The sequence below is a fragment of the Ornithodoros turicata genome, chromosome 2, assembly GCF_037126465.1.
Source record: "Ornithodoros turicata isolate Travis chromosome 2, ASM3712646v1, whole genome shotgun sequence".
Lineage (NCBI taxonomy): Eukaryota > Metazoa > Arthropoda > Arachnida > Ixodida > Argasidae > Ornithodoros > Ornithodoros turicata.
Window position 1 is genome coordinate 66813100 of NC_088202.1, and position 144179 is coordinate 66957278.

Here is a 144179-nt window from a genome sequence, read left to right on the forward strand (position 1 = left end):
CCCCTAACCCTACCATACAATGAAAATATGCACAAATTACAGGAGAAGTGTAGTTACAGTGGAGCCGGACGGTGCGTGCAGAATTCATTACTGAAAAACTGCACTTGACACATCAAGAGAAATAAATAAGCTGCTTTTCCAAATCGGGTGCTGAACATATGAAAAACTATTCCAGAAATGCGTAGTTCCTCCCAAACGATTATGACAATGCTTAGGACCACTGAAATTATGTTCGATTTACACACTGTATTTTTGCCTTTGGTCAGAGTTTCAACTTGAAAAAGAAATAGGAAAACCAGGACGAAACGGACATTATAGATAATACATGGCTTCGGGTTTGTGAGTTTATTATGACTTAAAAAAATGAAATACAATGGCGTTTGTACAGAGTTGTTCCGTCTCTATTTTATTTATTTTTTTCTGCGGGGCTCTCGCTATTTAACATAGTGCGAGAATTAAGCCCATCCTAATCCTCACATTAGATACCGTGGTACTTTACTGAACTACACGCGAAGACTAGCTTTCCCCTCTCCGTAATCCTCCGTAATCCATGAGTAATTGTTGAAATCCATGAGCCAAAAGAAGTGTTGAGATGCATAGGTTCTGCCAAACATGGACAGGGGCAGCATTACGTCTTACAACGGTAAAAACAATGCCTAAAAATCTCTCGTTATATTCATAATTCCTCGATAGTTTTGTATTTTTTTAGAGGTTTCCTTCTGCTTCCTTCTGGTTCCTCGGGGCACAGGATTGCGGCCCACACACGGCCCGCATGTCTCAATCGGGCTTCAGAAAAACACGGAAAACACCCATAGAGTCTGTGCTGGGATTCGAGCTCGTATCTCCTCCTAGTTTCAGCAGGGAAGATGCTCATTTCAGCCACTGAGCCACAGGACCTGTGGAGCTGTGCCCTTCAGCATACTTCGGGACAAGACAACTCCTGCAGGTCAACTCTGTCCACAAAAGACGTATCTTGTTAGCTTAGTATCGTAGTATAGGCTTAGTACGTATCTTATTGGCAGGCGAATAACGCCTGCCAATAATGGTACCGTGATGTTACACGTAAGATTTGTCTGCGCAGTGAGGAGACATGTTGCACGTACCACAGGGTAATTTGGATACAGGGTAATACAGGGTAATTCCGGATAATTTGGACCACATGAGGTTCTTCTGACGTGCGCCGGAAATCTCCGACACACGGTGCTGGAAGCACTGTTTACCTCCCCCACATTGCTACCGTCCTCGGCTCGGGAGCTAATTGCCATGCCGAACTTCTTTCACGACGTCGGCGAGAGCTGCCGAGAACGATATACTAATAAGGTGACACGGAAAGGCCACGCCTCCTGATTTTTCGTCTGCTTTGGAAATGGCTTTGGACGACGCAATGCCATTGTGGTGGGAACACAGGGGTGGCATCCAATGTATTGCTCCGTAGACGAAAGCGTGCTGGGCGAACTCCATGCGTTTGCTCCACTTGTCGTCGTAAACATGGCGGACTTGTATCTGTTCCTCGCTGATAAGGGTATGTGCGAAACTGAAGAAACTCGAGTGTTTCGCCAACATCGCGACGCTTTCACGGCACTCTCCGAAGAGGAATTCATCATGAAGTTCCGGCTTTGCAAAGACGCCGTGAGAGAAGTGTGCGAAGCTGTGGCAGCGGATTTGCAGAAACGTAAGTACCGCTTCATTCACATACGCATATGAAGAAGAGGGCAAAAAGAGACAGCTTTGTGGACCACAGTCATTCTTGGACGTCCCCTAGAACCGTGTAGAGATGATGTGTCATTTGCAACTGTCCCAATGAAATGAAATCTACCCATGCTGCAATTTAGAATTGGATACGGTGTTACCAATCAACGTGTACGCACAGAGGAACTTCAAATACGATCGAGCTGGCGATGACAAACGTCATGTTGATATGACAGATAAAACTGCGTAGACACAGGCGAGTTGGTGGATGAACTCCATAACTGCAAACATGAGCGGGGCAAAAACACATACACAGGACGGCATAGCAGCTCTTCTGTGTCGTGTTTTTCGTGTAGTCGTCGGACGATCATTCACAGCGAGGGAAAAGACTAGGGGAATTTGGCGTTACACTGCGTAGTGTACATGTTGTGCTCGTTTATCGAATACAATAACGAGTATGTGCATTTATGATAATTTGCTTGATATTTCATTGTGCAGCGCAACAGTGGCGTAGCACCACGCTTCCTGTGGAACAAAGGGTGCTTATGGCACTACGGTTCTTTGCTACGGGTGCGTTTCTGGGAAATATCGCAGAGGAGGAGGATTTCCTGACAAGCAAGCGACCAGTGTCGGAGTCAATTCATGTCGTGAGCTCGGCCATCATCCAGAACTTGGCACCACGGTACCTGAAATTCCCAGCGACCCCTGAGGAAAAGTTGATTCTGAAGCGGCAGTTTTACGAAATTGCAGGCATACCTGGCTGCCTTGGTATGTACTTTCAACGCTGTCTAGACAAATATAAAAACACGTTTTTATAGCTTTTTGCATGCTCCACATTTTATTGGCTACCCAACAATTTGCACCACAATGGGCAGCTCACTTACAAATTTCGAAGCAATTTCTGTTTAAAGTAAAATAGTTCCAGTGGTGGTTTCTCTCAAAGTACTGGTTACTTTTACTATGTTTCTTCTCCTATTGTCTACCGTACTCAGCACAGAGGAAACTGTCATACAGCAAAAAGGAAGTCCATAAGCAGCACTACAAGAATCATTAATTGCTGTTCGGAATGTGTTTGCAGCTTACCACCTTTCTAGAGTTTCCTCACATTTTAACCTCAGTGCATTTGTACTTTTCAGGTGCAATCGATGGAACAATGATTGCTATCATTGCACCGAGCACAAAGGACAAACGCTTTGTGGAGGGCAACTATTATTGCCACAAAGGATATCACGCACTCAATGTGCTTGGGGTATGCAAATCATATATGGTGAAATAGTATATCTAGGTCACACTACGTATCAAAAAATAATTCTTTAACTCACTGAATCATAATTAATTATTTTTTGTACATGTCGCTTCTCAGGCAGTGGAGCTGTTTAATGACATGTGAAAATATATTAACCTGTCCTCATAGTGATGTTCTCCTCCATAAAGACAGAAAATCTTGTGTATCAATATACTGTTTGTACATATTTCTGTTCCTTCTGCACTGTGCCTATTCTTCACATCAATAACTGAGGCAGACACAGAAACTGAGAAAAACTCAGAAGGGCTTGTAACATGTATGTGGTGGCACAAATGCGATACTGTTATGCTGTTCACCATTGCGCCTTAATGGTCAAATACATAAAGACACAACATAAACAACTGAAGACTCATAAGCAGTATGTTGTGGATTATATGCATGTAAATGACTAAAAAAAGTTTTATAGGTTTCAGATTCAACACGTCGTATTCTGTACGTGAATGCACGGTACCCAGGTAGTTGCCACGACTCTTCTATATGGAGCATGTGTGAACTGCGCCGTCAAGCACCAGAGTTATTTAGCGACGGTGAATGGCTTTTAGGCAAGTACAAAATTCATCTTGACTCGGGGTTATAGTAGAAATAAGAAAGTGTAGTTTCCATTTTTTAATGAACTATTGCTTTAAATGAAATACTGTTGATTGCAAGTACAACATGTACACAGTGGCAACAAAAATTACTCATTTCTTTTTGTTGCAGGTGACCTGGGGTATCCACTTGAGCCATGGCTCCTGACTCCCGTCCGGAACCCTACAACAGGTGGAGAAGAGGCATACAATGAAGCCCATCGCAAGACAAGGGTGCGCGTTGAACAGTGCTTTGGTGTGCTCAAGATGAGATTTAGATGTCTTCAGCGCTACAGGACCCTCCACTTCTCACCTGACCGAACATCGAACATTGTAACTGCATGCACCATCCTGCACAACATGTGCATTAAGCACAACGTGCCTGAACCTTCAGGTGAGGAGGAGGAGGGTAATGAAGGCAGCAGTGCAGACAGCTCTGACATAGACATTCCTGACGTGCCTGAAGAGGGATCGTTGTTATCAAGGGGACTGTACAAGAGGAATGAAATTATTAGGCAGTATTTTTCATCTCGTTAACTTAATATGTGTCATCCTGCCTCTTGCCTCCTTAATTCAGATTTGAGTGTATCATATTTCCGATGAGTTAAAAAAAAATGAAATGATTGTCAAGCCTTCTGTTGAGAGAACTGATGTTCTGAGGCTGGAACACATAGAAATGACAAATTCATACAAAGCCTCAAGTGCATAAGAAATTAACGATGAAAGTGATGATAGCTCAATCCTTCTGTGTTGACAGTGTACTGTCGGTAGTTCACTCGGGTGTCTACAAAACTCGTGTTTTGATTCCCTGAGTTTTAAGGTTTTCACAGAATATTTTAAACAAATTCCTTGACCAAAACAAAATAACTCCTAGGTTTTCACACTGATCACTCAAACACCTCAAAAATGTGTTACTCGTTATTGTTTACGAGAACTGATTTTTTCTGCAGTAGATAGTCCTCTTACGGTGTACTGTATGTTACTCCTGTGTACTTGTTATGGGGGCTGTCCTATGTGCTTGTCCCTGCCTTCAACAACTCTTTCGCATCTTCACTGACTTCTCCAGTTGCATCAAAATCTCCTGACAATTGCGTGTTTTGCAGGTTGGTAGACACCCTGCTCACAGACAATGTGCCTTAATGACAATTTTCTCTTGTAGCATATGTTTTGAAGAATATCTGACAATTTAAAGTAGTGATAACTGCAACAAAGACCATTAGTCTTGATGAATGAATGAGAGTCTATATTTCAACTTGTTATCTGTGCTTTCGAGGCCAAACTAACATTGTGTTCGTGTCTGTAAACTAAGTGTTGTTTAATGTATATGCAAAAGAGGAATCACATATGGCTATGGTTTTCATAGAGTGTAAGAACATAATATGCGGTCATCAAGGAGCCTATATTCGCCATGCAATGACCACTGCCTGTGTCTTGATCAGGATATTTTGAAACACACTTCATAAAAAGAGATGCCACTATTCAGCAGTATACATTTGCAAATGCTAGGCTGTCCTTTAGCTTCTTTTCAGAATATGTAAATTTGTTCTGTTGTGCATCAACACTTACTTGCACTGGGATGAATGTTGCTATTCATAGAAACAAAGATCATACTATTGCATGTTCAGTGCTCGCTGTCTTTCCAGCTTCAATCTGAAATAGTCGCTGATCGGAGTGATAGCCTGTGTGATTGGAGTGATAGCCTGTGCGTGGAAATAAATCACTTGTGATACCATGGATGCAAATTACATGTATATGAACACACAAAATGTGATATAATGCTGTTACCTATGCAGTTAGTTGTCTGTCATACTACACTAGTAGAAAGCTTAGATATGTTGTCTACATTTTCCCTTCTCTTTCTTTTTCTTTGTCTTTTTTCATCCAGAACAGCAGTGAAAAGTTTCACTTCTCGATACTCTTGCCCAAAAGACCCAGTGTTTCTACCTTTTCCTGTTTGAGCGTATTACCTCTCGCAGCAATGCTATTTCGTTGACAATTTCCTTCTGCAGGCTAATAATTTGCTGCGCCACAGGAGCGGGCACACGTCTTCGCCTTCGTCGCACAGGAGCTCGACGTTCATTCCTGTGAACATCCTCGCCAGTTTGGCTGCTCTGTCCTTCTGCGGCTGCCGTTGTAGGTTCAGGCATTGGAACCTGTACAAAGAAATTTAATTTTTATTGAACTGCAGTAACATAAATAAAAGCTACCATTTCTACGGCACTGGCACTCGAAGTGTTGCCGACATCACGAGCTGTGCCACTGGTGCCAGGTACAGAGTCCTGAGATGCAGTGATGTGGTAAGTAAATGACATGTGGTAAATGGCATTAGTGTCACTATCTTAAAACGGTGTTACTGTGCACACCATCTGCACAGATCCGGCAGCACCATCCAACTGTGAAGATGCCTGCACGTCCTGGAAGCAACATACGTTTTCATGTTTATTAGTTCACATAACCAAAAAATAAAAAATATATAAAAAATACTTACTTCACCAAGGACTTGTGGCACAACCACTACCCCTTGAGGGAGTACGTCGAAGGAGCCCTGGGTCCCTCCGACGCTATCCCACCCAACAAGGGCCATGACGCGGGCGTCGAAGCCGTGGAGGTTTGCCGCGACGTCGGCTACTTGGAATCGTGGCGGTTCTCCAGGCTCTACTAGTTCGTTTTGGACAATGCCGCCCCCTCCGCCGGTGCTGCAAATTGTGTTTATGTTGCCGCGCACGTTTTTACGTACGCGGTATCGCCAATTTCTCCAAAGGAGTTGCCATCCAGCGCCGTCTTTTTTAATTCCCCCAAGAGAGTTAAGGGATGCGGCGATTGTGTCCCACTTCGCCCGTCGATGTTGTTTCGTTTCGCCAGGCATAAATGACCGGTTGTTACAAAGTTCTGGGGACTCCTCCATCAGCGACAACAAAAGCAATTTTTGGGCCTCTGACATCGACATGCTGTAAATGAAAGCACGAAGAATGCGTTTAAGGGTTATATCAGTTTGGAGCACTCTAAAGTGTAATGTTTTAACTGTTTAGCTTACTTGATTCAAAAGCTAGAGTTGTCTCTGCACTTTCCAGCACTTTGTCGTCTGCTAAACTTATGTAGCAGACGACACTGCCGCCGCCGCCGCTTTGTATGGATCGTTTATGTTTATATTATAAAGTGACTGTATGCTCTTTCTTTTATCACTGTGTTATCTTTTGGGTGATTTTCGGGCGATATCTTTACAAATTATGCAGCGTTGGACAGTTACGCCCGGAAATTTATCGTGTCTGCGAGCGTCCGGTGTCGAGACTGTCGCCGTGAATGAATGAGAAGAAGAGGAAGTTGGTGATATTGCGTTTGACACCTGTTGCTGGCCATCATACGCATTACGCCGCGCAAGGAACGTGGCGGTGGCGACGGCGAGTGGCGTTACGATGTGGCGTTGTGATGACTTGGCCAGCAACGGGACAGGTCCTGGTCGTACGTCACAGCAAACGTCAAGGCACACGTGACCTTAAAGATGGCGGCGCCCGTGATCGGCGGCCAAACCGTTTGTAAACAATGCGGCTGTTGTTTCTGGACGACGTTTTGGATGTTTTTGGATCACGGTAATTATTTCTATCCGATAATCTCGCAGTAAAACGCGCAGTTTTACACATAAAGCCTGGTATTGTTGACAACTTCCAAAGATGTGGTGACGACCGCGCGTTAAGACTTACCGAGCCTATGCGATATACTTAAACTAAGGTGAAATGGGCTACCATGTTGCGGAAGAAGCACCGCATACTTTACGCTGGCTAAATACGGCCATCTCTTCGTGTTAAGACGGTGAAAATATGTCTCTAAGCGGCAAAACGACATGTAAACAAAGTCACATGACCTTAAAATGACGTTTTCTACGACGTGCGACCAGGACAAGATGGCAGTTTTGCCACAAGCACCCGCTTGAGGGTAGTTACAACCATGGAGGAAGGAAACACAGGAGCGGCCGTTTCGAGCAGATTTCCGTGGGACCCCTCAGGCGGTCGCTCCTGTCAAAACCGCTATTACTTCCTGTCCACCACGTGATCCTCCCTAAAGTTTCGGTTTGGCAACGCTTTGTTGCTCGCGCTGCTTTTCGTGCTTTTATGCTTTTCCAAAGTCACTTACTCTTCAAATGGGAGCACCACTGCAGAAACAACGTTTTGTCAACGTGTTCTTATCGCGGTTGCGGCTGTCGTTCAACAGAAAGCAGCTCGGTCACGGGAATAACGTTTCCTTCGTAAGTACGTACTTGACCGGTTGTTTCGTACCCCTGTCTGTGAGAGAGTCATCTTGAATCGTTCCTTTGCAAGCTGGCGCTGTGCTATATAGCTGCAGACTCAATGATTTACTAAATCGTTGTACAAATTTGATTACTGGCATGCTTTACCACTTCAGCAACAAACACACAAAACGCGGCCACGTCGTCACACAAACATCGCTGCCGCGAATGATGTTGCTAGTCCTGCAGACCCTGACCGGTCTTGTAGTAGAAGGGTAAACCAAGAGTAAACCTCCGGAGCACACAAATAAAGTTGGACGCGCGGCGTCACAATGCAGATATCTGAACTGGAAGACAATCACGGCTCCCGTCGTCTGCTTTGGGAGCTGGCCTGCGCATGCTCTTGGGGTCACGTGAGCGGTCACATGGTAGACAGGAGCATCCCAGAATGCAGTGCGAAGCAGGCACGCCCGTCCCAATGGCAAAAAGTTGGAAGGGCCGCTCCTGTGTTTCCTTCCTCCATGGTTACAACAATGGCGGGTTTGTGTCACCCCTGTGGGTGGGAACATGAAAGTCGTGCGCTCTGACGGGGCGGTGGAAATACGCCTCTACTTCCGCCGCCCCCTCACGCCGTGCGTCGCCAAGTGAGAGCTGGTCCTAGCTGCGTCGCTCACCGTTATCAGTTGTCAACGGAGTGCGGCGAGGTGGATGCCAGCGCCCTTTTCAGTTCCACACGTTGGTCCGCGTTAGCGCCGCGGAAGCAACTGCGGCTTTGAGCAGCGCACAGACGTGCACAGGGAGGGACGGCAGAAGGAAGAAGTGGGGGCAGGGAGGGGGAGGGTTAGTATGCATCCTGAGCCAACTTCAGGGGGACTGTGTCGACATTCTCGCCGTAAGTAACGGACGAGGCTATCTGCAACGCGCTCCCATGCTCCCTTTCATAAAGCTCGCGATAGTACATAGAGCACTTTCGCATGATCTTAAAACAAACGCGTAAAATATTTGCGTTAACAAAGGATGTGATTCGGCTTCCCTGTCTGTTGGCCCTCGCCATCATGCCTCACTCTCAATGGGCGGAATACATTCTCCGCTGGCAGAGATTAACCGCCCTGACTGCAGCTCATGGGTCGTCTCGAACTGCGGAACTGTGATCATGTCCCGTCTATGCGAACTTCGGTCATTCAAACTTCCCATCGTCAAACGGGACTACACTTAGACCAAAAAACTTTGCCAAAATTCATCCATATTATTGAGAAAACTAGGTATCCGATATCACCTGTTCATAACCGCCCCGAAGTGTGGAGCAGTCATAGCGGCCGGTTCTGTTGGGGAGCACGGCCTGTTACAACGTGGTTTGATGCACGGGACTGCAGCAACATTTGATTCATTGTTGATAAACTCATTGGCTAAGAGGAACAGAGAGGAGTCTGTAGGGGTTGGCGCACGGGCAAAGAATGGCAATGAGGGCACAGTTCCCTTAGAAGTCGACCCAGGACGCACATCCCCCAAGGCGTCAGTCGTGACGTTGCCCACCTCTGTGATGCCGACAACGGCGAGGCCTTTGGCGTGCACCACCACCACCACCGCAAAGAATGGAACGCTGCAAATAAATCAGGTGTGAGTGTGACAGAGGTAATCATTGACACCATGTACCATATTATACAGGGTTTTTTTATCCGTTTTTTTATCCGTTATTTTATTACCTTTTTAAGTTGTGAGAGCAGCACTGACGTAATGTTTGCGAGCGGGTTATGCAGCCAGCCGGACGTCCTGTGGGAAAGTGCATGCATAATTACTGCACGATTAATTATCTGACATTCATTAGCTGGCTTTTATTAGATGTTTAAGCGAAAATGCCAGAGAGAACATCATTATTTGATCCCCCCCTTTCTCAAAAATCCCGGAACGAGTCCGTACACTGAGATATAAATCACCAAACTTTTACATGAAAATTGAACGAAACCAGAACTACGCACTTCTCGAGCGCACAAACGATCGCTTCGGCTTATCTGGGCATGAAAGCGGTCTATATGGACGACAGGTCAGCGTTTATTCCAACAAGCTCGATCGCTGCACAACACGTGGCCCTTGGGCGGAAACGCACGTGCCCTCTTTTTGTGCTCGAGAGAGAGCCGAAGCTGGTTTTGCCTCATTTACATACCTGCTTTCGCCATTTATATCTGAAAGACTTTTCTAGAAAGATTCCCTCATGGTCGAGCACGTGTATTTATGTGTTGAAGGTAAACCTGCTACTGAAGTGGCTAGAGCTGGGGGGGTCTTTCTTTCTTGTTTCGTATTAGCGCCGCGAAGCAACTATGGCATGAGCACAGTACAGACGTGGGCAGAGAGAGGTCGGCAGGTAGGAGTGGGATACAGGGGGGGGGGGGTTAGTATGCGTCCTGGGTCGACTTCAGGGGAACTGTGCTGACATCCGTCTGGAAAGTTTGCAGGAAGCCCCAGATAGCACAGGCGGTGCGGGGACTTGAGTTGGGTCTGCATGGTGTTAGTGCCTGATCAAAACCTTGTAAATGAGGGAAAGTGAGGCGAGTCTCGTAAAACAAATGAGGCGCCTGATGTCAGAAACTACTGAGCAGCGTACTGCGCCGCCAAACAAAATGGCTAAGAGTTTTTACGACCCTTTGAAGATAATGCCGAAAGCGATAATGACAAAAGTACGTGGCTAAAATTTTATTGTACTAAAATTGTATGCAGAAGGTGTACAGTCATCGCGACATCTTATATTAATATATATTCGTAAAACATTTCATAAGCAGTGAAATGGCAGTTTTCAGACACAGAGGTGCGTCGTTTCTTCTTTGGCAAGGTCAAATACAACAATGTCCACGAAGACGACGCCAAACAACACTATGCCAGCGGTGACGAAGATGCATCCGAGAAATGACACCACTCGTGCACGGGCGAAGAAACCAGGTTTCTTCCCCACTAGTCCAACGAGGCACAGACCTGCACATTATTGAAAGGAAAAGTAAAGAAAACGTAAGAAAATAAAAGTATATGTATACCTGGGAAAATAAATATGTTGAACATTGACAGACAACCCAAAATTTTGATGGCAGCGCCAATATCAATGGGCAAGATTGACAAAACCGTCGTGGTCATGAACCATATGACGGTGATTATCAGCTTTCGTCCGTAACTGGAATCCTCAGCACCCTCGGTATTTCGAATCGTCATATACAGGCTTTCCACGGTGTCACTAAAAAAGAAAATATTGATTTGCGGCATAGCACTGTACTATTAGTGCACTGGCACACTTGCCTGCCACAGAATGTCACGAGTGGATAGGTAACAACGGTTTTCAGAATCAGTGCTGCAACCCCAACAAGAACCACAGGATCGGAGCCGTCAAACATCTCCATTATATCTGGCTTCACGGCGTGTCCGTAGGTCGCGTAGCCGAAGCACCCAACCGTTACGTATACGAGGAACAGAACTACAAGCGCAGCAGTCACGGCTTTGGTGAACTCAGAAAATCTTCGGTTTTTCATGGTGGCGTACATCGGTACCACGAGCTCGTGCATCTGCAACAACGTAAACACATGGTGATGAGATATTTTGTACGCGCGCGTTTCCTGAGTAGAAAAGTACCTGGTAAGCAAAACAGTATACCGGAAAGGTGACGATGAAACCCACCCACGAACTAGGTCTGTAAAAAAAAGTAATAGGATAAGAATATATGGCGATGAGATTATCAGACCATTTGGGAAAGTCTTTTTCGCTGATTGGTCGGCAACAGCCTTCAGCCTAGATTGACAGAAAATTCGTCCTTTCAACATGACTTCATACACGGCACAAACAATATGTATTCTCACAGATGGAGGAAGATTGATTTGTGGTTTAGGTCTTGCAATATACATACAAAGGGCCACTCACTGAGTCTTTAGGTGAAGGGATTCTGGCTGTGGAACTGTATAGAAGCTGTAGACAGTAAGGAACGCAGGGTAAAGTATGGCAAGCACGCCTACAGTACTGCAAGACAAAAATAGAAAATTAATACAGTCTTGTGGCCAATAAGATACGGTCGCAGATTGAGGGCAGTGCAAATTAGTCAGATGATACGGATAGTCGCGTTGAGATATATTTCTATTCATAATCAGTTTGGTGCGTTGACGATGAAACTGTGTGAGGTGGTGACTGATACAAGATGTCGGACGAGACAAAAAGAAAAAGTATCACTTGCAGCTATTGTTATCTCGCTGCATTCGTCCCTTTTCTTGTTTTTTTTTTTTTTCTGGCTCTCCCAACTGTGCATCCCATGCAGTCCTGAGTTTAGCATTTGAGATTGACGCCTCTTCAGGCATGACGTATTACGTTAGCGCAATACATTGCTATGTGGCCCTCGTAGGTAGCGATCATGACGTGGGAGTGTCACGCATAGTGTGAGGTGTGGAAAGGGACTGGGTGAACAAGGCGCTTAAAGAACAAACAAAAAAGTGTGGGAACTGCTTATGCCGAACAGATTGCTCTTTGCTGAGATACAACGCTCCGATCTGAAAACACTTTTGACCTCTCCGGACACCGTAGAACTTCGGTGTTCACTGTGAGGAGACTCATTACTTCACATTACCCCAAGCAATGGGGTAGAGTATCGCCCCTGGCGACGAAAGTCTCCAATCATAATCATAGTATGAAGTTGTTACCTCCGACACCTCCGCAAGTGCCGAGGAAGCTACAGTACCTCACACGTTGTAGAAATGTTATCTTCTGCATGAGGCACAGTGGTAGAACGAAGGTGACTGCTGTCACTGAAATGGTGAACTGCCTGCTCATAAACCAGGTTTGGCAAAAATGGTCTCCATAGAGTGAAGCAAATACTGAAAAGATAGAGCAACTGAAAACCATCATGCAGCACCGACACTATACTCACAGGTAAGAAAATAATTCTGCAATTGCAAGTCAGCATAAAGTGTTCGAAACATGACTCACTGCGGTCAAACAGGTCGCCGGTGACGATGAGTAGAGTGATGCAGATACCAAAACAAGTAAGAACAACTGAACAAGCGGACGCGTTTCGTGCCTTTCGTCCGCTGCAGGACTCTAGGACATCGTGGTAGGTATTATCGCCGTGGACCTCAGAACAGTAGGCAAGTGCCAAAGCAGTGGCTCCCAGGAGAAGCGTTACAGCCTATACAGAGCGCAGGAAATAGCGCCGGTCTTTATGCATGTTCAACTGGATGCTTTCACGTGTTCTTACCACTTGCAGGAGAGCGCCAATCAGAAGCCCTCCAGAGTTGTCGTACGCAGCGGGAAAGTGCAACACGCCAGCACCGAGGGCACAGTTCGCAAGCACCAAAGCCACAGCATACCAGGGTCCTAAAAAGAGAAATGTCCATGTCACACAACTGAAGCAGTACCAGAATGGGAAATTTCCGATCAGTTTTCAAAACAGTAAAAACGTCAACATATGCGTTATCTGAATCACTATAAACTTATTTTTATTCTCGATGTATTAGTTTCGCGACCCCAAAGAAGAAAGAAAAATCGCGAAAAATTGTACTCGCGAAATCCGGCCGAAGGAAACGGCCCTGGAATCGCCAAATTAAATAGTCGCGAATAAGTTCGCAAATGACTGAATGCGCTAGTGGCGAAACTTAATACATCGCGAAGAAAAACGCGTATACAGTACTAAGCTACAACAACAACAAATATATCATGACTATGGCCTGGGGTGATTCACCGCTGGAGAACAGTACACTGCCTCATTACACGCGAAACATGGAAGTAAAGCACTTGAGCTCTCCACTGGCTACGCAGCGCTACGTCACACAAAAGGAAGAAAGAAACACACGAAAGAAGCGCCAAAGATCCTTGTGATGCAGGGGAGGACCCTGCAGCGTCTGGAGCAAACCGGTAGCCAAGAGGAACTCCAAGGACATCAGAAGACCTCGACGGTGTTGCACATGGCCCTGACATGGGCCAAGAATTGCAGCCAGGTTGAACGTCTGTCGGCTAGCACCACTCAGCTGAGCACAGAGTTCCCGCCTCTCCGTTTCGTAGAGCTTACATTCTATTAGGACATGCTCAAGGTTCGCTACGACGCCACATTTGGAGCATAGGCTGCCGTCACAGAATCCGATTCGGTACTTCAATTGGGGAGTGAAGGCTACATTGAGACGAAGCCTGTGCAAGAGGGACGTAAAAGAGCGTGGTAAACGGTCTGGAACTGAGAAGGACATAGAGTTGGATCCACTGAATACATGAGAGACCTGTGAGTGCTGTCCCGAATCCACTGCTGGCGAGCTAGTGGGTGAATGAGCTCATTCAGAAGTGATCTCCTGTCTTCTCTTGATAATACTGATGGTACAACCGTCTGAGACTGTTGGGCAGCCATTGCTGCTCTGTCGGCCTCTTCGTTTCCGCTGAAACCACAGTGACCCGGGACCCACTGCAGGGATATATGATGACCGTGATCGTTTAGACGCTGAATTTGATGGAGTATATCAGTGACAACTGAGGCCAGCGGTCGTCTACTCAGATTCAAAGGCTGCTCTTCAATGTATAGCCAACATGGGGATACTAAGTTACAAGATACACAGGTAGCTTAAAGCCAGCCGCCTTCGCTCTCAAGCGCAAAAAAGAAAAAAGTACAAACTTCCTGCTTTAGTTCCAGATATCAACTATGCTAGGAAACACCACAGAATACCTGACGTCGACATAGGCTTCCCCGCTCCTGCATGCGCGGTTTCCATTGTACCTTGTTCTGCCATAGCTTTTCCCTAAGAAGAGTGAGTCACTGACACCACTGTGCTAAAACCTGATGCCGACTGCAACAAATGCTTCGCTTCTTAAGGTATATAAAGACTCCGACACTCAGACACCTGTCGGGTCAGGCACGAACTACTTATCAGACTATTAAAGATATGTGGTCTTATCGAACGCGAGCGTCTACCTTCATCGGGTTCTTTTTGCTCTTCCACGTTTATACCTTGCAGAGCACATGTGACAATGAAAATGGCTACACTGTTGGTATTCTTAGCGCTTATCTACATCTCCCAGCACATGCCTAACAGGGAGCGTGCATGCCAGGATTATTGTACAGGAGTGTGACTACTGTTTATTACGATTTATTAATTATAGTTGACACATATAAGCGATAACAATAACAACAAAAGTAATAACAGCAGAACGATAATACATACTATAGTTTTTAAAAACTCAAGAAGTACTATTTATAAATCATGACACTACACTATCATTTTCAAACTAAATGAGGGTTGTTTCTAAGGCTATGGCCTTGGAAAAACGAAAGTGTACAGCCCATAAATCGTTATTTTTAAGAAGACTATTAATTTTTATACATTATGTATACTTTTAATTGGGTTTCAGGCCCTTTCCGGCAGGAGCGGCTTGAGAGGGAGGGGACGAGGGGGGAGAACTCCATTCTTTGCGAGAAACTGACTACGTCATATGCCATTATATCATGCTACGCTACAATATAACTTGCTATATTGTAAGCTTGCTATTTAAAGGGAAGAAGGATGAAGTATCAATAAAACACGTTGACTACCACAGGTTTCACCACAGAAACGTTAGAAAAGTCAAAATGTGTTTAGGAGGAGGTCTGCATCCATGCACCATTGCTCTGACCTTAAATGCTTCTTGGTATGTGCTGTAGTAGTGTGACTGAGTCATCTTTTTACAGTAACAAATCGTAAAGTCAGAAAATAGGACTTGTGCGCAGATCATTTGAAATATTTCTGGTGGCCGAAATGAGCAATATGCACGCCCATTGTATAAAGGCAAAAAATTACTGGACAGTTACGACTCGTGTAACGCGAAATTCAGCGTCAGCTGTGCGTGTGGTGAAATGAGGCCGAATAAAAGTGTGTAGACAAATTTATTTCAGCGTAATGAGCATTGATTTGTGGTCGCTGAAATGATTGGCGAGGTGAGTGGTGTCCTGGTGGCTGTTCTGGAACACCGAGTCTATGCATGAATCATGTCTAGTTGTGTGTTGGCGGATGTCGGTGCACAGCATAAGGTCAACTTCGTTGTTCAGCCATATATCACTTAGGAAAGTGGTGTTCTTGGCCAGTGAAACGTCGACGTTTCCGACGACAATGAAGCTTGTGCGTGCGGTAAGGCGCGAGTACATACACGATAAAGACGCGGATTCGTTCCGGCGCGTCGCGATGGCGAGAAGTAGCATACAACGACCACAAGCCCTGTGGGAAGCTGCACGCCACAAACTTCTCCGACATCACCTCCAACTTCGCCTCTGCCTCCTGGAAGGCAGACTTCAAGTGTTATGTGTCAGCCAATAGTCCGGCACGCAGGTAAATGGCAACTCCGGCCGCTCGGTTGCCCTTGCCACTGCGACGCACCCCGCAGCAGCACTTGAAGCCGTCGATCTGTTATCGGTCTCTCGGTCCTCATCCACGTCTCGGAAAGACACCGAAGTGATGCCTTACGGAGGACATAGTCGCGTGCAACGTCTTCTGCGTGGAGCTGTACGGAGCGTACATTTAGGGCTGTGAGTGTCAACGTCTGGGGCTTGTCTAGTTTTTCGATGCACTGCGTAGTGATAGTGTGTAGGCGGTGCTTGATGAAATTCGTCCGCCAAAGTGCTGCCAATATTCGCCTCTCAGTGATGGACGTTGAAGTCATTGCCAACTCACACAGCTATCTCACTTTCCATCGACAGCCGTGGTAAACTGACGGGAATCTCCTCCTTACTCCCAGCGCTGAGCGCACATGTGATAAGAGTTTTGTGCGGAAATGCAAATGCCACCGCCGCCGACGCAATCACAGGAACGTCTCAACTAAAATCGTACACGCTGTAAAATTGTACAAGTAACTATGGTGAACCATAAAATAACATAACTCGCATGTCTTTCCCTGCTGCCTCCGTCGTTTTCGTTCACGCCGCTCTTATGATAGTGTGTTGTTCTTGTCTTTCTGCGGACATGCGAATGCCGATGACGCCGGCGCGATCGCGGCAAAGTCGCTACTCCACAGCTGGCGCTGTAATACGGAAATAACATACCCCGCAACCTATTGGAACGAAACATAGAGCTTGATGCCAACGCGGCGGTACGGCCCACGACCATCTCTATAATACACGACCATCACACTCGCACCTAGCCCCAGCGTCACTGACGTAGTTTCGCCAAGCGGCCGCCGCGCGTTTGTGGCGCTGAATACGGGACCCTCGGCAGACGACGCATGCTATGTGGATACCGTTGCTGCCGTCATTCGCGTTTGATTTTTGCTATTTTTCACGCGGTGGACAGTGTTTGTCTCCAGTGCATGGTTTGTGCATGGTGCAGACGTGATGGTGTACTGCACCGTCCCGCTTTGCAAGCCGAAGAAAGCAGTGTCGAACACAAGTACGTATTTCATTCCACGAGTTCCGCTCAAATGATGTCTTACGGGAGAAGTGGCTCGAAATATATCGCGGCGTCTTGACACAAGTAACTTCATTGCGAATTGCGAATGTTTCATTTCAGATAGGGTGCACTTTTTGGATGGCAGTGTGTACCATAAATAGTTTTATCTAATATAGCTGAGTACCTTTTACGGATCTCTCTCTAAAAAAAAAACGAATAATGAACCGTGGCCTCCGACCAGGGGTGGACATAAATGCATTTTTTTAGTATTTAAATATAAATACAAAATACTTTGTTGAAAGGGGTGTTTAAATACTCTTCATAAATACTTTTCGATAGGAGTATTTAAACATAAAATATACAGTATTTAAATGCCGTAACTAGTACCATAAATACTGTGATGAAGATGTCATCTGGAATTACAGAAATAACGATGAACATAACAACAAGTCAGCTAGGAAAAATAGCATTTATTTGTTAGATTATCACGGTAATTTTAATATTAGAAGTTTTTGACTGCATCACTTAGGATTCTTGTGTTCGGCCGTACAATCAGATTCGCAAAGGAGAACAGCATCTTCACTGGTGCCGATTAGCAAAGGCTTGCATTAAATTTGATGAAGATGCTTCGTACAGCAAAGTAATCAGCCGCGACCATTGTCTGCAACAACAGCGAAACACTCTCCATCTAAAATCGTTTTTCGCCTGCATGCTAGCTCGAACTATGGCGAGCATACTCGAACTCTGCGTGTTCTCGGCATTTCAAGGCCGAAGACTTTAGCATCGGCGCAAAGCGCTGAATTCTCAGATGTGGCACCGTGGCTACGGTACCTACGTTTAGTGATCACGAAGTTTACACAGCCTTGCATCTCCCAGTAGCGCAAAACGAACACAAAAAAGGCACCAAAAGGTAGCGTCGCAGAAAAGCCACCATCAAGAAAAATTCTCAGAGTGGCTTCTATCCGAACAGCATAATAAAGGTTAGCAGAGCATTGCATTGGCAAACCGCAAAAGAAGAAAAAAAAGTGTAAAAGTAAAATAAAAAGAGACCAATAAGTAGGAAAACAAAACAAGCAACTGCTGATTTAAAACTGAAGTGCTTGCTTATACAACAAATTCTGTTGGACGTCGTAACAGGTGTCAGTCATCTCTTTGCCAGGAACAGTTTCTTCTTACGGTCGCATTCACCCATTCTCTGTAACTGCCCTGTATGTTAACACGGAACGCCTCTCACGTGAAACGTAAAGTCTGAACGCGCTTGCGTCTGACAATCATAAACGCATGATAACTGGCCCAACACACAAGGTGCTGCTGCCAAGTTTATGTGTACGATTTACGGCACATAGTGCGCGAGCTTCACAGTTTTACATGCCACCTACGCTTCAGAGCACAGCCTATTTCTGAGTATTTAGTTTCAGAACTCTTAGCTCTACATGACAATACAATACACAAACATGTACGCACGAAGAATTAACCACAAGGTTGAATTATTATTATAATTAGACGTATGTTGTACCGAACATCGACAGGCTTGATAACATACGCATGTTCAGATAATTTCCCCCAACGTAAGAATAAAACGAAGCCGCACCAACTTCAGCGAAATTGCCCAAGCAGCACAATGTACCGAAAGTCGAGTGCAATAGGAGAGGACGGTATGTGTCTTATCAATGTTCTTTAGTTTCACGAGTCTCTTCATGGCCTTCCACCTACCCGTCCACCCCTATTGCACTCGACTTTCAGTGCATTGTGCTGCTTGGGTGTTCTTATTTGTGCGTCGCACTGCAGGTCAATCAGTTGTATTTGTTAGTTATCAGGAACGTTGTCAACTGCTGAAAACGGCGAGCCGAAAAGCTCAGTTTCAAGTCTCGTGCACTCGAGGAATCTTCGCTCGAATTCACTCGGGATTTGGTAGAAATGTATTAGTAATATCAGTGAACTAAAATTAGACGCAGGGACAGGTTTACAGAGTCATCAGCGAAGACGATGGAAGCAACACGAAGACAGACAGGGAACTTCGAACTTTAACCTTTTATCATATGACTAAAGGTTGGAAGCTCGACGTTCCCTGGCTGTCTTTGTGCTACATTTGATGTCCTAGCTGTTGTCATGTGCCAACTGTCCCCGCTTGTCTCTTAGTTAGCCATCGGCTGTTACAGGCCAGTGGCAACTATCACTAACTAACACAAGATAAACTGCATGTGTACAGAGGCCCAATGATAGCGCCATGCCGTTCATGAAGCCTGGGCAGAGTATCTTTTTTCTATTTCTTGCTGGGGACCCACGCGTGCCGTATAGTAACCCCAGGAGGGTTGCATGCATGCGTCCTTTCCTGCAATGCTTTCGCTAGGAAGTTTCCGTTGTTGGTTGTGCCTTATCTGGTGGGTATTCTTCTGAAGTCGTCCTTTTTAAAGCACGAAAACAGTACACACACACAGACGGCATACCCTTTCTTGGTGCACATAAATGAGAGGAATATTGTTACCGTTGCCCTAGACCCGTGTCCGCATTATACAAATCTGAGACTAGAAACTATACTTTCAAGCTGAGCACTCTGAACCCCTACGTACAAAGCTGGTGTTCCACCAACGGCGAAACCCGGCTCATCTATGCCACAGCATAGGTGCGCTAGTTACCTTTTCGAACAAGTTGTCCGCTTGTTCTTCACTACTAAGATCCATCATTACATATTTCACAGAACGCTACTTCTAGCATTGGGGTAAAGTAGAGCATGCAGAGATTCATTCTCGCAACATCAGTAATGCACGAAATATTTGTTTTTACTTTATATTTGCATATACGTGGGTCGCACTATTCTTATTTGCAAGCCAAGAAACATTACGTTGCTCGAATACCGTGGAATAGATAAACTAGCATGCGTTTACGTCTTACACGATTTATCTCTCCGCGTCATGGGAGCGTTGTAGACACACTTGAAGACTATGCCCATCTGTATGACGTGTCTCAAAGGAACGTTCACGGTTTCCTCGGGCGACACCAGCTCTCCAGTGTTGGTGCAAAAATGGTCTGCGAACAGAATGTAGAAGAACTGTGCGTACGAGAGCTTCCAGTTGTGCGCTACCTTGAGTAGCGTCGTCCAGTCTACTTTCAACTTGTTCATCATGATATTCTGCACCGACGGCAAGGCAACTGCGATTTCGGACGTTGCCTTCCGCTCTGGCCACATAGGGCGGTGGTCGAAGTAAGCCCTCTGAAAGCACTCGTAGAATTTTTCTATGTTTCTCTTTGTGGATGCTTGCCAAACGTCGGCTCTAAGTAGATACGCCCATATCGATTGAGCCATCCTTATTCCCACCGTAGCCATGTTGAGCAGTAAATTCATCCTGTTGGAAATGTCCAAAATGTCGTAGTAGCTTGGCGAGATGCGAAGGAAGTTTCCAGTCAACATGGGCTCAAAGTAGTGCTCAGATATCCGTTCTGGGTACGTGAGCATGCGCTTCTCAGTGCGAACTCGTTTCTCGTAGTTGAGGGCTACAAGGAAATTGTACCCGAGATGCCTCGTTACATTCGGTGGGCTTAATATGGACAGTGTATATTCTGTTGGCAGAAGGAGCTTCAGGTTGTCTAGCACCTGCTTGATTTTGGTGTAGTTCTCCCCCCGAAATATGTGACGCGAGCCAACTTCATCGGTGATGGCGTTGCGCACTTGACCGTAAAGATCGATTATGCACTTGTCGCGTTCTGGTGACGTAAACTTTTGTGTGTAGAACAATTCCACAAAGTTAGGAAAGCTGGCAATCATGTGGTCGAAGCACATGTTCAAAGTGTCTCCTTTCCAAGTGTGCTTTCGTTTGAAAACGTTTGGTTCTACTCTTAGCGAGGCAGCGTGAGCCGCTGTGATTATGACGTAATACAGGGAGACGTGAAGATCTTGAGCACCGGCAAAAACGTCGACCAATTTCTCCAAACCTTCGTCTATGGGCAGGTTGATGGCAGATACCTCTGCGAACCACTCGTTAATTTCAGCTTCATCATTCCTGCGGTCATCTTCGTCGAACCGTCTCGTAAAAGCTTTCAATGCAGATGCTCTGTCGTACACACGGGTATACAGCGAGAACTGAAGAGACTGGAGCTCACTGTGATAAAAGCCTAGCAACTGAGTCAAGTCTATGTTGGTGTCGAAAAATGAATTCAGCTTTGCCACGGTATCGTGCAGACATTCTGGACAAGTATCCAATAGTGCCATCACAACGACTACGTTGGTGTAGATACGAGCATTCGTTGTAGGAGTGGCTGCAGTAATGACGTTGCTGAAGTAATACCTTATATTTGTGAAGATAATTACGCGGTTAATTATAGAGGCAGTTATTTTGGAAGCGGGAACACTGAGTTCGCTCAATAGGGCTTCTGCCATTTGAGCCATTAGGACGCTCGGGTACCGAACAACAGTGTCGCAGGCCTGGTAATACCTGGTTAGCAGATCCCCAATGGGCGTCGACGCGCCCGTTCCACGTTCCAGGAGTGACCACACGTAGTCCCGAAGCGGAGGTCGAAATCTGTTGTGAAGCCGCGTTGGATTGGAGCAGACGTATTTATGGAAGTCCGTGCAAGGGTCAGCTTTGCTATCAATCAGGTGCGAGAGACGTCTTACGTAATCCGGGCAACAGAAATAAGACGTGTTCATGCCTTGTCCGAGGATTCGCCATGTGATGGTGTAGCTGAACCAGTAGCCAATCACAGCGGCAAATGCTACTAAGATGAAAACGAGGGAGAGCATCGCGCAGTAGTCTCCGATACGGAGTCGTTTTCCCCGTAATTTAGCTGATATCGCTGACAGTTCTTCCATAATATTTGTCTATACCCGGGTAGTCTGGTACCGCTGGGGCTTCTCTTCAGAATTCGTCCGTGAGTATGCGGTGTTGCGCGATTGTCGCGTTACAGTGTAGATTTGATTAGGGGATTAATGCTGGTTGCACAGATGCCGTGAAACGTCGGGTTAACAAGCTTACGGCAGGCTTTCCCTCCTGCTGCTGCAACAGGACGTCAGCTCTCCGCGCCGACTAAACAGGGTTCCAGTCTTACTGCAGATCAGCAAGGGACATCACATCCGGCGTCCAGGGTACCACAAGCGCTAAAAGCGGCCTTCGACTCTTCAGCAGTACTACAACGATGATGACGAGACAGTATGGTGAGACAGTGTTCTTGACAATGTTCATTGCTTCTTCTTCTTCCATCTGGGTAGTTACCGGTGCTTGTACCCGGCAAACGGTAACACCGAATTTTTGTCTGCAGTGAGATTGATTTTCACTGAATGAGATGAGACATCCCCCCCCCCCCCCCCCGCCCCGATCCTATGTACCGGGGTAATTCGTGAGTAGGTGGCGCCATCGAAGAATTTTTTTTGTTTTGGTAAGGATCCTTGGGACATCGGCTATGAATTGAGTAGTGAGCGGATCATTTGCATATACGCTTACTAATTAAATAAACATCATAGCTTTTAAATTTTATTTCGCACGCTTACGGAACCTCTGCTTTACGCATCGGGACCTTCAGCGAAAAATATTGCAAGAAAACAACCGCGTCGACAAAAAAGCATCGCGATACGCACTCCGATACCGAAAACGTATCGACAACTGTAACAGCGTTACGTGTAGCGGCGATACGTACAACACTGATTATCGCACAACAGTCATGCACACTTCCCTGTCCCACAGGGAGCATTATGTTATCCTCAACTGGAGATGGTACAGGCGTGCTGCGGAAACAAGATCGCGCTCCTGCTCTCCCTTGGACTACAGTGTCGCTACTCTGAAGCGAAGCTTATTTAGTGACTCTAACACCACCATATAGCACGAGGATGTCAGCATACGATTTTTTTGTACTTTCTTCATTTCACCGTGCCTATGGCAGTATTGTTTACTACTGAGAGCGTCCGCCTATGAATGCAGCATTGGATGAAGGTTACGCCCATCTTGCGTTGCTGGACTCAGGGGACTGAAGAATATTCCTACACTTTTTTAAAAGTCTTGCAAGATGTGCGCAACCCAACGACGTAAAATTACTTGTGTAATGTGTACGCGTGACACCGAAGCAGCGCTTAGGCAAAACAGGGTGCTTACAGAGCCGGACGGGCTGTCCTCTCGCAGCTCTGTAACAGCCGTTCCATTACAGGAAACAGTAACGGAAACGTAACGGGAACGAAATTAAAAACTGGTATCAGAAACTTATAACGGAAACGAAAATATACCAGCAACGAAAATGGAAACGGTAACGAAAGTACGTCCGTTATCCTTCCCTGATGCGTACCATACATGGCTGCGAAGCTTTTACCTATCATTGGCTGACCAAAGGTTGATATATCTAAAAAGTTGCTTTGTTGGCCAAGCAACCTGATAGCCACACATTCGCCATACGCTTACCAATCTATTGCCATTGGCCAGAGTCTGCTTGGGTGCTGCCTTGGAAAGGTATATACTTGGCATTGATGAATCTCATTCCACATTTCTTTGTAAAAAGAAATTATTTCCACTGATATCGAATGATATAGCTCTGGGTAATTTGTCCAGATTACAAAGTGGCACCACGGTGCGGTTGTCCCCCCCCCCCCCAACTGACCCTACACTTGGTAGTAGTAGGGGTGGGAACGTTTTAGACACACATTCCTACCAACCAGCTCGGCACAAAACGTCTTGTCACTACACGCATCCTTCACTTCCAGTCCAGCTTTCGGGGCAAGACACTTTACTTCGAGCAACCCTAGTCCGTTTCCATCTTCTACAATGCGATCTGGGGAAGCAGACATAAAGGAATGTTCTCTATGGACATGTAGCCCAAGCTTTTTCACAACTCCACATTTATCGGTACAGTCCCATTATTGCAAGGTACTGGTCGACAGCAGAATCTTCATTTTGGATACCATAGAGCCTTGTGTCGCCCGGCTTGAGCACTTCTGGCTGTTTTCCATACAAAATGATCTTTACGTAGCCACCCGGCTTCAAGCAGTGCAGGAGGCTTCTAAAATTTGAGGCCGTCAGACGTCCAATTCTTTCTGTGGGCCAAACTGGATCTTGGCTCTGCTCGAGTGTCTTTTTGCAGATTTCATTCCTCGCGGCATCTGTTGGTGGCACCCGGTGTTCGAACTAATAGACTAACACGGTGTTCCATGCTTTTGTCGGTTAGAGAGCGGCATTTCAAACAGCCAGGGTGCACCCTTCAGTTAAAATGGAAAAAAATAGAGTACCGCGCTGTGATAAAATTCTTGACAAAAGAGGAACTTTCGCCTAAAGAAATTAAAGCGCGACTGGACAACGTGTACAGGGAAGCCTCTCCGTCGTACACAACGGTAAAAGACTGGGCTAAGCAGTTTCGACTGGGGCGAGGGTCCATTGAAGATGATTCACGCGATGGTCGTCCAGTGGAAGCGGTGACACAAGAAAATTTGTCTCTTGTCGAGGAGGAAGTGCTGAGCGACAGGCGCCTGTAGGTGAAGGAAATCTCAGAAAGGCTGGGGTTTCAGAAAACAACCGTTTTTCGCATCATCGGCGAGGGCCTTCACATGAAAAAGGTCAGTGCGAGATGGGTGCCACGACTTCTCTCGTCAGTTCAAAAGCAACAGCGCGTCGTCTGTGCCAAAGAGTTTTTGGAGCTCTGTCAAGAGAACGAAGAAGGAATATTGAAGTGAATTGTCACAGGGGATGAGACTATGGTGCTCTACTATGATCCCCTTTCGAAAAAAGAGTCGATGGAATGGCGCAAACCAGGAGAAGCAACCCCCCCAAGAAAAGCCAAGGTCACACAATCCACAAAGAAGATCATGGCAACAATATTTTGGGATTGTCACGGGATCCTCCTCGTCGACTTCAACGAGAGGAACACCACAGTGAATGCGACTTATTATGCTTCACTCCTGCATCGACCGCGAGACGCCACCAAGGAAAAGAGGCGCGGCAGGTTGAGTCGAGGTGTCCGGTTGCTCCAGGACAATGCCCCTGTCCACATGGCTTCTGTTGCCAAGGCTGCACTGAAGGAGTGCGGCTTCGAAGAAATCCACCACCCACCCTACAGTCCAGACTTAGCAACGAGTGACTACTTCCTGTTCTCAAACTTGAAGAGGGATCTCAGAGGACGGAGATTTCAAAACAATAGTGAGGTGCAAGAGGCAGTTTTCCAGCATTTTACGGACAAAACTTCGGACTATTTTTTCTAGGGTATAAGAATGCTGGTTGAAAGGTGTCAAATGTGCATCGAAGTTAAGAGTGACTATGTCGAAAAGTGATACACTTGTTTCGTCTCTATGACTATTAAAAGTTGGTCGGGCCGGAAACTTATGGAACCACCCTCGTATGTTTATTGCGCGCGCTGCGCTTCCTCTTTCATACGTTACATACATACAGCTTGTCCTCCGTGGTTTGACGAATACGAGAGCCCTGTTTGCTGCCGCGGTTAAAGAGAAGGGGTGAGGCGTCTCAATTAATTTCATTCACACACACAAGCAACATATTGAAGTGAGGAATGGCTGGAGAATTAAATCAAGACTAACACAACGTCTGTGTTTCTTACTGCTTTTCGAATTGAACTTCTACAGTGCAATCACGCGTTATTTTCTCTCTCGCAACACTCCATTCCGTCAGAAAATTCCGTCAGGACTAGGGGAATGTTTGAAACTGCCGACATGCAACATCTGGCAGATATACGGAAAGGGGCGTCCACTTATGAAGCTGCCAGTCGTTCGATGGATGCTTATGGCACTAGCACATGGTTTTCATAGGCTGCGAGCGTTGCATGGTGCTCAATCGTCTTTACGCTGGGGTGTTCGCACCTTGAGTCTGAGCACTGATTAGTTGTAGGGACGTTTTATGGGGGTCACTTATCACGAACCATATTTAACTGAATCTTGAAACAATATTAGAATATTCCAAGTCACAATGAGTCAGACGGTCTTCCGGCCTGCCAGGACAATGCGAGCTGCCATATTGAGTGCTGTAAGAAAGTCTGCTAAAGTGTTGCTCATTTCTTATAACATCTAGAACATTCCGTGCAAGGAAATGCTAAAGGAGAAGACTAGGACAGGAAAGGACACAGTTGCTGACTTGTCTTCGGAACTAACTAACTGAACTTCGGATCAGTGAATCGGAGAACTAACATATGTTTATTGCGCGCGCTGCACCTCCTCTTTTATACGTCACACATATATATATATATATACAATCTTAAATACAATAAATTTTCATGAAAGTGAACATATTCGACACAAGTGTGTCTGGTTCGGCCACTACAGTCACCCCTGAGGAAGGAGCCGAACTGGCTCCGAAACGTCGGGTATCCCCGTCCTGTAACTTGGTTGGAGATTTCCGTTACTATCATAATAAATTTTCAGTACAATCTTCATAATTTTGTAACCTGAAGAAGTGCAGTCTCGTGCATGAAAGTCTGTTTACCACGTGTAAATAAATAAGTTGCTCCTACCGTTTAATATCACTCTTTTAACAGAACACACACACAAGAAGAAGAAGAAAAAAAAAAGAAACAAGCCAGCGAGTGTAACTGTGAGGTGGGCCTCGTCAACATATCCTTGAGCTTGAGGTAAACGTTACAGATGTGACAATGAAAAAATGGCTAGGAAGCAAGCGAGCTGGTGGAGATGATGCATGATGTAAAACCCCGAGACTAGGGAACACGAAGGGTTCGTGTTTGTGTCTGTCCCTTCGTGTTCCCTAGTCTCGGGGTTTTACATCATGCGTTACAGATGTTTCCTCAGACTCATGCTGCTGGTGTTCTCGGCCGGGATCGGACCCCCATACCTTGGGAGTACATGCCACCGGCTCACGACTCTTACCTCATAATAAGCAAACACCTGATCCACCGAGGCCGCTAATGTTAGACTTGTAGTAGAGTCGGATGGCAGGCGGCAGATTGTGGGGGAGGAGGAGGAGGAGTGTCGTTGGGAGGAACCCGAGAGGTCTGCCTGCCTGATTAGGCGGCATGTTTCTCGGGAAGGGAAAGGTGGTGGAGAGGAGGAGAGGAAAGGGTGAAGTGGAAGACCGAGCGGAATTCGCTCGGGGGGAGGATAGCTGCGTCCATGGGCCGACTTCAGGGGAACTGTGCCGGCATACGCCTATTACACATCTGAGGGAAACCCAGGAAAAACCCCAGACGGCTCAGCCGGCCCGCGAATTCCAACCGCGGACCTCCCAGTCTCCAAGCGCACGCGTTACCGCTGCGCCACCGGAGCTGGTGCGGCAGATTGTTACGGCGATGTCAGCAGGATTTGGAAAGCGCGCGTTACTGTAGCGCGCGTCTAGAGAACGAAGAGAGGGTCCAGAAACGCGAGGAGGAGGAGGAGTTCGAGAGTCACGTGGGGAAGGCTGATAGCCGGCGAAAAGATGGGACTCCGTGAACGTCGCCACAGCCAAAACGGATGGTTGCTTTTCGTATTTCCTCCCTTTTTCGGGGAAGTCATCCACGTACGTTTGTATGTGATGTTCTCAGCGTTCTTTCTGAACAGTTGCCCCCATAAAAAAGCAATGAGGCGAACCTTTATACCTCTTTATACCAACTCTGTGGTGCGTATATCTCAAGCCTTCTTCACTACTATTTTAGTAACGACGGTAGTAGGTAGTAGCCTACGGAGAGCACAAGGTAACAGATAAGAGCAAGGACATCATTGAATGTGTTGGATTATGAGTTACTGGAATACGTGGATTATGAGTTACTACGTGACAGAGAACGCAATTTCTAATCAGGAGATCAGTAGAGCACGTATTTGTCAGGATCACATAGAAACCGAAACTTTCGCACTCCACAGATCACGTGCGATTACCACTTTTGTCTGTTTGTCAAGCGCGAAGCTGACACTGCTCTCATTACATGTTTTCCGGTGTCGGAAAATATCCTGCGACTAATGTAGAACAGACACGCGCCAGTTTTGTCCAAATTCCTTGTTTCAGGTGGAAAAGCAGGCGTAGCTGTGCAGATGGAGAGTGTCGTCTGCGGTGTCATCGTGTCAACCACTTATATTGGGTTGGCAAGCACTACCTACCATTTGTTCCTGTTTGTTTATGCCTTTCATAAGACATTATTCACGTTGTTTAATTGCATATGACAGCTGATATTGACAGGGTTAACAATATAGACTTTCAAGGTGTCAACTAGATCTCGAACTAATCCATTTCGCGTAGCAACTTTTGATTGGAAACTATGGTTCCTTCATACATTCTGTGTGTCCAAGCACTCCACGGTCTGACGTTTGCACGTGGAGCGTTCAGTTGCTTGCAAAATGACTTCACTGCATCAGCTCAACATATTACTATATAAGATGACTCTGCAGAAGCCTCAATTTTTAGTGAGGCGAGCTGCATCAGAATTAAGCGACCGCCACGTGAAGACAAGGACGTTGTTATAAAAAGAAAAGAAATAGGAAACCATTTGGTGCAGAATGTGAAATATGACAAAGTGAATGATTCTGGAGGTTGTAATGGTGATGGTTTTTCCTCACACTTCATAGTGTCAACTCTGTTTGAAATATGGTTACTTTGTACCAGGATAAATAGTGTAGCATGTATGATTGGGCAGTGATGAGCAGTACTTGAAGTACCAAGTACTACGTTAAGTGCACTTCCGAGTACTTTATTTTAAGTACTCCTTTCTCATAGTATAAACAGATGCAAGACGGAAAAAAATAACACAATAAAAATGCATTCAACGAGTACGACTGGTTGCATGGGCAGCTATATACGGAAATCATGTAATCTGTTATAGTTCATATTCATATATTCATGGGTATGCACTTTTGGCTGGCTGGGCTTCAGAACTGGCATTTGCAAGAAATGCTAACATACTAAAAAAAAGAAAAGAAAAGCTGGACTAAAGAAGAATATTAACACACACTCTACCTTTAGTTCCATTTTTTGCACTTGCACATAAATTGCAAGTTTTCCCTCTTCACGCTTCACCAACTTGCCTAGATTACTGCGCTAACTCAGTTGCAATGTATTAATAAGGGACCATGAAATGATTTTCGCGAATTCGGAGTACTCTGCGGGAAGCAGTTCTGATGATCCCTCACTATCGTACACACATCGTCTATTAACCATATTCAGTACAACGGAGGTGCAGTTATCAGACAAAAATAGCGGGGCGTGACCGCTGAATATATGCCTTCGAAGCGGGCTTACGTCATCGCCAACCAATTCTCTCAGCCAACTGTCCACGTCGAGGAAGACACACCCCGCGGGACAACGTGTGTGCATGGTTTCGGTTTGGACAACAACGACGTCGTATATCTGCCGTCGAAATCACTTGAAATATGGCTTAAGGCAAATTGTCAGAAATGGAGGAAGAGATTATGCGACACACACAGCGTCTATGGATCGTTCGATACTCAGCAGCTCGTAAAATATCACCGACGGAGGTATGTTCTGACAAAGAAGAAGTTCAAAGAGGAAAACGTGCCCGGTAACCTTGCTGACAGTCAAGGGCTATATTACATTTTTCATAGGATTCTGTGTCAACGGCTAGATACAATCTTGCCTCCAGGTCAAACTGAAACATATTTCATGGTGAAGTATGCAAGCTTGTTTGCAAATGTTGCAGTTTGCTCGCAAGAGCCCGTCCACGAATCGGCAACATGTTCTGTGTATGAGGTCACGGCCAGTTCGCCTCAGAAGGCGGGCCGTAGCAGCTGCTGTTCACGCCCGTGGTTAATATAGAATATCTTCGCTATTTGAACAATTTTCAACTTCATATTTCACAGAGTCAATGTTTTAGTACAGGGGAACATATTAAAAATGATCGTGGGTTTGTCAAATATCCTTTCATGGTTCCTTTAATTGACAAGTACTTTAAAGTATAATTGCCAGTACTTTGTACTATACTCCATTCTTTATGTAGCAGTTTGGGTACATTGCCCACCATTGTAGGATGAGAAAGGTGACTATCAAGGCTCCCTTAGGGTGCACATTGTTGTGAGAAGCCATCTGATCATCATGTAGGATGCCATCATGGAGGAAAACTAACTGAAGTACTTGAACAGATGTGACCGCAAGCAATGACTTGGTGCTCAGTCTGTGGATACATTTTGCCCCATCCCCAGGACTCTTTAATGTGACATAAAATCTCGGCACACGGCACCCAGTACCTGATATCCATGAAGTGCAACGTGAATGGGGAAATTGTACCGTGCCACAAAGTTTGATGGTGTGCTTGGTTGGGCTTGGAATCTGAAAACAAAATCTGATCCCCAGTGACGGGCCCAAAGTACTTGAGGAAACTACCTCAGAAATAAGTCAAGGGTCTCCGCAGTGGCGTAGCCACGGGGGGGGCTAGGGGGGGATCGAGCCCCCCCTACCTGCCACGACCCGACCCACGCAAATCGTGCAAATCCGAGGAGAAAATAATATATGGGGGGGGGGGGGGGGACCAGTGTGACGATCGCGAAAGTTCTTGCAGTTCATGGCGGTTTTTCAAAGTACTTACAATCCCGTGACACCACCTCAGTGGACATGACAGCCTATATATGTAATCGTATTGTGAACGTCCAAATAAATTATTTTCGTTCTTTTTTTTTTTTTTTTTCAACCGCATTTTGGGGTGTCGACAAGTATATGTGTGTTGTCGCACCCAGGGTCAGTGGGGGGGGGGGGGGGGAGTTTTCTTATCGAGCCCCCCCTACCTTGGAGGTCTGGCTACGCCACTGGGTCTCCGCAGTAGTTTTAACCCTGCTGTGCATTGTCTGCATGGCGAAGAGCAGTAGTGGATGAGGCTGCTGTAGATAATTATTTTCTCATTCCCAAAAGGATGAATTTAAGATGTGCAGTGTGTCCAAAATGGCACAAAACTTTTTGGAATTGTCTTTTTGGAAACATGATGTCATGTGACATTTGGATACAAATTTTATGGTGTGCTACCGCAGACTGCAATTAATAGTTGCATTGCATGGACAGAATTAAATGGGAGCCCACTTGCCTTGCAGACTTCTCATCCTCCTGTGGACTGTTGCAAATGGCTCAGGGGAGAGGAATGTGCCCTCCATCCACTTCTTCCGGCAGACCTTCAACGGGGCGCTTCACCTTTGATGTCTTCGATACTTCTAGAAGGTTTGTAAGAACGGCCCAATGATTGTTCCTGGGCAGTGCTGGATCCAGGGGGTGTTGAGCGATTGCTCCCACACAAAGCATGAGGTGAAACGCTATGGCGAATTCGCTTGGTCAAAATGTGACAAAACGGCCGAGTGCTCGGAAATTGATAGCCTTTTGCCTGAGTTGTGTGACGTGACAGTTGCCACCCGAACATGAGTACCAGGAGTCTAGCGGTTTTAGTCGCATCACGCTAGGGGCAATGAACGTGCTAGATTGCTGCATTTTGACCAAGCGACCATGACAGCATGAGATATGGCAGAGAAAGTTTGCAGAAAACGACGACCAGAATTTGCTATTAGGTTACCTCACCCCCCTGAATGCTTTGATAAAGTCTCTACTCCCCTTCAAAATGAGGCTCTGGCTCCACCCCTGCTCTTAGCCAAGGCTTACCATAATGATCGAATATTAAGTTTTCCAGCAGCATTTTTTTCGACAGAATTGGAATACGATCTGGAGTTCAAGTTACTTGCAAGACACTTGATTCAGTAACAGACATTCTGCACTCTAGTTGGAGCTGAAAAACTGCACATATGTATCGTTGAGTCTCCTGTCATTGGTGTGTGTTTGAAAATTTATACTAAATGGATTACCAATGATTCTGCAGAGCTAAATAGGAATGCAAAGTTTCAGAAACTGTTAGAAGTTGCAGCCATATATTTCAAATGTTGTAAACGTTGATAACACACAGAAGCATTGGACTTGTGGTGCTGGAGCTGTTTGCTATGGATTCCATGGACAGTGAGGATCACTCAAATTTCTACAGAGGGCACACAAAAGAAAGCTGGGTCCACCAAACAAGAGGCTGTTATACTGGAGTTACGTTTCAGCTAACTGGCCTTGTGTGAAAAATAATGACACTATACTTGACACCGTGAAAAACAGTGCTGGATTAACTATGGCAAAATTAAAAGAAGCTGTACGAGATACGAATACTGTTGGGATGCCAGGGCTGGAGAGGCATGATGCGAGGCTTGGGAAGAACAATGAGGGCAGCGAACTATTCGTTTAATGGCGAAAGGCGAAAGCAATACAAACGATACAACTGACAAGCGAACCATCGAGTAGGCATGGCGAGTGACAACTGACTAGTGGCAAGGGAGTCTCTGGTCTTAGAGCTGGCGTGAGCAATGGGCGACCTCTGTTGCACTCCAGGGAGAGCGTGGCGTGAATGAGGAGGAGGGGAAGGAGGACCCTCGCAATACATGGAGGACGTTGATGTGTTGGGCCAATAAGTGTTCCACACAGTACAACAGATTCGGTAGTGATGTACGAATAGAGCCCTGTGTTGTAGTAAAACATGACACTCAACTAGGTAAAACACGTCTTGGCAAAGTGCAAATTCAACCACATATATGGGCGGTGGGGAATGCTAAGCACTGCACATTCTTGTCTCTTGTGTTAGTCTTAGTTATCGTTAACCTTGTTTAATTCAAAGTGTTGTTTAATCCCACGTCTTGTGTTAATCTATAATGCAAGAAGATCACTTTTCTTTTTCCAGCCGAAGATGACATTTCCGCTGGATATTACCAAATTCTGCCCTGTTTTATAGCTCCTGAAATAAAACCTGATTTTCAAAAGACAGAAAATCTGAAAACACAAGGCCCTATGTCCAAAACTATATTCATAGTCAAAGGGTAGAGTCTTTGAACACGTTCCTTACCAGTTTCAGTAGCTGGTTCCATTGATGAAACTATCATATGAAACATAGTTTCATAATAGTGTGTAAAACATCATTGCATTAAACATAATAATGTTTCATACAATGATTTCATCAATAACAACTAGTAGACGCAATGGCCCGTATTTTGTCAGGTACCAATCTGCAGACTACTGCAAGGCAGCTTGTACATTAATAAACGGAAGTTTCGGTGTTTTTATCTTTTTATCACTTGGTTGACCACACTTGACAAAGTGTCTACATTCCTCGATTGCTTTTACATAGTGTTCGGGCATACACTTCTTTTTGGAAAACTTCGAAATGGGTGACATTCAACACCTATTTATTTAGTTAGTTTGACTGGTCTATAAAATGGACCAGCCATGTGTACTGGCTGTTTTTTTTTACTGTTGTGACTGAAACTCCATTCATAATGCAACATATGTGATGCAGCTCTTCCACGATGACTCCAGGCGCTCATTTGCTGAGGAACAGCTTCGGAACACGACCAACGAGTTCCTCTGGCTCCAGGAGACATGAAACCTCTGGAACTAGTACCAGTGCAGAGATCATTCCATCATCAGTTGTCGTTGGTAAGTGAAACTTTATGCATTCGGTTGCAGTGGAACTTTTTGATAATGACAGCCTTGTGTGTTTGGTCGAACCCGGGTAAACCAGGTAATAAAAAAAACGAGTAAAACCAGGTATTGCCTCCCGATTTGCATCATCGTTGTTGGTGGGAAAGCCACGAAAACTGATCACGCCAGCGTTCAAATTCAGCCACCACTGGAGAATGCCAAATACTTTCCGCTTAGCACTGCCACTCGGCATCTCATGTTCACTTGAACCACATGAAAGTCCACTCTTTCACGTGCTAGAGTCTGATATTACCCTGTTTCATAGATCTTGAAATAAAGCATGATTTTTACTCCTCCAGTTGTCAAAAAATATATATAAAATATGAAAACACAAAGAGTCTGTGCACTGAAATTTTCTGTTTGTCTCGCAAGCTGCCAGGATCCTAATGTATTTATGCATCCAAAACAATAAAGTTACTCACCCTACAGGGTATACTGTAATCGCTTAAGGTATCTGAACGAGATAATGTTTAGCAAGACTAAAACAAGTGGCCATAGAAGACAGGTGCTTAGAGACAGGCAAGAATGAAAGATGGTGACATGAAAGTACTATGTGTTACTTTCAAATTTGGAATCTGTTAAAGCACAGTATCAGTTTGTGCTTTCAGTAGTATAGCTAAAGCCTCTAGGGTTCTGCATTGGAAAATTTGTTTTTCTGCGAGCTAAACATTACAAATCCACGAGTGTCCCCAAGTAAAAAATGTGAAATCCGCAGGATGTTTCTGTGGCTTTGTAACTGAACAAGGGATAAATGGTGCATGGTTAGAGCCTGAAGCTTTAGGGTTTAACACTCCTCTTCCCCGAATTTGCATTCCAAATTGAAGGTTGCCTCTTTAGGGTGAAACCCGATTTTTACCCAGCAAATTACCCTCACTGAGACATCTGTAGGAACTCACACTAACTCGTTCGGCAGCAAATGCAGTTACACCACCGTTTGTACCGAACCAGTTCAGTTAGTTTGAGTAACTGAGCCCGATTTCTCCCCGAGTTCTGCATACTGGAAGTTTTTCCACCCGAATTTGTATGAATTTAGAGCACATGTTTATTTATCCGATTTTTACTCCCCGAATGTAGAAAAAAAATCCCGAAAACTTCAGCCTCTATGTATGGTTTATTTTTCCTTCCATTTTTCCAAGGAGAGGAATACCATAGCATTCTACCAAACTAACAAAAGACTTCACGGCTTCCCACGAGTTCGCAAGTATATATGTATTGCAGCCATTAGGGTCATGTGGTACTTACTTTAGTTTTCACAACATAACATAATATAACATGACGCACGAGAGGATACAGGAAGGGTGCAGCACTTTGACGGATTGAATGTAGATGTTGCAAGTGCATCTTCCTGCAACGAATTCTGATTGGCTTTACTTGATGACATTCCGTCAGCTACCCAGAAGTTTTGGAATGCTGAAACAGGGAGGCACCACACACGCTACTAAGCTGCGTCTGGCATGTGCGCACTACACTTGTATGCATGTGCCAGGTCAGCGCACTTCACTTCGGGGTGGTCCGAACTATTGAGTCCCAAAATGCACTGTAGTGCATCTCTTTTGGCTCATGAAAGAAGAAAAGTCAGAAAAAAAAAGGTACGCAAGAAGTGAAATGAGTACAAAAAACCCGGCTGCCCATCTGAAAGACGGCCCGAAAATATTGCAGGTGGAAATACAGTAAACCCTCATTAACTCGAACTCGCTTCTCTTGAAATATCGGCTATTTCTTTTTTTTTTTTTTTTTTTGAGTCCCGATCTTTGTCTCAATACTTCTTGTGTATTTGGGACCTTTTTGTTGCCCCAGTATGTATATCTCGAAATTCCGTCACCTGTAGGTCACCGTACCTACTGCTGATAATGTACATTCTTCGGTCCCCCAGGCTAGATAAAGGTCAAAGCCTCTCAGTCCTAGTTACTCGCTCTCACCCTTGCAACATTCCGCAAGCTGTGGCAGGCAGACCGCAATATAACTGAAACGTCATAAAATTTCTTTAACCAGTTCAAATAACGGCTCACACTTACCCAAATTACTGACTGTAGGAAAAATTTAAATTATGCTATCCTGTTGCTATGCCAAAATTGCTTGGTCCATGGCCATATCCAGCACACCAACGCCCTTCCTTAAAGGCACTCCTAAATACGAGGGGCGTTCAAGTCAAACCGGGACTTTCTGTCTCCTGAGTGTACAAATGGCTCCCGCTACTTCTTTTCCATCATTTTCACATGCGACAGGCCTCCGCGTTCACCACATAGTGGTCCAAAGTTTGTGCAAAACAGAAGACACGTGCTAGACAAGATGGCCGACAACTAGGTGAGCGCGTACATCAAACAGCGAATTGTCATGAAGTTTCTTGTGAATGAAGGTGTAAAGTCATCTGAAATTCACAGAAGACTTCAGGCTCAGTATTGCACGATACACTTAGCCGCAGCAAAGCGTTTGAGTGGTGCAAACGGTTCTGAGACAGCTGTACATCAGTGCAGGATGATCCCGGCCGATGCGGCTTAGAGCCTAGTGTCACAGTTCCTGAGAACATCCAACTTGTGGAGCGCCCGATCCTCAAGGACCGACGGATAACATGTTTCGAACTGACTCGGAAGACGGACCCTTCTGTGGGAACGTTGAACACTATCATTCATGAACACATCCAGTTTCGGAAAGCAGGGCCTCATCACCAAAGCAGTCCTCCTCCTACAGGACAATGCACGCCCGTATACCGCGCATCTCACAACACGCACCTTACAGGAACTTGGCTGGGAGTTGCTGCCACATCCCCCTTACAGTCCAGACCTCGCCCCCAGCGATTTCCATCTCTTAGGGCCACTGAAGGCGTTCCTTGGGGGCTGCCACTTCAGCGGCCACGACAAGGTCAAGAATGCGGTCCAATCATGGCTGCTACGCGTCGGTAAGGATTTCTACGCTGCTGGCATCCAAGGCGTCGTGAAACGCTGGGACAAGTGCATTAGTGCAGCTGGAGATTACGTTGAAAAATAAAACTAATTTCTCGCCTGTAAGTTCATTTTACTTTTGCGAAAAAGGAAAAGTCCCAGTTTGACTTGAATGCCCCTCGTAATTTGGACACCATAGTACTTCGGGCCTCACTGTGAGGTGACCATTTCACCACATTGCCTCCAGCAATTGGATTGGGTATCGCCCCTGGCTGTGGAACTCTCCCTCATCCACTCATGAAATAATGTAATAATAATAACAATAATAACACCGCAAAGGATGATGCACAAAGGGCAAAATTTAGTATGTGTGAGCAGATTTAGTCCTTTAGGGGACTAAATGAATGGCAACAACCAATAGTTCCTTTCTAGACTAAATGCATGGGGCGAAATGAATGTCACAGAGCGGGTACTGCATATCATGGTTTGTCCTCACAGTCCATATGTACATAATGCATTTGCATCCATGATCATCCATGTGCATGCATCTGTAATCCATGTGCATGAATGAAAATATGTTAAATTAAACCATGAACTGTGATACATCAAGTAAGATAAAATCTTGTGACATGCATACGACACAATCTGACAAGGGAGAACCGCCATTTCTTAATCATCAGTGGGCAAAAAATTATATAATTTCTTAGTCTTGCTCCATCAAATTCACAAAGCGCACATATTTACGTTGATCGTTGCATACAGTGCATACATTTGGGACGTTTAGTAACTATTAGATGTCCTGGGGTGCAACTTTCAGTGCCAGGGGCTAAAATGGGGGCAATTGCTATCTAGGGGACTAGAAGCTACAATTACTCCCCACTTTGCTCTTTTTTGTCTTAGTTCTATCGTTCTCACACTCGTAATTGTGGCTAAGTGGTCTGGGGTTGCCAGTCTGACCTTGTCGTGCCTTCCGTCCTAGTTCTTTCTTCCTCTATCACATTACATGGTACAGTCCCTGTTCTCAACGTCTGGTATGAAATTCTAATTGTCAGTTAACTCTGATCGTGGTAGGAGGAAAACATCTGATTTAATGGTGTGTGTAACTTGCACCCTGGTTAAACCACCCCTAAAATTTGCCATGATCATCTCAATTTCCTGTCCCAGTCCGCCATAGAAAATTTAATATAACAAAATGTCGCAGCGCAATTCATGTGCCGCGACTCATTTCGCCTTCAGCAACCTTCCGAGGGAGCCCAATTCTTAACGGTTGGACCGGTTCTTGAACCAAACTGGTTAGAATTAGCTAGATTCAACCGCTACAGTTGGCTTCCAGAGCTGAACCAGAACTGAACTGATAACATTTTCGGTTTGACTCTCTGCTCTCTACTGCTTTTTCATTGTGTTTCGTCATTCATCTGTGTTTTCTGCTTTGCACCTCATCGTTTCATCTCACAAACTGATTGGTGTTCCCCTTTGGTAGTGAGCCACAAATTAAGTGATAAATTTCTCCATTTATCGTCAGCTTGTATCTGTTGTCATGGTTCGCGTGTTGACTTACACAGAAATGCACCAGGCCATCCTTTATTGTGTTACTATCTTCTTTTCCTTTTTATCTTCTTTTTACTATCTTCTTTTTTGTGTTACTATCTTCTTTTTCTTTTGCTATCTTCTTTGCATTCCTACTCCTCTAAACATTGTCCGGTTCTTCATTTACTAGGTTTCTTTGGCTACATCTGTGTGAATGGTACTCTGGGGGAATAAGATAAGTGGTTGTTCTGTGTATGCATTATTTGAACGGGCTGTGACTCAGTTTACACTACAACCATCAGTACAGTCACCACTCTATTTAAAGGGGTTGCGTCATGTGGTCTCTGGTTATTCTGGAGAAATGTAAAATGCAATTGCTGCACAAGCCAGACTATAGGACACCATTTTTTAAAAAAGTGAACCTTTGTCTTATAATCCGGTCAGAGGAAAATCACGATTGCTGCCTTGCGTTTACGATGTGCGGGGCCATTCTTGTGTTGGAATTAGAGGAGACAGGAAGCAGTAGTCCGTTTGTCTCGGTTACCAGATTCCAACTGGCCCGAGGATGTTTATTTACTCGAGCCACGGGGCAGGTGCTGGATGTCAGGGACTGGCGATGCGGCTGCTACAGGGCTCCCCCCCTAGCGACCTGACGGGGGCAGGGAGCGAAAACTGGCAAGCTTGCGTGCCCAGGATACGTGGCGTGGTCGAGGAATCGGGTGACTTGGGTGGAGAGGTGGAGCTGTGCGGTTGTCCACGGAAGAGGGTGCCGTCGATTTGTGGCTGCTGGGAAGGGGCGAGCTGAGGGACACGTCGAGGAACGCCGGCTTCAGGCGATGGACGGAGACTGTGTCCTGCCGGCCGTTAATAAGGAGGGTGAAGTGGTGGGTGGTTCTGGTGGTCACAGGGAAGGGGCCGGAATACGCAGGCTGCAGCGGCTTTCTGACGGCATCGCATCGCACAAACACGTGAGAACACGTATCCAGGTCGGGGTGTCGGTAGGTCGGACCGGACCGGGAAGGCGAGCGGGGTGGCACCGGGCGCAACGAAGACATAACACGGCGAAGTCGGGATACGTAGTCCTGTTGTGCGTCGGGTTGCGGGTCTTCTGGGACGGACAAAAATTCACCGGGAAGTCGGAGCGTTGTGCCATAAACCAGCTCGGCGACGGTACAGTGAAGGTCGGATCGGAGGGCTGTGCGTATTCCAAGAAGGGCAACGGGGAGTACTTCGGGCCAGGGTGTATCCGGAGTGGCACGCAAGGCGATCTTGAGCTGTCGGTGTAGTCTCTCGATGAGCCCATTCGAAGCAGGATGATAAGCTGTTGTACGAATACGTTTGGCGCCCAATGCGTTCGTGAAAGCGGCGAAGAGGGCAGACTTGAACTGCCGACCTCTGTCGGTCGTGATGATGGATGGTGCGCCGAAACGGGAGATCCAGGTGTTGATAAGAGCCGATGCGACTGTTGGAGCAGTGGAGTCAACAATGGGCACCGCTTCCGGCCAGCGGGTGAAACGGTCAACGGCCGTCAAGATGTAGTTGAAACCCTGGGAATGCGGAAGTGGACCCACCAAGTCGATGTGAACATGGTCAAAACGGGCGTCAGGTGGCAGAAAAGGTGCTGGCGACAGACGGGTGTGGCGCTGGGTCTTGGTTCTCTGGCACGGCAAGCATGTGCGCACCCAGTGCTTGATATCAGCGTGCATATTCGGCCAGACGTATCGGGTGCCTATGAGCTTTTGTGTGCCTCGGACGCCGGGGTGGGAGAGAGCGTGAAAGTGATCGAAAATGGGACGGCGTAATGCGAGGGGGACGAAAGGTCGTGGCGAGCCCTGTGAAGTGTCGCAAATCACGGCGGCCGTCGCCCCGGGGAGGTGAACATCTTCAAGCTTGAGGCTGTTGGACGCGGGCTTCGTGCGCAGTACGGCCAGCTCTTCATCAGATGACTGAGCAGTGACAAGAAGGTCCAGAGACAGAACGGCTGAGCACTGCGCTGTAGAATTAGAGGAGACAGGAAGCAGTAGTCCGTTTGTCTCGGTTACCAGATTCCAACTGGCCCGAGGATGTTTATTTACTCGAGCCACGGGGCAGGTGCTGGATGTCAGGGACTGGCGATGCGGCTGCTACACTTGTTTTGTGTTCCTCCAACGGCAGCCATGTGACAACTGTTCACCGCGTGCTTCAGCTTGAAATCCTCGGTTCAGCATGTCAGAAAATTTTATCTGATACAGGAGGCAGCAAAAGATTGCACTGAGTATATACATGCAATGCCAACAAGAAAACGTTTTGCAGCCATGCATCATTGCATCAACAGATAGAGGACTATCTCTCTATCTTTGTCATGAGCATCACCAACTATCACTTCCCATGATTTGCCAGATGATTCTAAGTCGAACCAGATTCAGTAGCCTCCAAATCCGATAATGAAGCGGACCTTGACTGACGTACCGTTGTTCATGGCACCTCTTTTTGTTCTCTAACCCTCCCGTGTAATAAAAAACTTTGTATTACACAGGTACGTATTTTGCGGGTATTTTTTATACGTTGGGTGCACTAAGCACACAGAAAATCAATTATGCCATGCATGGTGCTGTATTTATCTTGACTCACCTTGCATCCTCACAAGCTTGCGAGAGTTAATCGAACACCCCCTTTTTGGATGCTGCGAAACACCTCTTGTCAAGATGATGCATTAATTCAATGGATGTGACTCAATGTGGCTTCTACAGCTCAGTTGTGTTACCGCTTGCGACAAGTTGGCTCTCCAAAATGCCATCACTGTGGTGATTTGTAAGAACTAGACCACATCCTTCTCCATCGCCCGCACTAGCAACCTTTCTGGACCACACTTTCAGTGTCTGTAATTCAACGGGACTCTCACCCTCTCACTATGTTAAAATCGCTTTGTCGATTTCCAAAACCAGCCCAACAACGCTCTGCCCTAAATGCGTTCCTACACGTTTTGGATACTACAGGGCTTCGGTCCTTACTGTGAGGTGACTCGTTATATTTTGCCAGATTACTTCCAGCAATGGGGTAGAGTATCGCCCCTGGCGGTGAAAATCCCCAACCATCATAATTAAAATAAAGTTGTTGTTTTAGCATGATTCACACAGAAACATTTGAGTGTGGCATTTGTGAATGGTTATTGCCACTTCATTGCAGCTGTTGTGGAGGGACGTGGCCAGGCAAGAGGGGAAGTCGGCATGGCATCCTTTGATATCAAGAATCCTGAGCTGGTGCTCTCCCAGTTCCCAGACAATCAGGTGTATGCCAATACCATCATGAGGCTTCAGGTTTTAGACCCCTCTCAGGTAATGTAAAGTTTTTTTTTTTCATTTCTATTAGGATTCTCCTTCACATCACAGTGAAACACCACTTCAATGAACTGTGCAAATAGACAAACTTTGGTACAATCCCCTGCCATAACGCTGTTGTCCCCAATGCAAATAGTTTCCAGTTTAATGAACTCCATTGTGAATCTTTTCTACTGTCCCACCTGCCCCTTGGTTCATGTTGGCTGCTGCCATGTTGGATTTGGACTGGAATGACCTACTGGCTGTCTCGCTAGCATGCTAAATTTGTGTCTCAGTTTCTTGCTTACTTTTTTGTTTTGTGTGTGTGTGTGGGGGGGGGGGGGGGGGGGAATGAAGCCTTGATGCTGTCGCCAAACTTAATACTTGTACATATATATTGTGAAACCTGTTTGGAGGACTTTGAGAATGTGTGCACACTACAGACAACATCTATGCAAAAAAATAGTATGTGGTTCCAATAGGAACATTACTTTCATGAATGTTACTCATGCTTGCAACTTGCAAGTCATCATGAGCGTGGAAGAACTATGCTTCTTCTGTTTACTGTGTACAATTTACTTATACATATGCTCCAGTTTGATAGTTCATTTTAGCTCTACTTCCTCAGTCAATTTTGGTTCTTAGTTAGTCAATAGTTTAGCTTGATTCAGCTGTACAGTCGCCGACCGTTAATTCGGACTTCTAATGGTCACGGGATTTGTCCGAATTATCGAGCAGTCCGAATTAGTAGTTAATCATAAAAATCCACTCTCACACTGGCATTTATTACAAAAAATTTACACGGGACGGAAGAAAGTGTCGATACGCGTCTACCTAGATACGCGTCTACCTAGATACGCGTCTACCTAGATACGCGTCTACCTAGCGTCTACCTAGCAGCGCGCGCACGAGACAGAACGTCACGCTGCATTTTTGATAATGTCACACTGTCGGAATAAACTCGTCCGAGCGTATCAATGGCCACGAGGATCTGCGCAGTAGACGGAGGTTCGCCGACGTTCTCATCGTCACAGCAACGTCGATCACATGAACGTGAACTTCGTGCGGGCGCGTGCTTCTCCTCCCCGTTTCTCCTTCCCGCAGGCGGCGCTTCGAGGGAGCTACTGGAGGGGCAGCCCGGCGGCGAGCGGGAGTCGGAAACCCGTGGTTCCGATTTTGAATTTAGGAGCGTGGATTTTCACAAAAAGTAGGGAAAGTCGGCCAAAATCCGTCTGAATTATCGAGCCGTGGCCCCGAAAATGTCCGAATTATTGGAAGCTGAAATGCATTGGTTCTATGGGGGCTATAGATTGAGTCCAAGATTTTGTCTGAACTATTAGAAAGTCTGAATTATTAGGGTCCGACTTAACGGTCGGCGACTGTATTTCATAAATTTATCTACATGATATGACAAAGGATTGTAATAATTTGGGTCCTGCAGTACCCGGATGATTGCCGTAACTTATTTTTCTTTCCGTTTCTGTTTGAGATGTCCTGAGTGTGCGATATCTGTTTATGTTTCTGTTACCGTTGCTTGCTATATTTCCAGTGCAATACTGTTCTCGTTTCCGTTACCTTTCTCTGTTTCCAAGTGCCTTATCCAGTGATGGGCAAAGTACCTCAAAATTATACTTAAAGTAAAGTACAAAGTACCTGGCATCATTAGTACTTCAAGTAAAGTACAAAGTACGTACTAGGCAAAGTACTTCAAGCACTGATCAAGTACATTACCAATTTATTCTGTATGACTTTGCATTTCACTGTTTAGTGTCTGTGTCTTGCTTTTTTGACAAAACTTTAGAGAGTATTCTTGACAAATGCTTTGTAGCCATAAAGTCCTAGGTTAAGGTGAAGGTCAACCCGTGAATATGAACTTAATCAGATGTCATAATTTGCTGTTACATGTAGAGAGGTTATCAGTGAGCCGTGCTGTGATTATGCAAAATAGTATTATACCCGGACTGATCCAAGATCACCCGCCTAGTGTGGTGTTCTGGTACTAATGTTCTTCTATAATAGGCTAGGAAATTTCAAAGGGAAAAAAGTACAAATCAAGAGAGATTATATATTTCTGGGCATTCCTTGCTGCTTTTTGAAACACATCATGTTTAGTAAAAGAATATGAAGAAAGTAAAAAAGGATGAAGCACAAATGTAAGCCTTCATTTTTACACGACTGTGTAACAGTTAACAGTTAACTGTGTAACACGAGTGTGTAACACGACTGTAGCAGTGTAATCCATGGTGACCAATTAAAAAAACGTAAAATGTAAAAATGAAAGCATGTGTGTCTTTCAGAGTGTTCATCATGTAATGCAATCATACATATAATGTGATATAAAATGATTATTAATTGCCAATGAAGGAAAAAAAATGAAAAAGCATAGAACCCTGCATTGGGAGAACTGAAATGACAATGGACCAAGTCATTGTGCTGCCGGTTACAGTGTCATAATGTGTGCGTGTCTTTGCATTCCATTCGTTTTACAAAATCATAAAAGCGTCGATACTTTTTCGACATTTCAAGCCTCTCAACAACAGATTTGCTTCAACAAATATGCTCTTTAAAAGCACAGATATCCCGTTTTAGTAAAATGTCAGACTGGGAACTAAAAGCGCTAAAATGCCGTCAAGGAGACGAAAACTCGGAGATAGCCCTATCTGTGTGTTTTCGTCATCTTGTTGTCATTTTAGCGCTTTTAGTTGGGTGCATTTTTGATACTCTGTTGTGATTTTTTGTCTGAAGTCCAAGTTTGGATACTTGAGTACTTGATGGGAAAGTACCCGGGAAAAAAGTACTTGAAGTATGGTACAAAGTACACGATTTAAAATGTACTTAAAGGAAAGTACAAGTACACAGAAACATACTTAAAGTACTACTTGAGTACTTGGTACTTCAAGTACTGCCCATCACTGGCCTTATCACTAACAGTATCAAACAGGTACCACTGCAGAGTTGAAACATTCACAGGCGTTCATAATTAAGACTGTTGTGGCTCAGCTTTAGATGCCATAATAACTGCCTCTGTCTGTCTGTCTTTTTTGTTTCTTTGTCTCTTCCTGTTTGCTTTTTGTTCTGTGCTAGTTTCATGAAGGTGCAGGCTTCTTAGATGTTTTGCAGAGTCAACTTTTTCTTCAGGAAAAAACTGGAGTGACTGTTTGCAAAGCAATGCTGGAAGTGAAAGAGACCACACACAATGTGTTCTACTGACACTCTGAGTGCTTCTTTGGATTTGTCTAATATGACTAATACTGCAAATCCCATCCTGTAGAAAAGCAGTATTTGTCATTTTAATGCAGCAACATTGCTTGGCCGTCTTTCTTTTCAGAAGGGATCAGAACCAGACCCGAACCGAAAACCACTAATTAGCGTTATCTATAACTGAACCGAAGTAAATCTGATGCAGTCACCGCTTTGAGAAACGGTTCAGGAGAGATGTTTGCTTCAGCAAGCCAGTCCCACAGTGTTTCTCATACAAACCATGTAGCAGAGTTTCAATGGTTCCACTACGTTTTGAAAGTCTTATTTCAAGCAAAATCAAGCACATCCATCCGATAAATTCACGAGCCGAAACGTGCATGAACAAGGGTTGAATGTGGTAATGACTGCCTTCCGGTGTGCCAAGTTTCCTGGGGCTGTTTGAAGCGGCAGGGTAGAGATGGCAATTTATCGTCTGTTCTTTGCTTTTTACGACACCTTGTGTATAGATCTTCATCAACCAAAATATGAATCTATAGTACAAACTAGTGTCTCATTCGTGGCAGTGTGTAGTCCCTCAGAAAGTGCACAAATAAACAAATGGCAACTTGCTTGTGTCATTTGGAATTTTGAGCATGCATAGAGGCGAGAACCACCTTGTCAAATTTCCTGTCTTTAATCCGAGCTTCTCTCTTTCTTGCATTTATTTATTTATTTGTCAACAGATATTGCCACCTTGTTGTCGTAAATGTAGTGTTTCGGGGTATCGCAAAATTTGCTTCTGAGCTCTCTTCCAAGCAGAACACAGAGTTCCCTTCCATACGGTATTACAATTTGCACTTTCACTGTGGTCCTGTAGCTTATATGCCGATGCTACCTACAATGCACCGACAGCTTTCACGCTGTTCTACACTTATGAGCCTAACGTTTCCTTGCAGTACGCTATCAAATTATACGCTTCAGTGAGAAAAATCAACGTTTTGTGTATTTAACATGGGCTAAGCCATGCTTGATTTGTAATAGTGGCAAATTAAAAGCTTCGATGAACCAGTTCAGACTGGTTAGAACCTTTATTTTTTCTGCTCTAGACCCACACCTGAACCGCACCAATATGCTTGAACCTGAACCAAACCTAAAAAGATAACGGCTTGAATCCCTGCTTTTCAGATTCTGCTGCCAAAAACAGCATTTGATAACAACGCCATGCCACAGCTGCTATGCCAAATAGAACAAGAATTCCCACCCACTTCGATCACCAGCTTGGACCGCAAGTTTTTCAGTGAATCGGCAGGAATAGATATCATTAGGGAACTCTGCATACCAGAATACAATTCGGTTGAACTGGAAGTTTTGAACAAGTAAGACATACTTCAATGTTTTGCAGTTGAGACAGTGGACAGAAATCTCATAATGTGGGACCTTTTGAGTGTTTTGGGCACTGGCCTTTAAAGAAGAGCATTCAGTGAACCGTACACCATTTAAATGGGCTGCTTATGTAAAGACCAGGGTGATACCCGTGCACATACCCCTTCATATGTAGAGCATGAAGTTTTAGGGTTTTACCCGATTCTTTCCCCGAATTTGCACCCCGAATTGAAGGTTGCCTCTTTAGGGTGAAACCCGATTTTTCCCCGGCAAATTGCCCTCACTTAGATGTCTGTAGGAATGCACTAACTTACTTGTCTGGCAGCAAATGCTGTTACATCGCCATTTGTACCAAACCACTGCAGTTACTTTGGGTAACTGAGCCCAGTTTCTCCCCAAATTTAGCATACTGGAAGTTTTTTTTTCACCCGAATTCGCTTGAATTTAGTGCACATGCTTATTTACCCGATTTTTACCCCCCGAATCTATAAAAAAATATTTCCCGAAAACTTCAGGCTCTATTCATATGTTACACGGATGCCTGTTGAGTGATAGAGCATTTGCATTTGCAAAGTTGAACCATCTAGTCGTTATTACCACAAGAAAGTGATGCACGAACAAAATGAAACAAATACCCTATTTATAGAAGCACAAGAAGATGCAGAGCATGTCTACTTGAAATATGGTGAAAAAAAACTGCAAAAGAGACAGTTCCTTGACCTGTAGCTTAGGATCCAACAAGAACATTTTTATTTTTCTCTCTCCATTTTTCTTCTCGTTCCTACCCCTCTCTTCTTTCGACAGTCGACCGTCGGACAATTGCATTACTGTCAGCACTAAATTAAAGGAAGTTTACCGTACCACTTTAAAAGCGATAAAACCCCCGTGCCGGGGAACAAGTCAACAGACGACACAACACACAGGCACAGTATGCTGTATCTTTTAAAGTATGCTGTACCGAACAGCCCAATTTTTAACCATTTACCGTACCACGTAACCGTAGCAGTTCAGGCAATTGCCAAAATGCCACGTTCATGAATGACAACACATAGATACAGCCTGATGTTTTTGGGAAATATTTTTCTTTAAATTTGGGGGGTAACAATGGGGTAAATAAACATGTGCTCTAATTTCATGTGAAAAACTCCCAGTATGCTAAATTTGGGGAGAAATCTGGTTCAGTTAGTTGAACCAACTGTACAGGTTTGGTACAAACAGTGATGGAACTGCATTTTCTGCCATACGAGTTAGTGTGCAATCCTACCGACGTCTCAGTCAGGGCAATTTGTGGGGTAAAAATCATGTTTCACCCTAAAGAGAAAGCCTTCAATTCGGGGTGCAAATTAGGGGAAGAATCAGGTTAAACCCTAAAACTTCAGGCTCACCGCATAGACTAATGGGGGTACATTAACTACGTGCAAAGTATATTAGAACTCGGCATCACATGACACTTTTTTCTGAACTATTCAAGTCCTGTGCCCTAGGATCAACAAGCATGGTGTTGCTGCCACTAGTATATCATTACGGCTAGCAGTTTTCGGGAAATGTATGTGAAAAATGTGTGGAAAAATATGTTTTCTGAAATTTGGGACGTAAAAATCTGGGGTTATGCTTCAGTAGGTACAGTCAGCCCCCGTTTATCCGGATATCTCTGTTCCCAGGGGAAAATGTCCCGGTAGCACGAAATCTGGACGAGTGAAAGACGATATTGCAAGATATCAGTAGGCCTTTTATTTATTGCATAATGTGTAAGAAAGTGTCCGTGCTCATTTGCATAAAGTTACTTGAAGTACCAAGCTCTCCTTAGCTGTTATGGATTGTATTAACCTGTCCAACATGATTATTTTGCTAGAAAAATGCCAGGGTAGTTCTTAGTGTGTTTCAGGCCTTTGGGAGTGTCACCATTCGTAGTTCCTCACCTCTGTCCAGGGTTGGCTACCGGAAACGGAAACGAGAAACGGTAATTACTGAAATTCAACATTAAATGCAAATGGAAACGAAAACAAAATTCCACTACTGGAAACCGAAACGGAAATCAAATTCAAAAGTGGTAACGTTAACAGAAACCAAATTCGCAGGATGTTTCCCTCAGTGTTTTCGCGTCTGCACTATTATCCGCAGTATTCTTCCAGTCATCATTCATTCATTCATTCGTTTATTTTCGGGACTTTCTTTGGTGTTGAGCCCACTGCCCAGCAAGATGGGCACGAAAGTTTTTGCGCACGAGCGGAGACTTTTGAAACTTAAAGGCATGTATTTCCGCAACCTAGAGGGGCATGTACTTGGTGTGTACAGTGAACCCTCGTTATTATGACCATGGTCGTTCCCGAAAATTTTGGTCGTAATGCGGAATTGTCATATTAACGGGGGAGATTTGCAGGGGTTTCACAGCATTCTTCCCCAAGAGTATGGTCATAAAGCGCGTATGTCAGATTATCGGGGGTCATATAAACGAGGGTTCACTGTATAAGATTTGTGACAAACTTTGCATTAAAGTCTTTAGTGTTTGTGTTTGGTGTGGCTGTACTTTTGCATCCATTATGTAACTAGAATATCTGACATGAAAATGCCAGAACCAGACAGTACGAGTACCGGATGAGAAACAGAAACCAGTACCGGAATTACCTCGGAAACGGAAACGGGATTCCTAAAAGGAAACGGATACAGAAACCGCTACCCAAAATCCTCCAGAAACGGAAACAAAAAGCCGAGTTTTCAGTTACCGGAACCGGAAACAATGATATTTTCGGTAACCAACCCTGGCGCCGTCATCTGATTCACTGCCATTGTGCTTACGACCGACAATATCAATGACGTCTTCACCGGTAATGGCTGCACATGTTTCATCGTGCCAGTCCACATCGAGGTACTCGAGAACTTCATCATGGCCCACAAATTCCGACTGGAGTTTCTGGATGAGAGAACGCAACTCGACAAGGGAACAGTTCCGGTCATCTAAAGGGTGACAGGTGCTAAGCGCAGCAGGTGCTTGTAGTTTCAAGAGTTGATGACCATGGAATGGGAGACACTTTGCCGGGCACCATGCTGGTCGGTTCAAGCATGTTTACTGTGAGCCGAGCACGCTCGAGAAAGAGAAAAACCAAAGCCTTGCGATACGCTGGCTTGAACGATCGAATTGTGCCCGCACCCAGAGGCTGAAGGTAGCAGGTGGTGTTCTTGGGAAGGAAACGTAATTCCAAGTTTGTTTGGTTCAGTCCTGCAGTGTTGTGGCACATAACATTGTCCAGAACCAACACACGGCGTCCCTGAAGTTTAAGGTCCTAGACCAGTTTCTGGATCACCGTTTGAAAAATAGCGGTGGTCACCCATGCCATTTTGTTATGGAAATAATCACAGTACACAATTGGAGGGACGCTTGGATTACCCAACAATGATTGGCTTCCTCTTGTCTGTTATGGACGCTTTGCATATGAAAGCAACAGTAATCCGATCCCTGGAGTTTTTTTGCTCCCCGGATATGGTCGGGTGGACAGTGTCAATCTGCTCAATACAACCGTGCAGCGAATGATAAGACTCTTACGTTTCTCATTCAATGGTGTGCAGCCTTTCATGTCCATTAACATCAGTGTTAATGAAGAAAAGAAAAAGAAAGGTGTCTCCCAATTTTAACAAATCAGGAGGGCGAATTATAGCACTTGGTGGGCTGGTGACCCATTTCATTTAATGTCTACAACCATACCCCTATATTTTTGGGCGCACAGAACCCTGTGGGATCTGCCCATGCAACTAGGGACTGTTTTTTTCCGGAATCCGTGTTCTGAAAACCATATTCTATAAGCTGTGTGCAGGGAGAGGTTGTTATAGCACTTACGTTTTGAGTTCCCTATTTTCACACAACCTCTTCTCAAACTTCCCATTATGAATAGTGTTAGAATGTTGCATGGACAGTTCAGTTTTTCAGCACCTAGCAGCCAAACACAAATGAAACACCCAGTGGGCCATTATCTGTACTTCTGTTCCATTCCAAGGTAAAGCACATTTCCTCTTTATTGCTGAAGCTCGTAAAAAAATGTAATTCTAGAGCGGTGGGGATAATCCGTATTCCCTGTTGTTGTTTTTTGTGCTTTCTCTTTTTCTTTTTTTGAAGGGGGGACGTTGTCTTCGGGTGAACATGTCCATTTTCTTCAAACTCAAATGAAACAGACAAACAAAAATGCTGGTCGACACTATTTGTGCGGACTTCGCTTATCCAGATCATGCGATATTCGGACAGGGACAGTGCAGATGGATTTCAGTTTGCAACGCTTCTGAGTTTCACCTGTCTGAATGCCTAGCTATCCAAACATTCTCTCCAGAAACCATGAGTTCCGTGTTAGCGAGGGCCGACTGTAAGTTCCCTTTAGCTGCGCGTGACCTTGACTATGAGTACAAAAGAGAGAAGAGCTTAGCTGGGAGAATCGGCTTGAGGATTTGTTCTGGGAAGAAGGGTTTTGTAGGAATTTGCTGAGGCTGAGTCATGAGGTGGTGGCACCTCCAAATAAAGAACAACAGTAGGAAAAGGAAGAGTGTGACTCAAGCCTAAAGGGCAGTAACCCAGTATTACAGCTATTTCTATTCTTTGCACATGCCAGGATTAATCACTGATACTTAATCCTCCATTGTTTCAGCATGACCTTCATTGTACATTTGGATACTTTCACATGTGTATTTGTCCTTGCTTCTGTGTCAGAAGTATTATAAATGAATAAAATAAAATACTTAAATGCAGTATTGATCATTCAATAATTGCAGGTATTATGCACTGTCTGCTGCAGCAGCACTTATCAAGCATGTGCAGTACAGCATGAATATTGTCTGTTCCCCTAAGTCTCTCAGGATTACATTTACTACTGGTGAGAACGTTACCCGTATAGGTGAGTAGCAGTCTCGAACTCACATGTAAATTGGATCAGACCAGCAAACCTGAATAACCATCATTTGCGGCAACTGCAGCTCAACCTAAGTTACTCATACTTTCTGTAGACATTGACACCAATTTGAATTGAATACATTGCAGTGCAATGAAAAATAAAAATTTATGAATGCGCGTTGTTCCCCAAGCGTAAGTAAATCAAAACCACAGTGTCCTCATTGAAGTTTTCTAATTTTAGCAAGCTCCAGAAAGAGCTGTATGCCTGTTCAGTGTCTCCCAGAGCTGTCACTGTAAACATTGTCCACTGCATTTGGACACCACTGCATGATCCACTGCGGCTGGAGAGGAACCCAAAAAGCCGAAAGCCCCCAAACCAAAAAAGAAGTATGGTGGCGGAGGCAGACTTGACTGTCGGCATGCAGGAGCGAGCCCTTACCCTCTTGAATAAATGAATAAAGGCTCATATTTCTTTCACTAAAATCCCGCAACGAAGTCGGAGGTCGTGACATTTTCATGTAAAACGCTTCAGCTCGGACACGACTGAGCCTGCCCCAACTTTTTTTTTCTTCTTAATGTTCACCACATTTTGTCGGGCGACAGGATGACGTGGAAGTGCCGTGATAAATCGGATAGATGCATTTGATTTGTGGTCAAGGATATCCTTGGTAAACAACCTTCATATTTGTATTAGGTTACATGTTCTCTCGAGCTAACAGTGCACATCACCTCATTGTTACCCAATGCAGACCATTTCTGTTGTGTAGCCTACTATGAAGGAAAAAAAAAAACAGCTGTCCAACTACTACTCTGATAGGTAAAGGGTTAGGCTTCGTGTATTGACACAAGGGTATTAGCCAGACAAAGTCAGTCACATGTCTGTATGTACCTCGTGTGGCAGTATGTGGTTCATTTGTGTTTGTTATAGGGCCGGTCACATCTGTACCAGTCGATTTCAAAATTGTGGTGTCATTTTATTCCTCGTTGACCACTCACCATGATCTGGCATATCGCACGTCAAATAGTGGTGCTGTTTGACTAATATTCAGTGGAATACATGACAAGGGCAGATGACGGAGTCTATGCTGGAATTTGCTCTCTGGATAGAGGAAAAAAATGTCCTTCCTTACGCCACCAGCCAGAACACGGCCTTGTGAGGAAGGATGCTGCAGCGGTGCTGGCGTCTGGACGCCGCTATTCTCCTCTCAACGAGGTCATCCAGCTCTGCCTGTTAGGAAGTGATGTAACTGTTCTTGCTGGGGCTTCTGCAGCTGTGAAAGCTGCGCCCATGTTTAGAACTTTAATTAATTTATTTAATATCTAAACACTTTTCAGGTGAAATCGAGTCGATTGTAGGGCGATGCCCAACATAGTGGCATCTGTTTCATGGAAGGATTTCTGGACCGTCCCTCTAATGTCGAGGAGTGTACCTCTCCCGTTGACTTTATTTTGTCAAACTGATTAATAGATTACATGGCAGTCTTCAGCTATAGGAGCAGGCTTTTACGTTTTTTATTGAGCAGTCTTCCAGAAATAAGGTGTGTTATGTAAGAAAGTTCTCACATTAGGTGAGCCACACTATCGCACAAACATGCTTGTTGAGTTGGTGTGCACTGTGACGATGCTAACATTATTATGTCTGTCCACATTGTTTAATTTTCAGATGCGTGCACAATGAGAGAGCTGGAGCTGCTCGTGAGCACTTTGCACCCCCGTAGCACTGCGTCTCTCCTTGGGGTGCTCAACCATTGCAAGACATATGGGGGAATGCGTCTGCTAAGGGTAAACATTCTGCAGCCTCCCTGTGACCTCCCCACCATCCTCCTGCGACAGAAGGCACTTCAGCAGATGCTTAATTCGGAAGAACTTTTTTATGGACTGCAGGCAAGTTGCTACTTTTACCTCTAGTGGGAATCCACATGCGAATGGAAGCATACTACATGATCGTGCAGAATTACGTGCAAGAAAGTGCACATTCTTCACAGCTTTGAGTAAACAGTGCTCACCCAGTAATCGAGAGATGCGTGGTTGAAATCCCGCAGCTGTGTGGCTTTTTCGATGACTGCCATATTTCGACTGTTCATGTTCCCAGGCAACTGGAGGCTTGTGTTGTGTTTGTCGCTTTGTGTGTTCCAACCTCGGAACAATTACTTTCCATCATTTCCATCATTTTCATCATTCTGTCAATATGAAATTGCATACCGCAGGTGCGAGAGGTTTGCTAGATGTAATGAATTTTCATATATTTTTCATTAGTTTGTTACATTGACGCTTGACAGCACTTCTTTTTGTGATATTCGATGCTCAACCTCATGAGCGCCATGGCATAGATTATACTATTCCACTGAATGACTCTAAGCAACATAATTGACCAACAACCGAACACACACAACCGAAAGGGCTGGAAGCCTTGTGTAGGACTACTTTACGAAGATTTCTGGTACGAACGCTTCCTTACCGCGCCCATAGAGAGTCTATCACCGGTGATTGACGTTTTATGAGCGGTGCTACTCGATCCCTAAAGTAGATTTGGACAAGTGGTCACATTTGTTGGATACTATAAACACTACAGAATGAGTTCCACTTACACTTTATCTTTTCTTTATGGTAGCGATTTATGAAGTTGGCCCTGCGCCTAGGAGGCAGTGTGGAGACTCTATTTTGGTTGCGGCGTCGGGAGGAATGGAAGAGTGATGAAATAGCAATATGTGGTACAACAGGAAAGTTGAGCCTGAAACTAATGTTTTCAGCGGAAATTACCATTACCGTGTTAATTTCTGTTTCACTCCTTCAATGAACTCTGTCACTCAGTTACATGAACAACATGCAGTGTTGACGTTATTTTCCACAACTCATCAACTTCTTGATCCAGAGTGTTGATATTTTCAGATATTATTTCTGTCAAAGATTGCCACATTTTGTATATTTTAGAACTTGTAGATTGATATTTTTGTTCAAGATACAGGCGTATATTCATGAGCTTTCTGCTGTTTACACCAATTTTTGGTGTCCCAACATCAATTTTGGAAATACATGGATAGCTTTGTTTATGAAACTTGCATAATTCGATAGGGCATTGATTTGACTACATTTTCCTATATACTAGCAACATCTTTTGAAGTGATACTGTCAGCCACAAAAACATATTTGTCAGACCACCCAAAAATGCCCATTTTTGTGGCGGTAAGGAAAGGGTTAAACCGCACCTTGTAGAAAGACCAGTTTTTCTACCCATAACTTGTAAATCTTTTATGGTTGTAATATTAATTTAGCAATGTTGTCCTTAGGTGGCACATTGTTTTTATAAAGCTCTTATAATCTTCATTCATTTCATTTTTTGTTGTCAACTGTAGCACAAAAGAATATTTTTAAGGGGAAGTTGGCCAAAAAGTGGTGCTAAAGCAGCTTGAAATTTTATATCTACCTTCCTGCTTCTACACATTACCTATCATTTAACCCCTTTGAGTTCGAATGAACGGGATTGCACTGCGTTACCTGATTTAGTTTTGGGTTATGATGAATTAAAGGAGCATGGAAAGACTCGAGAACAAGTATGTAGGGAGCACTAGAAATTCGGACTACAAGGCTTGGGGCACACATTCACACAAAAACTATGAGTTTAGTGCATTATCCTGCAGCACGAGAGAGCTTTCAATCTCGCAAGTCAGAAAACCTGCTCCCCTCGGCTGCCAGTCTGCAACGTCATGTTCCTGGCCGATTAATACTGAGGCGAGCTCCTTCTTTCTCCTTTCTTTCTTTTTGCAGTGGCGTTTCGTCCCGCCCCACCTGCGTCTCGACTGGTCGCTCTCGCTCGCAGACGATTCTCGGTGGCGAATTAAACGTCTTCTGTCACCTGACGTCACTAGACGCAAGGAGACACTGAGCGAGGTCATCCCCGCTGTGCGCTTTCTTGCGAAGCAGTTTTCTCAGTAAATTCACACTTCCCAAAGGAAATATTTTGCGTGACGGTTCCTGAAGATTGTATGTTCATATGACGCAGTAGAAAAGAGTATGTTCCAAGTGCCTTCCATGCTCCTTCAAGAGTTTGTTGTATGCAGAAGGCAGCAACTTTTCAATCAAGTCTAGAACACATGTTTGAGCATCCTGAATGCCTGTTTGTTTTTGACTGCTTTTTGCACTTTACAGTTTCTGTTGGCAAAGTTTCCCAACATTGAGCACATCTTGGCAATGTTGGTGCAGACTCCAAGGCGTGAAACATTTCATACAATGGAGGCCACAATTAACAGCTGCATAGCCTTAAAACGTATTCTGGACAATGTTGAGCCATTGCAGTTGCTCTTGAAGAAAAGTGAAGATACTCTCCTCACCACTTATGCCTCAGTGAGTATGACTGTTCAGTGCAATATCACCCATCACATGTATTGGTCAACACACAAACTAGTAACTGTCTCAAAAGGCTTGTAGCCTAATGAAAGCTGAGAATCGAATTTTGTGTTCTCTGTGTTCTCTAACTTGGTTCCTGCACATTCTCTCTCCCTCGCGGGTTCGAATCCCTGCACCGGCTGTGCTGTCTGGGGTTTTCCTGCAGACTTTCCAGATGAATGTTGGCACAGTTCCCCTTGAAGTCGGCCCAGGACGCATACTAACATGGGGTTAGACAGAAAGTCCTGTTTTGACTTGAACACCCCCCGTATATGCAAACAATAAAACATGAGCAACGGGCTCTGACATTTCTGAATGATGTATGCATAGACTTGTGTGTTTGGGTTTTATTTATGTAGCACTTTAAAAATCAGACTAGGGGGAGTGCAGTTGAAAATGACCTTTCATGTTTGACCTTTTGACGTTTTCATTTAGATTTGGCAGGCATTTTGGGATCGTTACATGTGGTAAATCATTGGTGATGTAGGCCCTAATCCATCCTGAGTTAATACATATTTTGTTAGGTCATGGTTAGAATTCCGCATTTTTTATGTTTATTTTTGGGCAGATTCGGATGTTTATTGATTTTCGCAAAATCTGAGTTTTTCGATGTTTTTACTTGCGTGTACATGGTTTACCCGACAGTTATCGCCGCATAGCAGTTACAATGTAGCTTCAGTGCTGTGTGCGTCTAACGCAGCCTTCACAACAACAACCAATGCGAACAACCAATGCGCCTAGAAGAAGAACAGTCTCTGTTCGAAATATCGGCGGCTTCTGTCCTGAGGCAACTCCCTTCCTACATCTCTACCTGTTCGCTGGATTTCTACCCATCTACTAAATGCGAATTACCAGTTTTGTGACATCACAAAAGAAATTTTATTGCTCCACAGCGAGGTGATGGCGCATTCACGAAACCAACGAAAGTACAACTCATTTCTTATTGTAATAAATGCAAGCATACTTGCTGAGGTTCTTGTCAGACATTGCTGCACGCTCTTTAGTTCGCGAGTTCTATAGATGCTGCAAGAAATGACCGGAAGGCGTTTCCTCACCCTTTTTGTTACGAGGATTCTTCAGATTCACGTGGCGCCACGATTGCACGTGCTCCGATATGCGCGCCGCACTTCTTCCACACCCACCTTAACTGTCATGCGACAATACTTGCATACGACCACATCTTCCTTGCATGAGAGTTCAAAATCTTGATTTTCACAAATGTAGTCCGAGGCCCTCTTCCTTTTCCTTCCCATCTCGGGTGCCGCGGAAAGACAGGACCGCCGTACGTGGAAAGTGGAGGCGTATGTACTGCCGTAACCTCTCCACTAAACAACTAAAGGCCAGTGACCGAGATTCTACTTGACGTCACGTCCCTAAAAGGTTCACAAGCGCGGTGGGGCACCTACAATGGCAGAAGAATGAGATTCCGACTGGCGCACCCGATCCGGGACAAAACGATTGACCCTGTAACACTCAATGTAGTCGCAGGTCATCCAACCATAGCAAATACCAAGAAAAGAAGAGTAATGAAGGAAAGCCTGCTTGGCATGTTGGAGTCTTAAACTGCAGAAATCGTACGCCAGAAATATGGGCAAGATATATGATGTTCCAAGGGAGTATTCGAACGACGACCTCGTGCTCTATCTTAAAGACGCAGGGGTTTTATCAGCACGGCGACAGGTTCGGCATTCCCTAGCAGAAGATGGCAGTGATGTGTTCCCCCCGTTACGGAGCGTTATCCTGACTTTTGAACCTACAATCCGTCTTCCTCCCCGAATTGCCCTTGGGTTTCAGACCTTCACAGTCCAAGAGTACATAGAAGGCCCCATACAGTGTTATAACTGCCAACGATTTGGCCATATTGCACGAAATTGCCGAGGTTCTACACGGTGTGGCATCTGCGCCGGACCTCACCGGAGATCAGACTGCAACAACAAAAGAGAGCCAAAGTGTGCTAACTGCAAATCCAGCCATCCCGCATCATTTTCTTTATGTCCTGTCAAGGCCGCCGCCACCAAGAGGCACCAAGACCGAACCCTACGACTTCCGTCTGACGCTCCTAGGGATGCTAGTGCCACACTCCCGTCTCGTACAAATGCACAAGAATTTCCTGCACTACCCCCTCGATCTGCACCAGGTAAACGAGGGTCGCTGAACACAGTCGCGGCTACGCCTATCACAAGCGCACCGCCTCCTCGTCCATCAAGACAGATTACAAACACTTACGCCAGTGTGACGGAACCAGCACCCTCATCAGCCCACCAATATATGCCTCCTCTGGGACTCTTCTCAGCGGTACTCGCTGCCCTTAAGGCCATTGTCTCTGCTTTTCCTGGTGCGTCGCAACTGCCCGAGGTTCAAGCGCTTCTGGCACTGGAGGCATTATCTTCGCATCAGCATGACGGAATTGTATAAAAACGCCCTTGCCATGCAGTGGAATCCTCGAAGCCTGCGTAACAAGCTCCCAGATTTTAAATTACATCTCCAACAGTACAAGTTCCCTTTCATAGCTATATGCGAACACGGCATGGATTGTACACATCGTGTTAGTGGATACACAATCTATCACTCTCATCATTCCCCTGAGAGTAGAGCAGCGCTATACGTTCGCAATGACCTCGTTGCTGCACCCATCGGCTCAGTTTGCCATCGCTCTTATGATTATGTCACATGCAGGATCCGCCTTGGCCCCATGCTGTTAACGGTCGTCAGTATCTATATCCGTCCCGCGGTACAGGTCCCGTGGAGTGACCTGGAACGCTTACTTGGTTCTCTGGAAGCCCCGGCGCTTGTGCTAGGGGACTTCAATGCACATCACTCGGCCTGGGGAAGCCGAAGGACGGACAGTAGGGGAAGGAGGTTGTTAGAGGCAATGGAGACTAATAACATGTGCCTGCTGAACAACCGCGAGCCCACTTACATGCGATCCCCAATGTCACTTGATGTATTGGACCTCTCGTGGTCCTCAACCGACATAATTCGCCACTTGTCGTGCGCTACGGACGTCGACACTAGAGGTAGCGATCATTTTCCTCTATATATTTCGCACGACAGACTGCCCCTCTCAGCAACTGCTGGACTGATTTCTTTCACAAACTGGAGACGTTTTCGTGCGGGCCTCAGAACATCTGTGCACACCGGTATGTCCCCAGAGGCTCTCTCTCAAGCAATTACCTGTGGTATTCAGGACGCGGTGGTCATGTCTAAAAGGGTAACAGGCCATATCGGCCATTCCCCCGCTATTAATCACCTTAGAGCATTACGTCGCCGAGCAGAAAGAACGGCTCGTCGGACAGGGCAACTTACGGACATTGTGGAATACCGCCGGATGAAAGCTAAAGTAACACGAGAACTTAAAAACGAGGACAGGAAGCGTTGGCGTAAGTTTTGCCACCACCTTTCACCGTTCGATCCGGCCACGAAGATCTGGCGGACAATCCGATCTCTGAAGGAGGCGCCCCCTCAAAAGAATCCTCTCGCGGCCTTGGCTATCGTTCAGCGTGTAGACGAGAACACGCTTGCGACGGACTTCTGTGTGGTACTAACGACTCCGGCGGCTGCCTCGACCACGCCCCTACACCACAGTTTTGTCCACAGTTTGACGGCTGAACTTCACCACGACTGGCCCCGTCCCCCGGAAGTTATGGACCGCGACTTCACACTAATCGAGCTAAAGGCAGCGTTGAAGCTTGTGAACGCCAGCTCGTCCCCTGGGCCCGATAAAATCACCTATGCCGCCCTACGAAACCTTGACGGGCGGTCACTCCAAGCTCTCCTTCATGTCTATAATACGTCTTGGCAACAAGGATCTTTACCACATACATGGAAGGAGGCCTTGGTTGTTCCCATCCTGAAACCAGGCAAGCCCCCAAATGCCCTATCCTCCTTTCGCCCGGTGAGCCTGACAAGCTGTGTGGGGAAACTGATGGAGAGAATGGTTTTGCATCGCCTCGACTGGTGGCTCGAAAAACGACGTGCGTTCCCTCACGAAATGGCTGGATTTCGTCGCCACCGAAGCTCCATGGATCCAGTTCTCGACCTAGTCTCTACAGTTCAACATGCTCGAGCCCATCGACGGATCGTCCGATCGGTCTTCCTTGACATCAAGCGCGCCTATGATACCGTCTCGCACATTTGTGTGCTGCATGCCTTGCGCTCGTTTGGATTATCCGGTCGGCTCTTCATCTGGCTCCAAGACTTCCTTACGGACCGAACTGTCGCTGTCCGTACGTCCCAAGGCCAAAGCCCTCAGCATCCTGTTCCCCAAGGAGTCCCCCAAGGAAGCATTCTCAGCCCGACACTCTTTAACGTGGTGATGGCCGGCCTACAATCAGTAATTCCTCGCAAAGTGTCGCTCTCCGTGTATGCAGATGACGTCGCCCTTTGGACAGTAGGAAAATCACGCCCGGCTCTCCAGCGCCGCCTGCAGCTCGCTTTAAACAACATCCATACGTACCTGACGCACCTCGGGATGGACCTTTCACCCGAAAAGTGTGTCGAGCTCCCTTTCACGCGTAAAGCTATGGCCAATTTCCCACTTTGGCTTGGTTTAAAGAAGCTAGAACCAGTACGCTTTCACCGCTTCCTTGGCGTGGTAATCGACTCGGACTTGCGCTGGGCTCGGCACATTAAACACCTTGAAACTAAAGTGCAGCGATGGCTCCCCGCAATCCAACATCTTTCTGGCCCAGGATGGGGCTGTGATCAGCGTTCCCTGCTCGCGGTTCACGCGGCATTGGTAAGGGCAACTGTGCTTTACAGCCTTCCTATTCTGCACAGGATATCAACAACTTCATTAAATACGCTTCGGTCCCTGTTTGCTCGAAGCCTTCGTCGATGCCTTGGAGTTCCAAGAATGGCTGAAACACGACAAGTACTGGCTGAAGCTGGTGAGCTCCCGATTGAAGTTCTCCGTGAACGGGAAACGGCTTGGCAGTACCTCCGTTTGCGTGCTCACATTCCCCGCCACCCGCTACTCAGGAAAATTCGATACCGCCCTGGAAGCGACTTCTATCGAGTAGCGCAGAGGACACGCCAGACTCTCACTGGCTTCATAACTAAGGACACTATACCGCCGGAAGCCCCCTGGTCTCTACCGGTACCGCCCACTTTTGTACGCCTCCCAAACCTTCTGCAAAGAAGAGATCAGGTCCCCCCTCAAGTCCTCCGAGCCCATTTTCATGCTCTGGTAGACGAGAAGTTTTCTACGTTTACGGCAGCATATACTGATGGCGCATCCCGAAACAACAAGTCCGCCTCAGCCTTCGTCATTCCATCCGAAGGCGTCGTGCACGGAAGACGCCTTTCACATCCAACCTCCTCCACAGCTGCGGAACTCTATGCCATCCTTTTCTTTCTACAACACATCGCTGATTTTCCACCCTGGGAATGGGCAGTCTTTACAGACTCCAAATCTGCACTTCAAGCAATTGAAACTTCCGGCATACGAGGCCCATCCGCACCCCTAGTCACAGACGTGTTAATGGCTTACCACACTATCTACGCCGCAGGCCACAGGCTAGTTCTCCAGTGTGTTCCAGCCCATTGTGGTGTCGTGGGGAACGAGCAGGCCGACAGCGCCGCAGAAGCAGCACTCTCGTCTCGGAACCGGACCCGTATTGTTCTGCTTAGAGGAGACCGCCGTTCAATTCTGCGACGTCTAGTGACACCCCTGGCTTCCCGCCAACGGACAACCGACATTCTTCCCCCCTCTATGTTGAACAGAGTTGATCCCACGCTCGCTTTCCGCATGCCACGAAACACATCTCGTCAGGATGCTGCATTAATCCACCGCATGCGCCTCGATGTGGCCTTTACAGCTCAGTGGCGTTACCGCTTGAGACAAATTGATTCTCCCACCTGCTGCCACTGTGGTGCTCTTCAGGATCTGGAGCACATTCTTCTTCATTGCCCTCACTACGAACCTTCCCGAACCACACTCTCCGAGTCTCTTCGTCAGCTGGACTCTCGCCCTTTCTCCCTACCGAAATTGCTTGGTCCCTGGCCCAATCCAGCCCAGCAACGCTCTGCGCTCAAAGCTCTTCTGACATTTCTGGACACCATCGGACTTCGATCGTTATTGTAAAGGGGCACGTTATTTTATTCCCCCCATTCCACCAAGCACTGGGGTAGAGTATCGCCTGTTGCGATGAAACTCCCCACTCTCCAAGGCCGAAAATAAAGTTGTTGTTGTTGTTGTTTTAAACTGCAGCAGTTTATCTGTCATGGTTCCTGGAATGTTCCTCTGTATTCGATTTTTTTTCGATTAAAACCGAAAGAGGGAAAATTTACCCGGCGTATGTTTTTCAATGTTTTTCGATTAAAACGGAAAACGCGGAACCCTAGTCATGGTTCAGCTCAGCTGATTGTGTTCATGTCTCAAGGACATAGCTTGTTCATTGTAGTCCTGAGGGCAATAGATACTTGTCTGCCATTTAAGTACCATGCCAGTGATTATGTTCAGGCCAGTAGAAGGTCATGCCTCTTTTTGAACTGTTGGTGTATCTCGGCCTAAGGCTTGTCCCTTCAAGTACCAGACAATGTGACCCCTCACCTGCCTTCTTAGTTTCTGTAACTGCTCCATAGATGTTATCATTGCAGCAGTAATGTTTAAATAGAGTGTAATGTGTTCACAAACATTGTGCAGTATCTGGAAGATGTTCGTTTTGGACGACTACTTGACACAATACACACTGTACTCCATGATGATTTCAACTATGAGAAGGGTACACTAAACAAGATGATACAGCAGTGCTTTGCTATTAAGGTAATGTTGTGTTCTCTCTAGCTTGTATGGATTATAATTTAGTACATTTAGGCTGTCTACTGAGATTGGCAGATCGCTAAAAACATTCTGCATTCTGCTTGCAGTATCAGTTTAACATTCTTTTCTTGTCCGTCCAGCCTAAGGTGTATGGGATGCTAGACGTTGCAAAACGAACCTTCAGGGAGGTCTATGATGACATATATGGTAAGTATGCTCACAGTAATATGTAAGCTCATGTTCTTAGTGTTAAGGGATAGTGTCGGTTTTAACTTGAGAGAAATGTGAAGAAAGTCCTCTTAGTAGGTTGCATGGGTGGGTGGGCGGGGGTCTCAAGCACATAGCGGGGGAAGGAATACTAATTTAGGTGTATAGTGGTGTCCAAAAAATATGTCTTTATTCATTATGCAAATGCTGCAGCACGCATGTCAGTGTTCAGAATATTATGTGCTGCTTTAAGCGTTTATGCTGCAAAGAATACATTAAATATGGGTTCGTGTTTCATGGAAAAGGCCCACAATGTGTTTTGTGCAGTGAGGTTCTAGTGAACATCGTATTTATTAGCATAGTAATATATTTTACTTTATTTTTATTTATTTACCCTCAGGGCCATGAGGCAATGCAGATGGTAGGGGTCAACATTTGATGTGTTGATATGAGCAGCATACAGAAAAATTTGCAAAGTCCACGTGAACAAAATTGCGTACATACATGGAGGTAAATAGAAAAAAGAAAATGAAACATTAGGGTCGATTAGTGCAAACAATGACAGCACAAGTGTACAACATGGAGATTCAAAAGTGACTATGCAACGAAATGGTCGCATAAACTTTTCTTAAGTTGCTTGGCATGAGTAATGGAGGTAATGGCACAGAGAAGGCGGTTCCACTCCAGTGGCGTACGAGGCAGAATTGAACTGTGAAATTACCTTGTTGAGCATGAGGGAATGCCCACGTTCCGCGGGTGATTGGTACTTTGGTACTTTGGAAATCTGCACACTTTTTATCCCCAAAAAGTTTGCAAAGTTTGGGGAGGACAAATTACATAGAAATATTCATAGAACAATTTTCAAACAATGCGATACTCCAAAATATTAGTACACCACTGATGTGCTCCTGGTAGAGCTTGTGTTGACGTTATCACTGGAATGTACAAATATGAAAGAAGTCTCCTAACATTCACCAAATTTGCTTGTGTCAAGATCTGCTGTGAGTTCATTGCATGTTTTCCAGTGTGTCTTTTCGAACTTGTTTTGTAGCTTAAGTGACAGTGCCATCTATGATTAGTGGACTGCCGTCGAAACGCATGGCACAAACGGTACAAAAGCGTGGTTGTAACTTCAGAAGTACTTGCAGCGTTGGCATTGATTGTGAAGTGGGTACACGCAGAGGGCGTGACAAAAACCACATGGCAGACAAAAAACAGTCACTAAGAAGTGTTGGGCCAGATAACTGCAGGTACAGAAAAAACTTTTTTTTTCTTTTCTTCGAATTTTTTGTGCCAAACTAGAGGTGTGCAGATTGTGCGAGTGAGTGCAGTAGTTGTAAGAATGTGCGCACGACCTACGTCGTTAGTTTGGGGATGGTTGGTGGGAGGTCTCGCTGCGCCAACAAACGTGTAGGGTGTCCTTGGGTTTGCAAGGTTTGAGCACTTCCGATCTATAAGACAATAATGAGTGTGGTCTGCTGTGTATATCTTGGTTATTTTCGCAACCATCTAGTTGCAACACTTCCCACTACGTTTGCAGAATGCCGTACCAACGTAGCCTTGATACCTGATAGTAAAGGGTAGTCTTGCATGGCATTGTGTAATCATGCAAAATATGGTACTACTGAGGCAGTAAATGGCCAAAGGAACCGACATAACAATTATAGTCATTAGTGTAGAAAACGGAGTATATCAACAAAAGAATACGCCACAGTTACGGCCACATTTCAGCACTATTACTAGCTGTACACACATGCTCGAAAGTGGCACTGTACTCTAACTTACGTTGTAGTGCTTGAACGTTTAATCTGTTGCATATTATTTGTGTGCGCTTTTTTTACCTCGCTACCTTAGAAATACCCCTGTCCTGTAATCATTACCAGCTTATAATTTGAAGAAATATGGTTGTCAGTACATTTACATAAATTTGGTCGGGTTTTTGTAATTCCGTTTCCGGAGACGAGGTCACCTAATGGTTAGAACCATGGTGCAGAAATATGGATGTGCACATTTGGATTGAGTACTGACAGTGCGTCTGAAATGATGATGATGATGATGAGTTGGAGTTCTTTGTTGTAAAAACGTCTGCATCGAAAATGTGTGTTGATTTTTGCATCTGATGAAGTGCAACGATTTCAACGATGTTGAACAAGTACATAGAGTACTGCATGTTTATTGCTAGCATGTTTTTGGAGAAGCCTTAGAGGGAAAGTTCGCTTTCTGGCATCGTTGAGATACCTGTCAAGTATACTTATCAAGCCGTATGGCTTTTTTACCCTGTTTCTCCAACACCTTCTGTGTAATAAAGTTCTATCTATCTATCTACATAAACATTGCATGAGCAGGGGTAGCCTGTCTGAACAATTCTCCTGCGAGCACTTCCACTTGTAATAGACATATTTACATAAAGAACGACTAAAGGTACAGTTACTAGCTTGCACAGTTACAGTAAAACCTTGTCACGGGGATGCACCAATCCACTTCACAGAGTCATAATTATCGTAGAAATTGAATTTAAAGTGAGCTGCAAAAAGTGACCATGCAGGACAGTGGTGGAAAGCAGTACAGTCCTCTGACCTTGTGGTGACGTCATGCTGTCAGCGCTTAATGACTGTTTCAGAGAATGACTGCTACACAGCTGTTCAGGGCTCTGAAGAAGCACTGCTCCCAGGGAAACTCTGGTGGGACAATGAAATCCTCCATGCTCATGGTCAACCTTTCAATCCCGGTTCCCCCCGAGGGAACAGGTTTACTGGCAAAAAAAGTAGAAAGCCCTCAAGACAAAAGAAAAAGGCAGGCGCTGACCTCAACTTCCCTGTAAACGGGAACATGCTGACATTAGGAGTCATAGATCACGTGCACATTGTCCTTCTACTCGTTAAACGCTGCAGGGTGTGTCGAGTAAGAATGCGCGGGGCTGTGTTTGTGTACATTTATTTTATTTTATTTTTTTCAGGGAAAAAAATTGCATACATCAAAACTATTTGTGCTGTTCAGCAAATTGTAGACGTCCTAAGTAGGGGTGTGCGAATATTCGAGTTCTCGAATTAGAATCGAATATCAAACGCTCGAACTATTCGATTCGCGAATCGAATATCCAATACTCGAATTTTCGAATATTCCACTATATTCCACGAATATGAACGACACAACCCGAAAGTGGGCTTCACCTGATGCTTCCCTGCATGAGGTGAAGCCTGCTTTACAAAATTGCCCTTGCTGCAGGACCAACACAGGCGGGACAGTTTTTAGTTTGAGACAAAGTTATCCAAAGTTAGTTTTGCAGACATCGTCTGTGGAAGGGGTGGCGCCCTTCCCACATGCAGTTTAGTGGTGCCGACGAGGGACTTTGATTTGATGTCTGTGAGGTTGCCATTAAAAAGTTCGGACTCTTGAATAATGACTACAGCCCACGAACAAGAAGGGTGTCTTAAAGATGCCCTTTACATCTAAAATTTCAGTAGTGCAACTTCCTAGGGCAAGTGCAAAGAAACTAAAGGGTGTTAATGGCAAAGCTGAGGCAGGATGCCAATTCGTTTATTTCACAAATGGCCTGTGGTTGTCTGAAGCAATTACAGCCTCATCCGTGTAACGTGCTACTGCCTGACATAAAATTTTGAAATGAAAGTAACCACTCCAGTACTCCAGTAAGTGTAAGCTCACCTGGAAAGCAGGAAGCACTCTCATGTAAAATTAAAGAGTAGGGGCTTTTAGCAGAAGAATCGCATGTCTCTCTTGTGACAGTTAATGCCAGTAAAATTACACTAAAGCCATGGGTCACAAAATGGAAACTTTTAGTGCGAAAGTCACATATTGTAAATTTTGCACGAATATTAGATTCGGTATTCAGAATTTTTTTCCCCCATTCGATTCGATATTCGATTCGACTTAAAATATTCGGATTCGCACACCCCTAGTCCTAAGATGTACTCCTTTAATTTTTAACAAAGTCAGCAATCACTTTTTGTTTCTTTCCTCAAACACTGAACATCACCAGCTTCTGTGCTAATGCTCACACATGATGGAAACGTCTTTTTGGCCATCTTCAAAGCAGAAGAAGAGAGGCACAACATTGAGCACCTCCATAACTTGCAACATGGACAGCCGCATAATCGCTCTCGTACTTGTTGAGCTTACCAGCGTTGACTTCATGTCAAATCTCATGTGTTTCTTTCAGTGTGTTCTTGTGGTACTTTCCTCATTGCGAATAAGATGGCATCATTGCGGGACACATTTTGCATGGACGTTACGCGAGATGAGACCGTGGGACAAGATGTCTGCGAGTCCACCAGGCGAGGCACAAGTACGTGTGCACAAGAAGGGCAGGAGGGGGAGAAAGCATCTGTTTCTATTAATTGGCCAATCGTGGGCACCTGCAGCATCCCGCTCGCCACTTATCTGAGGAGCATACAGAAATTCCAGAAATTCTGCGTGCAGTTTGATTTATCCATAGCGGAGCGGATATGTTGTTCAAAGGAATGGGTTATTTTATACATTGACGTGTATGCAGCGTGGCTGGACCACAGCGGCTGGTTTGAATTATCCAGAAACTTGAATTAACGAGTTGTGAATTAACGAGCTTTTACTGTATCCATATTTTGTTGGGTGACAGTCAGCAGGATAAGGACACTACGGAGAGGTGCAACCAGATAGTCTGCTGATCAGTCCACGCAACCTTTTCGTGACTTATCAAAATCCTCTACCCCCTCGCATATTCACTGCTGTGGGACGCACAGAATTCTGCAGCAGGAGGGAAGGAGCTCGTGCACCAAAGCGGCTACCACATTTTCTCACTGTGGTGTCACACATATATGTACCTTTCTGCACATGAGTTTCATACCGTGTGAATTCCAGTTATATATAATGCTGATAATAAATTATAGAGCTCGAAAAATGAAGCAGAGATTCAATAATTTTCTCACGGTGACATCACGCATATACCTTTTTACATATGAATTTAAAACCATGTGAATCCCAGTTATTTATGATGCTACAAATAAATTATAGAGCTAAAAAAATGAAGCAGGGATTTGATACATCGGGGAATACACAACCACTCGAAATAGGTCTCTATGAGTCGATGTTTGGAGAGCGAACTGTGCCTTTAACAGCAAATCTAGAGCCTAACATAATTGTGACATCTGTTTTAAAGCTATTACAATAGTCAATGAAACACATCGCTTGATTTATAGACCTGGTAGAAAAACAGTGGGCTATGGAGCTTCAGCAGCCACTGAAAGTTGCCTACTCTACGCTTCGTGGTTTCTACATCCAGCTGAAATTCATGGGACCTGCACCACAACTGCCAGAGTCGTTTATCAAGGTGACGATACACAAGACGTGCTTATCCTGCACCACAGACGGACTGGTGAGGACATGAAGGAGATCATTTAACTGAGCATGTAATAATGTCTTTTTTTTCCCCTTTGATGAATACGTAGGTGAAGCTAAATGGTGAGTCTATTTCTGCCATATCGCAACCTAGCCACTGACAGCAGCAATGTGCTACAGTTTCCTGTTCCTGCCGTTGCATGTATGATCCAACCTAGAGTTGAGTGCGGGTAAGCAAACTTGGACCCGCACCCGCTCAGTACCCGCGCGTGTGTGACCCGCATCCGCACCTGCAATAATTTAATCTGGGTGACCCGCACCCGCAGTACTGTCTGTATACCCGCATTCGGACCGCAGGGGGAAGTGAGCGGTATACACGCGCTCGACCGCCAGCTCGAACCCCCGTTTTCTTGTTCACACTCTGGGTGATGAAGATGACAATGTGGGCATGATACACCAGCCTTACCCCAAATCAGTGGATGCGTTCCTTCTGTTTGTTATTGAACGTCCCCTCGTCCACTTTGCCGCTGTTTCTATTTTAAAACAATGGAAATTCTGAGTGTTGGCTACGTGTCTTGGCCGGCTTCAATCGTATGCCAATAAAACTGCAATTCAACAAAGAGCCATATATGTCTGCATTAATAATCGAACTCACCGGCCAGCACTTGCCTGCTGCAGTCTGGCACATGGATTTATAAGGCCAACAACATAGGGCACTACTCGCGTGTGACAGAGAAGGATCACTTAGTTGGCCATGGAGTGCGGGTAATGCGGGTACACCCTCATTACCCGCGGTCGCATTGCGGGTACACCCGAATTTTACCCGCAGCGATCGCGAGTTCCTACCCGCAAATCGTGACGATGTGCGGGTAACTGCGGGTACCCGCGGGTATATCCGCACCCACGCTCAGCCCTAATCCAACCCCCTTGTGAACTGCCATTTTCAGGCTACCCCTCCCCCTTCCCCCCAAACACACACACACACACACACCAATGTTTACATCTCTCATTTGCTGTGGACTCTGGACTCATTTGCCGTCTGCTCTTTCTTAGTGGACTTTTATTTTTCTTCAACATTTCAGATCGTGCTCGTGTGAGCATGCATCAAATCTACAGTATGAGCAGTGGGTAAGTGTGTGTTTATTATTTCAATTGTCTAAATGCTAACAGGAACCTCATGCAGCTCTACTATAATTGGTTGTACTAGTGCCAAAACACACTGATTCATATGCAAATCCAAACCATAATTCCCGTCTTGGGAGGGAGTATATATCTTTTGCCAAGGACAAATATGCACTGCGCTCTTCTTGGTATCATTCCACAGAATCTTGAGAAACCTTATATCAACCATCATCAATGACATTGGATGCCTCTACAAGCTTGCTGAAGTTGTGTCTAATGTTGACTTTCTGCACTCCCTTGCTGAAACTTGCACGCTTTCTGATTATGGTAAGTATGTAGGGATCGGTGAAAACATGTAATGAAATTCTCAGGAAGAGGTTGATCTGCAGTGTTCATGAGTGACTAAGATAAATGCAGTGGTTGTCCCACTAGGCTTTTTAGCTCTTAGTGTAATCTCCCTGGTCATATACGTTTTGAGAAGAACGCGCTCCACACACAGCCCGTTGGCATAAGACAACTTATTTTGGGTTCATCATGAAGCATTATGGCAGACAGACTTCCCCATACCTCTGCTTTTTGTTCTTTCAGTTTCATTTCACTTTGTCATAGCCTCATAGGCATGCTCTTGGAATGATGAAGTATTCATGTTTAATACTCTCTAGTCAAAGAAATACCGGGCTTTTTTTTATATCCTTTATATAATTTTTAGGGGTGTGCGTATCCGAATATTTTAAGTGGAATCGAATATCGAATCAAATAGGGGAAAAAATTCCGAATACCGAATCGAATATCGAATATTCGTGCAAAATTTACAATATGTGACTTTCACACTAAAAGTTTCCATTTTGTGGCCCGTGGCTTTAGTGTAATTTTTCTGGCATTAACTGTCACAAGAGCAATTCTTCTGTTTAAAGCCCCCTACTCTTTAATTTTACATCAGAGTGCTTCCTGCTGTTCAGGTGAGCCCACACTTACTGGAGTACTGGAGTGGTTACCTTCATTTCAAAATTTTATGTCAGGCAGTGGCATGTTATACGGATGAGGCTGTAATTGTTTCAGACAACCACAGGCCATTTGTGAAACAAACGAATTGGCATCCTGCCTCAGCTTTGCCATGAACACCCTTTAGTTTCTTTGCTCTCACCCGAGGAAGTTGCACTGCTGAAATTTTAGACGTAAAGGACATCTTTAAAACACCCTTCTTGTTTGTGGGCTGTAGTCATTACTCAAGGGTCCTAACTCTTTAAAGGCAACCTCACAAACATCAAATTAAAGTCCCCCGTCGGCACCGCTAAACTGTATGTGGGAGGGGCGCCACCCCTTCCGCATACGATGTCTACAAAATTAAGTTTGGATAACGTTATCTTAGACTAAACACCGTCCGGCCTGTGTTGGTCCTGCAGCAAGGGCTATTTCGTAAAGCAGGCTTCACCTCATGCACGGAAGCATCAGGTGAAGCCCACTCTCGGGATGTGTCGTTCATATTCGTGGAATACTAGTCGAATATTCGAAAAATTGAAGATTGGACATTCGAATTTGAGAAGTCGAATTCGCACACCCCTAATAATTTTTATTAAAAAGCAATGAGAGCAGCATATATGTCGTTTTAGCACTTGAGTTATACGACAAGGCGGACATCCTCTGGAAGAGAGCATGTAACTACAGGATGGCCAATTTCATAATATTCTTTACTTAACTTGTTTAATTAGAAAGTTTCAGGCAAAAGCGAGATAGCAGAACAGGAGACAATCCTGATTCTGATCGTGCACTGCGTGGTCAGCGGAAAGCAGAGGTGGCTTTTACCGCCCACGGCAAGAGTTTACTGCACTGCGCTCACGTTTCTGCACACATTCTTTGCATGTGGGTATTCGGCTTGACGAATGAAAAAATTTTTTAAAAACCTGTATAGCAATTATATTTAATCTTTGCAGAGGTCTCTTTTCTTCAAGAATCTCATAATTTCTTCATAAGTGTGAAAACTTTAACCTTGTACCTTCTTGTTCAGATATTGATATATTTGAATACAAGTTGTTTTTCTAAGTGTGATTACCCAGTAATCAGTATGCAATATGTGTAACATACCTAGTTTCGTGAGGAAACTTGTTTGAAGGTAGGTTTCCTTACCTTGAAAGACATATATAAAGAAGTAGTGCATCAGTTATGTAAAATCTTCTTCATACAGTATGCTTGCTGCTTCTATGCCTGCTACTCATTTGAGGCTTCACTGTGTAAAATATACTACCGTACATACTTCCATCAATGTCCAGTGTCATGCCAAGTGCTCTTCATTTTCAGTATGCCCAGAATTCACAGACACACTGTGCATCAGAGGTGGAAGACATCCTCTCTTAGAGAAAGTGGGCATGCAGCCATTTGTTCCCAATGACACTGTATGTTCATTTTGTGAATTCTTTTGCATTAAATTTCCTGGTAATTGTATTGCAACATGCATTTTCAGTTTGCTACTAAGGACACAAATTTTGTTGTCATCACAGGACCAAACATGGTGAGTTGTTTTGCATGTCTTTGACTTCTCAATCATCACGGGAGTCTTATCTTCCTTGAGCCAGAGTGGGAAATCCACTTACTTGAAACAAGTGGCAACGCTGCAGATAATGGCCCAGATGGGATCTTACGTACCTGCAACTGAAGCTTCCTTTCGCATCGCTGACCAAATCTTTTCTCGTACTGGCCACCGTGATGACATCGAGACTAGTTGTTCTACATTCTTAATGGAGGTGAGCTGGAAGGTGTCATTGTGGTGATAAGAGGGAATGGTGGAATAATGTGCAGTCGAACCTTGATATAACGAAACTCGTGGGAATTGCAATTTCTTTCACTGTATTGAATCATTTCGTCGTATTGAATTGAAGGTCACGAACCGTAACCTTCACGAGGGCGCGTGCTGTACATGAGCATCCATGACTCCTGCTACGATGCGGAAAAGTTTTTACTAAAAAATGACAACAACTACAAATACAGCACCAAAGGGCACATACGGCATTTTATTCTTGCGTGAAATGCCAGTTATTCGGGTCTGGGTTGTGCCTATCGAGGATGTGGTGTCACACATTGTTCGTATGCCGCCAGAGCCTCCGCAGCTTTCTCCGTATCGTGTTGCGATCCCGCAAACCTTCAAAGTGAGTCTTCCGTGAAGCTCTCCATTCTTACGACATGTTTGTCTCTGTGAAGAAAATCATCTAGCCTGATTTTGTAACGTAAGCCACTATGCTTCTCACGTGTGTGCGATGGCATCTTGCGCTCTTTCTGTGCGCTGTTACTTTCGTCCTGTACTGGGAGAATGACTGACGTAGTAAGAAGTAGTGTAATCTTACCACTATATTGTGTTAAGCAGCTTGAGAGAGTTGAGGTGAAAGGGACAAAGAGGAATGTCAATGTCCATGAGTGCATGCTGCACATGCGAGCAAATGTTTGGTGTCGAATTTGTAATCTCTTTAAGTGAAAAACTACTTGTGAAAGGTCAAATGGGCAATGGCTGTGTGGAAAAAGCTTGCTTATCCACATATTTTTGGTGCTGAAAACTGGGGAAAATACTAGAGTTCATGGGTAAGTTAGCAACAGGGTGGCAAAACGACTGGCTTAGTGGGTGCGAGTGCGAGTGCTACTGCTGTACTCCCACTGTACCTGCAGATGTATCAAGGGTGCACCACGTTTTACGTACAACCTGCAGTGGCAGTGAACTTTGACCTGGAAATCGCAAAATTGCACGGGTATCTGAGGGTGACTGCGTATATCCGCATCGTTGCCGACCTGCACACACGAAGACAACATCAGCAAGAACACAAAATACTCACCTGTTCACCCTAGCTGTTGTGCGTGCGGGTAATAAGGTCACGTCCGTATGGATGAACAGCAGAAGGAAAAAAGAGCTTTTATTATCTTGGTGCGTTATCTTAAATACAATATTGGGTGACTGAAATCACCATACATGGGGAGAATGTGGCGACCTCTACCTAACACTAAATCCTCCCCAGCACAAATAAGGTAAGGGGCAGCGTGGGCGCAGCTTACCGCAGTAGCGTTACAAGTGTTGACTAGAAACAAATATGGAACATAAGGCTACAGCAGTGTGTATTTTAAGCTCCAGAGGGCAGAGATGCTAGTCCTCTAGCAGAGTCGCTTATAGGGAGAGTTTGGCAATTAGGAGGAGCCTAAGTTGAAGCGCGTCATGCGACGTCACGGCTAAACGACCTCCTTCGCCGTACTCTATTGTTGTCCCGTCGTCCGCCGATCGCGACGCCGTAATGATGCTGATCGTTGTTTATGATGCAAGGAGGAAAGACACGTGCGTACATCGTCCTTCGAAAGCGCTTCGTCCTTGAACTCTTTCAGTTTGACAACAAAGCCCCCCTTATCACAGGCGGTTGTGGGTCATAAGCCAGTTATTCCTGTAGATTACATTCAGTGGGACAACAAAGCTGTTGACCAGCTGGCGGACAGCATCAAGATGGCACGCACCAGATGGCTGATAAGCAGATTCTGCTTGGATTCAGGCTTTTGGCGCGGCGCAATGTCAAAATAGGTTCCACCCATGAGGTGGCAAAAGATCAGAGAATGGCCAAACTCTCCCTATAAATGGCTCTGTTCTCTAGGTCAGGCATACTGTAATCTGATATTCAAACATTTCATGCCTCACATTTATTGATGAGGTTATCATGTGTGTTTTGGTGTTCAGAGTGGAGTGACCATGCTTAAAATCGAGAAGTAAAAACTGCGTTTGTATTATACCTACACAAAAACTACAGTCATTTAATTACAATCAATGTTGCTGTTGCAGATGAAAGCAATCAACTATGTTCTGCAGAACTTCAAGGATACGTCTCTGATCGTCATAGATGAACTGGGAAGAGGTACATTGTTTCATTACTGCAATGCACACAATGCTGTAAAAGTGGTTAATTTCACTAATAATTTTCAAATTCGCTGGGCCTGACGTTAAAGGATATCAGAAAGCCGTCTAAAAAATGTTCTGTTCTGAACGTGATGTGGAAGCAGGTAACTTAACTTGATGATTAACACGAAAATTTTCTCTGTACGCGATATCTTTAGTAGAAAAAAGACGCTTGAACATCGCCGCGCGTGTTCCCGCACGACTCACTCTTCAGGGTTAAATGAGGAGAAGAAGAAAAAAATGTCATTAGTGATGTCATAAAAGTCAGAAGCGGCGACCGCGGGGTCAGTGCTGACCAGTTTTCTTTCCTCTTTCTTTCCCCCTGCTTTCTCCCTGTCAAGTGATGAATAAGGGAGGACCTCGATATTCCTGGTCGTGAAACCCCTGTCCTCGAAATTTATGTTCTCGTATTGCCAACTTTCGGATGGAATGGATTCATGTTCTGGAAACACGTAAAACCAGGGCAAAATGCTGCTTCGTAAGATGATATGCCGTGATTAAGAACATAACATCACTATTTAACCACTCAAGTTCAGGGTTTTTCGATATGTGTCCAAGTTGTGTTAGCGAATGAAAGACACATTTTAGCAGCCATTTGGCTTAGCAGGGCGGCATGTTGGTTAGTTAGTTGGGTGCTTGCAATGTTATGGCTGGGTTAGTCACAGTTTGCTGTTGGCAGATTCCCGTGCGCGACTACATTTTATAGTCAGATAAAATTTACGCTAGTTGGGTGTGGTTTCAGTGCACACTGATATGTCGGCGGACGCAAACTTAACTGGCGTTGTCGGTCACTATATAGTGACAAAACAAAAGGCGCCGAGCACGGATGAACTCAAACATGCGTGTCTGTGTTGTCGACGTTTGTGGCCTGCACCGGCAAATTCTCGTTTAGCTCGATGATTGGTAAGTTGACCAGAAATTGTGGTCGTTTTATGACACTGCTTGGCTATGTTGGTGTGTAACTCAGCCAATGAATGTTCAACACCTGATGCTGCGACGTGCCGGCGACAGCATATTGCGATAGATTTCACTGGATTATATCTGACAACGTATCGGCAAGAACACTCCTCCAGCTTAATAAGACATTAACTGAATGGCTAGCAAAGTTGCTAGTCAAAGTGATGGGCATTAGTGATCATAACGAATTAGTGATATAGTGAATAGGGATATAGTGACATAGTGAATGGAATTAGTGATCATTTTGAAGCGTGAACTGAAGCAGCGCTTAGTGCTGCACTGTGTTTATACTTATTGCCGCCAACAACAGAACAACAAACAGTCACCACGATAACGAACAGCATACAAAACACAAACATGGGAAGAACAGCGTTCAACTGGCACCTGAAGTTTAGTTTCATAATTCACCTACTCCGGAAGGTCGCTTTAGGGAAAGCAAGGTCAAGCGGGAAGAGGTTGCCCGGTTTTTGGTTAACTTTGCTAGGGGGTTCAATGAGGATGGCCTCCACAATCTCACGGCCTAACCTTGGACAGTGTCTGTAGACCAGTGTTCGTTTGCTGTATCTGATAAATCAAAGAAAAAGCAAAAAGAAACTTTTTCCACTGCTGCGGCGGGGTTCCGAGTCAAAAATAGCAAACGACGTTCCTCTAAATCAATTAGCGGCTCGACTTTTCCGACGTCAAAATGACGCGAGCGGCTCGACGGCTCGTTCCGGGCATTGCCACCATTGCGCACGGTCTCGATTTTCAACATCGAATTCTGCAATATTTGTGCACCTGTTGATAGAATTACTTCGCATTGTGCATTTTAATAAGCATGTGAACTGCTTGGTTTAAAAAAATGGTGGTGATTAAAGTGCTTTCCGAGCTCCTTTAAGGGAATATTTTGCAAGTCTTTGTGAGAATTTTGCAGTGCATGTTATGTGGGGCTGTATCATGGTACCTGTGTGGCTCATAATGCTGGAAGTCTGAAGCTTTGTCAGGATATTGGGAATTCTCAGTGTTTCTGTGGCACTCACATAGCATCAGCCTCTTCCTTTATGAGTGCTCGACCTTGGCGGTCAGGCATATGTTATTGAGTTGAGAATGAGGATGGAATTAAAAAATAATGTTAGAATGATTGTGGAATTGATGTGCGGTAGAGTAACTGTTGCTAAAGTGTGCTATGATAGAGCTACAATAAATTGGACTTCGTGGGTCAGTTTTACTTCGTTTTACTCATTTCTTGCAAATTGCGATTTTTCTCTGCTTCCGTTAACAATATTTTGTGGGCCTTACAATTTGTAAAAAATTAACAATGAAAAATTAGGTCTTTGCAAAGGTTAATAGTTTTACAGTATCAAGCATGTGCCCAAACACATGAAGCATGTCGAAATAACTGCATTTTCCTTGCAGGCACAAGTGAAGATGAAGGAGCTGCCATGTGCGTGGCCATTTCGGAGCAGCTTATGGACTCTGAAGTGAGCAAGGCAAATTTCTACAAACTTCATAGGATGTTGAATGAATACAATTGTCATTACAGGCTTTCATATTTATCTCCACACATTTTGAACTTATGACAGAGTTGGAATCAGCTTATCCAAATGTTGCAAAGTAAGCACCACTTTGATTTTCATATAAGAAGGACCTGTACCTTCAGGATGTCGTAGGTTCATCTTCTAAAATGATGAGAATAGACTGATGTAAATGTAGTAAATTCTAATAAAATCAGAGCACAAAGCTGTCCTTATTCCCCCTTTGGGGACTTCCCATACCGTATTAACGTTTAGACACATATTATAGGGTTAAACCTGGTAAAATTCATTTTTGCCTGCGATTTGCATCACCGTCACATTGGGTGGGGCAATACACCTCATACACTTAAGTAGTGTATATCCTGATGCAGGCACTGGTAAAGCCCCTAGCTATCTGCGATGGAAAATTTACTTTCCCGCAAAGTGGGACTTAATCCGCAGGAATCCGTAGACAAGAGAAAACAGGCAAAACAAAGTGCAGCATTCTCCCAAGATTGCATACCAACTTAACCTGCGTGCTTTTCCAGCCTTTTGTAACTTTTCAGCACACAAAGAAAACTAGACTCAACTCTGCCAGTTTCTCTCCAGATGTTGCTGTTGTTAGATTTCCTGTCGTCAGCTTTTGTGTCGTCGTTGCATATCCAGCCGCGTAAGTGCCTGCATTATCAGTGATGTCATGCACGACAGTCGCGACACATCGGGTTTAACCTGCGAAAATGTCGCAGATTGATTGAAATCCTTACAGAATTCAGTAAGGTATCGAACATGCTGTGAAAAGTGGACAATTCTGAGGGAAACAGAGGATTTCACGAGACATGGCCAATTCTGTGAAATTTTGCAAGAAGCTAGGGGCTCTAGTGAGTAACAGTAAATACTTGCCACTCAGCACAGTCTCACGCCATCTTGCATGTTTTTCTTTATGCATGTTTTTTTTTCCTCCTGAAAGTCTGTTCTTTCACATGACAGCACCAGATCATACCCTGCTCTGTAGTTTCTGACGTAAAACATTTGTTGTGACTTTGGATGAAGTTACAAACTCACACAGCATTGAGAAGTTGCTCTCTTACATGCTGTAGTGGCCGCTATGTACATCTCTTCGGATAACAAGTTTTCCGGATCTCTGAACTCAGGATAAGCGAGACATGACTGTACATATATTGAAATGTAGGGGCAGGCACCAAGTTTTCTTTTGTTTTGGTTATGGAATTCACTTGAAATAGTCAGTGAAAACTTTGGAAAAAAGTCAAGGAATTTGGGGGCTATAATTTGGTAGACGCCCTGGTTATGTAATTAGGAGTGTGCGCATATTCGAATTCTCGAATTCGAATCGAATATCAAACGTTCGAACTATTCGATTCGCGAATCGAATATCCAATATTTGATTTTTCGAATATTCGACTATTCCACGAATATGAACGACACAACCTGAAAGTGGGCTTCACCTGATGCTTCCGTGCATGAGGTGAATGGTGCATGGTTCGATTCGAGTTCGAATTCTCGAATTCGAATCGAATATCAAACGCTCGAACTATTCGATTCGCGAATCGAATATCCAATATTTGATTTTTCGAATATTCGACTATATTCCACGAATATGAACGACACAACCTGAAAGTGGGCTTCACCTGATGCTTCCGTGCATGAGGTGAAGCCTCCTTTCCGAAATTGCCCTTGCTGCAGGATCAACAAAGGCCGGACGGTGTTTAGTTTAAGATAACGTTATCCAAAGTTAGTTTTGTAGACATCGTCTGTGGAAGGGGCGGCGCCCCTCCCACATGCAGTTTAGCGGTGCCAACTAGGGACTTTGATTTGATGTCTGTGAGGTTGCCTTTAAAAAGTTAGGACTCTTGAATAATGAATACAGCCCACGAACAAGAAAGGTGTCTTATAGATGTCCTTTACATCTAAAATTTCAGTAGTGCAACTTCCTAGGACGAGTGCAAAGAAACTAAAGGGTGTTCATGGCAAAGCTGAGGCAGGATGCCAATTTGTTTGTTTCACAAATGGCCGATGGTTGTCTGGAACAATTACAGGCTCATCTGTATAACATGCTACTGCCTGACATAAAATTTTGAAATGAAGGTAACCACTCCAGTACTCCAGTAAGTGTAGGCTCACCTGAAAAGCAGGAAGCACTCTCATGTAAAATTAAAGAGCAGGGGCTTTAAACAGAAGAATTGCGTGTCTCTCTTGTGACAGTTAATGCCAGAAAAATTACACTAAAGCCATGGGCTACAAAATGGAAACTTTTAGTGCGAAAGTCACATATTGTAAATTTTGCACAAATATTCGATATTTGATTCGGTATTCGGAATGTTTTCCCCCATTTGATTCGATATTCGATTCGACTTAAAATATTCGGAGTCGCACACCCCTAACTGTAATATTATATGAGTAATAGATTGATACTCAACCTGTAAGTTATCAAGAAAGAAAAAGCAGAAGTATTCGAAAATTGTGGATCACTTCACATTCCCACCAGCAATGGGGTAGAGTATCGCCTGTGGCGATGAAACTCCCCACTCTCCAAGGTCAAAAATAAAGTTGTTGTTGTGGATCACTTGCAACAGTGAGTCTCATTCCTGGATGAATAGGAGGTGTAGCGTTTGTGATCAAATGTTTGAGGGGCACAGGCCTTTCAAAATTAGCAATAAAGTGCATGACACTCAGAGGACAGTGCTTAGAACCTTTAAGGCAGCGTTCACATGGGCCAACTTTCTGCACCAACTCGGACGTATCATGGAGTCGGTGGCACTCGGCTGAATCCATCAACCATGACCAATTTGAGTTTGTGGGAATCAGTCGCCAAGCGAAAACTACATAAGTTGTCCGTTGGGGTAGGCTAATGACTGTGATTGGGTTAAGTCAGGCATTAGGGGGAAGGAAAAGCACTGAACAAAAATATAATAAGTGTGCAAGTAAGCAGGTGAAGATTCGAAAAGGGAAGCATATCCTTGAGCCTGAGGAGGAAGCACAAGACACTGACAAGACGGCGTATATGCAGGCCAGCTGGTGGATGAGTCGTGTCTATGTCCCGTCAGGTTGTGTCTTTGTGTACCAGTGTCATGTGCTCCCACCTCAGGCTCAAGGATATGCTTCCCATTTCGGAGGAAGAAGTTAAAGTCAGACCTTGCATTATTGCAGTTCCCTCATGACCTCGCATTTTGAAAGGAGAAATGTGGGACAACCTGCAGGAACCAAACAGACAACAATTGTCTCCAAGGGACAATGTGATTATTGACCATATGCTTGATATCGTGACTCACTGTCTCTCTAACCCTAGAGTAGATGAGTTTCACAGCTCCATTCGAGAGGTGGCCGCAGTGGAGGTTGCGCGAACTATGGCACTGCGTTCAGATCACTCTACACTTGTTGGTGCGCTCCATTGCTTCGCTGGCAGCTAGTATTTCCTTCGTATTGATGCTGCATGACGTGCAGTGTCTTTTTAACTTAAAAAAATGTTCCATGGATGTCTGTGCATTTGGGGACTGCAGGATAATCAAGTTTTATGTTGCCATGCAGACACGTGCTTCTTTTTGCTAAAATCGAATAGTGAAAATATTGGTCGCGGAAAAAGTGTAGTCAGCAAGAAAAAAATGCTGAACTACCAGAGCCACTATTAGCCTTTCCGTAAATACTGTAAAAAAAAGGAAAAATAATTTTGCAATGATGCTTTTGTTTGCCTGTATCGGATTACGTTTTGTTACTATGAACACAATACTGTTCAGTTCCTTGTTCGCCAGCCAAATGGATACGTCCCATACATCCTGTCTTATTGCACACAATATTGTATATGGTGAGAAGGAAATGGCTAGATATGTGATGGCAAACTATGATATTAATTAATTAACTATTGTCCTATAATTATCGTCGCACCATCTTCTAGTTGGCAGCTGCACCAGCTTGTTTCTATCCCCTAGTTATCATTCTTTCTTCATGATATGCAACGTATGCAAGGTGCTTTTTTTGTTGTAGATTTTTTGTTAAAAAGGTACGAAAAGCTGCACATATGCCATTTTTGCGAGCTGATTACGGCAGGGTGTAGTTTCTGGGAAGTGTGAGATAGCAGAATTTGTTCCAGTCATTTTTAAACCCACCCTATTGTGCAAGCATGCTATAATACCCCTTATGCAACCACATGTTGTAAATCAGGGCCTTGATGAGCATAAAAATTGCAGTGCAAGCGTTCAGTTACACAGGTTCATCATGCAAATGCACGGCAGAGCAATGCAAACAGATTTCATGTGAAAGTGCTACCCCACTGAAATACCCTAATTTGTCAAAAAACTCTTGGTTTACCCAAATTGCTATGCATGACAGGCAAATAATTAAGTGCAGATAGATGTATGACACAGCATTGTTTTCTATGGCTCTAGCAGAAGACGTACAGGACATGGACGACGTATCTAACCGCAGCGCTGTGAGTTCAAGCGCCCTCCAACTGCATCCACAAGATTGGACAGTGGCTATGGGGAGCTGTGAAACTGACCTACTCTATGACCGTTGCTCTAATTAATGTTGTTTTTCTTTTCGGGGTTGTGGAAAGGAAAACACATTGAGAGAAAGAAGAAAAAGAAAAAAGGAGAAACGGATTAATCTGACCCGTACGCAACCACACTGGTGGTGGTACTGTAGAGGGCGCGGCTCTTTGTATGTTGACCACATTGTGTTACGTTTACTTAAACACTAATTGTTCAGAACATGGGGGAAGGAAACACAGGAGTGACCCTTCCAACTTCTTTCTATTGTGACGGGAGTGCCAGCCTTCGCATTGCATTCTGGGATGCTCCTGCCTACCACGTGACCGCTCATGTTACCCCAAGAGCATGCTCATGCCACCTGCCAAAGCAGATGAAGGGAGTCGTAGTTGTTTTACAGATCAGATATCTCCATTGTGATGAACGTGCATATGTAGTTTTGTTCCCGTGTGTTTGGAGGTTTACTCTTCTATTACAAGACCAGTCACGGTATGCAAGACAAACACCCTGATCGAAAAATTAATCAGAGCCAATCCTAATGGAACCATTAGGCCAAAGGCCTATCATAACATGAGACATCTCCAATTGGGCTAACGGTTTAGTGGTTTGATGGGACAATTAGGGCCTAAGGGCCTAATGGCTTGATGGGAGCTCCACAAAAATAGAAAACATTAGTACAAATTCGTTTTTTTCTTTCTATCGTTTTTCCAACCCCTGTCTTTCGTTTGTTTTTGTTTCCAAGACTTTACTTTTCAAAATACACAATGTGTGCAGCGTTTCAATAAGTAAACTGAACAAGTAAAAAAGTAAACAACTAAAACAATGCTCTCCAGAACTGAAGGGGAAGGTCCCAAAGCTCACTTAGGATGGCACCACTGCCATCCTAAGTGAGCTTTGGGACCTTCATTACCATGCCATTACATCAAAGGAAATGGACACTTGTCCATTTCCTTTGATGTAATGGCATCAAAATGGAAGTGGACGCAGATAGCACAAATACTATACATGTGACGTATGAAAGAGGATGTGCAGCACGCACAATAAACATATGTTCATTCTCCGGTTAACTGCTCGCTCCGTTCCTTTGTCACATGAAATTTCATTAAGATACCACCGGAAAGCTTTGCATTCGACATATTCACTGAAACTGTGCACTTCTTCATTGTCGGTCCAGTTGCAGGAATCAGCCTTCAACCCGAAGGGACGGAGCCATTTCCGGATGGGTACACTGCCGACATCCCTGTCATATTTCAAAATGACCAGTGATTGGTGTTTCGGTGGAATGCTGGTGGCTTAACTTCAGGTTTTATCCTGTCGACTCATGTGATGAAAGAACGGAGCGAGCAGTTAACCGGAAAAAGACATATATGTTTATTGCGCGCGCTGCGCTTCCTCTTTCATACGTCACATACATATAGTTTGTCCTCCGTGGTTTGACGAATACGAGAGCCCTGTTTGCTGCCACGGTTAAAGAGAGGGGGTGAGGCATCTCAATGAATTTCATTCACACACACAAGCAACATATTGAAGTGAGGAATGGCTGGAGTATTAAATCAAGACTAACACAACGTCTGTGTTTCTTACTGCTTTTCGAATTGAGCTTCTGCAGTGCAATCACGCATTATTTTCTCTCTCGCAACACTCCATTCCGTCAGGACTAGGGGAATGTTGCTAATCTAATGCTAATCTAATATAATGCTAATCTAAAGGTCACGTGACGAGCTCACAACAACCAGAAGATAATGCCTGTGTTTGACCCTACTTGTGACAAAAATCTTGGTCATTGTCTGATAAACGGTTGTCATATTAACGAGGGGGATTTGCACGCCCGCGGAACTGTTCCCGAGAAAAACGGTCATAAAGCGAGTACGTCAGATTAATGGTCATATTAACGAGGGTTCACTGTATATGTTATGCCATACCTCTGATGCCCACTTAGTGGTTCGTGATCTACTATGAGGCCTCACCTGTTTGACCGCAAAGCCTTGCTGACAGACCATTGGCTTCTCCCGTAGAGCCACTAAGCTCATGTGGTGAGCATACCCTTGGGATACCCTTTGTTGGGCCGCCAGGGACCCTGTGCCTCAGACCTTTTTGTGGGGCCATTCGGCCCACCTGATTGGCTGTGGGACCGCATTTGTCGGACTAACAGTCCTGTTGGACCACTAGGAGTGGTTAATGGGCTGACAAGCTGTATTGTTGGCCCATCAAAATATGCTAATGGACCATTAGAATTTCTGATGGAGTCTTGACAGATTTTTCTATAGGGAAGGGGCACTAAAAACATCATTCGTGGCAGCGACGTTTGTGTGGAGACGTGGCCACATTTTGTGTTTGTTGCTGAAGGGGTAAAGAATGCTATTAATAAAACGTGCAACAATAGAGGAAATCAAAAGGATCAGCATCTGTAGCACAGAGCCAGCTCGCAAATGAACAATTCAAAATGACTCTCACACATACAGGGGCACGAAACAACCAATCAAGTACATACTTACGAATGAAACGTTATTCTCGTGACAGAGGTGCTTTCTATTGAGCGACAGCTGCAGCTGTGGTAAGAACACGTTAACATAACGTTGCTTCCGCAATGGTGCTCACATTTTAGGAGTCAATGACATTGGAAAAGCATAAAAGCACAGAAAGCAACGCGAGCAATGAAGCGTTGTTAAACCGAAACTTTAGAGAGAATCACTTGATAGACAGGAAGTAATGGCAGTTTTGACACGAGCGACCGCCAGAGGAGCCCCACAGAAACCTGTTCGAAATGGCCGCTCCATGGTTCGGAATAAACAGGGCTCTTTCTGTTTGCAAACATGACAGCTGCACTTTGCATGTAACCACTCAACAGGTATGACACGGCAACGTGGAAACAGTACGGATTAACAAACATGTATGCGAAAAACCAGTGCGGCTTAAGCGGTTATTGAATGCATTAGGTTTAATGGCACTCCTGTCAGGGATTCAGCTCGAGTACCTATAAAGGAGAACTAGAGCACATACGGGTATTTGTCAACTAGGTTTTACTGTACTAATACTCAAATTATTAGAGAAATAATACGAAGCAGTATTACTATTACAGTCGAACCTCAATATAACGAAACCCACGGGGACTGCAATTTCTTGCGTTGTATCGAACATTTCGTTGTACCGAATTGAAGGTCACAGATCGCGACTTTTGCGAGGGCGCGCGCTGTACATAAGCGTCGATAACGCCCGCTACAATGCGGAAAAGTTTTTAGTAAAAAATGACAACAACTACAAATACAGCGCCAAAGTGCACCTACGGTATTTTATTCTTGTGTGAAATAGCCGGTTATATGCGTCTGCGTCGTGCCTAGAAGACGTTATGTCACGCATTGTTCGTACGCCGCCGAAGCCTCCGCAGCTTTCTCCATATCGTGTTGCGATCTCCCGCAAACCTTCTACGTCTATGACAGTGCGTTTTCCGTAAGGCTCTCCGTTGCTACGGCATGTTTGTCCCCGTCAAGAAAATCATCTACGCTAATTTCGTCACTTACGCCGCCACGTGAACGAAGCGCGCGATGGCGCCTTGCGTCTCGTGCTCTTTTTACTTGGCTGCAACCGGACAGTTCAAAACAAGCGCGAAAAGGAGAAGCCTCGGAAGAAAATCCCTAACCTTCCAATGACTCAGACTTCCTTCTGTAGGCACCAGATTCCTCCCGACCCTAATCGCGCGTGCCATCTTTCGCCGCGGGAACAGGACGCTGCTTGCGCCCTTTGTTCTCATGACCCTAAAGTTGGCTTTGGGGTCATAAACCTTATCTCGTTCTTTCGCTGTATCGAGGCCGCGGCAAAAAAGTGTTTCGTTGTAGCGGGAGTTAAAATACATTGATCTCTATGGCCCTCTGCCGGGGAATCCAAATTATTTCGCTCTATTGCGAATTTCGTTATATCGCGTTTCGTTGTAACGAGGTTTGACTGTATTACTGCCCAGCTCTGGTATAGTTCTGGATACGTTCTAGTACCATAATAGAAGTTTTCAGTCCCAACATCTTCTTTTATAATAAGCGGGGCCATCATAAGTGTGAGATGGTGATAACATTGTTCCACTTTTGTAGACTTCATTATTATACCTTGTTTCAGTTACCACATGGAGGGTGAAATGGAAGAGACGGACAATGGTGAAGGACAGGGCGTCTTGAAGTATGCCCACAAGCTTACACGTGGGTGTTGTATGGATGAAGATAATGGTATGGTATTTGGAATACCTCTGCTGTGCCACTCACATAAATATCGAATGGTATTCCATGACACAACAAACATTAGTGGATTTCAGTTGCGTTGAAGTAAATGCTTAGGATTGCCTTCCGCCTTACAACTTCACTTGGGCAGTGACACCGAAATTGTGGCTTGTACAGTGCCTACGTAGCATTAGTAGAATCTCTCTGTAGTGAAGTTGGTTGTACAGTAAAACCCCGTTAAACCGTACCTGGTGGGGACGCAGCAAAACTACGGTTTAAGCGGCACTACGGCATATCCGAAAATACGAGATAACCACATACCTTCGTAATGAGAGAGGGAATCACACACAGAACGATGTTTGTTGGAAGAAAACACGTCAAATATCGCTTTAATTCACAGAATTGCAGAAATCGGTAATCTTCGACTGTCGGTGCACCGATCTCGCGGCGAGAATCGCGGCCTCAAAGTCTTTCAAACCGGGAGCCAGCTGCTCCATTAGTCCTTTTTTTTCTGCAAACAAGCGCATCACGTCTAACGCTCGAGCAGTATCCGCAACCATGGGGCACGGCACATCTTCGGTTTCCTCCTCCGTGTCATCGTCGTCAGCCTGGGGGTCTTCCGGAGGCACGGTTGGAGCCACAGCAGCTATGATGTCTGCGTCGGACCACCCGGGAGATGTTGCAACATCGTTGTCTACATCGCGAAACGCCCCGAAGGAGACACTCTCAGCAGAGCCCTGGCGTTCCAATATCTCGGAAAGGAGGTCGTCACAGGATGAGTCTTCAACTTCCACCGTGTTAGCAGCAGCACTGTTGTTGTCCGCACACACAAACTTGGCGTGTCTGAAACAGTTCTGCACTGTCGTTGACTCCACCTGAGCCCAGGAGAACGCAATGAGATGGATGGCACCCAACAGGTCAATTGAATACGTCTTGCCGTTCTCCATTGCTAGGAGCATCCTACGCAGCAGGTTCTTTCTGTACAGCTGCTTTACGACCCGTATAACCCCTTGGTCAAGGGGCTGCGACAACGATGTCGTGTTGGGGGCAAGAAAGACTAACTTGATCGCGGTGAGGTTGGCCACATCGACGTGCGAAGATGCATTGTCCAGCACGACAACCACTCTTCTGTTCTTTGCGGCAAAACGACGGTCCAGGAGACGGACGTACTCCTCGAACAGAACAGCAGTCATCCAGGCCTTCCCGTTGTTGCGGTAGAGAACGTTGGACGGCAGTCTTCCTCCCTTGAAGCATCGCGGCTTCGCCGCTTTTCCGATAACCAGTAGCGGGAGTTTTTCATTCCCAGTCATGTTGACGGCAAACGCGACGGAAATCCTATCTTTCGAGTGCTTCCCACCAGAACAAGTCTCACCACTGAAGGCTAGGGTCCTGTTAGGCAGCAACTTGAAGAATAATGCCGACTCGTCCATGTTAAAAATGTCCTCAGGATCGTAGTCTTGCAGGATTTGGCAAAGCTGTCCGTTTTCCCACGCTTCTGCGCCGTCTTTGTTGGCCTCCGCGCTTTCGCCGGACACCACTTTAGAAACAATGTTGTAGCGCGCCTTGAACCTTGCAAGCCATCCGTTGCTGCACACAAAGTCATCATGTCGCAGTTGTAACGCGAAAGTCCGCGCTTTTTCGACGAGAAGCGGGCCACTGACAGGCAGGTTCTCACTCCTTGCTTTCTTCAGCCACAACACCAATGCCTCTTCGACATCTGCATAGGAAGATCCACGTAAACGGCACCTCTTCAGGTTGGCTGCTGCGTCGGAGTTCCACAGTTTCTCCCTGGAGTTCCAGATCGTGCAGACAGTGGTCAGGGGCAATCCTTTCTCACGAGCTAGTGCTGCCTTCTTGACTCCTCGTTCAATCGCTTGAATAAGCTCGAGCTTCTCCTTCACTGTCAGAACTCGGTGCTTTACCGATTGCTTGGGCATGGCGTAGCTTGCGGGTATTCGACGATCACCGATGGTTGCAGAAAACAGTAAACGTGAAGGGCGTTCCAGAGCTGAGACTACAAAGACTGCTATGACACGCGCGATGCGATAGCGATAACTTTCAGTTTTCACTCTCTCCTCTTTTTGGGGAAAGCGCGTCATACAGGGGAAGGGCGTCCACGTGTGCGTCGTAGTCATGAGTCACGTCCCAAGTTGACCTCTTGGAATTTCCTTTTCTCCTTTGTTTTGCGTGAGCGCTGTTGTCCGCTCGCGGAGCGAGGTCACAGAAAGGACGAGTTCACGCGTCACGGAATGTGGAACAGCTACGGATTATCCGATATGTACGGAAAAAACGACTGCGGTTTAAGCGGGCGTAGAATATATTGAGCTGAATGGCAACCTGCTCCGGGATTCAACACAACTACTGTTAAACCGGAACTACGGCTTAAGCGAGTACGGTTTAACGGGGTTTTACTGTACCACTAAAAAGACTTCACTATAGGCGGTGTGCAGAGCGACCGCTGTGCCGCCATGCGGGAGACAAGCGCAAACGTGCTGAGAGTCGTACGCGGCAGATGCATTGAGAGGCAGGCAAATCGACAAGGAGTGATCCAACTACCATGTTTGTCCGTCGTAGTGTTTCATGAAAAAAGAGTGGATGCTTCTCGCCACATGACATGATGGAAATTATTTCAGCGGAAATCAAGGTCCGTTCAAGCACCCAATGCCTCCGAACTGTAAAAAAAACGCCCTTAGCATGAATGGCAACTGCGAATTACGGTCTGCAGTTTCTATTTTCTTGTGAAGGAAGGAGAATTCGACATTGTGGTGGGAATTTTGTGTTAACTGTTGTGAAAGTAACTGTGTGTGTGTGTGATCAAAAGTTGTAAAATGCAAAGGATTTTGCAATTTTGTTCATATGGCATTTGACATATCTAATGAGTAATTCACAATAAAAATTGGAAGAGACTGCAAAAGTATTTTTATTCGCGATGTATTAATTTTCGCTAATTTCGCGGCCGCTAAGAAATTGCGAAAAATTGTTCTCTCGAACACAGCTTGACATGGATCCCGCGGAAGGAAACAGACCTGGAAATAAAGGGCGAGGAGATTTTGACATTTCCATTCTAGTCGGAGGGGTGTTCGCTGTGGCATGCCGAAGAGCGCGCAATCAGCCTGGCGTTATCAACGCTGCGCTTGTTTGTTTTAGGCGACCGTGTCTGAGGGATTACGAAGAATCGATGATGTCCTGATGGTGCACGCCAGGTTAGCACGTGCGAACCAGTCGTCTCTCACCTCTCCTAAACTTCCAAAATTAAAATTAAGGGGAAGTGATCCAGATTAGGAAAATTTTCAGAAAATGGATTGATGTGGGACAAAAAAAATCAAAATGCGAAACACCGAACAACCAGAAAGTTTAGAGAACAGTTCTTCTGGAGTGGGCAGTGGATAAGTTTCCCATCGGACAACGGGATTAACAGAACTTTTGTAGTCCCCGCATACCCTTATTGCGCCGTTCTTCTTGACCACTGGCACGATAGGTGTGGCCCACGATGAATGTCTAACCGGCTCAAGGATGCCTTGTTCAACAAGTTTGTCCAAAGCTTCATCCACCTTTGGCAACAATGCAAAGGGCACTGGTCTTGCCTTGTAAAACTTTGGCTGGGCGGTAGGTTCCACTTCTACCCTTACTGGCAGTCCCTTGCTCTTTCCCAATCCTGGTTGCAAGACCTTTGCGTATTTACGCAGCACCGGCGTTGTTGAAGAGCCTAGGTTCTTGACACCGGCATCCAGTCGATGGATCTTCACCTCAATTCCCAGGGCCTTGAACCAATCCCTGCCAAGCAGACTCACACCAGCTCCCTTGACGACCACCAAGCGCAGTCGTTCTTGACGAACCTTGTAGCAAACATTTACAGTTGCGGAACCCAATACCCTCAACTCCTGTTGGCTATACGTACAAAGGCGGAGCTCACAGGGCTGAAGTTTGTGTTTGGACAGACGAAGTCGCCGAAAGGTCCTCTCATTGACCACAGAGCACACTGCTCCCGAGTCCACCTCCATTTCAAGAGGCTGTCCATTGACTTCTACCGACACGCGGACCGCTGGTTCTTCAGCTGTTATTTGGAAAACGCCGTAAACGTCGGCTCCTCGACCACGATGGTGGCCGTCTGGTCTCCCGCTTGAAGATTTTTGCGTCGTCGGCGAACGTCTCGCCTTAGCTTTCTTCTGGCAAACTTTCACGATGTGGCCCCGTTGTTTGCAGTAATGGCATACTGCGTGTCGAAACGGACAGTCGTCCGGTACGTGAACTCCTCCGCAGAGGAAGCATTTCGTTGATGCACTGGTTGGCTGTCCTGCACTGTCATGTTTCGGCTTCGTTCTGTTAGGCTTAGCACCTCCTGCGACGCCATCCTTCTGAAGACTGTAAACATCGGTGGGCATCGCCCCCCGAATCTTCTCGGTCTCACAAAGAGCATATTCTGCTACTATCGCCTTGTCCTGAGCCAAGGTGAAGGTCAAGTTGGACTCAGCTAACAGTCGTCGCTGGAGAGACTCGTCACGAAGTCCACAGACAAGTCTGTCTCTAAGCATGTCGTCAAGCGTTGACCCGAAGGCACAGTGTTCGGACAACCGACGAAGTTCGGCGACATAGTCGGCAACACTTTCCCCAGGCCGCTGGTCACGCTTCCCGAACTGGAACCGCTGGACGATAACCGAAGGTTTCGGGTTGAAGTGTGTTGCTGACTTAGAGACAATGTCTTTATAATCCGTTTCCGCAGGCAAAGACGGGGAACAGAGGGAACGGATAACTGCATACGTCGCAGCACCGCACACCGTGCACAGCACAGCTCGCTTCTTGTCGCTTGAAGTGCTGTCGTTGGCGGTGAAGTAAAATTCTAACCTTTCCAGGTATGAAGGCCAAGCAGAACCCGGACCGGGAATAAATTCTTCGAAGGCTCCGAATGTTGGTGCAGTTGCTTGCTTCCCGCCGCTGGTTCCGTTGCCTTGCGCCATACTTCGTGGCGTAACTGCGTAGTTCGTAGTTCACCTCGTCGCCATGTTGTTGCGTCTTTATTCCTAGTGTGCCAAAGCACTACATGGTACATACATAGAGCTAGCCGCTTGCCAGCTTGGAGCCGAAAAAACATCACGTAGCGGTCCGGCCTTTTATCACAGTCACCCTAGCGGCGGACATAACAAGTAAGGCCCCCTAACGAGCATAACATTCAATCACAGTTACATACATAACAATTGAAACATTCAAATAATTTATTTGATTAAAAAATTATGATATTGCGACCGGCAGCACGATGACTTGGTCAGTTATCACCTCAGTTCTCTCAGTGTGTGGTTGTAGGGCTTTTTTTTTAAATATTGTTTCCTTCACTGGCAATTAACGATCACTCTATGTCACAGTGTGTGATTGAATAACATGGTGAAATGAAGTAACAGTCTGAAAAATACATATTCTTCATTTTTACATTTTGCATTTGCTTAATTTGTAACATGGATTACGTTGCTCCAGATTACAGCCGTGTAAAAATAAAGGATTACATTGCGCTTCATCCTTTTTTATATTCGTTTTTATGTTGTTTTTCATAAAGCAGCAAGGAATGCCTAGGACTGTGTAATCTCTGTTGGTTTGTGCTCTCCCCCACCCTCCGCCCCATGAAATTTCCTAGCCTGCTGTTCCCAAAGATTAGTACCGGAGCACCACACTCGGCAGGTGATCTTGGATCAGTCAGGGTATTTTAGATAATCACAGCACGGCTGACTGATTGCCTTTGTGTATGTAACAGCAAATTATGTTTGTGGTGCCGAATGCAGAACATACACCCTTGTGTTCGGGGAGTCGAACATGAAGCATTCGGTCTCCACACGTGGGATTGCCCGTTTCTACCGTTCTGTTTCAGCGGGGTCCGATGGAAAACGAAAAATCCAATTCCCTGCATCGCAACCAGTTACACAGCATGTCTTGGGTATGCTGGTACGCAATTACGAATCAACGAAGAGGCAAAGAAACTGTCGATGCTGTCGGATTCACATTCCAGTTGCCGACTGAACAATGTCGTCTCCCTCGTCTGCTAATGGAGGACGGCTCCCCGATCAACACTAGCAGAGCCATTTATAGGGAGAGCGTGGCCATTCTCTGATCTCTTGCCGCCTCATGGGTTTTTTGACATTAGAGTCGTCGTTGCTGAATCCAAGTAGAATCCGCTTATCAGCCATCTGGTGCGTGTCATTTTGATGCTGTCCGTCAGCTGGTCGACAGCTTTGCTGTCGCACTGAATGCAATCTACAGGAATGATCGGCTTATGACCCACAGGAGCCTGTGATAAGGGGGGCTTTGTTGTCAAACTGAAGGAGTTCAAGGACGAAGCGCTTTCGAAGAACGATGTATGCACGTGTCTTCTCTGCTTGCGTCGTAAAAAACGATCAGCATCAATATGGCGTCGCCGACTGGCTGACGACGGGAGAGCAATAGAGCACGGCGAGGGAGGTCGCTTAGCCGTGACGTCGCATGACTCTTTTCAAGTTAGGCTTCTCCTAATGGCCAAACTCTCCCTATAAACGGCTCTGAACACTAGCGCCCCTGCGCGACACCTCCAGACCCTTAACAAGTTGCTCCATTGCATTCCACTGGCGTTTCCTAACCAGAAAGCTCAGAGAGACAAGAAACTTTAGTGAGAAGCTCTAAAGAAAACACTAAAGTTTCGTCCGGCGACCGCAGCACCAACTGTCCTCCTCTAGCGTAGAGCGCCCTTACTAGACGGCCGTGTCCGCCGTGCCGGGAACGTCATCTTTTTTGTGGATATCCTTGCGCCACGAATTTTCAGAGCCGCAGTGTAGGTGACACATTCCCAGGGGCGGATCTAGGATTTTCCCGAGGCGGGTGTCCGCTGTGGACAAGTGCTACATGCATGCTGGGATTGATCCACTGAACCCTATGTTCAAGTCCGGGGGTCCGGACTTGAAGAATGAGGGGGTCCGGTTGGTAGAATTGGGGGGTCCGGACCCCTCGACCCCTCCCCCAGATCCGCGCCTGCACATGCCTGTGTACGGAAAACCCTCCGGTTACACGACCACAAATGGCACTGCAAAATAGGGCTTGGAGTGCCCCCATACATCGTGAAACAGGCCCTTTGAGAGACCGTGATATGATTCAGGAGGCCGCGTCTCGGTGCCACCAGTTTGTCGCACAGTTCCTATTGCCAACATTTTCCCCATATTGGTTGAAACTTGTCAATATGGGGCCCATATTGCAAAGTTTGAGCCAGTGTCGGGGAAATCCTGATAAAATGGCTCCCACATTGGCCCGATATCACCAATGCCCAGCCAATATGTGTCCAGTATTGTGTGCTGCCTGCGATGTAGTAGGCGCATGCGGCACAAGGTACACGGATACACCAAATTAACTTAGACATGCTCTTCTGGAGGTACAATTCTAGTTATGATTGGAAATACCCAATGGTAGTCTCCAATGAACAATTCAGTGGTAAATCTGGTAGGTGCATGAGGCATTGCATAAACAGGTGACAGGTGAAAGATTATCTTTTGTCCGGTGGTCATAACCGCTTTTGTCTCTGTTCCTTATCATCACAATCATAAGCTGAGATCAGAGTGACCATGAGATACAGAGTGAAAAATAAAAGGCTAATTAATGCCACAAATTGCGATTTCAATATTCCCCATAGAACATGCAATGTGGGCATTTGCTTAGTCACGAAGTTGCCAAAGTAATGTCCTACTTAGCTGCCTAATAATGAACTTATCTAAAACATGTCACGTAGCTAAAACTTTTGTTCAGTTCGTGCAGTTCAAAATAAAACTAATATTTTAGGAATAAATGTGGTGTGACCAAATTCGTCAGTTCTGGTTGGGTGATACCAAGTGAGACACAATTAGCTGTACCTTAAATGTTCCAATTCGAAAAAAAGCACCCCTTTTCTTTCCAGGCAACAAACCAATATATACAAACAATAGGTATATACATGCACACACACAAACGCACCACCTTTGTGCATGCACTACGCACAGACTCCAGTATGGCGCCTTTGCTTTTGCAGATACACTTCGACTCTTTAAACTTCTTTACATGCCGCAAGGACCTATTTTCAGTTTCTTTCCCACTTTTATCTTTGAACATGTTTAACTGTCTTGCGGTGTATTAATGCCAACAGCCACCCAAGTAGCAGCACAACATCGCTCACATACACTGAAAACGTCAACTCTGCGGACGTACGCTCTCAAGCACAACGTGCATAAATGTTCGAAGAACATGCGCGTTACTTCACGTGTAATCTGAAGGCACTTTAGCCAATATAAATCTATCTGTTTCTTTTCACTCCTCCGATCTCAATTCCATCCGTCCAAACACCACTAAACGTACAGCGACTGTCTGCAGCATCCTGCGCCAACGAGACGCATCAGGTTCGAGGGTTTTCTGCCACCGCCGCCGCTCTTCTGTATTGGTCAGGGTTTCGAAATAAGCGCCCGGGGGCCGCCGGCACAGCAGGCTTGGAGGCGCCGATTTTAAAACGAAACAAACAAACGTGGTTGGTGGATTCGAAAGATTCGATTCGCAGTTTTGGGCAGCGGGATTCGGATTTGCGAATCTCGTATCCCTGCCTAGGATTCGAGGATTTGGTTGGCACATCCCTATTCTTAACCCTTTCCCCCAATGTGTTTTCCCCATGCTGTCGCATTTCTACACTTGTTTAGCAATGGCTTCCTAGTATTTTGCTGCTGTTTTCATCTTGTGTTAGCTGTCAAGTTTCGTAGCGATGTGTGGTGACCTGTGCGGTGCGGTGGTTTGATTAGACCTGAGCGCTCCGTCTTGAGCCTTTTCTCCGTGCTGTCGCATGTTTAGCATTTTCGTAGCGGTTAGGCCTTTTCCCCTATGTTTTATAAGCGCTTTTGCATGTTTGCATGCACTTGTTTAGCAGTGTCTTTGTTGTTGCATTTTAAGTACTGTAGCAAGACTGGTATTCACAATAGTTGGCTACGTATGCGTGCATTCCTACAGTATCTTGTTCGTTACAATATATTATCATGTAAAGGCAACTGTATTAGAGACTTTTTTCCTTGTAATAAAAGTGTTTATAAAGTTATGTGGGGTTTTGTTGTTCGAGAGGGTACAGAAACGTCTGCATGGGACGCCGTCCATCCACTTTGTAGAAACACTGCATAGGGTTATAGCATTTGGGCGTCAGCGTCGCTTGCCACTGAGAAAAGCTTGGCATTCTGCTGCTCCAGGGACACCTGATGCAGTTGGGCCTTTATATCAGTAGTAAGCACTGACCACCGGCTGCCGGCAGCACATAGGGGCCTTGGACACCATTAAGTTAGCAATTAGGGCCCCCACAGTAATTGGGACCATCCCGTGAGCCATTACACTAATTGAAGAGCATTTAACGCGTGTCCAGACCACCCTCTGTGTTGCCGGCAACCAATGGTCATAAAATAATAGATGGAAATACAGTGGAGGGGAACAATTTATTTGAAAATCAACAATGCCGTGTCGAAGAAATCACTTTGGAAAGGGCGGCTGACCACCAACCACCATGTTGCTTGTAGATGGCTGCTAGTTGTAGAGATTGACGACAGGTGGCTACCTAGTTGCACGGCCATTACCTACCATTAGTTGCACGGCATCACACCAGATGGCACCACTGTCCCCTCATGGATATATGTATGGAAGACAGAAAAACAACAAAGTAGCAGCCGGTAAAATAGCAACAAGAAAGACACTGCTAAACAAGTCTAAACATGCGAGAGCACGTACAAAACATCGGGGAAGAGGCCTAACCGCTACAGCAAATGCTAAACATGCGACAGCACAGAGAAATGGCGTAAGACAAACGCTTAGCCCTAATCACAGCGACAGCACATTTCTATAAAACTTGACAGCTAACAGAAGGTGAAAACTGCAACAAAATACTAGGCCGCTAAACAAGACCAGACGTACTCGTCCGGCGTAACTGCTAAGCATGCGACAGCTTGGAGAAAACACTACATGTTGGGATAAAAGCTTAAGACGACCCATGCTGCACACTGTCCTGGTCCACTATTGTCGTGACACTGGAACTACCAGTCCTATGTTGGAGCATGTTTACCATTATTCTTCCAATAATCGTTGCTGCATGGGAATGGGTTGCCATCAAGCAGTCAATATTCGCTGGTGACTGGAAATATGGTCACCATATAGTCATAAAACAGGCGATATTAGCTGAATATGGACAACATGGTCTACATATTGCCGAGGAGTACACAATATTGGTTGGAAGCGTGCAATGCTGCAATGTGGTTTGGATATAGTCTGTGACCAAACAACATTGGTTCAAAGTGGGCAGTGTGGTCTACATATAGCTGTCACTTATGCAATATCCCCATGAAACTCGAAAATATGATCAAGATATTGCTGGCGACCAAACAACATTAGATGAAAATGGGCATTATGGCCTAGACATAGCCATCGGGAAAGGAGTGTTGGCTGAAAACTGACAATATTGTTTACATGTAGCCCTCAGCCAATCAATATGCATTGAAAGTTGGAAAAATCGTCTACATATTGCCAATGACCCAAAATATTGGGTGATGAAAATGGGCAATATGTTCAACATATAGCACTGACCAATGAATTTTGGTTGAAAACTGGCAATATAGTCTACATATACCTGTCGACCAAATAATATTGGATGCATCTGGGTAATACAGTCTACATATAGCCGTCAGCTAATGAATATTGTCTGAAACCTGCTAATATTGGTCACATATATCTGGCTACCAAATAGTACAGGATGCAAGTGGGCACATGGCCGTCGAACAAATAAAATTGGATGAGGGTTGGTATATATTCTTCATATTGCCATAGACCAAATAGTATTGGATGCAACTGGGCAATATGGTCTGCACATTTCTGTACAACAAATAATATTGAATGAAGGCAACATGTTCTACGTTTAGCCATAACCCAAATACTCTTGGACGGAACTCAGCAATATGGTGTACATAGAGCTGTCGACCAAATAACATTGGACACAACTGGGCGATATGGTTTACACATAGTCGTAGAACAAATAGTATCCCAGGCAGCACACAAAGTGGGCCCATATTGGCTGAGCATTTGTGATATGGGTCCAATATGGGACCCATTTGCTGTGACCTTCCCCATATTGCAATATGTGCCCATGTGAACAAGATAGAGCCGATATTGGGAAAAGGTCGGTGATATGCGCCCCATAGTGACTGAAAATGTGTAAAATGGGACGAAAATCGGTGGGGAAGCATGGTGCAGCGGGCTAGGTTGGTCTTGATCTTTTATTTATTTATTTTTATTTGTAATACTTCTGGCATGAATGCCATAGAAGGAGGGACAGTACGAACGCGAATACAGAACACATGCAATGAACAGATAATCACACAAATTAAAAAGGATACTAACAATAAGAGAAAACCTATAACGCTCTGTAATATTGTGAGATGCCGTCCTCAAATAAAGACAGTGTGTCACAGTCAACCACCGCCTGTGAAAAGCTGTTCCAGTCCCTGATGGCCACCGGGAAAAAGGAGTCCCGTAGACAATTAGTTCGAAATTTGTATGGCGTTAGGTGCTGGCTGTGTTTCCCCCGTCGGCTGCCATACTGCTGTAAGCGCAAGTATCCATCTTTCGCAATACCGGTCAGATCGTTGTAGATATTCCATAGGAGTTTTAGACGCTGAATTTTATTTCTAGAACGCAATGAAAGTAGATTGGCTGACTCCAACATCTGCGTTGGTGAGTCTAAACGAGAATAACGGTTATACACAAAGCGAATAGCCTTCCTCTGTACCATCTCAATTTCTCTTACTTTTGTAACAGCCTCGGGAAACCATATTACAGAGCCGTAGTCAGTGATAGAGCGGACAAGAGATTTGTAGGCAGTTAGTTTTGTCTGGGAGTCAGCCTCCACTAGAGTTCGCCGTAGCAAGTATAACCTGCTACTAGCTTTGGAGATAACTTCTTTAAGGTGCTGGCTCCATGTCAAGTCGCTGGTGAACGTCAAGCCGAGATATTTGTGTGCATTTACTTGCTTTAAAGGAACGCTCTTCACTTCGTATTGGCACTGCATGGCACTGGTCTTCTTTCTAGACACCGTCATGTAAACACTCTTCTGCGCATTAATACCCATTTGCCAAGTTTCGCACCAATGGACTACAGAATCAAGGGAACGCTGAGGGGTTACTTGGTCCTCAACCGTATTAACACACCGACCCTTGGGGAACTCCGGAAACTACACTGAGTGACGTGGAAGATGTATTATTGTAAGTAACAAACTGGAGCCTCCCCGTCAGATAGGACGCAAGGCAGTTGATGAGCTTTTCGTTTTTAAATTGACAGCTGAGTTTCCAAAGCAGTTTAGAATGCGACACACTGTCGAATGCCTTTTGGAGGTCAAGAAAGATAACATCAGACTGCTTTGAATCATCAATGGACGTAGCTAGATCGTGTACAAATTCTATTAATTGATGTGTAGTTGAGGATCCTTTGTGGAGTCCATACTGACATTTGCTAAGCACAGAATACTCTTCCAAAAACTTTACCATGTGACAGTACAATATATGCTCGAAAATTTTTGAGCAACTGGATAGCAGTGAAATGGGTCGGTAGTTACTAGTACCGCGACACTCAGACTTCTTAGGTACGGGAACAATTTTGGCAGTTTTCCAAGCTTTGGGAAGCACTCCGGAATCGTAAACCTTTTGGAATATCACTTGCAAATATAGTGAGATCCATTCAGCATACCGCCTAAGAAATGCATTAGGAATATTATCGGGCCCTGCGCCTTTTTTAGTGTTAACCTTCAACAACAACGCAAGGATACCTTGTGATGTGAAAACCACGTTAGAAATCGGGGGTAAGTGCCTAGGTTCACTATAGGGAGGTATTTGTCCATCATCTGTTAGAAACATGGAAGAAAAATACCGATTAAATAAATCCGCTGAGAGATTAACACCTACAGCTGTGCTGCGTTTTTTCGGAGCAACATAGCGCCAAAATTTTTGCGGTGAATCCCTAAGAAAGCTTCCTAGGGTTGTACTGAAAAAGTGATTTCTGTTATTTGAAATCATGGTTCTGAGTTCCTTCCTAAGTTGCGTTGTTATAGGTTTTGGGCTGCCTCTCTTCTTTAGTCTATTCAGCTTGCGTTTCACATGAATTACTTCTCTCGAAATCCATGGTCTGCGCCTGCCGACTAATTTCTTCTTGAGTGGCACATATGACTGTAAACAGTGATTAACTAAATTGTAAAACACTGACCACGTTTCATCACTACAGAGCTGAGAAACCGTTACACAAAATCTGTCAAATCCGGATGATAAGCAGTCGATAACCTCAGTATCTGCTGCTCGACTGAAGTCATAGAAGAAAGCGCGTCTGCTATTATTTCTTTTTAGGGGAGACAAGTAACAATTGAGAACAATACAGTGATGGTCTGAAATTCCCTCAACTATTTCATGAGTAACATCAGCCATTTGACGGGTCACAAACATCAGATCAAGTAGCGAGGATGTCGAAGTCGTCACCCTTGTAGGCCTATTAACCACCTGTTGTAAGTTAAACTGATAAGCAAGGTCAAAGAGGGCGTCGGCACTGCCTTTTTCGCGACATTCACCTTTAGTTAAAGTAAGCCACTCAATGCCGTGCAAGTTAAAATCGCCACACATTATTATCTTATTGTTGATTTGCGTGATACTCGCTAAGTAATCGGTTGAGGAGAGTAAGACGGACGCATCTGCACCTGGCGGTCTATACACAACTCCAACAAGTACATTACCATGCCTTGTGATAAGCCGGCACCAAACACTTTCGATATCAGTGGGGGGAAGAAACATAAAGTCAAGATTCTTTTTAAACAACAAGGCAACGCCCCCGCCACGCGTATCACGATCATTTCTAACAACTGCATAGTCATCTGGAAAAATTTCTTGTGAATTAATACTTGGGCAGAACCATGTCTCAGTAATCGCCACTACGTCGGGATCATGTTCAAGAAGTAGAGCTTCAATAGCACATCTCTTGTTCAAAACACTCCTCGCATTGACACACAATACAGAAACAGCCGTCGGCTCAACTAGTTTTTTTTCGAAGGCGGCATGTGTGTTGTTTCTACTACAGCTTTCTTGTCAGCATCGTACTCATACTTTTTATCGCTGATGTACAACTTATTGAAACGTAACCGGAAGCGTTCACCCTGCTGTTTTGCAAATCTGTTAAGCTCATTTAGCGCTATTCGCACAGAGGTGGAGAAATCCTCATTTATGTAAAACTTGGTGCCTTTCAATTTGCCAGAATTTGACAATATGCTGTCTCTGACTTTGAAAGACAAGAACTTAGCTATGATAGGCCTCTCCCTCTGCTCACTGAATTTTCCGAGTCGGTGAGCCCGTTCTATGTCATTGCTTGTAAGAGAGATACCCAAGTGCTCATCGCAGAGGTTTCGTATCTTGGTTTCAGACTCAGCCCACGTCTCAGAATCCGAATCGGGCAGACCAACAAAAATAAGGTTGTTACAATATAAGGTTGTTAAGGTTGTTATATCTTGGTGAATGCGGCATCGGAGTCTGGACTCCACTGAAGCACAGACAAAGGTGGTTTTTTCCCAGCGAGGAGGGTGTCCAGAGAGCACAGTCTCGGCACAGTGGAGTATAAAAGGCCGGTAAAAATTTACGAGTCCGAGGAAACGGCGTAACTGGCGCAAAGAATGAGGGCGAGGAAAGTTGGTCATCGTCTCAACCTTGCTTTTGAGAGGAGCAATGCCTTCGAGTGTCATCTTGCGGCCCAGAAATTCAGTAGATGACACGCTGAACTCGCATTTCTGTATGTTGACCACAATTCCTTGGGCAGCCAGTCGTTCGAAGAGCAGCCGAAGGTACAGTTCGTGTCCTTCTGGCGTCGAGCCTGCCACCAAGAGATCGTCGATGTAGGCAAAGACGAAAGGTAGTCCACGAACCATGCAGTCAATGAACCACTGGAATGTTTGAGCTGCATTTAAGCGGAAAGGCATGTGGGGGAACATAAAGAGACCAAAAGGTGTGATGGTTGGGGTTTTCTTGACGTCCTCGACTCCAACCAGAACCTTATGGTAGGCCTTGATTAGGTGAGTCTTGCTGTAGAGGTTTGTGGCGTGCAAGTTAACGGTGCAATCCTGAAGGCGAAGTAGTGGGTCCAGAAAGGTGATGAGAGTAACGGCACAGTAGTCGCCGCACGGGCACTAGTCACCAGTCTTCTTGGGGACCGTGAGCAATGGATTGGACCAGTCACTTGAGGAAGGTCGGGCCACACCGATAGCGAGCATATGGTCGAACTTCACACAGGCAATCTTCAACTGCTCCGGGGTGAGGCGATGCTGCTGCAGGGAAATGCGCGCGCCGGAGGTCTTGATGGAGTGGACCACACTGTGACAGACAGGCTTCGACCAATCAGGTGCCTGCGTAAGGGTGGGGACTTCACGCAGGATGGCAGTGTATGGTGACCGCAAGGCAGAAATGGTCGTGAGCATCGGAAACGGAACGTCACTACCAGAGACAGCTCGGACAGACAGGTTCGTGGAAGAGTTCTCGAGGCGCTTGCGCTCTACGTCGACCGTGAGGTGGCAGTGCTGAAGGATGTCCACCCTCAAGATCACTGTGTCAACGGCTGCTACGAGGAAGAGCCATGGGAAATGTCGGCGCAGCCCAAGGTTCAGCGTAAGAGACACCTGGCAGTAGACCGGGATGCCTGTGTTGTTCAAAGCAGTGAGGTGGAAAATGGGCTTGCGTCGCTGGTCAAGAGCGTTTGCGGTAGCACATTGACTTCGGCGCCGGTGTCGAGGAGAAACCTTGCCCCGACGTGTGGTAGGTGACAAAATCGAGATGGTTGCTGGCAGGGAAGGATAACGGACGTATTTTGGCTACCGTTTCCATTTTCGGTACTGCTATATTTTCGTTTCCGTTATCCGTTTCTGATACCGGCCTTTCAATTTCGTTTCCGTTACGTTTCCGTTACTGTTTCCGATAATGGAACGGTGGTTACAGAGCTGGCGGGAGGACAGCCCGTCCGGCTCTATCAGCACCCTGTTTTACAAAAGTGCTGCTTCGGTGTCACGCGCTCACACTACACAAGTAATTTTACGTTGTTACGATGCGCACATCTTGCAAGCTTTAAAAAAAATGTAGGAATATGTCTTCAGTCTTCAGTCACTCGGAGTCCATCAACTCAAGGTGGACGTAACCTTCGTCCAATGTCGCATTTATAAGCGGTCGCTCTCAGTCACTTATGATTTCTATGCTCTCAGTAGTAAATAACACTGCCAGGGCCACGGTGAAATGAAAAAAAGGAGAGAGAGAGAGAAGAAGTACAAAATAAGTAATTAAAAATCGTAGGCTGTCACCCTTGTGCTATGGTGGAGTATAGTCATGTGTTGATGTCATGGAGTTATGAGGACTGGGACGAGGTAAGCGAGAGATGCACCTTCGCTATCCAATATTGTGCTTTCTTCCCGTGCTCTCGTGTAGTATTTAGAGCATTACAGGGAATGGAGCCATCAAAATACAAAAACAAAATATGAAAAGTGACTCAAATGTCATCGCACAACAGGAATAGCCATTACCCGAATTCAATACCGGACGTTAAATTCGTTTCCGTTTCTGTTTCCGGTAATGGAGGACTGTGGCATGCGTTTCCGTTTCCGTTATCGTTACCATCTCCAATTTCGGTAATATACCGTTTCTGTTTCCGTTACCATTACTGTTCCCCTTCCCTGGTTGCTGGAGGCATTGGAGACGGACTCAGCCGTTAGTGATCCCCGGAAGAGTTTCCCTGCCAGGAACAGGGACTCCTACATCTTCGGGCGCTAGAGTCGAAACGGTGATGGTAGCGGCAAGGGCCAGCTTCTTGGTCAGGGGAATGAAGTCGAGGAGAGCGCCGACAGCTGCCAGACCGGAATCGATGTCAGTCGGACTTCCGACGGCGCGACTGAATGGTGGCAGGGTGAATCGCCGAGGCCGCCATGGCGGATAGGCGAGTGAAAGCATCATGTAGCTGCGCAACTGGATTGATTGAGCTGGCGTACTGTGGCGGTGCAGCCCCTGGGTGTGAGGTGGAAGCTGGAGGGGTTGTTGACTTGTGCTGACTTGATATGCGGAGGCCCAGTTCTTCTACGTCGATGATTTGGCCATGGGTTGCACCTTCGAAGAGACGCCCATGGGGGTTTACCGTGATACAGTGGATATTTTGAAGGATGCGGGAATGGACGTGAGGAAGTGGACGTCTGGTTCGTCCGCCCTACACCAGATCTTCCTAGACGACGCAGTTTCGTACGATAATGCATCCACCGACGAGGCTACTATCGAGGTTCGAGGACTGCTCTGAGACCATGATGCAGATCCGCCTATGTTGTCAACTCATCATGCTGTAGCCTTCTCGCATTCACAACAGACCATGAAGCGCGTAGTACTCAAGACTTTCTCCCTCTACGATCCCTTTGGGTACCTTGCACCCTTTGTCATAAGCAGCAAAACCTTCTTTCAAAAGCTGGGGCATGAGAAGGCCTCTTGGGATGAGCCTGCTTGCGCTGAGGACCTTGTCGTGTGGGAGAAATGGAAACTGGCTTAGCTCTCATCAACCTCGGGCTAGATGTACACTGCTTCGCCGACGCCAGCCCCAAACCTATGGTACCGCTGTATCTCCGAAGTTGCGATTCTAAAGGCGTCATCTGTACCGTCTTGCTTCTTGCCAGAGCTCGCCACGTTCCCTTAAAACCCATTTCATTTTAACGGCTCAAGTTACTTGCTTGTTTGCTGGTGGCACACCTCTACAGCCACATTTCGAGCCTGTTTGTTGTGGCCTCTCTGCAGCCACAGTTTTGGACACACTCCGAAGTGGAACCCCAGTGGATCAAGGACAATGAAGCCAAACAGCTACTGTTCATCAAGTCGAAAGTAGCTGAGATCATGTCCGCATCTTGCCACACGCAGTAGTCGCAGTGCAAGAGTCGAGACAATCCCGCCGATCTCATCACGCGCGGCATTTCCGCCACGTCCCTCAAGAAAAGCAGTCTATGGTGGTACAGTCCACATTGGCTTTTGTTTGACGACGCCAACGTTGCAGACCTCATACCCTTGCCCGCACTCCCTACGCATGAGTCGCCACACGCTGCTGCCGAGCTTCCCGTGTCACCTCGTGGTCTCCACCTCGGACTCCTGGATGAATCTGTTTGCCCATGGTACGCTGTCGACTGTTTTACGTATCACAGCCTGCTGTGGGAGGTTCTATTGTAATGCTAGGCACAGGACCCCTCACTTCTGAGGAGCTTCTCATCACAGAAGTTATCTGGATCAGATTTGTCCAGCGGTATGCCTTCCAACCGGAAATTGCCGCATTACTCGATCGCTCAACGTTCCCGGCCTCTTCGCCCATTAAAGCATTCCAGCCATTCTTGAATGATGCTGGCATCCTATGTGTCGGTGTACGTCTACAGCATCTTGAAGAGTCATACCACCTCAAGCATCCAATCCTCCTCCTTCCCGCTAAGCACCGATTTACCACCCTCTTGATACTCGGCATGCACCAACGCCTGATGTATAGAGGCGTACAAGACACTATGGCGGAGATACGACAAAAGTATTGGGTGCTACGTTGTCGGAAAACCATGAAACGCGTTCTACGGTCTTGTTTAACTTGTCGCAAGAATCAATATCTGTTGGCGGCTTCAATGGCTTCCTTACCCCAGGAGTGAATCAGTCCCACAGAACCTTCACCATAGTGGGCGCCTCGATTTCTGTGGACCACTGTTCATGACCAGTACGCAGTTTCCAAAAGCCTACGTTCTGCTTTTCCGATGCGCTGTCACCAGGGCCATCCATTTGGAACTCGTCTCCTTTATGGCTGTCGCCGACTTCCCCTTGGCGTTCAAACGTTTCATCTCCAGACGTGGGGTGCCATCCGTGGTCTACTCCGACAATGCACGCGCTTTCCACAGATGTTCCAGGCTGCTGTCCTACTTGCCGGATTTTCCTCCGTCGCAAGTCGAAGATTTTGCCGCGCAACATCGCGGCGCCTGGTGTTTCATCATCGGCCGCGCACCCTGGTTGAGAGGCTAGTCGGAGCGCCTCATACGCACGGTGACGGAAGCTTTGCAACAGAAGCTTTGGAAGGCGCTCGCTCGGAAAACATTGACTAACCTTCGAGCAATTAACAACAACCTCGCGTGAAATGAAAGCTCTTGCAAATTTTCGCCCCCTCACCTGTATTGTGGACGTCCCCCGGGAGCCCGAGCCGCTATCGCCGTCCCATTTTCTGATACACAAACATGCTGTTGCCCTGACAGATTTGTGTGCGCCCAACCTCCAGCATGCTACTGGGCTACGGCACCGCATCCAGATCATTCAAGAGACCAACCTATGGTTTTGGAAGTGCTGAACTCGGGAGCATTTGCTTCAATTGCGGCCCGCCCATAGAGCCATCCCTGTTGAAAAAAACCATATCGAATATATACAGGTCCTATATGGCATTATGGAACATGGGGTTATGTGTCATATGGACATATGGGTTATATAGACCATACGGGGTCCTCATATGGCCCGTATGACCCATACAAGAATCCCCATATCCAACAATCCCGTATAAACGAGTCCCATACAATTCTCATGTGATCCATATATCCATATGATTGTGTGCGCCACAACAGAATTATGAGACCACTTATACGGGGTCCAGAGAGCATAAGGTTATGTACCATGTTGAAGAAGCCGCTGGTCGGGTAGCGGTCGTATGACAATGCGGAGTTAAGATTATACAGGGTGCATCCAGTGACACATAGTGGGGAACAAAATCCACCTACACACAAAGCACCAAAGGGAGGATACATTGTGAAAGCAGTACAGATCTCAGAAAAATGCAGGTGTGATAAGCTGAATATTTTTACACGAACATAGTGGTAAAAGAACCAGGAAACTTTTCTCTGTTATCCAGTTTATTTGGCTTGTTACATTCAAGGGCACGGTTGTAATAGCTTGCACTGCCATGAAGCAGATGTTGGAGTTGCATGGGTGAAGTGCGCACGCTACCTGTTTCGCAGTATTCCACATTAGTAACAGGCCACTGGAGCATCACATGTGACATCTTCACCCGATGTTAAGTGACGATATCGGTTAACGACTACGGGAACATGCATACTGAGTTGAGCATAAGGTAACAGGAATCAAGAGGGTAGCAATTACACTGCGTGTATAAACTAATAGGAACCCACATGCTAGGAATGTTACCAAGCAAAAGGTGCATGAATCATGGCACAACAGCCTCACAACTAACCTTCCATTCACGAAATCCAACGGCTTCTGGACGTATCTTCCAAGGTGTACACACACAGAAACAGGTCCAGACATCACTAGCAAGGCACAAGCATACAGTCAGAACAGTCTGACCTACCAACGCCACGACGAAACACCCGAAACAGGAATGAAGACAACACGTGACCGCTTACCTCCGGTGCTCCAACGTCGACTGAGCAGTGGCGGGTGCAGAGTGTGGCTGTGGCGTCGGGGGCGCCACTGTCGCGACGCTCTTCGTGCTATATCAAGCGAACGGAATGGGGCGCGAGCACGACAGCAATGCTATCGAAAAAAGGACGTTTTCGCCGTCGAAACGAGACCTCATTCACCTTTCTACGCCAAGAAACACCCGATATCGAAAAAAAATGCCCCGCGCCCCATGTATAAGGAAGTCTCTAAGGAGATAGATAGAAAGGTGTCGCAAGTTCCTACGTCTTGCCCGCTTTGAGTACCTGTGCCCGTCAGAGGGAGGTTCGGATCTGCCGTGGGGTTCCAACCCATACACTGGGACAAATGTCACGGAACGGGGGTCGGCGTCAGGAATTTTCGGAATGACGCCCTAACAGCTGGAAATTGACGGGTGGTCCGAATCAGAAAGTTGTAGTACAGGGTACGGAGCATGCACACACAAAATTTCGGGTAAATCGGGCGTTAGGTAAGCAAGTTACAGCATTGAACAGTGGGAAACGTTTCCAGGCGTCTTTACCCAGATGCGCCGATGTTGAAAAACTGCAAAGCCAATATCTTATCTTTGAGAACGAAATTTTGCGGGCCTACAGGACAAACTCGATTGAAAAGAGCACGTCGAGACCTTCAAAATTATGTTACACACGACTATGTAGCTGTAACTGGGGCAGTTTTAGGAAAATGTGGCCGCCCGTCCCATGTATTGCGAGGAGTGCAAGCACGGAAACCGGTAACTGGAGAACCGCTAAAGTTACAGAGCTGCGGTCAATTTTGTCACGTTTGGTACGTCACGTAGAGTAGGTTCCCAAAAAATGAACATCGCTGGACGCGAGCTTCCTTCCGAAAAAGGACCCCAAAGTTTGCAAAAACACCGTCTTGAACGTGTCTTCACCCACAATTTCCGAACCGCTAAAGACCGGACCGTGGTGTGATTTGGCTGATCATAGAACTATTCGATACCTATTTGGACGCAAATTTTGGCGTGAATCCGACAAACGCTGCAGGCGTGACGGCGCTCCGAACGTGTCTGTGTGCTGATGGAAGCGAAAAATTTCCACATTTGTCGGCTACCATTAGGATTTCTCACAAACTGCGGGCGTGCTCGTGAAGGGGGAGGAATGTGGAATCCGTCACAACAAATGGTGTCTTGATAGGACCATTTTAGGCCTGAATGTTAGACGCACAACCCCATCAAGCATTAGTCGAAAGACTCACTACTGCCATGAACCACTAGGATCTCCAAGAGTCTTGAGCAGGCTCTCCGTGTACTCCAGATAAATTCCTGAAGAATCGGTACTTCAATAGTCATGTGTGTCACCTCACTTATCGTTCGGAGCGTGTATCTTATTTCTGCATCGTTTCCAACCGTGCATTACTCTTCAGTCCCTAACGCAGGAACGTAGCAGTGAGTTTATTTATCTGCACATTCCTCCAGGGCCGTGACAGAAATTTGGTTTGCAAATCAATTTTTATAAGGGAAGTGCGTGACGCAATTAAGTGGCCCATTTCAAAAATAAGTTTGGCATAATTGTAATAATAACTATGTGGCAGAATCAACATTTCGAATTATGTGTCATATGTGATTCCTATGTCCCCCATACTATCCTAATGTGTGTCATACGACCCCATATGTATACTATTCTTGTCACATATGAAGTCGTATGGAACCCATATTGCTGCCACATCACTTCATACGGGTGAAATATATGTCGTATACGGTCCCATATCACTTGATACGAGGCCCACATAAGTATCATATTGACTCCATATGACTCCATCCGGCACCCATATCACGACATGGTTACGCTAGCAGAAATTTGCTGTGATGCGTTATCCTGTGTGCGCTCTGCGAATCAAACTTGTGTTGAGAGTTATTTTACACCAGTGTGAGTGGTCAAGTAAAGTGTTTTCTTTAGCATTGTGGGTCTGAGCCTTTGTCTAAAAATTTGGACTGATATTGTGTCTCCTTCAAGTCCAAAAAATCGGTCGGCGACTGCGCTATGTGCAACAGAGTAGAAGATGTACACAAATACTATTTGGCTGGACAGCAGTGCGTGACATAACAATGAAGATTAGTAATACCCTTGTCACACGGGCAGTCGTGAATGATCATTGAAATCAATTGCCATGGAACATGTGCATAGCGCCACTAACTCTGTAACGTGTCAGCTTTTCAAAGACTGTCGGATAAATGCTCCCCTGACTGGTTGACACGTTATACGCAAGGTGGCGCGATGTTCAGTGGGTATTGGTTTCAGTGGTTATTGAAGACTGTCCATGTGACAGGGGTATTATCCCAAGAAGCTTGACACAAGTTTTCTAGCATGGAGCTTTCTGGCTTTGTGTAATTCATGGAAGGCCAGATGTGATATTCAGTAGATCTGAAGCGTGATTTGAAGTCACACAAGACTGTGAAGTCTCATGCAGATCACCCCTCTCTCGTAAACACAGGTCGTAGGTTTCAGACACAATTCTTGAAACAGGAATACTAATGCAGAAAAATCCTTCTGCTATGCTGTGCAGAGCTTTATCCAGTGCCCTCTTGTTTTGAACTCAAATGCCTCACTACAGAGCAGTGAATGTGCAGTGTACGTATTACAGAATTGGGGGATGGCAAGCAAAGGAAACCCTCAGTGGGTTACCCTTTTATGATGTCCACGATAAATATTCTGTCAGTGTGCTGTGCGCAAATTTTTATCGAGCTTTAGATGGTGCATGGCAAGAGCACTGTTAAATTTATGTTTTGTTTGAGTTATACAAATTATTTCAGCCTTCAAGCTTGCTGAAATCTCCAATATCCCCACTGATGTAGTGAGCAGTGCCAGAGAAATATCAAAGAAGATCTGTAGGAGAGCTGAGGTAAAGAAGCACCATGCACGTTTATTTTCATTAAAAAGCCTAGTACCTTGCATTTTTGACAACAATAGACGAGTTCAAGAAGTGCCAGTGCTCCTTGTGCTGCTCATTCTCACTGGAAAGACCTTGACACTTCCTGAAATGTGAACTGAGAAAGGAGAAATAGAAGCAGTTCGGAGGCTTTTTCCTTCCTTGTGATAAGAAAGTTCCCACAATTCAGAGAAGCGATATGCCCTCTGGGTTTTTGTGAAATAGTCTACTGGGTCAGTAACTTTCAGCAGAGCTCTGCAAATAGCAATATTTCCAAATCAAATTGAATGTGAATATGTCACATACACAGTGAATTGAATTCAGCTTATGTCTTTCCATTTCAAATTGAATTTGGATATTCACGAAAAGCCAAACTCGAATATTTGAAATACCTCACTTTGGTATATACAGTCGACCCCCGTTTATCCGGACTTCATTTATCCGGATCCCGTGGTATACGGACAAAAGGCACGGGAACGGATTTTCCTCCATGTATTGTTCTCGTTTATCCGGACTTCAGCTTCCGGACTCGGACAACAATTCCCAATTCGAGGGAACGAAAGTCGAAAATTCTTGTAATCCAGCTTCAGTTATCCGGACTACCGTGAGTAAGAGGAGACGCTGACCCCACTTCGTCACCCTTTTCGCTGTTTTGGTGTTATTCCCGTCACACGTCAGGGACCTACATTCCTTCATAGGGGAGACAACCGTGCACGATGACTCCCTTTTCTATATGTGTTCGTTGGGTCACGTTGACCAGTCGAGTAATTTGGAAATATCTCGAGCAACTGTCCGGTTCTAGGGGGGAGAACTCCAACCCGAGGGCCTGCTGCTTACGGCCCGTTGGCCGATGAAGACATTCCCCTAGCTGAGCTGCGATCCCTGATGCAGAGGCTCACGGCGACTGCCGTAGATGATGCTGCGGTTTCTAACTACGTTGACGTTGATAAGGATGATGACGCGTGTGCAGCTATGACTGATGACGGTGTGATTGTTGCTGTTGCCCCCGATGATGTGCAGCAAGACGGTGCCGATGACGCCAGTGAGAAACAAGGCTCCGACATTGACACTTTGCGACCGCACTGACATTCTTCGAGCAGCGCAACAGCGTGGCTCAACTCTATGCACTCAGCAAAAGTTTGCAGGAATCGAGTGCCTACACTACTATGTAACAGCTGTCATTGACGAGATTTCTGTGTTTTAATTAAACCTTGCTCTGTAGGACGTTTCTATTCGGTCGTTTCATTTATCCGGATGCTCCGGTATCCGGACGATTTCGCCGGCAACGGCACCGTCCGGATAAACGGGGGTCGACTGTATATATCTTAACTTTGTGCACATTGGGAGAACTGCTGCTGCTTTGCAGTCCAAATAAAATATCAGGAGAAAAACAAGCCACCCTACTTCAGGTATTAGAACACACATACATTGCTGGGATGTGTATCCTCTAGTTTATTTGTTTGCAGTTATACTCTCCTGTGCTTTTTACACATGCAACCCTCTGTTATTGAATGCAGCTCTAGAACTTGTAAATACATCTGTTGGGACCTATAATGTACAATGTACAGTGAAATGACTCACAATGTAAACACTGAAAACCTTCCAATCATTTGTGGTGGTGTGCTTCAGGAATGGACCAGTCTAGGAATATATTGTGAGCACAACTGCAAGTTGCCACACAGAAAATCTAGTTTTAGTGGCAAGTTTCGGAACCCAACCTGCGAAAGGCTGCTCTGGAAGGTAGAGTGTAAACCGGGACATATCCAGTTATTAGTTGACAAAATCTGCTAATTTTTCATGACAGAGATTGGCTGGAGGTTGATAGGAAGTGTTTTTGCAACTTTAGCATTCCCAGGAACTTTTCTTATCAATTTTCGTGCTTCACAGTCTTAGTTGCCAGATTGCCAGTCAGATTCCTTTCCACTTGGAAATATACCAGATTCAATGTCTCCATATCCTTTACCATCACTAATACATGCCAAATCTCCCGGGTTATGTGGGAGACTCCCTTATTTCGTTGAGTCTTCCGATTGTACGGACGCGTCCTCCAATCTCACAGAAAACTGGGTTCTTGGGTTTCGTTCCTCTCATTTTGCTTTCAAAGCTGCCCAAAATTATTCCTGAAGCATTAGAACATGTAACACGTTCTTCGCCCAAGTCTGGGTTGGCAGTATCCCAACAAAGGGGTAAGGACGTGAGCGGTGCACCACATAATGCCACATGACCATCCAAGGCTGGAGTTCGTGACAGATCGCGTGTTTCATTGTGTCCGTCTTTCTCAAGAAAACGTGCTATTGTCTTATCATCGTCCAGTGTCGTACAGTAGTTTCGTTTCCTCCGGTGGCGCTCTCCAAACAGAAGAAATACCTGCGCGTGTTCTGCATACGTGCCAAGTGCCTTTTCACGGGTTTTCTGTTTGAGCAGAACCAGCCATGGACCGTAAGTTACCACGTGTGACTGCTGCTCCGGAAGATGTTCCCAAAATGTAACGTAGTGAAGCGGACAGACTAAGGCGACTGCCATTATCGGTGGAATGGATGCGCCCGTGAAAAAGGCAGTGCTGGGGAGCCAGTTGACGACGTGTCTGCACAATTGCGCAGCTCCACCCTATAGTGGCTACACATGGCGCAGGAGGTGGCAGTGATATCTTGAGTGCACAAAATTAATGCTTAGCGCGTACTACCCCCCCCCCCCCCCTCACATCATGCTGCCAGCATTCTCCCACATTTTGAGTTCGTCAGGTTGGCAGGTATACCATCACTGCAATAGTGCAAGTGAAGGAGATTATTTCCCAGTGTAGCAGTATAGTACACTCCCGCTTTCGGTTTACAATGCACTTGCATTGACCGCGGCGTGCTGCCTTTTTCGAGATTATGACAATGACAATATAGCGGATTATATTTTGAGTCACCATAATATACAACACGTCCTCACTCTTTTTGTACATGATGTTTTACTAGAAGTGAACGTTTGTGGCTGCATTGGTCTCATCCACAATGCTGACGTAAAATTGCGCCGAAGGTGCTTCACCTCGTTTCAGTAATATGTATTAGAAACTAAAAATCCCCTGCAAATACTGTTCGAATAGCAAAATGTATTCGGTTTGAATTTGAAGTTTCAGATATTTGCACAGCTTTAATTTTCAAACAAAGAGCTCTTGTGTGCCTCATGACTAGGGACCGGAACTTTATGCAGGAAATCTTCAAAGATATGCATGCCGTGAATGTTGCTCCGGAAGCTTTTCTATATGTAACTGGGAACTGTAAAATGTGTAAATTGTCTAAAAACATGCTACAAACGAAAATGCACACTCCTTATTTGCAGTTTCAGTGTACGTTCACGCGTGCATTCTCAGGTACAACTCGTTGGTCATTGCAGTTTGCGACCATGCTCACACAACTTTTCAAAGCTGTATGCGTGTGTGCGTGCACACACGTTTTTACCTGGAATGATTAAAAACATCCTGATTTGGCAGTTAAAAAGCCATGTACCGTGAAATTGTGTGCTGTGTCCCTAGATGTTCAACATGGTGAGAACGTGATAGGGACGAAACAACAGCCATGGACAGCGTTCAATAGCATGGGAAAATCCAGTCTTCCTCGGGCGATATCCCATTACCTTGAAATGTCCCAGTGGGCAGACGTGCTTGGCCTCACGCTAGGACGGTGCTGGTAGAACTGTCTTCCAGGCGCAGTGGTGCGCGGCAGTAGAGGCACGTCTTCGTCGCTCACGGGCCGCTACATCACTCCCCCCCCCAGCCGTGGAGCAGTGTAGAGCTAGCGGTTGAGGTCTGCTCGATACGCGACGAGGAGAAAGGGGGCGACACATGGAGCAGGGACGGCCAGGCTTGAGTTTTGTAAGGATGGGCAGTAGCAGCGGAATGAACGGCGCGGGCAAGCGCTGACCGGGCGGGTTCCTGGAGCGGGCCGAGGTAGCATGGGCGAGAGGGTGGCAGTACTGCGATCGGTATGTGAACGTTTAGCTCCATGGCTTGTCATCTCCGGAGGCATGGATTGTCACCTGGGGAGGACCGTCGTGAAGATCGTGGAGACCGGGAGTACGATTCAATGTAGCCTCCGTGTGCGCCCCCGGTGGAATGGTGGTCCCGGTGCTCCTTGCCTGCCAGAAGACGGTTGGCGGCTGGGTTGCCTAAGTTGGGATCGATTTGGAAGGTCAGGTTGGAGTTCAGTGCGGGCTGGGTTCCTGGACCGCTAGCGTAGGAGATGCAGGTGGTGTGGTCTACAGTGGGAAATTTTGACAGGTACAGGAGCGCGTGGCTCTGGAACGTGCCGCTGGTGAATGCCGGAGGAGGACTGTTGCGAAGCGTGAGGTGGCGTGACGCAGTGAGAGTGACCATGGCGTGTTGAAAGTGAAGCGGTGCGGGAGCAGCGTCGTGATATGCCAGGTCGTTGAATTATGAGCGAGTAGCGTCATCGCCTAGCGAGTCCTACGAGGAACTACGCACCATACCCTCAGTATGGCTTCCGGGGGATTTTCGTTGATGGTCTTGGAAAATTTAGGATCTTACTGTGCCGAATTACACCGAACATAGTGTTCTTTGTTCGGGTCACCAAACTGTAATGGCTATGCTCTACAGCTAAGTCAGAACTGAAGGTTCATCCGAATGGGCAAGGCCCATGAAAAAAAAGGAAGATCTTGGTAACGTGCCACGAGAGGGTGTGGCGCCAACTTCGTCAAAGTGGAGTGGCACATGGCACGCCCCCTTGACTCTGAAGGGGCAACGGCCTAGGACACATGCTTGCAGACTTCTGGGGTTGGCCTGGTGTGAGCCATGGAGTCGGGAGCGGCGAGGCAGAAGGAAGCCGGGAGCTGGGGCTTGACGAAAGCGGGCTTGACTCGGTCAAGGTTAACAGTGTCGGGCTTGCCGTTCACAGAGATAGTCAGAAACTTCTCCGTACGACGCAAGATGGGGTGCAGACAAGAGTAGGTTGCTCGAGAGGCCTGCATACCTTGTCCTGGTGGAGGAACACATGCATGGCAGAAAACAGGTGCTGCGGCACGAAGGATGGCCGTGACGGGGGTGTGCGCGGCGGAACCGGACGGAGAGAAAAGACTTGTTGAAAAGCGTCGATGTAAGTGTGCGGGACATGGGTGACGGTAGCTCGAAAAAATCGGCGGACAGACGGAGGGTAGTGCCGTATACCGACTCAGCGGAGCTGCATTCTCTGCAGATCGGCCTTGAAGGACGCATGGATGCCCAGGAGGACAACCGAGAGTATGGATGGCCAGTTGGTGGATTCTTAGTGAGCTACGAGTCATTGAGTTGGTCGTACCCCGGAGTGAGACAGTCCATGCAGAGAATCGAAGAGGACGCGACAGAAAGTGGGGGGACGCATGGGCTTGGTGGCGTCATGCTGCAGTCGCAGCAAATAGGCCTGTGCCAGGCCTCTTCCAGATGCAAGGAAGTGGAGGAAGACCGAAGGGCTTCGAGCTCTGAATAGTCCGACTGTGCTGGAGCCAGCACTTCAGATGACAGCACGTCAACAACCATGATGCGACTTAAGGCGTCAGCTTGACCATTCTGAGATGCGGGTACATGCTTGATGCAAGATATAAATTCAGCCAAGAAACCTAGATGACATGTCTCTCTAGCTGAATAGCGGCTACGAGCCAAAATGAATGCATATGTCACGAGATTGTGATCCATCAGGATGGTGAAATCGCGGCCCTCCAAGAAATTGAGAAAATGCTTGACAACAAGATAGGCGGCAAGGAGCTCTTCGCCGAAAGTACTGTACTGGGTTTTGGCTGGCTTGAGGGCCTTGGAAAAGAAGGCAAGGAGCCGCCATTATGCCCCAACTTACTGCTGGAGCGCCGCACTCACAGCCGTGGTCGAGGCATCAACCATAAGGGCGGTGATGGTTCCAGGGGTGGGATGAGCGAGGAGCATTGCAGAGGACAACTGCGACTTTGCTAATCGGAAAGCGTCCATAACAGCGTGCGTCCAAACGAAGGTGGGAGGCCAGTTGCTGGACTTCGAAGAGGGCTTTGAAGGCTTGCCCTGACGGGAAAAGTGGTCTTGTGACGACGGACGCTCGCACAGTGAGGAATAAAGCAGCGATAAAAGTTGACGAGTCCCAAAAAGCGTCGAAGCTGGCACACTGACTGCGGTCGGGGGAAGTCGGCGACTTTCTGCGGGAGTAGCGGAACACCAGCATTGGAGACTTGGTGCCTAAGGAACTCCAAGGAAGAGACACCACACTCACACTTGGCGACATTCACGATGATGCCATGCGCAGCAAGACACAAAAAGTGTAGATGAAGGTGTTCCATGTGTTTGGCAGGGTCCCGATTTGTGATGAGGATGTCATCTATGTATGCGAAGACGAATGGGAGGCCTCTGGTTACTGTGTCTATAAATCACTGAAACATCTGTGCAGCATTGTGAAGGCCGAACGGCATGCGGATTAATTTGAAGACCCCAAATGGGGTGGTGATGACCGTCTTTGGAATGTCCTCGGGAGCAACTGGTATTTGGTGGTAGGCCTTCGTAGGATCGATCTTTGAAAACATCTTCATGCCGTGGGCCGTAAAGTCTTGGAAGACGTGGCAGAGGATATCAATCCGGGACGGTAACCAGGTTCAGACTGTGATAGTCCCCGCAGGACCTCCAGTCTACGGTCTTTCTGGAGACCATATGAAGGGCCAAGAACTAACTACCAGAAGAAGGTCAGGCGATGCCGATGTCCAGCATGTATTGAAACTCAGCCTTGGCAATTTTCTGCTTCTCAGGATCCAGGGAACTCTGACGGCAAAACACAGGTGCGCCCTCGATGTTGATGCGGTGAACAACGTCGTGGCGCATGGGCTTCGTCCAGTCCGGAGGCTGCTTAAGCAAAGGGTACTCGCGAAGGAGGTCTGCATAATGCGATGACACGAAGAGGTGACAAACTTCACAGATGGCAAAGGGCGGCAAAGGGATGGTGGGGATGGTTCGGATAGATCACCTAAAACTGAAGGTGATCGATACTGTTCCGCTCACGCTCAGTACTTTCGGCGACACTTCTGCATGGTCAGAACGAAAGCACTGTAACGTCGTTGAACTGAGTCTGCGTAGTGAGTTCTCGCCCTTGGAGTATCTGCTTAAGGCAGTCATGTTGCCCATTATCTGCAGGAACATCATCGCCACACCTTTGAATGTCGAATAACCAGAATTCAGGTGAACGGAAGCTTTATAGTCGGCGACCTTATGTTTCCGGGAACGCATCTGTTGTGACCAGATCGAAGAACCAAGCCATCACTTTGTCGCATCCACGCATCGTCTCGAGTTCAAGCGTGGAACCCGGTGAGCTCAGACTATGGGAATTCTTAACAAAGCTTCAACTGTCCTTAAAGATAGAACTGCCTCGGCGAAAGTGCTGAACGCATTACTCCAGTGCCTCACTATGCAGAGCTCGTTGTACTGAACACCACAATCGAGCCACTGGTGACGATGAGGACTATGAAAGTGAGTGCGCTGGTGTTTTGGAGGTGAAGACAGAGATGATCTAATGGGTCCCTTGGTTCGTTCCCTGGTTTCGGCACCAAAGGAATGTAGTCGAAATCAACCGGTATACCACATACGATCTGCCATCTCCTGCCCAGAAGGTGAGGTAGTGGTCGAAGAAACACCTGTAACCAAACCAAGATTAAACTTAATCTCAAAGAACAACACCCAAAGAAGTGCAAATACAAGGTAGACAATCGCTTGAGGCGAACTCGGTTCATTCGAGGATCCCGTCGAAGGCGCAGCCGCCACCTGTAGCTGTGCCAAGAAGGGCAACAGCGCCAAAAATTGCTGAGGGAGGATGAGATGGGGAATTGCGGCATTTGACACGCAAGATCCATGTGCGATCCTTTGTGGAAGCCCGATAAGAAAGAACGGGACGTAACTGATGCTAAGGATGTCACAAAGGTCCTAGTACCCAGAGAAGCCTGGAAGAATGGCACAGTGGTCCTGGAGACATTCAGATGCTGGGCCGTTGAAAGGGGAAAGTGCATCTGTCTTATAAAAGTCGTGGATTGAAGCAATCAACAAAGCTTCATAAGCAAGCAATGGGCTGGTCGTCAACAGCGCACGTTGGTGGACCCAGCACGGCGGCATCCAGACCACTATGAACGACATTTGCGAAAGGTGGTCGGCTACGCAAGGCAACTAATGAAAAGTGCACTCGCGAGGTGCAGTACATGTCGACGTTTTCGAGCGCGGGCAGCGAAGTCTCCGACAGCACTGCTTCCATGGGACTGAGTATATCAAAGCCACCTCTTTGAGACAGTGGGCATCGACTTCGCCAGGTCACTGTACGTCTCGAGCAAGAAAGACTTCGGCACATCGTACATTGCATTATTCACTTGTGCGACTTCAAGGGCATTGCACTTGGAGCTAGACTCTGAACTCATTGTCGACTCCTTCCTGCTGGCTATGCGCTGTTTAACCGATCGTCGCGTGACCCCGTCGACTATTTATTTCGATAAGGCGCTAGAGGGAGAGGCTCGTGCGAAGTGTCAAACTGTGTATCTCAGGAAGGTACTTGGCAAGCAAAGCCTCACCTTTGAACAGTTACAGACCGTCCTTAAGATGCCGAAGCCACCATAAATTCTCTACAGGAAGAAAGGAAGGAAAAAGGAGGATGAAATAAACACTTCTGGGGGCATATTCTGCAGGAGAATGGTTTCGGATTTCCATCACCGTTCTGCTGGAGAACGTGCCCAACACAGCCATTGTTCGCAGGAAACCATACCCCATGTCCAGAGAAAAAAAGTATGGCTTCCGAAAGAACTACAATCGATGCTACAGGCCCATGTTATACGACTGTCGACTTCATCCTTAGCGTCACTTATAACAATTGCACCTGAGGAGGATGGGACCGACCCTGTACTCGCTCTGCCGGACTTCACATTACCGTTTGAGTTAAAGGGGCAATAAACAGGTATACGAGGCACATTTTTTAAAAATACATTGTGAGACGTTGCCGATGGTGAACGTTTTCAAAAAAATGTTGTCGTAAAAAAGTAAATAATGGCTCCAAACCGACTGAATATTCACTGCACTCTTTCGCCCTTATGCCCCGCCCTGCGATGTCCTGGCGACAATAGCGACACGTCATTTTGACGTCGCGCATCATCAGCCATTTAGAATGCGGGACGCTTATACATTAATTTTGTTGTAATATGGAGATGTGAGGTCAACTCTAAACATATTCCCACTTGTCCAATCCAAAGTAGCCAGTTCAAACTGTACCAAAACCCCACAATATTCTATTTCACATGCGCACTTTGTTTTCTGTGCTGAATTGCTTCGCGAAGTCACCGCGATGTTCCCGCAACCGGTTCCCTCGCGAGCTGCAGCTTGTCTCAGTGGGGTCCGTCATTGGCTAGGAGAGCAAAATCTCCCCCACCTCCAGAATTCGCCTAGAATTCGGTGTTGCTGTACGCTGGAATATAGTGACGTGACCTGGTTCCAAGGATAAGGAGAGGCTCGCGTGGATTATGCTCTTTGAATGGTTTTTGTTTCGTGTTAAAGATGCTCGCTAGAAGCAAAAGAATTTCATATCTGGATATCGTGAGCTACGTTCTTTCATTGGGCATAATAATTGGAGAATGTTCGTCAACCTATTTTGTGCCCCTTTAAAGGCAGACACCTCCCATTACGGGACTGGAGCCGTATTATACCAGAAGCGCGTTAGCAATACGAAAGGGTGCCAGGTTTCTGTGGTTCGTTACCGCTCGTACACTTTCTCTAACACCGAAATTGATTTCGCGTTAGAGAGACCGAGAAAGAAGCATTAGTGGTAGTATGGGTTCTAGAGTATTTCTGCTCATATTTGGAAGGCCACAAGTTTCAACTGTTTGTGGACAATCAGGAGTTCCCATTTTCTCCAGTTAGCAGAACCCAAAGGAAGGATCATTGGTGGATATGCGAGCCGCAACACTTCGATTTTGAAGCATCTCATTGGAGTGCCTCAGATCTCACTGACACGGATGCCTTGCCTCCTGTGGCCATAGACGCAACAGGAAAACATACTGAGACCAACAGGGAAAGTAAACATCCTCAAGCAATGGCAGGGATCTGTGCAGTTGCGCCCCGTGGACGGCAAAGTTCACGTCCTGGACATGCTAATACCGAAGATCCTCCAGCTGTATCATGATAGCCACGATTCAGGTGGGCACGAGTGCTTCTGGTGGACATACAATAAACGTGCAAAGCACTTCACCTGGAAGAACACGAGAACAGTGGTGCGAATATACATGTCTAGGTGCCATGAATGCCAAATACACAAGGCCAAATAATCACAGTCTACCGATTCCATGGTCCTACCAGAACACTCCACAATACCATTTGAAGTGATTCACGTCGACTTTGCAGACATAAAGAAAACCAGGAAGGAGTGTCCAGGACACAGGCATTCCTCCTTGCTATCGACCAGTGAACTTGGATGGTTGCAGCCCGTCATGGATGGGAAGATGCCCAGAGTGTCATCAGCCTCCTCGAACGAGAGGTGTTCAGAAACATGAAAGTTATGGTCTCAGACAACGGTCCAGCGTTCCCAAGCCGGAAGCTTGGGGTGTGGGCACAGCAAAGAGGAATTACGCTTCGGCAAACAACACCGTACCACCCAGCAGCCAACGGGTTAGCATCAGATACATTAAGCACTACATCTCAGTTTATCCAGAGTACAGAGGAGGGTGGAAATGTGCTTTGGAAGGCGCGGTCCATCACCACAGCTGGTCACACACAACTGTGCTCGGTTGCAGCTCTCACTACGCTGCGTCCAAAGTAGTTCCATTTCTTCCTGCCGATCATGCGCTCGGTATCACCTAATGGATCCTAGTGGAAGAGCATCTCGACACTACATGGCAGTGTGAAAAATGTAGCCTAAGTATGAAGAGGAACTTTGACAAACAATACAACAATGCCACACCAGACATACAAGATCGCAACTGTGTCCTAGTTCGACTAGGCCTACCCCGTACGCGGGCCCAGCATAAGGGGCCATATGTCATTCTCGTAACTGTAGGTCAGAACAGTGTATTAAAGGCTATTGGCTACAGGGGGTCTCGAGGTACGCGCGAAACGGCCTCCATAGACAACGTCATCCCATACCATCCCAGGGGAGATGGTCAACAAAATGGGGGAGAATGTAGAGGTTGAAGAGGAAGGGAACAGGGGAAGGAAAAGGGGAGGTTGAAATAAACACTTTTGGGGGCACGTTCTCCCTGAGAACGGTGGTGGATTTCCGCTGCTGCTGTGTTGTATACCTGTTGTACATGTTGTACATTATACTTTATTTCCCCCGAGTCTGCCACCAAGAAAGTAGTTTCCACTTTAGACGCAGTCATCAGAAGATGGATAGACTGCCGAGGTTTAGCCAACCACTTCTGGAAATGGTGGCGGGCTGACTACTTCCTGCAGCTAAGGTCAGCACACTTAGCTTCTTCGCTCAGAAGCAATGAAATTAAGAAGGGTGACATAGTGCTCATGCACGAAGAAAAGACTCCGCGACTTATGTGGAAAACTGTTCGTCTAGCGGAGACCCACCGTGGAGATGGACACGTCAGGGCATGTTCCGTACTACTCCCAAATGTAAAGACAGCAAGTAGACCGGTGCAACTGCTGTAGCCTCCTGAAACAGCTTTGGAAGGTAGCTGTCTCCGCAGCTTCTTTTGGGTGGGGGAGTATGTTGCGGAAATCTCACAAAATGACAGTGACTACGGAAAGAAAGGATTCGAAGAGGAGAAAGATATGTTCCTCGCCTAATCTTCAACTTCTTTTTTGGACGTTTGAAATGTTGTGCACGCTTGTGCTTTTGCGGTTCTTTTGTTTTCTTTTTAAGATGAAATTTAATCTTGGTTTGAATGTAGAAGGGGTGGTGTCCCTCTACAACCTTCCTTCATGCCCCAGTTCAGCACCCCTTTGCGACAATGCTGTTGTTCTCTTTAAACACCATTCCCTGTTTGGATGAGAGATTGTTTAGTCTCTGTTCATTGAGTGTTCTGATAATGTTAGCCAATGGTGTCTAGCATTTTATCCAGCCTGAGCTCACTTTTGCACCTGGGGATTTTCTAGACTACATTGTGCCGAATAAACTCTGTTGCTAGTTGAAAGATGTCCGTCAAGGGTGTAGCCAGAGAGGTTCAAACTCCAAAATCATGCATTTGGGAGAGGGAAACAAGTGGGAAATCCTCCTTCCCCACGTAAACCACCCATAGACCCCCCAGAATATTTTCTGGCTACCATCCTGATGTCAATGTGCTGTCTTGTCCCTTTTATGTTCTTGCCACATTGAACAATTTGCCCTGTATCAATGAAAAGTGCACATGTTATATAATCTGTGCTGTCATCCCTTCATTCTTGACCATTGAAAGATAAAGTTTCACCCACAATAAGCACACCCAGTGTGGCACGATTTGCCACGGCTCACATGAGCCCCTGCCATGGCATAATCTATGGTTGGGGCTGTTTGTGGTGAGTGTTCTCCAGCTAACGCACGTTTATTGCACGTTTCAAACCATTTTGTAGGCCGGTGCACATGATGGAAGAGAAGCTGTAGAGATCCGACGTTCGGAAGCTGAGCTGATGAATATGTTGGTGCAGATAGCTCGTAACCCTCCCACGTACAGCACACAGCTTGTCGAGATATTTCGTAAACTCCAGCTGCAAGCCAGACACATTAAAGAAGTCAAAAGGGGCTTTTGAAGTGGACATGGTGTAGGAAAGATTCCACTAAACTTTTATTGCATTTGTGATTGCTTATATGGTCACGTGTACAGGTGTCTCTAGTCAGCCATGCCAATTTACCAATGCTGTTGGGTGTGCCTTGTATCGTATATTGTTATTAAACGTAATCTGAGGTCGGAGTGTTGTTTGACTTGGTATTTGGTAGAAAAAGGATGGAATTACAATGTATTAGAAAGAAAATTGGAGAGGTTGGACTAGTTGGACCCTACAAGCTTAATTCTGCTGTTTCCATATATGACCCTCCCCCCTCAGCACACACACGGAAGGCGCAGTAGCCCAGTAAACCATAGACAACTAGGAGATGTCCACCTGATATTCTAAATTGTATGTTTGGATATCGCATGGATCATTTCAGAGAGCCCGTAGACGTCGCTGGTACGTCCTGGCGACTATGGTTTCTCCCACTTTTTCCACATTCCACGTACGTCCCAGAGACGCAACTTCGGGATAGTTGGATGTTCACAGGATGTTCTCAAATCTGCACATATTATTGCTACGAATGTGTTCTTTCAGAAATGTGCTGTACTATGCAGTGGGGTGCCACACATTCTCATAAGATATGTAACAATGTTTTATCTCAAGGCTGCATTATGACCAGGTTTTTGACACAATAAGCATATTGTAATGCGGTAAATGGCAGCCCAGCGACCTTTCGGCCATAATCTAAGACGAATGCAGACCTCTGCTTTCGCCTTTCACCATATGAGACGCAGGCTTCCTTTTTGGCCCTTCCACCGCGTACGCGGATTTCAAGAGATACCAGAGAGAGCATATACTGAAATACAAATTGTTGGAGCATGTTCATCAAGTGTAGCATGGCGTACCAGGTTTGCAACGGTGACAACGTCTTTGCAGTTAGGTTATGAGTCTGCCAACGATGTCAGCGCATACCTGCGAATGTTCCTGACACCCCTTTCTGGCTAATATCGTGTTTCTGACTCAAGTTACCGTCTATAATATGTAGGGCCCGGATTTTTAGGCATGCTGTTTGTCGGATAAATCATTCTAGGCCAACCAACCATCAGAACCGTATTGTTTCATCTTCTGATTGGAAGGAATGTTGATACATAAAACAGGGCGTGCCCCCTTTCTCAGCTTATTGGGAGACAGAGCGATATCATCCGTGATGATGATTGGCATACTGCATGCTATCCGGTCAAGAGCGCCCCGTGTTAGTGCCTACAAATCCGGGCCCTAATAATATGCTTACTTGGTAAATAAAGTAGTAAACACCAAAATTTCCATTTTGCTTACGTCACTAAGGGTCACGTGTCCTAGATGTCTCCGAAAAATAACGCGTGCTGGCTCCTTTCTTTTTACATCTACCAGATGTACCAGGGATATAGAGAGTACGACACTTTTCAAAGTCACATTGTGGACGTACAGGTAACGTCGCTGAGACGTCACGGACATATGCGACATGTGCGACCTTTGTGGGACGTATCTGGGATATTTCAGGTTTGCTCGGGGTGAGAATGATGGTGGTAGTCGTGGTGTGTAAAGTACATTCTCACAATGGGCGCACTAGGCAGGCTCCGGAGTGTCGTTTCCGGGGTTCTCAGGGGAACATACCCTTCGTGTCTCCGCATAACGGTGTTTGAGTCATGGGCCGGAAGTGTCCCGCTTTTCCCTGGCCTGAGAGAAGGGGCGCGCAGGGTGCACCCGCACACCGGAAGACGCATTGAAGCTGGTAAGTATGGTTAACTGATACCCTGAAAGAAGGAACGTTTCTGGAGCACCAACTTGATGAGCCTAATATCATCACTGCTTTACCTCGTCGGTTACAAGATCTCGCACGAGAAAGCAAAAGTATAACGCGGGTTTCGTCAATGTTGCCGGGTGTCTCCAAAAGCAGGTTGATTGTTGTCCGATAAAGGTTGCCGAATATCCAAATTCAAAGAAAACTGAGACAAATAATAATACACCCAATTTGTTGTGCAGCTATTGCGCGCATTTCCGCGTTTACGAACACTCATTTCCACCTAGGGGTCGAAACCGTAACTGAACCGAAAACCGCAAAATAACGTTATTTTTTGCCAATCCGAACTGAACTGTAAACATTGTTTCTCTACCCTTGAACGAACGAGAACTGAACCAAAAAAATATGATGCGGTAACCGGTTCTCCAGACGGTAAAAACGCCTATACCTTCCCACTCGACTGCCGCGCACCAGCTCCCTGCATCACTTGGAATCGCTGAATTCATAGAGCAGACAAATTGGTAAACCATGGAGTGGTGAGTCCATGCACCTCCTACAGCCTCACCTCCAAAACGTTTGCGACATCCCTCTACATTTTTGTGACTCGACAAGTAATAAAATAGATGTGCAACACGACAACTACACTTTGCATTCATTCAGTGTCGGAATGCGAAGACGACGTAAAAACACAGGAGCGGCCTCTCGCCTTCTTTACCGCCTGCGCATGGGAGTCTGGGATACTCTTATCTACCACGAAACCGCTTTCCTCTCTGTTTTTCTTTAGAAATTGGTGATGGCCTTTTGCGATGGAGTTCAATGGTTCACATATTCATCCGATAGAGCTACAAAACTGGCCTACTCCATTCGTGCTTCACTCGTCCGCGTGGCGCCTCCTATCTGAAGACCAGGCGTCGTAGCGCGTGCGGTGGGCGCTAGCCGCGGCGCTCACAAGGACAACTGCCCTTCAAAGTATAGAAAAAGACGGTGAAAGCAAGTAGTAGGGAGTGACCACTGGCTGCTGGCAACACACAGGGGATGTGGACACCATTAAATTAGCAATTAGAGCTACTTAGGACCCCCAACAGTAATTGGGACCATCCAGAAAGTCACCACCCTAATTGGGGAGCATCTAACTCGCATCCACACCACCCTGTGCGTTGCCGGCAACCAGCGGAGAGAAACAATTTATTCGAAAATCAACAATACTGCATCAAAGAAATCGCTCCGGAACAGCCGAGTGACCAGCGACCGCCATGTTGCTTGTTGACGGCCGCTAGTTGCAGAGATTGACGACGGGTGGCTACTTAGTTGCAAGGCATCACACTAGATGGTGCCACTGTCATGGCTGTATGCGAGGAAGACAGAGAACAACAAAATACTAGCGTCGGGTAAAAATTTAAACAAGAAAGACACAGCTAAACAGGATCTAATAATGCGAGAGTGCGTATAAAACATCGGGAAAAAGGCTTAACCACTATGGCAAATGCTAAACATGCAACAGTACGGAGAAAAGGCTTAAGACGAGGGCTTAGCCCTGCGTCACCGCACATCACTACGAAACTCGAGATGAAAACAGCAACAAAATACTAGGAAGACACTTCTAAACAAGTCTAGACATGCGACAGCATGGAGAAAACACATTGGGAAAAAAGGCTTAAAGGTACTATTGCATCCGGGAACGTACGTATGATACCGATAGGATAATGTTCGTCACCGTTTCAGAGTCAACTTTGCCAAATTTCTCTTCCGAAAACAGCTTACATATCAAGTAAACGAGTTTTAAAGGTTCGGATTCCATATGCAGCCAACACGATGATGACGTAAGCCAGGCACACGTATGGTAGAGCAGCGCAGGCGATTGTCTCCGAGATCATCTGCTTGGCGTTCGCATCGCACTATACTAAGTGAAAAGTCCTCGGTAAATACGCTGACTTTCGCTTACCAGTGTGAGTGAAGACGTAACCATGTTACGTGAAACATGGTGTTACGCTCCTGACTGTACAAACACGTTCGACACTAACCAGAAACAACATTCCACGAGCCGGTAACAGAGAAGACGGCATCCCCTAACATTCCGCCTCGCTCAGCCGCCCGCCCGCCTGTCGGTCGGTTGCCAAGGCTACCAAGGTCCCTCCGGCTGCTCTGTGATTAGTATTCTCCATGTCAAAGGGCGCGCAGTGATTGGCCTCGTCCGTGTGACGTTTCCAGAGAGGGAATCCCGGAATGCGTCGTCTGCTCTTGCCAAGTTTTATATCAAACTACACAGGAACAACGCTGCCAATTCGCGTCGGGTTTTCGGCGTTATTATCAGTGATGAACGCAAAGTAAAACAGCACTGTAGTTTCGGAATCGACCGGGACGGATGCGATAGTCCCTTTAAGGCGATCAATTAGGCCCAACCGCATCCTACACCGCACAACAGCTAACACGAGATGACAACCACAAAGTGTTAGGCGCAGGGTGAACACCGCTAAGCATGCGACAACACGTCAAAGTCACTAGACACGCCAAATAAGTCCAGTCATGCGGGGAAAAGACCTAACTATGGCAAAACCTTACTACGGCTACTACTGCCTAAACTACTAAAACCTAACTACGGCAAAAGACCTAATTACGGCTACGGCAAATGCTAACATGCAACAGCATGGAGGAAAGGCTTAAGACGAGCGTGGTAAAAATGCGCCAACATCGGCAAAAAAGGCTACGGCAAATCACTCATCTTTCCCCCTGCGGCGAAGGAGCATCTCCTTCCGTCGACAGCCAAGAACTTGATTGACGCGGCGTGGCAACAGCGTCCGACTGACTGCACTTCCTTTCTTCACAAGAGCCAGCGCTGGACGGACTGCTACAGATGCGCGCACGTGCTTCTAGCACCGTCTGCGCTGCCACAGCCGGCCGGCATTCCACTCTCAGGCGTGCTGTCTGCAGTGCCGAGTTTCAGTTTTTGCTCTCACCGTTCTCTGCACGCATTCCTAGCGGCAACAGATTGCTTCTCCGTTTCGGTTTCGCTCTCGTTTCTTTGTACATGTTTATTTGAAAACGCTCTATAAAGGGAGCGCGCATCGCGCACACATCATCATTCTGACCAATACACGGAAAACGTCATGTGTGGTTCATTCTCCTGCGTTTCTCGTCGTTGCCAGGAAAAGACAAAAAACGAAGAACTTTGCTAATTTATTCACGGTATCGTGAAGCCTTGGGAGTCCACCACCTAGAATGGTTGCAAACACGTCAAGAAATGCGTCAGGACAAGATGAAGACGCTCGACCACATCTTAGCAGCAGTCTTAGCAGGCTGACGAACAAGAAGTCCAACTTTTGCCTGGACAATCTGTGTTGGAAACGCAGTTCAGATCTAGAGGACGATGTGTAAAAAGAGAGATGCATTTCCCTATGAGACTCTGTCTCATCTTTTTCTTTGCGCAACATGTACACACCCCATGTCTTCCCCCAAACCTTTTTGTTTCTGTCATCCTTTTCATTGTATTTTAAGTGGTTCGTCCATGTGCGGTAAATCCATGTTCGTCGTGAACGTGTTGAGGAACCTGAATGCCGTCGTGGACAAGCCACCACCGCAAATATTCTACGTGCAGGAACATGCTTCACCGAGCATGGACGAGTTTGGGGACCCTCTAAAATTTACCAAGGAGCTACCACGAGACTGAGACATGTTGCGCGCTACGCTCATTGTCATCGTCGATCACATGGCCAACGCCGGTTCCTTGATGGAGGTGACCAATCTTTTCATTCAGGGTTCTCACCATGCCAACGCGTCGACCTTCTCACTCGTTCAAAACATCTTTTTCAACAGTAGCCATCAGTAGCCATTTTAGAACTATATCCTACGATGCCAGTTATGTCGTCCTGAGGCGCACCGTGCGCAGCGTCCACAAGATCGAACATTTTGAGCAATAACTATTTAGCAGAAAAAGATTGGAGTATTTGTAGTGACTCGCCACGTACGGTCGCACTGCCAGATGTACAATTGTTTATTTTATCTTTACTTTCTCCCTTCTCCTTCTCAGAAAACACTGCGCTCCCGTCCTCTCTTTCCTTCCTCTCGCTTCCCTCTTTTTCCCTTGCCGCACTTTGCGGCTTAAAAGCTGTAAATACAGGCCAGTAGGCCTCCGACCGTTGAAGTAAATAGATTGCTTTTAAACGCACTCAACTCCTTCCGTGTTCTCCGTGCCTTTACTTGTGGCGACACGACATATTGGTTACCCGTTTTTTGGGCTCGCCTTCTGTTTATGTCAACTCCACATCAATGGCCACTCAACATGCACCCGTGGACATCTCTGCCATCCAGGTCAAACTCCTGGAATTCTGGCCCAACGACCCTCAAGTATGGTTCACCCGAGTGGAGGCACAGTTTGCACTATGGAACATATCATCACAGACGACTCACTTCAACTATGTTGTTGCCTCATTAACCCCATCCGTCGCCACAGAGGTTCCTGATGTACTTCTTTCGCCACCAGCTGAAAAACCGTACGACACGCTGCAAGAACAACTGATCAGACGGACATCAGCGTCAGAACAACGACGTACACAACAGCTGCTCACATCGGTGGAGCTGGGCGACAGGAGACCTACTCAACTTCTCCGTCGTCTGCAACAACTGCTCGGAGAAACGGCCAGCACCATTGATGAGACTCTATTGCGGGAGCTTTTCCTTCAGCACCTCCCAGCCAGCGTTCGTATGATACTGGCGTCAGCGAAGAGCACGACGTTGTCGGACATCGCCAACATGGCCGACAACATCATGGATGTTGGCTCCCCAGTCATCGCTGCTGTCGGATCCCAATACGAACCCCTGGCCATCACAGAACTCTGGAACGATATCATGTACCTCAAAGACACATTAGCTGCATGGGACAGCCACGCGATGGTCAAGATGGTCAACAACCGGGTCAAGATGGTACAGTCGCTCGGCCCAACGCAGTGAGGCCGCAGCCGCTCAGCTTCATGCCGACCAGTGCCAGCCTGACGACAGTCTCCAGCACCGAGTAACAACAGTAACGCACTTTGCTGGTATCGCTTAACGTTCGGTGACCATGCCAGACAGTGCCAACCACCGTGCTCGAGAGCGGGAAACGGGACGGCCAGCAGCTAACGGCGGTAAGCTAAGCTGGTCACCCACCCACCCGCCACCGACTCTTTTATGTCACGGATCGCGTCAAAAAACTGCAGTTCCTCATCGACAGAGGTGCGCATGTGAGCATCATCCTGGCGTCAATAACGGATCGTCATGGTAAACCGGCTGCACCTCAACTCTATGCTGTGAACGGCTCCGCGATTCACACGTACGGTGAGCGTTCCCTTACCTTGAACATTGGCTTGCGATGAACATTCCGTTGGATCTTTGTGGTTGCTGACATTCCCTACGCCATCATCGGAGTGGACTTTCTACGCTATTTTGGACTACTAGTGGACATTCGCCAAAATCGCCTTCTAGATTCAGTGACATCTATGACTACTCCTGGCACGCTGTCACGCCTTCTTTCACTGAATCTCACTACCATCCGTCCCGGCCTTTCAAACATGTTTTCCAACATCTTGGAAAAGTACCCGTCTCTCACCCGTCCTATAAACACTGAGCTACCTGTCAGCCACGATATCAGCCACCACATCGAGACCAACGGACCGCCGACATTTGCACGACCCCGTCGACTGTCACCTGAAAAGCTGCAGATCGCCCGGCGCGAATTTGAGCATATGCTGCAGCTAGGCATCATCCAACCATCTTCGAGCCCCTGGGCTTTGCCGCTGCACATGGTGCCCAAGGCTACTTCGGGTGATTGGCGGCCATGCGGGGACAATCGTGCTCTTAACCGAGTTACGGTCCCAGACCGCTACCCCATACCTCACATACAAGACCTGACCGCATCACTCCGTGGAGTGACCATCTTTTCACGGATAGATCTGAAGCGGGCGTACCATCAGATACCCGTCCACCCAGATGACATACCGTGGACGGCAGTCACGACACCATTTGGACTGTTTGAATTCGTTCGTATGCCCTTCGAATTGCGAAACGCCGCGCAAACGTTTCAGCGCTTCATCGATCATGTCGTCCGTGGTATGGACTACTGCCACGCGTACATTGACGACATTCTTGTTGCAAGTGCGTCACCTGAAGAGCATGGGCAACACCTAAATGCCTTGTTCACCAAATTGGAGCAATACGGCATAGTCGTCAACACGGCGAACTGCGAATTCGGAGTGTCATCACTAGACTTTCTCCGACACAAAATCGACAGCAACGTAATTCGACCACTACCAACGATGGTTCAGGCAATCACTGACTTCCCAGCTCCAATGACGAAACGTCGCCTGAGGGAGTTCCTGGGACTTGTCAATTACTATCGCCGATTCGTTCCCAACTGCGCCGAAGCCATCGAGCCTCTCCACAAGCTTCTCAGCAAAAAGCATAAAAACGACAAAATTGGACCGTTGGAGTGGGGCGCTCGAGAGAACGCTGCCTTTGAGGAGATCAAACGCCATCTCGCCAACGCAACTCTGCTAGGCTATCCAAAGCCGGACGCGCCAACATCTCTTATGACGGATGCGTCAGACACCGCCATGGGCGCCGTCCTCCAACAACGCATCAATGACGAGTGGCAGCCCATCTCTTTCTTTTCTCGCAAGCTGAGTCCGACAGAATGCAACTACAGTACATTCGGACGAACTACTTGCAGTATACTCTTCAATTCGCCATTTCATTCACTTCCTCGAAGGACGTGAATTCACCGTCTTCACTGATCATAAACCACTGACATTTGCTCTGAGATCGGTGAAGGCCCAATTCGGATCCCACACATCTAGAGAACTCCGCCAGATGTCATTCATACTTGAATTCACCTCCGACATCCAGTACGTGAAAGGCAAGAACAACGACGTCGCCGACTGTCTTTCTCGGATACACGCCGTAAACTCAACGCCACCGGCTCGCACCGACTACAACACCATTTCTGAAGCTCAAAAAGATGACCAAGAACTCGCCCAAATTTCAAGTACTCCAGGAACGTTGACCTTCCAGAGCATCACTCTTGCCGATTCAAACACAACCCTTGTGTGCGAAACATCGACTGGAAAAGCCCGACCGTTCATCCCTCTGGCCTTTCGAAAGGACATCTTTCACAGCATCCACAACCTTCTGGCATCAGAGCTTCCCGACTCATCACATCAAGATTCTTCTGGCCATTAATGAACAGAGACGTTAGGCACTGGGCTCGCACATGTGACGCGTGCCAGCGCTCTAAAATTCATCGTCACACGTCCAGCTCCATCTCAACCTTTCCGGTACCAGAAGCACGCTTCACGTATTGTGGGTCCTCTTCCCCCATCCCAAGGCTACCGCTACATCCTCACCGCGGTAGACCGCTTCACCCGTTGGCCCGAGGCAACGACCATGGAGGACATTACTGCCCCAACGGTGGCCCGCACCTTCGTTTCTACCTGAGTTGCTCGCTTCGGCGTACTATCAACAGTAACAACAGATAGAGGCGCCCAATTCGAGTCATCCTTGTTCAAGGAGCTTCTCAACATCATAGGATGCAACAGATTACGCACGACGGCCTACCATCAAGCTTCAAACGGCCTCGTCGAGCGTTTCCACAGGCAGCTAAAGTCATCTATCATGGCTCGTGGGGATGTTCGATGGACAGATACCCTCTCTTGTCTTGCTCAGCATAAGAACAGCTCTCAAAGCTGACATCGGCTGCAGTGCTTCGTAGCTCGTGTACGGCACCCCGCTGCGTCTCCCTGGCGAGTTTATTGCACCTCTCCCTGCAGCAAAGATTCCGGATCCTGCTAACTATGCCCACCAACTTCAACAATTTATGGCCACACTACGCGCCGTCCAACCAAGAGCACTGGACAACGACGCATCGTTCGTGAGCCTAGAAATGGAATCTTGCTCGCACGTGTTTCGTCGTCACGATGCAGTCAGGAAGTCACTGCAGCCCCCCTACGACTGCCCATACCGCGTTCTCAAGCGCAGCCGGAAGCATTTTACTATACTTATATACGGACGCACCGAAGTCGTCAGTGTTGACAGACTAAAGCCAGCAATAATTGGCAACAGGAGCAACGACAGAACAGGAACCCTGCCTCAACAAAAGACACCCACACGTCTTGAAAACCCCGCCGGCAAGCCACCTGTAGCGCAGAGGGCACATGCAGCAGAGCCCTATATCTCCCGCTCCGGCAGACGGGTGCAGTGGCCACAGCCACTTGTGCTCGGACACTGACGATTTTTTTTTTTTTGTCGCTCGTTTCCTCACTAGAGGGGGAGTACTATAGCGACTCGCCAAGTACAGTCGCACTGCCAGATGTACAACGGTTTCTTTGTCTTTACTTTCTCCCTTCTCCTTCTCAGAAAACACTGCGCTCCCGTCCTCTCTTTCCTTCCTCTCGCTTCCCACTTTTTCCCTTGCCGCGCTCTGCGGCTGAAAAAGTGTAAATACAGGCCAGTATGCCTCCGACCGTTGAAGTAAATAGATTGCTTTTAAACGCACTCAACTGCTTCCGTGTTCTCCGTGCCTTTACTTGTGGCGACCCGACATATTTTTGGGACGCATATAAACAAGCGATGTCGTTGCCCCACGCTTATTTACTCATGGATATTCACAACTGTATGCACGAGGATCACAGGTTGCGTAGCACTATCTTTCCAGGAGAATGTCAATATATCTATGCTCCGAAATGAATCTTTGTCCTCACCTCACTTTACTGAAAGTGCTCTCCACTCTACCCCCTCTGAATCGTCGCGACGTCTTTAGACGTTCTTCCTTGTCCGACATGAAACACCGCTCTGAAATTTGCCTTAGTGTATTGAACGTAAAGGTGATGTTAGCTCCAGATACGTTCGCATGTTTGAAGAAGCACAAACTCTTCTACATCAGCTCACTTATAAAAGAGATTCACAAGAATCAGCAACGTTTGAAGCACTATCTGTCTCAGCAGTGAGGGCAGGGTGTTCTTTCGTCGGTGGTTCCTCTCCTGCTTTCCGCCGTGTTTACATTTTTGAACTCCCTCCAATAGCCAGGAGAATTGAAGTGACCGGCTCCATCAGAAACATTCTTTCCTCCTGAGACCGAACCACACTCTCCGAGTCTCTTAGTCAGCTGGACTCTCGCCCCTTCTCCCTATCGAAATTGCTTGGTCCCTGGCCCAATCCAGCCCAGCAACGATCTGTGCTCAAAGCTCTTTTGACATTTCTGGACACCATCGGACTTCGATCGTTATTGTGAAGGGGCTCATTATTTTATTCCCCACATCCCCACCAGCAATGGGGTAGAGTATCGCCTCTTGCGATGAACCTCCCCACTCTCCATCTCAAAATAAAGTTGTTGTTGTTAATTCTTTCCTTGAAGGAGAGTGATGACGTCAAAGTGAAACTCATACTGTCGGCCCTCTATCGCATACTTAAGCAGTACGGATTCTATCCCTGCCACAATAAAAACGACGTCCGATGCTACAAATGACTATTCGCTCCTCTTTCCAGAGGTTGACGAAGAGGAAGCGGAAAGGGTTCTCAGAATTAAAAAAGGTCATTTTCTGGGATCACGAGGGCAAGCCCATCATGCACTCCGCTGTTTAGGAACTCGTCAATTATTTGTTGCAACGTAAGACGGGAAAGAAACCTGCCTGGTTCCCCAAAGTCTCAAAACTATTGCGCCTGCTTTTCCTGCCCGAATGTCGCGAGCCTCAGCAACAGCAAGCCTCAGTTGCGTGAGCGACTTAGGGAAGGATATGAGAAACCAGGGGGCCGTCCAGGGGGAGCGGACCACTATAGAAAAGCGCGTCACATGAGCAATAAAAAGGCTCTCACCATTCTCAGAAAGTTGGATTCCTACACGCTACACCATCCGGTGAGAAGGACGTTTAAAAGGAGACGCATCATCGCCCTCAAGATAAACGACGTGCGACAAATGGATGTCGCCGATTTTTCAAAGTACAAGAGGTCCAACAGTCGCTACCGCTACATTCTCATGGCGATTAATTCCCTCTTCCGTTTTCTGCGCACCCTCCCACTAAGCACAAAACGTCCTGCTGAAATGAAAAAGGCCATGATACGATATTTTCGGGGAGGTAACGTTCCTACGTGTACCTTTTGCAACAGAGGAGGGGAATTCTACTACAAGGCTGTCAAGGAATACCTGGCACGAAAGAAGGTCTTCATGTATTCCACCTTCTTTCCTGTAATCAAAGCTTCGCAAGCCAAACAAGTAATAAGGACGTTGCGCGATAGGATATTTCGTTATTTTAGAGTAACAAGAAAATACCACTTCATTTCCGCGCTTCCCAAAATCATGCGCGACTACAACACCAAACACAGAACGTTAGGCATCAGCCCGTCAGAAGTCTCACCTGAAAACGAATTGGAACAGTTCAATAAAATAAATGGGAAGCCCGTCATACCCTCAGTGAAAAAGAAGCTCAAAGTCAGGGATAAAGCTAGGGTCCTACTGCACAGAAAAGGTTTTCAAAAGCGCTCGGAAAAGAGTTGGTCGCCTGAGATTTTCACCGTCTCTCACCTGACAGATACCTCCCCTCCCGTTGTGCATCTTGAAGATTATCAGGGTAAGGAAGTGGACGGATCTTTCTGCCCAGAGGAGGTACTCGTCGTAACCCACGACACCAACGAGCCTTCACCAGTAACGAAAGTGCTGAGAAAGAAGAAAGTGAACGGTCAGAGCTTCTCCTTGGTTCGCTGGTTTGGTTACGACAAAGAACACGACAGTTGGGTTCCGAGCAGCGACGTGGTCAAGATTGGGAAATGACGTCAGACATCTACGTCCACCTCCTCTCGAACGCCAGTATGGATAAGTTTCCATTGAATAAACTCTATGCCTTCACGGTAGCTTTCGCGAGTCTGCTTCAGCTCTCGGATCGCTATAGAGTTGGTCTGATGGATCTCAGCATAAGCAACGATTTTTTAAATCTCGGATACGAAAAGCAAGATGCAAAAATCAAGGTTTCTTTCGAGGACACGGTCGAAACTGAAAGAACTTTTCACGTCACCTCATATCTAGAAACGGATTTGGGAAGAGCCCTTTTGGAATTTAACATTTCTTTCTCGTACAATAAATTGCGATACGACGTCGTCTTACCCGAAGACGCGAAAGCCGTAGAATGGGACCCTCGTCTCGAGCAGGCGCTCGACGCGACGCTCACATCGCGCGAAGCAGGTCGTGCGGTGAAGTCCCAAAAAACGAGCGAACGCGAAGCTACCTCCGTCTTATTGAAGCACGCCGCTACCAATGCTTTCAGTGACGTTACTTCGAATTCGGAAGCCACATCCCTACGTAACACACTCAACAAGTATTTGCACTCGCACAAGCTGGACGCATCGCTAGAATTCACGGATAATGTCTACTCTCTGAAAACGCCAAAAGAGTTGCTCGTTTCAGAACCATTTTTAAAGCTGCTGCGGTTCACGCCCATCGAGGGACACGAAGAAACTCTACGCATCTCTCCCCGTAACGCGTCTATTTTCTTTCTGGATGAAGACGAAAATCCCTCAATCTTTGCAAGTACATCTGCCTCGCAGCTATTGTGCTCCACGCCAAGCACTCCAGGATGTAATAAAGGAGCGCGTTGGCGAATGCACGCGCTTGATCTTGATCGAGTCGAATAGAAATGTAAAATTTGGCTTTCCGTTGCACTTTAAATATGTACCGTAATTCCCCCAAACTAATTTCCGTGTATACAGACCCCTTTTCCAAAGAGGAGGCGGTGTGTTGAACAACATATACAAGTTTGTCGTTCCCAGCTGGCAACAAATAAAACCAATCGCCAAGAAAACGTTGAAGTGCTTGGCATGGAATTTGGCCGATGGTGAAGGAATATCAGGCGCAGTAAAAAAGACAGCCATAGCAGCGGGGAGAGACGTGTTGGATTCCATGCACGGCTCTGGAAAGAACAATGGAAAGAAACGTCGCAAAAGACATCAAAAGGCACTGCCACAGGATGTCCCTGCAGATATCTTTGGTTCGCCGTGAGGGTCACATATCCGCTGTGCTCCAGGCATGATGTCAACGAAAGACAAAAACTAGTCTCAACGGTCACCGCTCTGTCTGACGAGCGACGTGATGATATTATGGGGTAAATAGTACCGTGATCGAATTTGCTATTCAAAATTTGCAAAGGGCACACTTGCATCCCTACGGCAGCTTCATGTCTTTGATTGCGCATATCATTCGCGGCAACAGAGAAGAAATGGACGAGAAAGATGTCGTTTTCCCAATAAACCATCTCTTGAGAGGCATGTTTAAGACAGTGACCGTTTATGCGAACAACAAGCTCGTCAGATCCAACGAGTTGTACTCTAACAGGAGTATTTCGAACGTCGTGCTTCAATCCACACCCCTGGCTCAAGAGGCTGTGCATGCGGCTGAGCTCTTTGTCGAGCACGATGAACATGTAAAAGGCGATTACAATGTCTCGTCTCGCGGTCCGAAACAACGCTTCGAAGCGACGAAGGGTGAAAAATGCTTTAACCTGGTCGGACAAATCAACACCGACCTGTTCCAAGAGCCGTATCTGATGGTACCTGCTGTCGAAATTCGCGTCATTTTCCTGTTAAACAACGATGAATTTAAACTCATATTGGCCCCCAATGACTAGAAAGCGTAGAGTTACGAGGTGGACATTAAAAAGTTGACGTTGCACATGAAAAAGGTGACGCTGGCACCTTCCCTGTTTTTGGAATAGAAGCAGCGGCTTCAGACCACATTCGCCATCTATGTGTTATGCGGATTGGAAACCAAAGTGTGAAGTTTGAGGGCTGCGATCTTGGACGCTCACTTTGAAAACGTTTATCACGAAAGGGTGCCTTCAAAGTTATGCGTCGCCCTGCTCGCCACGTCTGACTTTCTTGTAATCTACGAAACGCTTCATTTCTTTTGCAATCTTCCAACTGGTGGTGAACAGACGTAAGGGTATCGTCTTGAGAATCGAGCGAAAGTCACCCTCGCAGCCATCGCCATGAATATAATCGCGTAATCGCAGCAAGTCACGATACAATCGCGTTTGCACAAAGGTTGCAAACCTTTGCTCGGGCGTCATGACTGAGACGGAATGAGAGTACAAGCTTTCTTATTTATTGTGAGGGGTTACATGAGAGAGTTAGCCGCCGGCTTTGGTTTCATAGCCAGAAAGACAGCCCAAATATGGACGAAGGCTCGAGTCTAGCCAGTGGCTGGAGTTCCTCGACCAGAGTCCACCACAACGACAGGTACATGCCTTTCAGATTTTGCCTGTGCTCGAAGGCACTCATGGCTAAGGATGGACCCGACAGGTTGACTTCTCATGTCCTTCACGTGAGCCTTCACATGAGAGTTGTTCATAACCACCAAGAAATCAAAGGCGCGATCAATGCTGCCATCGCAGAATCCTCGCAACGCATAGAAAACCTTTTGAGAGAAGGGTCTCGTTTCACCGCCAACAACGTTCAACGTGTCGACTTAAAACTAACGCGTCTGAAACCGAAGCAGATTGGGTGCACGATCGAGCTTCCCGAAATGTTGAAAAGAAGAATAAAGACTCTAACAAACATCAAACTTCTGCCGAATCACAACGAATGACGACACATCGAAACGAATGTTTCAAGTATAGTGGGCTAGCTCTCTTGCATCCGTTGAGGAACAAACCAAACGATTATGCCAGATACTGCAAATACATGAATCCGGAGACACGCGTAATGTACTGGCCGCCCTGCTTCCCAGTCACTTACGAAGACAATACCCTGTGAGAGAGAAAAAAAAATCTCTTTACATCTACGTGTTCGGCGAGCAAACGAGTTCGATATCCACCGGACGGGTTCCCTGCATGCTTCATAAGGACAAGGTCCATCTGCTCGTGGTTATGTGTCATTCGTATGGCACTAAAAAAAGTAGCACTTTCATGGAGCGAAGTGACTTTTTTTATTGCAAGAAATGCACGAGCGGCTATGGGATGAGAGAGGCGTTGGAGCAACACGAACGTCTGTGTCGAGACGTAAAGTGATTCTCCAGATGCCAAAAGCGGGGGAGAGCGTCTCCTTCACCAAGAGTGTGTACATGCATCCCTACCCGTATTTCGTGGTGTTGGACATGGAGAGCGTTTTCGGAAAGGATGCACTCGTTAAGGACGCCGTGAGTGTGCTCAGGATGAGCTCGTACTGCATCGTTGTAGTGAGAAGTTGCGATGGAAAAATAGTGGGACTAGATGGCTATTTGGGACCCAACGTGCCAGAAAAATGCTTGCTCGCGCTCAAGGGATTTAGAGATCAAATCGATAGGTTGAACCGCTGTCCCTCACCGTTGGTCATGAGTATGGAAGACCACTTTAGACAGGAGTGCGCGACGCACTGCGAATTTCCAATATTTAACCAGCACACGCGGAAGGTGTTGCATCACGACCACACCCGTTTTGTAGAGCCCGGTTGCTCGAATTTTGTTGCGATGTTGTGTGATACGTGTAACCTTATGTGTCGTAACATGAAAGTACTCTTGTGCGTGCACAACCTGCAATGCGATTTGAGCTCCCTTCTCCGCCACATGCACGTTCTAAATCTGGGTGAACCTTGAATCTTAGCTTCGAGTTCCCCCTCTCTACGACGCATGCATCACCAAATTCGTCTGCAGCGGCTAGGGCGTGTCCTTCCTTGTCTACATTGAGAATGACTACTTGGTTGCTAGGATAGTTTCGTCATTTCTCGAGTAGGTGGCGGCACCGGCACTTCGGTTATCTTCTCTGTTGGCAAGGCAAACGATCACGAGCCTTCCATATGTCGCGGTAAGTTTCTCGTAGAGGGTGAAGACATTGCACTTGGCCAGTACTGGGTCAGTCGTTATGTCGGTGACATGCTCATTGAGCATCTACTAGTTAAGGGCCCTCATGTTGTCGTTCCTGGCCCGCTGCACCATCTTTTCGGAAATCTCGAGTGTTGTAGGTAGACATGATGGAAAGTAACTATATAGGTAGCTAGCGCGCGCCTCGCTTGCATTGTAGACGAAGTTCCTCCGCAGACAACTGATTGCGTCGGCGTGGCGCCTTTGCGTCCACGGTGTGAACGCCTGAAAGCGCGCCCTCTGATGATGGTTTTGTAGCCGCGCTTGAACACGTGTAGCAATTTCCACCCATTATCCGACATGGTTTCCAGTAAAGCCCTGCGCGGATGAGCTTTTTGACATCCGATCCGCAACGGCGACCAACTTCTACATCCGCATACGACCCGCAAAGATGAGCACGTCATCCGCATCCGAGCCGCAAAATCCGCGTCTCCCAAAGGACGCAGAGATGGTCCAGTTTCTGTGCTCAATATAGCTTGCCAATTTTCCAGGAAATTAACTTCATTTTGGCACAAAACAGCAGAGAAAAAAGGATAACAAAAACTGCTGTCACCGAACTTCGTCCACATGGGCGACTTCCTGTCTCTTGTTCTGACGGTGAAAACACTGAAGCGGCATATACATAGCTTTTATAGCGAGGGCAGGACTTGAGCGCCCATGATGCCACCAAAGGGTAAACGACAGCAAGCACAGATTTAGCTGGGTCATTCCAGGCGACATCATCCGATGCTTGTGCTCGACCCCCGGAAGTTTGGTTCCAAAAAATTATGATCGACACGTCCTCACATTAGAAGGCGTATCCCAAGGTTTTATTGAAAAATGTTCAACCACTCTCGATCTACACGGAGCCAAAGTTCAGGCAAATTACAAAAAAAAACAATGGTGCGAAAGTAGTAGTCCAGGCAGTGGACTGTTTGATCTAGCCAGACATTTTTGGCACAGAACGCAAGATCAAAGTCCGAATAACGTACTGAGCGCAAACAATTTCCCATTGTTTCATGTTTTACCCGCCAGAGGGGCGCATGCCGGTCCCCGATTTCTTCATTGTTAATGCCTAAATAAGGACACTTTCCTGGAAAGCTAGAAAGCTCCAAATTTTTTGGCGTACTTGAAAGTTCTCACACAATGGAACAACAAATTTTCAAGATGTTAGTCGCAGTGCTTTTCGCCCCATTTAATGCCAAGCATGGCAATTTCTTCAAAGTTTGACGTTTTCAAGGCCAGTTTTGAAAATGAAGCGGTCGATGGACAGTAATCCTTCGTATGCATATGATAGAGCTGGCTTCAAAGTAACGCATATAAAAAAATCGAAGATGTACTTTTTGATAAGCGCGAACAGTTTTTACGTGAGACGGGGTCCGCCGCGCCGACACGTGCGCCTGTGAGCGAAGCACGTTCTGGGTATGGCCAATTTCGTTGTACGACGTATTAAAACGGCGCTGTTTTTGGCTTCGGAAAAGTAATTTTAAATGGGCAACTAATTGTGAACATGTACCTCGAAATGCCTCCCTGTGCAGCCAACCTGGACAATAAGCAGAGGCCAGGGTTGTAATATTTATTCGAGTAATTTCACACGCATCTATACAACTGTACCCAATGCAGGCATTCCACTATGACGTTCTTTGTGGCTTGAATGCCCTTATCCTTTGATCACTCTGTACACCCGAATGTTTTCGGAAAAGGACGTGGTTTTTACGGCGATTTCCAAACAACTCACAGGTTGGTGCTTCCTTGTGTTAGTGACAGCCTTTGCCTTTTCGTAGCGGCCTTTCAACATGTCTTGCTTGTTGTAGTGTTCGGTACCCATATTGGTTGAATGTTCTCGAGAGTTGTGCATGCCCAGTTGCAGAGGTCAATGGGGCTCAATATTTGGGGCTCAGTTGGCCTCTGAATGCTCGCTTTAGCGGCAAGCCGCTTCACAGTACCTCCGACTCCATCACACGAACCCTTGCCGTGTGAAGTCGCGTAGAAGTTCCATACTGCGTCTATGCCGAAGTCAGAGTAATGAGAGCAGATGTTCACACAGCATTTTTTTTTTGCCGTCGTGCGAAGAAGTGTCCTCCAAACACACTCATAAACTTTGTTCCAATTTCTTCCTTACTTTACTGTGCACGTTCTGTAGTTTTCGTTTTGCATATCCATCACGGGTACTTAAAACTTTGTTTGCGGATTAGCGGTGTTTCACCCGGCGTGGCAAGGCACGCATTCATTGATCGCAGTGCTGATTCGTGGTAGACCTCACAACGGCTGTCTATATTCTGCACGCCCACTTCTTGGTCGATAGTTCCTGTCTCGTGGATTCCCTTATTGACCCGAATCAGACACTTGGGACACAGCCTGTCACTTGGGCACAGGGTGAGAGAACGTGCTTCACTTGACAGGTCCCAAGATATGACTTTGGATCGCGACATGGCCTCAGGTGGGCTGAGAATGGGTTTACACAGTTCTTTGATGTGACATGCGAGACGTACTTGTGCACGTAGAGGGTCAGATGGTGAATGTAGATAGTTGTGATGTCGGCTCATTCTATGCGAGCGTAGTTGTATAGTTAGTTGTAGCAACCCTACCTGCTTACACACATGAAACTTCAGCTCGCCTTTCGGCGTTTTCTTCAAAGTAAACGAAGAACAATGCCCACGTTTCAAAGCAAGACATTCAGCATGGGGACCGTACTTGACATATGAAAATTCTGTGCCCCAGAGAGAATACGGCAAGATTTCTTCAGTGCCGTGTTTTCTCTTTCTTTAGTTATCGCAATGCGTTGCGCACCTGACGGCATAATATGCATCAGCAGGCAATATTCATTATTCGCTGCACTTCGTTATCTTGGTTACTATTTATTTATTTGCCGTCACGCGGATAGAGGAGCAGACAAAAAGAAAGCCGGAGTCCAAATGCAGGGCAGTACAAAAAATGAAATTATCCGAGCGCGCAAGGAGCAATATTTGAGGTATATTTACCTGAGAGAACTGCAAGGATCATAAGGGCTTCTCGACTGTTCGTCTTCGGTAATGTTACCAGGCGTCAGCTCTTCCACAATAGCACTCACACCATACACCCGGTGAGAGCTTGGGAAGTCACTATTGTGGTAATCCGGCGAGCACGGTCCGGGCACTGCATTTGCCGGAAAGGCTGCCATAAACTAAGTAGCAGTGTCTGCTGGATGAGCCGATGCCACCAGCAGGTAGCTTCAAGTCTAGTGGAATGTGGTTCCTGTGACGCGCGTATCTCTGAAAACCAAAAGCAGGTGAAGTTACACCGCGCTAGCCGATGCCGACACCGGCGTGGCGGACCCTGTCTCACGTAAAAATTATTTTCTCGCGCTTATCAAACAGTACATCTTCATTTTTTATGTGCGTTACTTCAAAGCCAGCTCTATCATATGCATACCGAAGGATTACTGTCCATCGAACGTTTCATTTCCAAAACTGGCCTTGAAAATGTCAAACTTTTAAGAAATTGCCATGTTTGGCATTAAATGGGGTGAAAACCACCGCGACTAAGATTTGCAATATTTGCTGTTCCATTATGTGGGAACTTCCAAGTACGCCAAAAAAATTGGGGCTTTCTAGCTTTCCCGGAAAGTGTCCTTATTGAGACGTAAACAATGGAGAAATCGCGGCGCGACGTACGTCCCGCTGACGGATAAACATGAAATGCGGGGAAATGGTTTGCACTCAGTACGTTATTCGGACTTTGATCTCGCGTTCTGTGCGAAAAATATCTGGCTAGATCAAACAGTCCGCTGCCTGGACTACTACTTTCGCACCATAGTTTTTGTCATTCTGCTGAACTTTGACTCCGTGTAGATCAAGAGCGCTTGAATATTTTCAATAAAACCTTGGGATATGTCTTCTATTGTCAGGACGTGTCTATCATAATATTCGGGAACCAAACTTCCGGGGTCGAGCACAAGCATTAGATGACCTGGCCTGGAATGACCCAGCTGACACGAAAGAATACACGGCATCAAGCACAGATCTTGCAACATGGACCACGTCAGTAGTAATTAATGACCACGACTATCCGGAAACGCTACAAGGCTTCTGGACACGTTTAATTAGCAATTAGAGCTAATTGGGACCCCCCACATTAATCAGCATCATCCAATGAGTCATCACACTAATTGGGGAGCATCTAACTCGTGTCCAGACCACCCTGTGCGTTTCCGGATAGTCGTGGTCATAAAAAAGAAAAATAGATAGAGATAGAGTGGAGAGAAGGAGTTTAGTTGAATATCAACGAGGAACGGTCGCTGACCATCACCGGACGACGGAACACAGAGGCAGGTTGCAAAGCATCGCAGCTATGACCACAGGACATCCTGTGACGTCATCATGACATGTCTGGTCAGGTTAGGACAGCTCTGGACATGCGAGGAGAAAAACACTCATAATACAGAGGCTGGGAAAGCAAGAGTAAATATGCAAACCATGAGTAGCTAACAAGAAAAAGAATTAGTTACACAACAAATGAGCCCACCACAACAGCAGTCACGGGGAGCGCAGAACGATGCGACTGCTCCATCCGACAGCCAGGCAGAGAACTGACTCATAATGTTTTTTTTCTCCTGTATAAAGCCCCGCAGCTGCACCCCAGTGGTTACTTTCTCAACTAATCTCACGACAAAATTATTAAGAATCACGCCAGCGCTACTCCCGTTCCCAAAGCAGAAGAAGATAGAAGATGGCGGGGATGCCCGGACAACAGCAACCGGCACCCGACGTGCACGGGCATGAAAATCGCAAACAAAGCGGGGACAAAGTTGGCGAAAGCATTAGTTACACAACAAATCAACCCACCACAACAGGAGCGCAGACCGATGCGACTGCTCTCCATGACAGCCAGCCAGAAACTGAGCGAGCGCGGGGACTGCGGAGCAACCGAGCGCATGTCTGCTCTCCGCGACAGCCAGCGAACAACTGACAGGGACGCCGCTCCGCGCCCGCTACGCCTGCGCGCGCGCTCTTAGCGTCCTGTACGGCGACCACCTGTGAGAGGCTAAGAGAGAAGAGCCTTCCTGCGCCCCCTGCAGGCCGTTGTCATTGGTCGTGACGTCATCCTATTGTCTCACGGATACCCTGTTGTTTTCCACTAATGCTCCTTTGCACAAGGTCCACCTGAAACAATAGTGCCGCGGTATGACGTCATCGTGCCCCCGCGTGGCTCAAGGACGCGTGCGCTCTAGACAGGGGACCTATTATTTATTGAATCATTATCCCAAGATTATTTCCAGGCACGGAACTAAGTCGTAATGCTTTTTCTCCTCTATAAAGTCATGCATCTGTCCCTCTTGTGGTTGATTTCTCAACTAATTTAATCACAAAATTATTAAGAATAGCACTATTCCCATTCAAGGCAGCACTATCGACATCGTCAAGACAAGAATGTTCCTTGTCAAAAAAGAAAAAAAAATACTAAGTGTCAACAAAGGAAAGCATGCATGTCGGGGCATGTCAGGACAAATCGTACGACTGCTGGGCAACAGAGGAAAACAAACACAGAGACACTTGAACAGAGTGAAAAAGACACTCACCATCATTTTTCACGTTCACCGCATTCCCTCATCGTAAATCTGTTCGTCACAAAATCCACCACAATCGTCACACACCATTCACCAGCCACATAAATCCATATTATTCTTCAGGTCAATAATTATCCAACCAGCGTCAAAAGACGGCTCACACATGTATGCGTACGCAAAGGTCTTCGTTCCAGATGTAATAGGATATCACCAGTCGACCGTCGCAAAGCAAAAAAGAAAGGAATGCATGTTCGCTATACATCCGAAGAAAACGGTGCTGTGCTTCTACGCAGCGATCATTATACAGGAGTGAATTCACTTTCGTTTTTCCTTTTATTTCCTTGCACCCATATAGCAAGAATACTATAGAGCAGAACGGGTAAATGTGAACATCATTCGCTACACACTGTAGCTCTCATCATTTTTAAACCAAACCACTTAACATGTGTTCATAGGTCTTCACTAAATAGGTGAGCCGATAATGACTCAGGATAAAATCAAGTAAAATAATCATTCCAGCATCGCTGGCTGCAAGCTTAGGTACCCAACAGAGCAGTGCACTCCCATCAACACGTCTTGGGCTGACCTTACACACCCGAAGCCTTCTCTGAATACATTCTGCTGGCGCTGCAATAAAAAGATTTATCGCCAGGGTACTACAGTGTCAGCTCTGCTTCTGTTTAAGTGATAAAACAGTGCGCTCGAACCGCGCCCCACGCGAGCCGCGCTGTTCGGGCGCACTGTTTTATCATGTGTTATCATGGGCGCACGGTTTTATGTCCTGTGCTTTCTTTACGCAAGGGCAATGCGACTCTGTATGTGGCATTATGCAAGAATTATCAGGTGGCAGAAATGGGTGTCTTTTCTCAGTTTATTGGCCGTGCACTACGGTTTCTTGCTGTTACAGCTAGTGGGGAACATATGCCGTGTAATTTTTCGCGGTTCTTTTCTTCTTTCACTGCTTTTACTCAGAATGTAGGTGAGGGGGAAAAGTCAGCATCCAGGTAGAGCAGGAGAAAGCCGCTTGGCAGAGGAGAGTTCATGAGAATGGAATTTGTTTGTTTTTTATTATATGTATAGGTATGTATGTATGTTGTTTTGTATGTATGCAGTTATAAGTATTTGCACAGAAATGCTGGTATGTGAGCGTGGAGGAGAAATTACAATATAGCATCTTTCCTTGTGCATTCCTGAGCTGCTGTCTGAGTGTGCGTGCTTGGTTTCTTGATTTGTGACGTCATCATGGCATGTTGGGGCTTGTTTAGCAGTGTTGCAATTTCACCCGCCGCTATTATCTTGTTGTTATCTTGGGTTAGCCACATGGCGATGTTCTGTGACTGTGCTATTATTCCTGAGGTCTTAAGCCTTTTCCCTGCTCGTGTAAAGGAATTTGTGTGCCCTTGTCCTGTGCTTTCTTTGCAACAATGCGGCTGTGTATGTAGCTTTGGGACAATGCGGCTGTGCATGTAGCATTATGCAAGAATTAT

General features: G+C 46.2%; 3 protein-coding genes across 3 annotated transcripts; 2 read left to right on the forward strand and 1 right to left on the reverse strand.

Moving 5' to 3' along the window:
* Positions 1–1488: 1488 nt before the first annotated feature.
* Positions 1489–4098, forward strand: LOC135384735 (putative nuclease HARBI1). The gene is made up of 5 exons (XM_064613924.1): positions 1489–1672; positions 2188–2457; positions 2826–2938; positions 3402–3537; positions 3695–4098. The coding sequence occupies exons 1-5, from the start codon at positions 1489–1491 to the stop codon at positions 4096–4098; spliced, it is 1107 nt and encodes a 368-aa protein (XP_064469994.1).
* Positions 4099–10456: 6358 nt separating this feature from the next.
* On the reverse strand, positions 10457–14588 carry LOC135383660 (sodium-coupled neutral amino acid transporter 7-like). The gene is made up of 9 exons (XM_064613038.1): positions 14448–14588; positions 12999–13117; positions 12731–12929; positions 12483–12618; positions 11678–11773; positions 11393–11450; positions 11063–11325; positions 10807–11000; positions 10457–10747 (listed from the first exon to the last, which is right to left on the reverse strand). The coding sequence occupies exons 1-9, from the start codon at positions 14509–14511 to the stop codon at positions 10572–10574; spliced, it is 1305 nt and encodes a 434-aa protein (XP_064469108.1). The 5' UTR covers positions 14512–14588; the 3' UTR covers positions 10457–10571.
* A 2374-nt stretch (positions 14589–16962) lies between these two features.
* LOC135384736 (mutS protein homolog 4-like) lies at positions 16963–120749 on the forward strand. The gene is made up of 24 exons (XM_064613925.1): positions 16963–17133; positions 31064–31187; positions 33340–33479; positions 41096–41244; positions 45592–45782; positions 50542–50663; positions 52323–52543; positions 54806–55000; positions 61689–61808; positions 61946–62012; positions 66190–66315; positions 67205–67380; positions 67454–67466; positions 68426–68471; positions 68668–68792; positions 70761–70855; positions 70924–70971; positions 71036–71203; positions 73264–73336; positions 75730–75794; positions 75857–75927; positions 84431–84537; positions 107776–107864; positions 120412–120749. The coding sequence occupies exons 1-24, from the start codon at positions 17079–17081 to the stop codon at positions 120586–120588; spliced, it is 2763 nt and encodes a 920-aa protein (XP_064469995.1). The 5' UTR covers positions 16963–17078; the 3' UTR covers positions 120589–120749.
* The last annotated feature ends 23430 nt before the right edge of the window (positions 120750–144179 follow it).

Excerpts from the sequence above, each read along its gene's own strand:
- LOC135384735 (XM_064613924.1), top strand. The coding sequence starts at position 1,489 with ATGGCGGACTTGTATCTGTTCCTCGCTGATAAGGGTATGTGCGAAACT. Across the intron at positions 2,458-2,825 it reads AGGCATACCTGGCTGCCTTG|GTGCAATCGATGGAACAATG; the intron begins GTATGTACTTTC and ends TGTACTTTTCAG. Across the intron at positions 3,538-3,694 it reads CGACGGTGAATGGCTTTTAG|GTGACCTGGGGTATCCACTT; the intron begins GCAAGTACAAAA and ends TTTTTGTTGCAG.
- LOC135383660 (XM_064613038.1), bottom strand. The coding sequence starts at position 14,511 with ATGGCAGAACAAGGTACAATGGAAACCGCGCATGCAGGAGCGGGGAAG. Across the intron at positions 13,118-14,447 it reads GAAGCCTATGTCGACGTCAG|GACCCTGGTATGCTGTGGCT; the intron begins GTATTCTGTGGT and ends TTCTCTTTTTAG. Across the intron at positions 11,001-11,062 it reads CTCGTGACATTCTGTGGCAG|TGACACCGTGGAAAGCCTGT; the intron begins GCAAGTGTGCCA and ends TTTCTTTTTTAG.
- LOC135384736 (XM_064613925.1), top strand. The coding sequence starts at position 17,079 with ATGGTGTACTGCACCGTCCCGCTTTGCAAGCCGAAGAAAGCAGTGTCG. Across the intron at positions 52,544-54,805 it reads AACTTTTTTATGGACTGCAG|TTTCTGTTGGCAAAGTTTCC; the intron begins GCAAGTTGCTAC and ends TGCACTTTACAG. Across the intron at positions 68,472-68,667 it reads ATCTACAGTATGAGCAGTGG|AATCTTGAGAAACCTTATAT; the intron begins GTAAGTGTGTGT and ends ATCATTCCACAG.